This window comes from Pecten maximus, chromosome 11, assembly GCF_902652985.1.
Source record: "Pecten maximus chromosome 11, xPecMax1.1, whole genome shotgun sequence".
Classification (NCBI taxonomy): Eukaryota; Metazoa; Mollusca; class Bivalvia; order Pectinida; family Pectinidae; genus Pecten; species Pecten maximus.
The window spans coordinates 35,813,264-35,934,537 of record NC_047025.1 but is presented as its reverse complement, the minus strand read 5'-3'; the positions used below and the strand labels follow the sequence as shown (position 1 = coordinate 35,934,537).

The window sequence follows — 121,274 nt, the reverse complement described above, 5'->3', positions numbered from 1 at the left end:
TTGAATCTGGTATGTTTGAAGATTTACTTTTTGGTTTCAACTCCTCGAACACATCGCCACAACTGCAAAAACCTGGAAGGACAGTATGTTGAATTATCAAAACGGTCCACCATTCTAATAATATTATACAAGCAGTATTAGACGACAGGGAAAATGTTTACTGGTAGCTGAGCGTTCGCCCCTGTGAGGAAGGTAATGGGTTCTGTCCCCTGACCTGTAGCTGGGCGTTCGCCCCTGTGAGGAAGGTTATGGGTTCGCCCCTGTGAGGAAGGTAATGGGTTCTGTTCACAGACTTGTAGTTGAGCGTTTACCCCTGTGAGGAAGGTTGATTATGGGTTCTGTCCCCTGACCGGTAATTGAGCGTTCGCCCCTGTGAGGAAGGTTATGGTTTCTGTCCCCTGTATAGACAGAGTCTATATAATGGTACTTTCCATTCTCTGCTTAACATAAGATTTGAACATTGTCATTAAAATGTGACGGAGTGGGGCATTTCGTTATCGTTTGGGTGCGACATTTCAGTACGTTGCCACTATAAAACGTCCATCTGTAACCCATCATTCTCAGACACTGTCCTTAAATGACACTGGTTTCATCTACATTCTTTATGTTTAGAAATTCCTTAACTTCAATTTTTCTGTACGAATATATTATTGGATTTAAGGAACTTCACTTATATGCTGTAATGTTTTTTAAATGGAAATTTAAAGTTAAGGAATTTCCTGGAGTTAAAGAAACAAATGAAACGGGAGCCACCATAACTTGGTATTGTGTAAAACCAAACAAAACCACAAAGGTAAATCCTTTGAATGACAAATGATAATACATGTATATCAATTGGATATACCTTTATTGTATAAAATAACAATACTTGAAAGGAATACATAATTATATACCCGTTACTTGTCATTGGCATTAAAACATCGCAGGTTCACATAAACAAAGTACATGTATATGGTAATCACACACAATTAGCAAAAACAAGCATCAAAATCACAATTTTCACAGCACAATCTATTCGTTGCTCTATTTTGGGCTACATTCGAAAATCACATTTTTACAATAATGCCACATGAAATCTTCTCCTAATTCAAACAAATAATATACAGAAACCCCCAACTCATAACTGTAAACAGAATGAAGGATATGATAGCTCAGCAGTACTTATGGGGGGGGGGGGGGGGGGGGGGGGGGGGGGGTATTCTAATCGGTGACATTTCAGATACTTCAAAACATAAACTTCTTCAAAAGAGTCTTCAAAAACGTTTTCACACTTTATTTTTGATAAATCATTATGTCTGACATAATTTTGTTTCCTAAATATAGTAATTATTCTTTCTACAAACAGATTATTATACATATATACTAAATAATGCACATAGCCTCTAATTAAGTTTCATTTTCAAAGTTTGTCTAGGCTAAGTACAGTCTACTTAACAAGAGATCCCAGAGGGATCTTGGCACCCACCAATGAATGAGCTTTATAGGTTCCATGTCAGATTGATCTTCTTTCTATTTTTCCCTTCCTCTTACTAATCTGTGTAAATGGAGAAACATCCCTCTAGTACTTTTCAAACAAGGGTAACCTATATATGAAATTGGAGATTAAGCGATAATGGCTGTCTGTCGGCCATGTTGTTTTCAGATTGGTTCCAAAATGCATTATGCATAACTAGGGACAAAGGGGAACCTACATATTAAATTTCAGGAAGATCCCTTCAGTATTTTCTGAGAAATAGCGATAACAATCTTCAATGGTCAAAATCCAAGATGGCTGCCTATCGGCCATGTTGTTTTCTGCTCAATCTGAAAATGCAATATGCACAACTTGGGATCAATGGGAACCTACATATGAAATTTGTGAAAGATCCCTTCAGTACTTTCTGAGAAATAGCGATAACAAACTTCAATTGTCAAAATCCAAGATGGCTGCCTGTCGGCCATGTTGTTTTTCGACTGGCCCCAAAATGAAATATGCGTAACTAGGGACAAAAGGGAACCTACATATGAAATTTGAGAAAGATCCCGTCAGTACTTTCTGAGAAATAGCGATAACAAACTTCAATGGTCAAAATCCAAGATGGCTGCCTGTCGGCCATGTTGTTTTCTGCTCAATCTCAAAATGTAATATGCACAACTTGGGATCAAGGGGAACCTACATATGAAATTTGAGAAAGATCCCTTCAGTACTTTCTGAGAAATTGTAATAACAAGAATTGTTTACGGACGGACCAAGAACGCAGGGCGATTTGAATAGTCCATCATCTGATGATGGTGGGCTAAAAAGCAAAATAAGGAATCACTTCAACATTTCATCATATTCAGGAATGTAATTATTAAAGAATTTATTCAGTGCTTGGCTACCAGATCAATTAATCAAGGGCTACAATTCATCATTCTGCAACATATAGGGTTACAATTCATCATTCTGCAACATATAGGGTAACAATTCATCATCATTGGATTACATATAGGGATACAATTCATCACTGTGCTACATATAGGGATACAGTTCATCATTGGACTACATCTAGGGATACAGTTCATCACTGTGCTACATCTAGGGATACAGTTCATCACTACGTTACATATAGGGGTACAGTTCATCACTACGTTACATATAGGGATACAGTTCATCACTGCTACATCTAGGGATACAGTTCATCACTACGTTACATATAGGGGTACAGTTCATCACTACGTTACATATAGGGATACAGTTCATCACTATGCTACATATAGGGGTACAGTTCATCACTACGTTACATATAGGGATACAGTTCATCTTGTGCTACATATAGGGATATAATTCATCACTGTGCTACATATAGGGATACAATTCATCACTACCTTACATATAGGGACACAATTCATCACTGTGCTACATCTAGGGATACAGTTCATCATTGGACTACATCTAGGGATACAGTTCATCATTGGACTACATATAGGGATACAGTTCATCACTACGTTACATATAGGGATACAGTTCATCATTGGACTACATCTAGGGATACAGTTCATCACTACGTTACATATAGGGATACAGTTCATCACTGTGCTACATCTAGGGATACAGTTCATCATTGGACTACATCTAGGGATACAGTTCATCATTGGACTACATCTAGGGATACAGTTCATCATTGGACTACATCTAGGGATACAATTCATCATTTGGCTATACATTTATCATTATATAAAAATCAATATGTAACTTATATAGTTAACATGGCAATGAGTAGCTTAAGAACATGTACGAACATTGTATAATTCAATTTAATATATGTATCATTATTGAAATTTATAGATGAAAACAGGCTGACATTGTTTTAATTGGTAACACAATATAAACAGATATATCAATAGTAACATTTTATCTGTAAATAGAGAGCAGCTTAGCCTTTCAATTTGGGTTATGTATCTGTTATGTTATCAATGTATTTCATATAAGTATAGAAATACAAAAATGGTATTGCATTGCTTACTTACATCTAAAAGTTAAACAAACACAAAAATATATACATACAAATAATGTTTACTATGAGAAGTACATAAAGCACTAAATAAAGAGAGTTCCAAATGTCTATAATGAAAAGGAATGCATGAGAAGATCTACTGCATTTATATTACTTGTCCTAGTTCATGATATTCAGAACCAAGAAATAGCCTTTCTGACAAACCATTCTAGGAACAGTTGATATGGATTCAAGCTCTAGTCTTTTCATGGTATTAAGAACACTGTAATAGTTGTTTTAATGGTATTCAGAACCCTAGAAAAGATTTTATAGAAAGAGCCAACTGTCTTTGAAATGGTATTCAGAATGCAAGATCTACCACTTTGGTAGTACATTTTGTACTTAGAAAAAGGAAAACCTCATTGATGGTTTTCTGAATGAAGTATAGTCTTTAGTTTTGACGTCAAATAAAACTAGGAATAGTCTTTTAATGGTATCAATGTCGGGAGATTCTGATGATATGTGAAATCTATTAATACTGATAGTATGGTATTCATAACCTAGAATTAGCATTTTTGATATTCAAAACCTTGGAATAGTCTTTTTAATTGTATTCAGGATCAAGTAATAGCCCTGCTAATGGTATACAGATCCTTGAAATAGCTTTTTAATGATATCATTCATAACCCAGGAGTTTGTGTTAGTGTTTAAGCCTTGGAAATCTGTTAAATGGTATCCTGAACTTAGGAACAATACCTGACAAATATTTGATACATAGATATGAAGACTTGTTCAATGCCATTTAAGTCTGCAAGGACAAGTGGTCTTGAGAATTTGTATGGTTTTCTACAAATAAACACCTGATAATGGTGGGCTTAAAAACTATAACAAAATATCTTCAAACACTTGACTAGTACTGTGTATTCCTATTGTTAACTCTGACACAATATGTAGTACTGTGTATTGCTATTGTAAACTCTGACACAATATGTAGTACTGTGTATTGCTATTGTTAACTATGACACAATATGTAGTACCGTGTATTGCTATAGTTAACTCTGACACAATATGTAGTACTGTGTATTGCTATTGTTAACTCTGACACAATATGTAGTACTGTGTATTGCTATTGTTAATTCTGACACAATATGTAGTACTGTGTATTGCTATTGTTAACTACAACACAATATGTAGTACTGTGTATTGCTATTGTTTACTCTGACACAATATGTAGTACTGTGTATTGTTATTGTAAACTCTGACACAATATGTAGTACTGTGTATTGCTATTTTTAACTCTGACACAATATGTAGTACTGTGTATTGCTATTGTTAACTACAACACAATATGTAGTACTGTGTATTGCTATTGTTAACTCTGACACAATATGTAGTACTGTGTATTGCTATTGTTAAGTCCGACACAATATGTAGTACTGTGTATTGCTATTGTTAACTACAACACAATATGTAGTACTGTGTATTCCTATTGTTAACTCCGACACAATATGTAGTACTGTGTATTGCTATTGTAAACTCCAACACAATATGTAGTACTGTGTATTCCTATTTTTAACCCCGACACAATATGTAGTACTGTGTATTGCTATTTTTAACTCTGACACAATATGTAGTACTGTGTATTGCTATTGTTTACTCTGACACAATATGTAGTACTGTGTATTGCTATTTTTAACTCTGACACAATATGTAGTACTGTGTATTGCTATTGTTTACTCTGACACAATATGTAATACTGTGTATTGCTATTTTTAACTCTGACACAATATGTAGTACCGTGTATTGCTATTGTTAACTCTGACACAATATGTAGTACCGTGTATTGCTATTGTTTACTCTGACACAATATGTAGTACTGTGTATTGCTATTGTTAACTCTGACACAATATGTAGTACTGTGTATTGCTATTGTTAACTCTGACACAATATGTAGTACTGTGTATTGCTATTGTAAATTCTGACACAATATGTAGTACTGTGTATTCCTATTTTTAACCCCCACACAATATGTAGTACCGTGTATTGCTATAGTTAACTCTGACACAATATGTAGTACCGTGTATTGCTATAGTTAACTCTGACACAATATGTAATACTGTGTATTGCTATTGTTTACTCTGACACAATATGTAGTACTGTGTATTGCTATTGTTAACTCTGACACAATATGTAGTACCGTGTATTGCTATTTTTAACTCTGACACAATATGTAATACTGTGTATTGCTATTGTTTACTCTGACACAATATTTAGTACCGTGTATTGCTATAGTTAACTCTGACACAATATGTAATACTGTGTATTGCTATTGTTTACTCTGACACAATATTTAGTACCGTGTATTGCTATAGTTAACTCTGACACAATATGGATAAAACAGGGGCTCCAGTTACTTAAAATAACACCCTAGGGTTAATGAAGTTATTGAACTGGTGACATTTCTATGACCATTAATTTCTGAGTGATGCAATTTTAAATTAATAACTCACTTGACTTAAGGTTAACATGACTTTGATTGGACAATTCAATCTGACAGAGTACAATGAACACTGGAGTGTGGTAATGTCTTAATATAAGTAGTACAATGTACAATATCAACGAATGAACATAACAGTTAATTACCAAGTTCATACTATATCAACTACATGTATATAGAAAATGTACTTTATTTGGCATACTCCAATTTAAGTGGATTTTTGAATTTTAACAGATTAGCACATTGATAAAGTGATGCACTAAAATTGTTCTTATAGAAAAAGGTACAGTAAAACACATTTAGTACAAACACGCTTATAGTGATTTTATGGATATTGCGAACTCATTCTGATTCCCCAGCTATTCTCCCTCTTACTTCTATGTAATTCTGTAATTATATTGCGAATTTCACATAGCGAAATATTGTCTATAACGAACCAATTTAGCGGTCCCGTCGGCTGAAATTCCATGTTATTTTAACACTATAGTGAGAGAGGCATCCGAGGGCACGTTTCAGGGTATGTATTTGTACGGCTATTGAATCGGTGAGTTATGTTTTCGATGACCTCTGAATAACGTGAGTTGTTTTGTCGATGTTATGTTAAGTTGTTAATCCATTCTTAGATGTCTTAGTGTGTACACCGTACATGTGTGTTTCGCAATGGCTTTATCATCAAGCGACTTAGAGCTAATGAAAACTAGGCTTCCGGGGTAGAGGTCACCGCAACGGAAAGGACTGATGCAGATGAGACGTTTCGGACAGTGAAGACGAGAAAATAGAGTCAGAGGAGGAACATTCCGTAATCAGTGGTGCTACGGCGAGTGATTATTTACACGAGACAGGCCATTTTCTGGAGTCCCAAAATGATACGTCAGATGCTTTTAGTACTTTGTACACACTTGCCTCACACAAAAAGTTTCTGCAGAAAGTTATAACTGACTTAAAATAATTGAATCGCTTTTAATTTGTATTTACTTGTAATTCTATTTTAATATTTTCATACAGCGACGTTTTTAGGAAAAAACAATAAAATTCGTAATACACGTAATACAAACTATCGATATAGCGAACTGATTCAGTTGGTCCGCTGGGATTCGTTATAACCGTGTTTTACTGTATATAGAAAGGACAATTGGCACAATCATAATTTAATTAGTATAATGCTTCTAGCGGGAAAACCACTAAAACAAGAGTACCGCAACAGTATGTATGTTACAGCTTATTAACTATATACTATATCAACTATTAAGTAATATGACATGGACAGAGTTGGAAATAGAAGATAACTGCTGCAGACAACACAGAAAAGTAAAATGGCTATTGGAAAATACAGAGAAAAAATTAACAGAGCAAATTGAACATTAACAGAAAATATGTAAAATAGCTACCAGGTTAATAGCACAAGGAAAATTGTAAAAAGATATGCAAAGAAATAGAAAATTTGAGAACAATGAAATTACGTTGTACTACTTAAAATGTAAGGGAATAAGAATTGTAATAAATATGAAACATTTAAACTACCAACTGAGACAGCTGGAAAAAGAAGAAATTAAAACAAGAAATGTTGCACTTGCCTACCAGATATAAAATAAAATCTTAAAAGACAAAAGTTGAATTGTGCAGGTATATAAGTTGTACATTAAAACAGGTAGAAATCACCGGGAAAGTCCTGAAGTAGTGGAATATGTAAAGTAGTGGAATATGTAAAGTAGTGGAATATGTATTGTGTATTTTTTGAGGAAGCAACATAAAACAATGCTGTGTATTACATCAGTGCATAACAAATTAATGGCTGGACAGGTACCAAACAAGTCACACATGACAGGTAAACTGGTCACACATGACAGGTAAACTGGTCACACACAACAGGTAAACTGGTCACATACGACAGGTAAACTGGTCACACAGGACAGGTAAACTGGTCACACAGGACAGGTAAACTGGTCACACACAACAGGTAAACTGGTCACACATGACAGGTAAACTGGTCACACATGACAGGTAAACTGGTTACACACGACAGGTAAACTGGTCACACATGACAGGTAAACTGGTTACACATGAAAGGTAAACTGGTTACACATGACAGGTAAACTGGTCACACATGACAGGTAAACTTGTCACACATGACAGGTTACAATACTGATCACAGGTTAAAAGGTCTAAAAATTAAACACGATGATATGCATTTATAGGTAAAATATCTAACATGGAATGTCCTTGTGTATTGGTGCCTAAATTGAACAGTTATACATATTTCAAACTTAACAACACATGGCAGATGGTTATTTCAGGATATTCCAACAAAAAGATGATGATTGATATTTTAAAACTTAACAAGAACTGAATGCTGGATTATATCAAATCTGAGCCTGACTGAGACCTGAGGAACTGGTATAATGGTTAGAATATCATTATTAGTACAGGAATAAACAAACCTAGCATCACTCCATTTCACAGGCGAATCTTTACAAATCTAGCATCATTCCATTTCACGGGCAAATCTTTACAAATCTAGCCTCATTCCATTTCACAGGCGAATCTTTACAAATCTAGCCTCATTCCATTTCACAGGCGAATCTTTACAAATCTAGCCTCATTCCATTTCACAGGCGAATCTTTACAAATCTAGCATCATTCCATTTCACGGGCGAATCTTTACAAATCTAGCCTCATTCTATTTCAGGGGCGAATCTTTACAAATCTAGCCTCATTCCATTTCAGGGGCGAATCTTTTAATACTTTATTGTAAATGTTTCTTTTACAGCAGTATTAGTCCCGCAGTAAAGATTGATCCTGTCATACAAACAGACCTGATTCAATTCTGGATACTTTAACCTGTTCAGGAGATATTTATCCCAACTTCGTTAGAGGTAGCATAACAAAAGATTTTTCAACATGTGAAAAAAGTAGATAACAAAATGCATTATTAACTGAATGATATGTACTGGCAGTTAACTACTAATTAATTAAGTATAAATTATACTGATTATCACAGCACCTGAAATGGGCATGCAGGCAATTATCATTTATAACATTACAATTCTTCTGTTGAAGCATGTGTCCTTGGAGCGGGGAGAGAATATGATAAGGCCAACATTTAAAAATACTTGTACATGTAGTACAGTTATCTAGATTCTTGTAAAGTCAAAACATAAATAAGTGGTTAGTTCTATATTTCTTCTGACATCATCTTTTTCAGAATTCTTTTACTTTACCCAGGTATTTTGTCAATACACATATTAATAAATCTTCAACAGTCATGCTTTTGATGCATTAGGATTTTTTTTCTATTTTGCATATTGGGCTTATTGATAGAAATTTAACTCCTTTAGGCATACATATTCTGAAACAACATTATCATCAGAAACAAAGGTCAAGTTAAATTCAGCATCCTTAATCATATATCTTTAACTTCAATTGGACTGACTTCATTTTGTGAATTTTTAAATATTTTTCCAATCAAATCATTTCACAGCCAATATACGCTAGATGGCCAGGAATTTTCAGATAACCACTACATTATTTGTTAATGGTATATCATCCAGGCCTATTTTGTCTAGGTCTCTCCAATCCACATTTTAGAAGAAGTCAGAATCCAACTCCTCCAGGTCAGTACTGGGTGTTGTTTCTAGAGATGACTCTCGTATACAGGAATCTCTTAAACTGTGGTTAGATTCCAACTTAGAAGCCAACAAGATTTGCTTTGTCTGAAAAAACAAATTTAGACAACAAATGATATGGTTATATGCATACACAAATAATATTACAAAACTTCCCGCTACATGTTAATCAACTGATTCTAATGTCCTCTGAGTTTATTTTAATTTAAAACAGCATCTCTTATCTTATTTTATCTCACACTTGTTATTCCTATGACAGAAACATAGATTTGGTTCTCTTTACGTCCAGTCAAACCTTGTCGATTTCCTGGTATAAACAATATAAAATTTTTAAAAAATAAAAAGATCCGTAAGCGAGAGCATGATACGCCCGTTACTGGAAAAGCTACCACAGGAAACTGTAGAGTTGTTGATGGGCATAACCCCTAATATATGTTGAACATAATTACTTCTTGTTGTAGTGAACAAAATCTTAGAGGAAATGAATAAGAAACAGAAAACTTCTTGCATTTTCTACACAATGCCCATATTTGGCAATAGAAGGGGCATAACTCTGGTGAAAATAATCACAAAATTCCGCAACACACACTTATTCAAACTATTGTGGTATAGAATATTTGTAGCAAGTTTCATATAAATCTGTTCATAAATAAAGGTAAGAGAGCAGTACTAACAAAGAATTGTTAATGAATTAACTTTGCCTGAGCAAATATACAATGTCGTCATGCCAGTAGGTGAAACATGAGCCAAAAGCCTGCAATATATGTTAAAGATAATTGCTTCTAGTTGTATTGTGCAAAATCTTAGAGAAATTGAACGGAAAAATAGAAAACTTTTGCATTTTATACACATTGCCTATATTTGGAAATAACAGGGGCTAACTCTGCTAAATAAAAGGGGCATCACTCTGCTAAAAGATAACCACGATATTTCATAACTAAAACTTGCTTGAGCTATTGTGCCATAGAATGTTTGTAGCAAGTTTCATAAAAATCTGTTTGATAAATAAAGGCTAGAGAGTGCTAACAGGGAAAAGTTAATGGACGGACGTACAGACACTGCAGGCTATACCATAATACAACCTGTCGTTGATGCGCGTATAAAATACTAATTCTACCAAAAATATTTCAGGGTTAAACTTCCATGCATTCAAGAATCACCAAAAATTGTGTACAGTTGTTGTATGGACTAGTACTGGGTACCAAAGTCTAAATTTTTATTTATTCATTCCTTTCAGCAATGATTTTCAAAGAATAAATAAATAAAAAATTTCTCCAGCAATTGTGTTATAGCCATAATATTTGCTAAGTCACCTCATCATCGTAAGTGAAGATGCGTCTCTCGACCCTTGGAGCCAGAAGACACTGCTCCGTCTCGATCTCGTGGACGCTAACCTGACGTACCAGGCGGCTAGACAAGTTTACACACTCCATTGACTGACTCTTCTGATGGACCAAACTTTTCTTCCTGTAGCATCAAAACAAAAGTCTTACTTCTATCATCACAAAAACATCTCTCAGCCTCTTGTAGCCGGCCTAACTTGTATCTGGGACATACTTGATAACATAGACTCAGACCCTGTACTGGACTTGTAACTTCCAAGGCAGGTTGGACTTACCTAACAAGGCTGACAAGACTTTGTCTATGTCCCAAGTTACGAGTTTGATGTCCCAGTTTGATGAGGATAGACTTACCTAACAAGGCTGACAAGACTTTGTCTATGTCCCAAGTTACAAGTTTGATGTCCCAGTTTGATGAGGATAGACTTATCTAACAAGGCTGACAAGACTTTGTCTATGTTCCAAGTTACAAGTTTGATGTCCCAGTTTGATGAGGATAGACTTACATAAGATGGCTGACAAGACTTTGTCTATGTCCCAAGTTACAAGTTTGATGTCCCAGTTTGATGAGGATAGACTTACCTAACAAGGCTGACAAGACTTTGTCTATGTCCCGAGTTACAAGTTTGATGTCCCAGTTTGATGAGGATAGACTTACCTAACAAGGCTGCCAAGACTTTGTCTATGTCCCGAGTTACAAGTTTGATGTCCCAGTTTGATGAGGATAGACTTACCTAACAAGGCTGACAAGACTTTGTCTATGTCCCGAGTTACAAGTTTGATGTCCCAGTTTGATGAGAATAGACTTACCTAACAAGGCTGACAAGACTTTGTCTATGTCCCGAGTTACAAGTTTTGCGTTCCTGTTTGATGAGGATGGACTTACCTAACAAGGCTGACAAGACTTTGTCTATGTCCCAAGTTACAAGTTTTGCGTTCCTGTTTGATGAGGACAGACTTACCTAACAAGGCTGACAAGACTTTGTCTATGTCCTGATTTACAAGTTTTGCGTCCCTGTTTGATGAGGATGGACTCGAAGTGATTTCGTACAGCAGTACTCAATGTGCAGCACTGCTCTGATGTTACCTGGTATGCATAGAAAAATAATGCTGTTATCAGGAAGTTGTATGCAACATTATTTTGTTCACATCAAAATTCTGATGAAAACTTTATTGAGAAACTTTTTTACTCTGGATTTAAACACTATCTTCCCCTCCCCTCTATTTTACCATTATATCTTTTTAATGTTTTTTTACTATTTGATCAGTAAATAAATATCACAAATAGACCAATCCATATGTTTAAAAATATTAATTGCATGTAACCAAACCACCACAAGATAATAGTGATACATCTATGGATTAACATCATATTCCTAGTCACATTGGATTTTTGTTTTGCTATCTTTATTTTTTATTTTTTTTTTTTTTTGTAATCTTTATGTTTTATTTATTTAAGTAATTTATTTCCCCAGTATGTGTTATATTTTATTTATCAGAAAATTTGTTGAAAGGTACATATATTCTAGAAAACTTCATAAATAATATCAAGTATCGGCTTAGCCTTTCCAGCTTATCCTGGTATGAATTAATGACATTTTGACATAGATAATGTTTATGTATTACAAATCATAGAAACAATTTCCGTAAACTTACAAGGATGTCACAATTCTTGAAAACTTCATATCCATCTTTACCCATAGCGATATATTCTTTGGTACACAAACTGTAAACCTAAAAGACAGAAGTGGATGTGTCACCCACACAGCCAACTTATAAAGAGACAGATACAGCATTCAGTATAGGTGTTCTTGATTTAAAATGGCCTTTTACAGAAATAAAATATGATCAACTTTCATATCTGACTTAAAATCAAATCAAGCAGGTAATTGATACAATCACTATTTGTAGACAGTTTCATGAAATATGATGTATTCTATAATCATGATGAAGTACCATAATATAAATTTTAACAGGTGCCCACATAATTTATAAAATACATGTAGTACGTAACTTGTACAAATTTGATAATGAAAAAACATTATTGCAGCTACTGATATCATTAGATTTCCAAATGTCTGAACATTACATTACCTTATCCAGGACTAGATAATCCTCCTGTACTTTGACCAGGGCTGGGTCCACCCTGCTACCACTAGGCTTACTGGGGTCAAATCCATATGACATACCAGACACCTGGGGAAACCTCCCTTCCAGCTTTGGATACTGAGAAACACCATTCTCTAAAGCTTGCAGTATCTGCTTTCCTAAAAGGAATTTATAGTTCCTTACAACAAAATAATCTCAAAGGCATACACTCACCTGATTTTTATTTTCAAATATCAATTACATGTACAAAAGGTACTAAGTATAAAGAACAGCAAATGATTCAGTAATGCAAATGTACTCATTTTATGTATAAAATATATATATCTTGCATATGAAGTTACCACATATAAATAGCAAAATTTTATTAACAGTGATTACCTGTGACTTTTAACACAATCAAAGGATCTACTAGTGGAAGAATTGTAAGCAGGTCTCTCAATTTGAATTCACCCTTATCATGAATTCTGTCTGAACGGAAAGTTCCTGAGTTCAACAATGCCACGTCTGCTTTTGATATCTCTAGCATGACATCAGTCACCAGATTACCTAGAAAGAAGAACGTAATGATATCTATATATGCTAATGTGAGTATTCATCATAACAAACTGAAATATAGAACCTGAGATCAAGGAAGAGTGCATGCTGAAATCAGGTCAGAGAAATATGGATACTGACCCTGAAAGCAGGTCAGAGAAACATGGATATACATGTATACCCTAAAAGCAGGTCAGAGAAATATGGATACTGACCCTGAAAGCAGGTCAGAGAAATATGGATATACATGTATACCCTAAAAGCAGGTCAGAGAAATATGGATATTGACCCTGAAAGCAGGTCAGAGAAATATGGATATACATGTATACCCTAAAAGCAGGTCAGAGAAATATGGATATTGACCCTGAAAGCAGGTCAGAGAAACATGGATATACATGTATACCCTAAAAGCAGGTCAGAGAAATATGGATACTGACCCTGAAAGCAGGTCAGAGAAAAATGGATATACATGTATACCCTAAAAGCAGGTCAGAGAAATATGGATATTGACCCTGAAAGCAGGTCAGAGAAATATGGATATTGACCCTGAAAGCAGGTCAGAGAAATATGAAAATTGACCCTGAAAGCAGGTCAGAGAAATATGGATATTGACCCTGAAAGCAGGTCAGAGAAATATGGATATACATGTATACCCTAAAAGCAGGTCAGAGAAATATGGATACTGACCCTGAAAGCAGGTCAGAGAAACATGGATATACATGTATACCCTAAAAGCAGGTCAGAGAAATATGGATACTGACCCTGAAAGCAGGTCAGAGAAATATGGATATACATGTATACCCTAAAAGCAGGTCAGAGAAATATGGATATTGACCCTGAAAGCAGGTCAGAGAAATATGGATATACATGTATACCCTAAAAGCAGGTCAGAGAAATATGGATATTGACCCTGAAAGCAGGTCAGAGAAACATGGATATACATGTATACCCTAAAAGCAGGTCAGAGAAATATGGATACTGACCCTGAAAGCAGGTCAGAGAAAAATGGATATACATGTATACCCTAAAAGCAGGTCAGAGAAATATGGATACTGACTCTGAAAGCAGGTCAGAGAAATATGGATATTGACCCTGAAAGCAGGTCAGAGAAATATGAAAATTGACCCTGAAAGCAGGTCAGAGAAATATGGATATTGACCCTGAAAGCAGGTAAGAGAAATATGGATATACATGTATACCCTAAAAGCAGGTCAGAGAAATATGGATACTGACCCTGAAAGCAGGTCAGAGAAACATGGATATACATGTATACCCTAAAAGCAGGTCAGAGAAATATGGATACTGACCCTGAAAGCAGGTCAGAGAAATATGGATATACATGTATACCCTAAAAGCAGGTCAGAGAAATATGGATATTGACCCTGAAAGCAGGTCAGAGAAATATGGATATACATGTATACCCTAAAAGCAGGTCAGAGAAATATGGATATTGACCCTGAAAGCAGGTCAGAGAAACATGGATATACATGTATACCCTAAAAGCAGGTCAGAGAAATATGGATACTGACCCTGAAAGCAGGTCAGAGAAAAATGGATATACATGTATACCCTAAAAGCAGGTCAGAGAAATATGGATACTGACTCTGAAAGCAGGTCAGAGAAATATGGATATTGACCCTGAAAGCAGGTCAGAGAAATATGAAAATTGACCCTGAAAGCAGGTCAGAGAAATATGGATATTGACCCTGAAAGCAGGTAAGAGAAATATGGATATTGTGACAGACAACAATATTATAAGTGATAACAGTGACGTCCCCAGCCTCATGACAGACAACCATATTATAAGTGATAACAGTGATGTTCCCAGCCTCGTGACAGACAACCATATTATAAGTGATAACAGTGACGTCCCCAGCCTCGTGACAGACAACCATATTATAAGTGATAACAGTGACGTCCCCAGCCTCGTGACAGACAACCATATTATAAGTGATAACAGTGATGTTCCCAGCCTCGTGACAGACAACCATATTATAAGTGATAACAGTGACGTCCCCAGCCTCCTGACAGACAACCATATTATAAGTGATAACAGTGACGTCCCCAGCCTCGTGACAGACAACAATATTATAAGTGATAACAGTGACGTCCCCAGCCTCGTGACAGACAACCATATTATAAGTGATAACAGTGACGTCCCAGCCTCGTGACAGACAACCATATTATAAGTGATAACAGTGACGTCCCCAGCCTCATGACAGACAACCATATTATAAGTGATAACAGTGACGTCACCAGCCTCGTGACAGACAACCATATTATAAGTGATAACAGTGATCCCAGCCTCCTGACAGACAACCATATTATAAGTGATAACAGTGACGTCCCCAGCCTCGTGACAGACAACCATATTATAAGTGATAACAGTGACGTCCCCAGCCTCGTGACAGACAACCATATTATAAGTGATAACAGTGACGTCCCCAGCCTCGTGACAGACAACAATATTATAAGTGATAACAGTGACGTCCCCAGCCTCGTGACAGACAACCATATTATAAGTGATAACAGTGATGTCCCCAGCCTCGTGACAGACAACCATATTATAAGTGATAACAGTGACGTCCCCAGCCTCGTGACAGACAACCATATTATAAGTGATAACAGTGACGTCCCCAGCCTCGTGACAGACAACCATATTATAAGTGATAACAGTGACGTCCCCAGCCTCGTGACAGACAACCATATTATAAGTGATAACAGTGACGTCCCCAGCCTCGTGACAGACAACCATATTATAAGTGATAACAGTGACGTCCCCAGCCTCGTGACAGACAACCATATTATAAGTGATAACAGTGACGTCCCCAGCCTCGTGACAGACAACCATATTATAAGTGATAACAGTGACGTCCCCAGCCTCATGACAGACAACCATATTATAAGTGATAACAGTGACGTCCCCAGCCTCGTGACAGACAACCATATTATAAGTGATAACAGTGACGTCCCCAGCCTCGTGACAGACAACCATATTATAAGTGATAACAGTGACGTCCCCAGCCTCGTGACAGACAACCATATTATAAGTGATAACAGTGACGTCCCCAGCCTCGTGACAGACAACCATATTATAAGTGATAACAGTGACGTCCCCAGCCTCGTGACAGACAACCATATTATAAGTGATAACAGTGACGTCCCCAGCCTCGTGACAGACAACAATATTATAAGTGATAACAGTGACGTCCCCAGCCTCGTGACAGACAACCATATTATTAGTGATAACAGTGACGTCCCCAGCCTCCTGACAGACAACCATATTATAAGTGATAACAGTGACGTCCCCAGCCTCGTGACAGACAACCATATTATAAGTGATAACAGTGACGTCCCCAGCCTCGTGACAGACAACCATATTATAAGTGATAACAGTGATCCCAGCCTCCTGACAGACAACCATATTATAAGTGATAACAGTGACGTCCCCAGCCTCGTGACAGACAACCATATTATAAGTGATAACAGTGACGTCCCCAGCCTCGTGACAGACAACAATATTATAAGTGATAACAGTGACGTCCCCAGCCTCGTGACAGACAACCATATTATTAGTGATAACAGTGACGTCCCCAGCCTCCTGACAGACAACCATATTATAAGTGATAACAGTGACGTCCCCAGCCTCGTGACAGACAACCATATTATAAGTGATAACAGTGACGTCCCCAGCCTCGTGACAGACAACCATATTATAAGTGATAACAGTGATCCCAGCCTCCTGACAGACAACCATATTATAAGTGATAACAGTGACGTCCCCAGCCTCGTGACAGACAACCATATTAAAAGTGATAACAGTGACGTCCCCAGCCTGGTGACAGACAACCATATTATAAGCGATAACAGTGACGTCCCCAGCCTCGTGACAGACAACCATATTATAAGTGATAACAGTGATGTCCCCAGCCTCGTGACAGACAACCATATTATAAGTGATAACAGTGACGTCCCCAGCCTCGTGACAGACAACCATATTATAAGTGATAACAGTGACGTCCCCAGCCTCCTGACAGACAACAATATTATAAGTGATAACAGTGACGTCCCCAGCCTCGTGACAGACAACCATATTATAAGTGATAACAGTGACGTCCCCAGCCTCCTGACAGACAACCATATTATAAGTGATAACAGTGACGTCCCCAGCCTCGTGACAGACAACCATATTATAAGTGATAACAGTGACGTCCCCAGCCTCGTGACAGACAACCATATTATAAGTGATAACAGTGATCCCAGCCTCCTGACAGACAACCATATTATAAGTGATAACAGTGACGTCCCCAGCCTCGTGACAGACAACCATATTATAAGTGATAACAGTGACGTCCCCAGCCTCGTGACAGACAACAATATTATAAGTGATAACAGTGACGTCCCCAGCCTCGTGACAGACAACCATATTATTAGTGATAACAGTGACGTCCCCAGCCTCCTGACAGACAACCATATTATAAGTGATAACAGTGACGTCCCCAGCCTCATGACAGACAACCATATTATAAGTGATAACAGTGACGTCCCCAGCCTCGTGACAGACAACCATATTATAAGTGATAACAGTGACGTCCCCAGCCTCGTGACAGACAACCATATTATAAGTGATAACAGTGATCCCAGCCTCCTGACAGACAACCATATTATAAGTGATAACAGTGACGTCCCCAGCCTCGTGACAGACAACCATATTATAAGTGATAACAGTGACGTCCCCAGCCTCATGACAGACAACCATATTATAAGTGATAACAGTGACGTCCCCAACATCATGACAGACAACCATATTATAAGTGATAACAGTGATGTCCCCAGCCTCATGACAGACAACCATATTATAAGTGATAACAGTGACGTCCCAGCCTGGTGACAGACAACCATATTATAAGTGATAACAGTGACATCCCCAGCCTCGTGACAGACAACCATATTATAAGTGATAACAGTGATATCCCCAGCCTGGTGACAGACAACCATATTATAAGTGATAACATTGAGGTCCCCAGCATCATTACAGACAACCATATTATAAGTGATAACAGTGACGTCCCCAGCCTCGTGACAGACAACCATATTATAAGTGATAACAGTGACGTCCCCAGCCTCATGACAGACAACCATATTATAAGTGATAACATTGAGGTCCCCAGCATCATGACCTCAGCCTCATGTCACAGTGGATTAACAATTCCTGTCTGAGATACAATTAAAAGATATTTTATATTTTGATATTTTATAAATTTTACCTAAGTTTGTTTCACTGCTTCGTATAGAGGAAAATCTGCCATCCATTTCAACTGCCATTTCCCCTAAATGTTCATCCATTTTGCTCTCAACTTGTCCTGAAACATAAGAAAGATTTCTTTATCCTTTATTTTACCCTATGATAAACCCAAAGATTTAATCTACAGAATGCTGGTAAATATAAGCAATGGGCTAATATCTGATACTGACCCTGTCTGGTTCTTATTATCAGGTAGGAGCCACATCTACAGTTCCATAAGCATAGACCCATCACATAATCTAATTACTAGTAGAAATTCAAAAGATAAAGAGAATAAAGATTGGAATACAATCAGATGTTATTACTGAAGTAAAATTTTGTTCTACTACCTTCACTTCAAGTTAAACAGGACAGAACACTGCAGCAGATCAATTACAGTGACATTTACACACAGATTACAGATTTCAAACACACTGCTGGATTGTTAGGGGCTGGTTACAGATCTCAAACACACTGGTGGATTGTTAGGGGCTGGTTACATATCTCCAACACACTGGTGGATTGTTAGGGGCTGGTTACAGATCTCAAACACACTGATGGATTGTTAGGGGCTGGTTACAGATTTCAAACACACTGCTGGATTGTTAGTGGCTGGTTACAGATCTCAAACACACTGGTGGATTGTTAGGGGCTGGTTACATATCTCCAACACACTGGTGGATTGTTAGGGGCTGGTTACAGATCTCCAACACACTGGTGGATTGTTAGGGGCTGGTTACAGATCTCAAACACACTGGTGGATTGTTAGGGGCTGGTTACAGATCTCAAACACACTGGTGGATTGTTAGGGGCTGGTTACAGATCTCAAACACACTGGTGTATTGTTAGGGGCCGGTTACAGATCTCAAACACACTGATGGATTGTTAGGGGCTGGTTACAGATCTCCAACACACTGGTGGATTGTTAGGGGCTGGTTACAGATTTCAAACACACTGCTGGATTGTTAGGGGCTGGTTACAGATCTCCAACACACTGATGGATTGTTAGGGGCTGGTTACATATCTCCAACACACTGGTGGATTGTTAAGGGCTGGTTACAGATCTCCAACACACTGATGGATTGTTAGGGGCTGGTTACAGATCTCAAACACACTGGTGGATTGTTAGTGGCTGGTTACAGATCTCAAACACACTGGTGGATTGTTGGGGGCTGGTTACAGATCTCAAACACACTGGTGGATTGTTAGGGGCTGGTTACAGATCTCCAACACACTGATGGATTGTTAGGGGCTAGTTACAGATCTCAAACACACTGGTGGATTGTTGGGGGCTGGTTACAGATCTCAAACACACTGATGGATTGTTAGGGGCTGGTTACAGATCTCAAACACACTGGTGGATTGTTAGGGGCTGGTTACAGATCTCAAACACACTGGGGGATTGTTAGGGGCTGGTTACAGATTTCCAACACACTGGTGGATTGTTAGGGACTGGTTACAGATCTCAAACACACTGGGGGATTGTTAGGGGCTGGTTACAGATCTCAAACACACTGGTGGATTGTTAGGGGCTGGTTACAGATCTCAAACACTGGTGGATTGTTAGGGGCTGGTTACAGATCTCAAATACACTGGTGGATTGTTAGGGGCTGGTTACAGATCTCCAACACACTGATGGATTGTTAGGGGCTGGTTACATATCTCCAACACACTGGTGGATTGTTAGGGGCTGGTTACAGATCTCAAACACACTGGTGGATTGTTAGGGGCTGGTTACAGATCTCAAACACACTGTTGGATTGTTAGGGGCTGGTTACAGATCTCCAACACACTGGTGGAGTTGAGGGGATGCCGGAGTGTTGGGGGCTGGTTACAGATCTCAAACACACTGGGGATTGTTAGGGGCTGGTTACAGATCTCCAACACATTGGTAGAGTTGAGGGGATGCCGGAGTGTTGGGGGCTGGTTACAGATCTCAAACACATTGGTAGAGTTGAGGGGATGCCAGAGTGTTGGGGGCTGGTTACAGATCTCAAACACATTGGTAGAGTTGAGGGGATGCCGGAGTGTTGGGGGCTGGTTACAGATCCAAAACACAGTGACAGATTTGAGGAGAAGCCAGATTGTTGGGAGTTGCAGACAAATTACATATTCGTTTATTGATGTGCATGTGAGAAAAATAATCAAACATGGGGTTGTTTCGTGGACACGGATGTCTCAATCCTTGTAAGAGTTTGCCTGGCCAGCGCGCCCGAAAATTTTGATCTAAACAGCCGAACTCTTACATATGACATGTAATGCTATTAATTCATACCTAACAGCTTCCCAACAATGTCCTTGACCTCTTGGTTCTCTTCCCAACTAGAGTCAAGGTCAACCCTTTTGATATCCAGGTTAAGGCCAGATTCGTCCTTTCCTATCGTAATCTTACTCAGGTTCCTAAAGTCTGTTCCACTTTTCACTACATACTTTCCATTAACCTGAAATAAAAAATGCTTCTAAGTATAGCAATTCATTAATCAAAATACCATATATCATGATAACACTAATTATAACACCATATATCATGATAACACTAATTATAACACCATGTATCATGATAACACTAATTATAACACCATATATCATGATAACACTAATTATAACATCATATATCATGATAACACTAACTATAACACCATTTATCATGATAACACTCATTATAACACCATATATCATGATAACACTAATTATAACACCATATATCATGATAACACTAATTATAACACCATATATCATAATACTAATTATAACACCATATATCATGATAACACTAAGCACAGCACCATATATCATGATAACACTAAGCACAGCACCATATATCATGATAACACTAATTATAACACCATATATCATGATAACACTAATTATAACACCATATATCAGGATAACACTAATTATAACACCATATATCATGATAACACTAATCATAACACCATATATCATGATAACACTAATTATAACACCATTTATCATGATAACATTAATTATAACACCATATATCATGATAACACTAAGCACAGCACCATATATCATGATAACACTAAGTACAGCACCATATATCATGATAACACTACGGACAGCACCATATATCATGATAACACTAATTATAACACCATATATCATGATAACACTAATTATAACACCATATATCATGATAACACTAATTATAACACCATATCACGATAACACTAATTATAACACCATATATCAGGATAACACTAATTATAACACCATATATCATGATAACACTAATTATAACACCATATATCATGATAACACTAATTATAACACCATATATCATGATAACACTAATTATAACACCATATATCATGATAACACTAATTATAACACCATATATCATGATAACACTAATTATAACACCATATATCATGATAACACTAATTATAACACCATATATCATGATAACACTAATTATAACACCATATATCATGATAACACTAATTATAACACCATCTATCATGATAACACTAAGTACTACACCATATATCATGATAACACTAATTATAACAACATATATCATGATAACACTAATTATAACACCATGGATCATGATAACACTAATTATAACACCATTTATCATGATAACACTAATTATAACACCATATATCATGATAACACTAAGCACAGCACCATATATCATGATAACACTAAGTACAGCACCATATATCATGATAACACTAATTATAACACCATATATCATGATAACACTACGCACAGCACCATATATCATGATAAACCTAATTATAACACCATATATCATGATAACACTAATTATAACACCATATATCATGATAACACTAATTATAACACCATATCACGATAACACTAATTATAACACCATATATCATGATAACACTAATTATAACACCATCTATCATGATAACACTAATTATAACACCATGTATTATGATAACACTAATTATAACACCATATATCATAACACTAATTATAACACCATATATCATGATAACACTAATTATAACACCATATATCATGATAACACTAAGTACAACATCATATATCATAACACTAATTATAACACCATTTATCATGATAACACTAATTATAACACCATATATCATGATAACACTAATTATAACACCATATATCATGATAACACTAATTATAACACCATATATCATGATAACACTAATTAAAATACCATATATCCTGATAACACTAATTAAAATACCATATATCCTGATAACACTAATTATAATACTATATATCACGATAACACTAAATATAACACCATCTATCATGATAACACTAAGCACAACACCAAGTATCGTGATAACACATCACAACATCTTGAAATCCTGGAAAGACTTGATCAATGTTTCATCTTTTTCATCCTTATGAAAAATAGTTAACTGAGATTGATTTTAGATTGATAAATTGATGCTGAAAAAAGACAGGACAAGATGTTTCAACAACTTGAAAAAGAAACAGTAATGAATCGATATAATTTTCTCAATTTATATTTCTTTAGTATAAAACTTTAGAAAAGATCAATAAACACCAGGTATAAAGTACTGTAATTCTAGACTGATGGGTTAAGCAAGAGAGCTAACAGCCATATTTACATTAAAAAAAATTGGCATTGGAAACATATTTTCAGAACTGTAGTTGCTAGGAGAGGTCTGGCTCTCTTAAAGTGACTAATCAAGGAAAATATGTCATAATTTTGATGGCAAAAAATGGCAAATTAACAAAGAAAACACTTCCTTGAAAGATCTCGATTGAAATTTTGGCAATATTTAACCCCTAGAATTAAAAAATAATATTTTCTAGGGAATCCTCTCAGTGTCGTTAGACGATGCAACATGCAAATTCATGCAAATATGGAAACAGCCTATAGGTAGAAATCCTACACATGCATTATATATGACATGTTAATAAGTATTTAAGTACCATGTTACTGCTTTGACCGTTTGAAGAATCCGACATGACTGAAAACCTGTGTGTTTCTGTTGGTGTTTTTCACTGCCTAGTTTTTGAACCACCACGTGAGTTACAAAAATAGATATGTGCTATATAAAGGCAGGGATTTTCCCAAATTAAAGTGGTAAAAACTGGACAATATAAGCAAAACTTAACCATATCACACTGCTGCGATATAACTTTTGGAAGACCAGATAATGCATCTAGACTAAGTTTATTTCCCAGAATAGTCACTTTAACATGAACAACAATTATTTGCTTAATGTAGCAAAGTCTAGAAGACAGGAAAACTATTCTTTAGAAAGAAATTATCGAGGAGATTACAATGGGGGATTACCATGATAACAACAAGGAGAGGGAAAAATGAAGAAGTGCAACTCATAAGGGTAATGAAATGTTAGTTTTCAGATAAAAAAAACTCAACATATTTACCATTTCTACATTATAGTCATGATCATGGCCTCCAAGGATCAAATCTATCACATCACATTCTTCTGCCAGTCGACGATCATTTGGCCATCTCATGTGTGTCATAGCTATGACAATGTCTGCGCCCTAAACAAACCAGTGACCATTGCACTATATAAACATACTGTAAAACATGAAATTTTATATACACATTCATTGTTTGGTTGATAAGGATCAAAGGAAATATATACAACAGATGAAGCTGGAATTCTCAACTACTATTGGTTAATATGATGCCATATCAATGAAAATTTGTACCGCAAAACAAATCTAGCAAAGAAAAAAAAAACAAGAGGCCCAAGGGCCTTAACGGTCACCTGAGTTTTGAAGTATTAAAGCTGATTTAATTGACCTGTGGGGGTCAGTCAGGGCAAACATGTGCATACCATCAAACTGTCATCCCATGCTAATAATGTTAAACAAGTTAGAATGAATTCCAATAGAAATCCAACAAATCAGAGTCAAAATTGTGATTTCTCTATATTTACTATAGTAAAGTTTACCCCCTTTTTGGTAAAGCACCTAGCTAAGACCCTTCCATCTATGAAGATTGTTTGACTCCACCATATCTGAGAGTAAAAAAGATTTTTGAAGTTTTAGTCAATTTACCCTTTTTGGCCCTACCCCTCAGACCCCTTGATGGTGGGGACCATATAATTCACAATTTTATTTGACCGTTAGCCATGGAAGCTTCCTGCCAAATTGATTGAACTTTTGGAGAAGAAGTCGAAAATGTAAATTGTTTACGACGGACGCCTGACCCATGACATCGGAGGAAAGGCCATTGCTAAAGGTCAATCGAGACCTTGTCTCAGGTGACCTAAAAAAACAGAAATTCTGTCAAGTTGTACAGTAATATCACAGTCAATATTTTTTAGTTCTTGAAATCACTCTCTCTCTCTAATCACCGTTTCAGAAATGTCCTGACAAAGATATTTATTGTGATAGTGACCTTGTCATGGTGTATTTGACGATCCATGTAAAACACTCATACTTGAACTTGTCTGTTCAAGACAAGCATTTAATGATACCTATTAATAGTCATGAACCTGAACCACTAGAATGATGGCAGAGTGTACTGACAGAGGCATTGTGTTATTTGTAACAGCAATTTTATCTTGAAATCGGAAAATGCAGTCAATATAGTGCCGACAAGGAGTGGCAGTTCAGTTATATTTTAAGTAAGTATGACATTGATTTCAGAATGGTCAATATTGATACTTCTATTTTCAATAGTAAATCTACCTATGAAATTTCGTTAAAACTTGTCAGAATAAACAGCAGCTGATAAAGGATTCTCAAAGTGAAATTTACAATAAGAGTACACATTGACATCTGACCTATCATTCTGATCTTGGAACTTGTCTAAGTCGTGTTAAAGGCAAACATGCAGGTGAAGTTTCGTCAGAAAAGGTCATTCCTGTGATCCAAAATTTTGTTGGCATAAAAACAACGGCAGAGAACCTTATATTAAACATCAAATCTTACAGAATAATCTACATCTAACCTGCTCTTTTAGCTGATTCCCTAACTCCTTTCCTCTCGTGACAAAATCTGCGAAGGTAACATCTTCAGGATCCAGTGTGGCCAGTGTGTCGATCCATTCCTCCTCCACCAGACCTATAAACCCTAACTAGAACAAATTACCATGAGTGGCCGGTGTACCAGACTAAAATCTTTCTCTACACAACATTAGTTTTGCATGCAATAATAGAAAAGTGTTATTAGTAGAGACTTGCATGTTATACATACATGTACATGTATATATCAAAACAACGTTTATATCAATCAAATCTCAAGCATAAGTTTCGTCACGGGGGAAAGAATCAGGATAGGTGGATCTGGATGAAAGCTGATTTCTCCTTTTGGGAAAAATCAGTTAGTAGTTTTCTTTGTCGAGTGAGGTGAATATTATTCAGGTTAGTAAGTTTTGTGATTTGGGTTGATTCCAAGTCTGGAATATCCATAATAATAGTGAAGACAGTATACTATACAGTATAGTAGGGAACATTAGCCTTGCAGTACCTTAAAGCCATTCCACTCCATCATGTGAGTAACCTTCCCTTCAGCCAGTGACTCTTTTGTGAGGTTATCCGTAACATTGCTTATAAGCCATGGAAAGTTAGTCTGCCTTCTAAAATTTTCTAAATGGTCAACTCCAAAATCTTAAAGAAAATGCAACATTTAAACATCACTTAGTGTGAGGCTGTATGTCATGCTGAGTCTGGTATCAATCCAGGCAAAATGTGACAGGAACATAAAAAAAATATGGAGATCTTAGGATTTTTCTTTTACATGATCTGATTAAACTCTATTGGTTTGTCCTAGAGTTTTGTAAAACAACTGGAATGTAGATAAAAACAAGAGGCCCATGGGGCCTGTATCACTCACCTTGTTGGATTTGACCAAATGTCAAAATAATGTTCATGTTCAATTTGTTCATACACATACTCTCTAAGGGACTGAAAGACCCTATGGATTATTTTTACAACCTAATTGTGAAGAAACTAAGTCCCTTAGGGTGGGGAAAGACCCTTGGGCCTCTTAGACTCCGCCCCTCAGGCCCCTGGGTGTTCAGAGTAAAATTTATACAAACTCTAGATCTGTTCCCCTCCCCCCAAGGATGTTCCTGACCAAATATGGTTCTAATTCATTCATAACTTTATGACTTGTAGCGATTTAAAGACTTTATCTCTATTTCCCCTATTTGGCCCCGCCCCTCAGGCCCCTTGGGGTTCAGAGTAAAAATTTATACAAACTTGTTCCTGACCAAATTTGGTTAAAATTCATCCATAACTTTATGACTAGTAGCGATTTAAATGATTAACCCTATTTCCTCTATTTGGCCCCGCCCCTCAGGCCCCTGGGGGTTCAGAGTAAAAATTTATACAAACTCTGTTCCCCTTCTCCCGAGGATGTTCCTGACCAAATTTGGTTCTAATTCATTCATAACTTTATGACTAGTAGCGATTTAAAGGATTAACCCTATTTCCCCTATTGGGCCCCACACTTAAGGCCCCTTGGGGCCAGACCAACCGTTTATACAAAATTGGTTTCCCTTCACCCAAGGATGTTTCAGACCAAATATGGATCAAATCCCTTTATTCCTGCAGAAGAAGGATTTTAAAGAATATGCTATATTCCCCTATTGGGCCCCACCCCCCAGGCCCCTGGGGGGCCAGATCCACCGTTTATACAAAATTGGTTCCCCTTCACCCAAGGATGTTTCAGACCAAATAAGGATCAAATCCCTTTATTCCTACAGAAGAAGAAGGATTTCAAAGAATTTGCTATATTTCCCCTATTGGGCCCCGCCCCTCAGGCCCCTGGGAGGCTAGACCCACCGTTTATACAAAATTGGTTCCCCTTCACCCAAGGATGCTTCAGACCAAACATGGATCATATCCCTTTATTCCTGCAGAAGAAGAAGGATTTTAAAGAATATGCTATATTCCCCTATTGGGCCCCACCCCCAAGCCCCTGGGGGGCCAGACCCACCTTTTATACAAAATTGGTTCCCCTTCACCCAAGGATGCTTCAGACCAAATATGAATCAAATCCCTTCATTTCTACAGAAGAAGAAGGATTTTAAAGAATTTGCTATATTTCCCCTATTGGGCCCCGCCCCTAAGGCCCCTGGGGGGCCAGACCCACCGTTTATACAAAATTGGTTCCCCTTCACCCAAGGATGCTTCAGATCAAATATGAATCAAATCCCTTCATTTCTACAGAAGAAGAAAGATTTTAAAGAATTTGCTATATTTCCCCTATTGGGCCCCGCCCCTCAGGCCCCTGGGAGGCCAGACCCACCGTTTATACAAAATTGGTTCCCCTTCACCCAAGGATGCTTCAGACCAAACATGGATCAAATCCCTTTATTCCTGCAGAAGAAGAAGGATTTTAAAGAATATGCTATATTCCCCTATTGGGCCCCACCCCCAAGCCCCTGGGGGGCCAGACCCACCGTTTATACAAAATTGGTTCCCCTTCACCCAAGGATGCTTCAAACCAAATATGAATAAAATCCCTTCATTTCTACAGAGGAAGAAGGATTTTAAAGAATTTGCTATATTTCCCCTATCGGGCCCCGCCCCTAAGGCCCCTGGGGGACCAGACCCACTGTTTATACAAAATTGGTTCCCCTTCACCCAAGGATGCTTCAGACCAAATATGAATCAAATCCCTTCATTTCTACAGAAGAAGAAGGATTTTAAAGAATTTGCTATATTTCCCCTATTGGGCCCCGCCCCTAAGGCCCCTGGGGGGCCAGACCCACCGTTTATACAAAATTGGTTCCCCTTCACCCATGGATGTTTCAGACCAAATATGAATCAAATCCCTTCATTTCTACAAAAGAAGAAGGATTTTAAAAAATTTGCTATATTTCCCCTATTGGGCCCCGCCCCTAAGGCCCCTGGGGGGCCAGACCCACCGTTTATACAAAATTGGTTCCCCTTCACCCAAGGATGCTTCAGACCAAATTTGGTCAAAATCCACTGAGTAGTTTAGGACTAGTAGCGATTTAAAGGAAAAGTTGACGGACGGACGACGGACGACGGACGCTGCGCCATGCCATAAGCTCACTGGCCCTTCGGGCCAGGTGAGCTAAAAAGCAAATGTTTTTTTCAGTATTAAATTTCATGTTTAATTTCTTGTAACATACATATTTTACCAGTAAAATAATTCAAAGGTACAAATGAATATTTAAAAAGTAATGTTCTAACCAGACAGTTTTTACAGATGATTCTTACAGATATAATCACTGACATCTCCATCAATTCAAAAGATGTACTTTGAAAATCAAGCAATATTAATACCAAACATTGCAAAACATTCCTTATGTAAATTTGAATGAATGTTATTTGATGCACTTTCACAATAATATGCTGTTATTCAAGTTGTAAGTGGTTCATAAACAAATACAAACTTCAAATGTTCAAATCTTAACTACTAGTCTTCAAAATAAAGCTTATGTACTGTATATAATATTTGTGCAGTATATCTTTATTAAAAGTCCTTCCAGGTGAAGAACAACTTAAAAATGGAAATAAGGTCTGGATTTGCATTGGATATTTTATAAGTGAGGTCATTTTCAAATTAATTTGGCCCTTAGTTTAAGCACAATTCCAGAAAAAAACTGGTGTTCTTTTCAATTTCTATGCTTCAAATGACTATAGGGGTAGCTTAAGCACAAACTCTTGAGTTGCTCATACATTGTACATTAGATTTTATTACCAATCCAAAAGCAACAATTTGAAGACACCCCCAAACATCGGACTGGTGGACAGGTAAAAGTCATACACATCAATGATCAATACCAGTACAAAATTTCTCAAAATATCACTGATTAGTTATGATAACCAATGCAGTGAACACCAACTCCACAAAATAATTAAATGCTAATTACTAGTGACAACAAATACTTTCTATTTCTGAGCAGTGTAAACAATCCTGTAATAAATCCTGGCACCAATACATGGACTTTTCAGAGGTGATGTTCATGCTTATTTGAAGGACAATTACTAGCTTGTTGACATTTCAAATGAACTGTAATTGACGCAAGTGGATTTAACGGTCACCTGAGTTTTTATATTTTTTAGCATATTTGGCCCCTGTGACCTTGAATGAAGGTCAAGGTCATCCATTCAAACAAACTTTGTAGCCCTTCATCCCAGCATGCTACAGACCTAATATTGGGTCTATGGGCCTTTTGGTTATCAAGAAGATGTCCTTTAAAGATTTTAGCATATTTGACCCCTGTGACCTTGAATGAAGGTCAAGGTCAAACATTAGAACAAACTTGGAAGCCCGTCATCCAAGCATAATACAGACCTAATATTGGATCTCTGGGCCTTTAAGTTATTAAGAAGTTGTTAAATTTTTTTTAGCATATGTGACCTCTGTGATCTTGAATGCAGGTTAAGGTCATCCATTTGAACAAACTTTATAGCCCTTCATCCCAGCATGCTACAGGCTCAATATCAGGTCTCTGGGACTGTTGGTAATTGAGAAGAATTTGAAAATGTAAATTGTTTACGACGGACGCTGGACGACACCGGACAAAAGTCGATCGCAATAGGTCACCTGAGACTGAAGCTTTAATAAAAGTAATGAATTCTTTTAATTTCTTTGTAATATATAAAATTATACATGTATATAGTCAATATAAAGACACGCTCTTACTGAATTAAAATAGATCCTAATCATGGGCAGTTATGCAAACAAACTTATTAATACAGTGTATAAAGAAAATATTTCATAGCAAAGCTCTTACCAAAGTCGTGATTGCCATATACGGCACAGTGAACTCCTATGGCATTAAGAACAGGAATCATTTGTTCTCCCTTCATAAATATGCTTACTGCAATCAAAAATAATTAATCACTTGAAGTAAAATATCAACCCAATTTGATCAGTTCAGAGTTTAAGTATTGTAGCCAGTTTGAGCTAATATACTAGTACCATGAATATATTCATCTTTCTATGTGTATAGGTTATGTAGGTTATTTTAAGGTGAGGCCTCCAACTGTTTTCATGATATAACTCGTGAACAGTAGGAAACACAGTAATTCTAAGAGACAGCTGGATCTGATATCCAGCCATTATTACAGCCCATAGCTTGATATCTAATTTCCTGATAGTTATAACCTCCCTGCTTCCCTAACATTCACAAATGTCAGCTGATTTCACTGAGAATGACACTGATAACAAAAAAAACATTTGTTTTGGGTAAAGAGTTGAAGTGATCATGATATCATACAGTTGAAAGTATATTTCATGAATTCCTTGTGCAATATGTTTGATGTGTATGATACTCATTGATATGCATGGTAGTGTTGTTCTCATGTATTCCTCTTGTTGTTGTTTTTCCATATAATACAACATATGTACAGTACCCTAGCTATAGAAGGAATTTGAACCAAAACATTCATTTTACTTACATAGTGACGGGTTCAAAACATCTCCGCTAAATATGACAAGGGGATTCAGATGTTGTGCCTCACACTTGCGTACATAAGCTGCCAGCCTTGCTGCCCCTCCCTGGGGTTCATCCTTTTGGGGTTCAATGTTATATACATCGTTGAAATGTATAATTGTTATCTCGTTGTTGTTCATATTAAAGTCGTCGTATTGTTGCTATCTTCACTTCATAATCAGAGAATTTCTGTCAAAAACAAATATTCTTTTTTTTTGTACATTAGGTTCAGCTAAATAAAAGGCTATGTTCACATCACTTACTAACTTTGGTTTATACTTTTATATAAGCACACAGCATAAATATATATACCTGCCTCTTATATATATATAATACAGTTTGTACAGTACTGAGATACATCACAGCTGCTTTATGTATGATGCAGTTTAATCCTATATTTATTTTACAGTTCATTACATCTGATCATCTGTGTATAACTTCTCTTCAAACTGCTTATTCAGACAGGTACAGTTCTTACCATGTGTTTCACTTCAAAGTGAAATGAATTTCCATTCAGTGGTGTATATAATTATACAATTTTCAAAATGTACAATATAATATAAATAAGAGACCCTCATATAACTTGAATATTATAGGTGCTGTGGATTTATCATTTAAATATTTAGGGCCTTAACTTCACAAACTTTATCTGAGTAAACTCGGGTATTAATAAACCATTTATTCAAATTTCATACCTAAAGCACAAAGTTGCCAAAGAATCTTACCTAGGTATGTCATATCTTTTACAAAATGGAGAGTGCTCTATATATTGGTTTGGGTTATTTTTGTTTAACGTCCTATTAACAGCCAGTGTCATTTAAGGACCTACGGTCTGTACCAGGCAACTGCCCCTAGTGGGTTTCGAACCCGCAACCCAGAGGTGGAGGGCTAGTGATAAAGTGTTGGGACACCTCAACCACTCGACCACCGCAGCCGGCCCCACATGTGAGGAACTATATGTCATATGAGTACCTTAAGCTAAAGTCTATAATTACTGGTTGATTCTTGAAATGTAATTTTCTTCTGTATTTACAAATTAAATGACCTCCGTTATGTTGAGTTCGAAGATGCTTAGTGAGAATCTGAAGTGTTTATAGAGAGCGCAGCTCGAACGGGCAAAGCCCGTTCGTGTAGCGAACTTAATGGTAGAGATGTCTCGGACCCCCCCCCCCCCCCTTTCCCCCAATATACTTAGAGTTCAAAAACTTTCTCAGTAACCGGAAACAGGAAGTCACGACAAGATCCAGTGTTGCGCAAGACTGTATTCAAAGTCACATTCTCGGGAGATTGCAAAATATCAAGATTTTAAAAATATGCAAATGTTTGACTTCACACTAGTTAGAATTTGTTAATAAAATTTATCACGAACAAGTTCTTAATTTTTTATATTCAAAACGTAACGGTATAATTTTCAACGAAAATATTTCCGGTGTTTTACGAGTGCAGCTCCGGTCCGTTCGAGTTGCATACAAGTTTACCAAATATAGCACATAAAGTAAAGAGGACTTCCGAATTTTTTTGTTGTCGTCTGCTGCTCATCTGCGAGATCTGCTGTCCCGTCACCTTGTCATCGCTTAATCAGTCTATTTTAAGACTTATTCTACGATTAGTTTTTGTAGTAAGTTATCTAAATCATAATTCTTGTTGATATATACTTTATTACAAACCAGTGTATAGATCTGTTGGCAATATATTCATTTTGTAACGTGGGATTTACTATTCTAGTACACTAGATTATGTGTGCTTGTTTCTCTAATTCCATGGGCACCGGGATTGCTGCGCTCTCACAATTAGGCCATGCCTAAAATTATATTATAACAAAGGAAGGACATAACATTTTTTGAGTAAATGAAGACTAAATGACATTAAGAGATTCAGAACATACAAGGTGTGGTAATACACGTATATATAGTTTATTCCATTCTGGTATGCTGGTATGGTTCTAAGGAAGAAGAAAATTTGCGACAGACTGTATAACATCATCTGCTGATAGAAGACACTTTGAAGTATTTGATAGTCCTCCACAAATAAACAACCGAAACTACACTTGCAGTAGCAAGAAATGGTACTTGCCACTACTTGGTGCATGAGAACAGGAAATGGTATAAAGCTGTGGTGGACTGGTGATCAAGAAATATCAAATCAATAATAGTATATTAGTAACTAATATAGTATGTACAGTACATGCAAAATATATATTTCATTATATAAATACATATCACAAAATAAGCACACGTGGAACATACATTTACATATATTTCTATATTATACAGCTGATATACAGTACAGTACTTACATTACTTTAGAAGTTTACACACTACTAAATCAGAAGAGATGAGGCACAAACAGGATACACGCTGTTTGTCACTTCCTTTCGGTACTTTGTACAAGGACGAAATTGTGATGTGTATGAGTTTGTAGTTTCAACTGATTTATTGCAGCTGACATGTTTTGAGAAGGAGTAAAGGTAGATCATAAACAGCACTTGTGTACACACATAACATGGCGCCGTGTAAGCTATTTGCCTACACGTTATGGTTACATGTACGATGAAAAAAAGTAATATATACAGGTCAAATAATATGCAAAACAGGAAAGTTCCGTTGTCACAGCAGTACCAATCATCAAAGGAGGCATAAAACATAAAATGCTAGAACCTACCAAAATTAAAATAACACCATGTTTTCCGCAGTCCCCTGTGGCCTGTGTTGCAGGCGCTTCACACTTTAGCAGACGACGCAAGTGTGTAAAAAGACGAAATGCAGGTAAACGCAAACATCTTGCGAGCAAATACATGCTTGTTAAATAAAAAGACCTATGATGCACAAACGAATTTCCTGAACTAATAACAAAGTGCGAAGAAAATTAAGCAAAAGTCATACCTCTTTAAAACTCACCTGGCGATAATAACATTGACTGCAGGCGCTTGTGCAGTGTTGACTTCCGTTGGAACTCTTTTGTACTTCCTTTTCAATATCGGCCATTCTGTGACGGTATGTTGAAACTGAACGACTGAAATAAATCCCTCTGTATACGACCAATCTTTGACACTTTGTGATATTTAAAGATAGAATTATAATGTAAGATGTTCCATTCGCATTTATTGGTTGATATTTTTCTATACAAGAAGGCAGATGGTATAGTTTATCGACTGTGTATTCGGTAAAGTTACCGTGTTGCTCACGCCAGAAATTGTAAATAAAGTGTACAAGACTGATTTATGCCGTTTAAACGAAATGATATGAAGTTATTTGAATCCAGAGCGTTTTAAAAAATCTCATATATATTGAAACATGTCTTTACTGTCGTGTAATCAACTGAAACGAAAGAACTAAAGTTTTCAAGTGTGTGGTCACTTTCTGTCACAATTTTAAGATTAAGACTGCATGTCCTTTGAAAACAAATGGACTGATAGCGCTAATGACATTTTGACGATTTTTAAAATAAGTTTAAAGCTCAATTATTTCTTTCGAATCAAATTACAAGAATAAAAGATTGGTGCTCTATCCTGAGATTCCCCTGAAAACGTTCGTGCCGCAAAGATCATGGTATATTTATTTTGTCTGCGCTTTTGGCTTTTCATCAACCTCAAATAACTTGGTTATGGATAAACGTCTATTAAAAGGTGTCGTCGTCATTCGGCCCCATATCAATCATATACAATGTTCTTTACAATCCGTATAGAACCTCAACAAAAACAAATGTCTCTTTTTAATGATCAGATGTAAGATAGGTTGTACCATTATTAAAAATTAAGTGACTTTATTTCATTCGTGTGATAATAATTGAAAAAATGTTTTGTTTTAGCCATGGCCCCAAAGAGAGCAAATGTTGTGCCCAATGGGCACTTTCATAAGGATTGGCAGCGTATGGTGAAGACATGGTTCAACCAGCCAATGAGAAAGAAGAGAAGGCACGAGACGCGTGTCAAGAAAGCTCACAGAATTGCTCCTCGCCCAGTCGCAGGATGTCTTCGGCCCATTGTTCGGTGCCCAACATTTAAGTACAACACAAAACTACGAGTTGGAAAAGGGTTTACTCTTGATGAACTAAAGGTAAATAATAAGAAGACTGAGAATGGTAGCAATGAGAATGGTAGCAAATTACTGAGCAGAAATATTAGGTAAACACTGCAAAAGGACACAACCAGAATTTTCTTTGGAATTCTGCGCTCAAAACTTAAAAAATATTGCTCACATTCCATGTAATTAAGTCAATGATATGTATAGAAGGAAACTCTTCAAATTGATACATACCTTTCAATCATAATTTGGGAGCAATAATCCATACCTCTGAGAGATCTCCCTCATTGCACATCCAAAATGAAGGAGAAAGTGTGTAAAGAGCGACTGTACAAAACCTCATACTGACGATTACGGTTAAGATAGTCATTATTGGCTTTCATTTGAGTAAAACTTGTTCACAGATATGACCAGTGTTTGTTCTTGAAGTGATTTATCCCAGTTGTAATCACAAAACTAACTGACTGTGTCAAATGAAGCCACCTACACCTAAAGGCGGTTGTATTAATGTAATTTCCAGGGGCCTTCCAGCGTAATCCAGGATAGTTGCTATGATAATCTAGTTTTAAAAAGTTTTGTCAATCTCGATATGGTAGATAATATAAACTAATGTCAGAGTTTCATTTTCAAGAAGTCTTCCATACTTTCAGTTTTGCACCTCTTGGTTGGTAATGTTTGAAAAGGCCAACCATGTGTTGAGAGTTTTACAAGTGTCTTTCCTATTTAGACCTAGGGGTGAAACAGTACACTTTCAGCACGGTTTGATACGTATTGCGGTATAGAGTTGATTGCTCGGTTTTTTCGGTTCAGTTTATTTTAAGATATATAAATCAAAATACAAATAGATGAATAGCTAACGTTGAATATCTGTAAAACAAATTCTGCAAGTAGCTGCCATTGCATCCTTAATCAGAAACCAAAATGTTCCTATACAGAAGATCGATAGGAAGCCGTGGAATCTTTTCAGCACTAACGTCATTTTCCCATCAAAATATTGCTTTAATGCCTCTTCCGATTTGGGCTCATCAGATTTGTTTGACCAATCAGAAACCAGCTTTTGTATTATATTGTTGTGTCTACCTTCTGCCGGCACATAGTGAAATAGACACCCATATGAAAAATTACTGCTCACGGTACATGTACCGTAAATTGCCTTTGCTATACCATGTACCGAACCGAAAGAAAAGTATTGCGGTTCAGTTACACCGCTGTTAACAGTTTCACCCCCCTTTTTAGGCCTACAGCTATCATCTTCGTGATGGAAACAGATTAGTAATATCTTGTGCCAAATAAGATTGTCAAAAGCAAAATATATGGCAATTTTTGTTGTTGAATTGGAATAGAAAGAATCTACCAATGATATAGTGAATCTAACAGCAATCTATTCCGAAATTGTTTAGTGCAAATATCAGTTTAGATCTGTCCGGATTCGAGGATAACAACTCAAATTGTTGAGTAATGCCAAGTTAGTAGTTGCAACCCTTTTATTCACCCCAGAGAAATATTTTCTGTATTTGTTGAATAAGTTGCATTTTAATTAACCAGGAGACCGGTACATAGATAGAAACAACACATTTATTTCATAATTGGTCTTTATAAAATTGAATTCTTCATTAAACCAAAAAAAAAATGGAAAATTTAAAGGCAACTTGTCTTTAATAGAGCTGTCTCTTCTTGAAGTAGTTATTAGCTCATATGGCATAAAGTGACAGTGAGGTTATGTTATGGTGCATGAGTGGGGACCATACTCCATCCATACTTCTAGAAAACTATTGAGCAAATGAGAACATGCTTCATATCACGCATCATATTGCTACATGTAAAAGGTTTCATATTGGTTATGCTTCATATCATGCATCATATTGCTACATGTAAACGGTTTCACATTGGTTATTTCTAATTTAACAAAACATTCAAGATGATTTTTGGTATTTCAATACCACAAGTTTGCTTGGACAATACACCTATGCATAATCCTACATCATGATTCACCAATTTATTAGAGAATCATATCGCCTCTCTATCACTATTTCCTAAAACATCACAAACAGACTATGGTCAACATGAGTTTTAGAAATAGTAATTTTGCAACAATTTCTAATTCAAGTAATTGTCCTTGTGAGTGATTCAGGTCCTCTGGGTCTCTCGTATTGATTATTTGTTTGCAAGTTAAAATTTACTGATGTGCTATTACTATGAGTCGTGACACTAGTTATTGTGCTATGTAGGCAATTCAGACATTCATTTTCTGCATTGTGTCGGAGCACTACTGTCTTTGCATTGATGCCTGGATTACATGAGTATGAACAATGTTGAGTTGCAGTGTCAAAAAAAGGCACTGCTCAAAGAAAAACTGGTTGTGTCCCTTTATGCGTTTACCTCTTTTTTTTAAGGTTGGTAATTCACTACCTTTCACTATGATCGGGAAAACCTTTGGAAAATTGAAATATTGCAAATTGGCAAGATGTCCGTGTGTTTTATAACTGTCAGTTTTGATTTTGTACTTTTTATGTCTTTTCATCTTCGCTAGCCAAGGCTTCTGATTACGTTACACTCAACGAACCCTTGGCGGATATAGTCGTGTTCAAACCGTCGCGCCCTGGAATCCCAGGGCACCCAATCAAATCGCGTTTTACATTCTGGCTTGGTTTCGCAGTAAACAAAAATTGCGGCACCCAGTACAGAGCTACATTGCCGACTATGTCATGGCATTTTACCTAAATACAAAAATCACAATCTTTGGGGGAACATTCGCAGTTCATATAAGTCATTGATCACATATCTCATCGAAATGACACCAAACCTCGATGTGTGTTTGTAAACATCACCGATGAAGTAAATCGGTAACGCTTGTTTTGATTGGTCGAAAATTTCATGCGTGAAGGGTGGTAATTTCGAATCACCGCTAGAGGGCCAGAACTGACGCCTATATCTGCCAAGGGTTCGTGGAGTGTAACGTAATCAGAAGCCTTGGCTAGCGAAGATGATGTCTTTTGTACCAGTTTGATTTTGATTTTTTGGCAATTTTTCACTCTTTCAAATTAAGATTTTTTGGATGTTCAGAAATTAAAGAACTATGCCAAATACTGAAAGCTTTTTGAATAAAATCTGTTATAACCAGGATTAGTGGTTAAAAAAAAAAACCATCAACATATTCCGAAACTGTTGTGCTTTTTTTGACGTCAGACAACCTCAGTTGTAAAATACAATGTCCCTTCAAATCTGCACCTGACTTAATAAGGGAGTTAGAAGTACAACCACAACCAATTCGGGGGGGGGGGGGGGGGGGGGGGGGGAATCATTGAAATATTTCTGATCATTTGATGTTTTGAATCCACTTCAATACACTCTTCAAGATTTAGAGAAAATTGGTTTGAGATGCCTGTATATTTTTATGAAAAATTCCCAAATAAAAAAAAAATGAAAAATATCAGTGATGAGTCCTAATGACTGATACTTGATCTTGCAGCAAGCTGGAATCAACAAGAGACAGGCACTGACTATTGGTATTGCAGTAGACTACAGGAGGAGGAACAAATCTGTCGAGTCACTCCAACAGAATGTCCAGAGGCTGAAGGAATACAGGAGTAAACTCATCCTGTTCCCAAAGAAGCAGAGCAAACCCAGGAAGGGTGATGCTACAGTGAGTTTTTTATCATATGTTCAAGGAAGATTTATAATGTTGCATATATAGATAGTGTATTTCAATTGCAATACATGATATGGGACCTTATACCTGTTATTTCAACCAATGATCAAACTGTCAAAAGCGAAATATCTGTGTCGAGCTTTCTTTAGGGGTTTGTGTTGTTGTGGAGAGATGGTTTGATTAGTTAATTGGTAAAAAGATACTAGAATTGTTATAGTTAAAAATTTCCATTCCATTTGTATTTAATTTGTGTAAACTTGGATGTATTTTAAGAATCCCAATTCCTGGAAACAGCTGTTTTTGTAATTGAAGAAAATTACAAATTTCTTTTTGGGTGTTGTGTGATTATGACAGAACTCCAAACAAACTGAAACTAACCAGACACTCCATCTTTTAAAAATAAATTGCTGTCCAAAATACTTAAATATTGAAATTGACATCAAGTTATCACTCATAGCAAGTTTTCATTCGATGGCTACTTTTTCCTTTAAAATGTGTTTTTATAACATTGATAAAAACAATGTTGGAAAAATATAAGTGTTAATGCAAAGTTGGTCAAGACTTTAAAACAATATATCCCATACGAAACTTAAATTTAAAAATATGTTATTTGAGTCTTTTTAGCTCACCTGGACCGAAGGTCCGGTGAGCTTATGCCATGGTGCAGCGTCCGGCGTCCGTCCGTCAACATTTGCTTCAAATCGCTACTAGTCATAAAGTTCTTATTGGATTTTGACCAAATTTGGTCAGAAACATCCTTGGCAGAAGGGGATCAGATTTTGCATAAATGGTGACTCTTCTGACCCCCAAGGGGCCTGAGGGGCGGGGCCCAATAGGGGAAATTGAGGCAATTCCTTTAAATCGCTACTAGTCATAAAGTTATGAATGGATTTGAACCCAATTTAGTTAGAAACATCCTTTGGGGAAGGGGAACAGATTTTGCATAAATGGTGACTCTGACCCCCAAGGGGCCAAAGGGGCGGGGCCTAATGGGGAAATAGAGGTAATTCCTTCAAATCGCTACTTGTCATAAAGTTATGAATGGATTTGAACCCAATTTGGTCAGAAACATCCTTCGGGGAAGGGGATCAGATTTTGCATAAATGGTGACTCTGACCCCAAAGGGGCCTGAGGGGCAGGGCCCAATAGGGGAAATTAAGGCAATTCCTTTAAATTGCTACTAGTCATAAAGTTATGAATGGATTTGAACCCAATTTGGTCAGAAACATCCTTTGGGGAAGGGGAACAGATTTTGCATAAATGGTGACTCTGACCCCCAAGGGGCCAAAGGGGCGGGGCCTAATGGGGAAATAGAGGTAATTCCTTCAAATCGCTACTAGTCATTAAGTTATGAATGGATTTGAACCCAATTTGGTCAGAAACATCCTTTGGGGAAGGGGAACAGATTTTGCATAAATGGTTACTCTGACCCCAAGGGGCCAAAGGGGCGGGGCCTAATGGGGAAATAGAGGTAATTCCTTCAAATCGCTACTAGTCATAAAGTTATGAATGGATTTGAACCCAATTTGGTCAGAAACATCCTTTGGGGAAGGGGAACAGATTTTGCATAAATGGTGACTCTGACCCCCAAGGGGCCAAAGGGGCAGGGCCTAATGGGGAAATAGAGGTAATTCCTTCAAATCGCTACTAGTCATAAAGTTATGAATGGATTTGAACCCAATTTGGTCAGAAACATCCTTAGGGGGAAGGGGAACAGATTTTGCATAAATGGTGACTCTGACCCCCAAGTGGCCTGAGGGGCGGGGCCCAATAGAGGAAATTGAGGCAATTCCTTTAAATCGCTACTAGTCATACAGTTATGAATGGATTTGAGCCCAATTTGGTCAGAAACATCCTTTGGGGATGGGGAATAGATTTTGCATAAATGGTGACTCTGACCCCCCAGGGGCCAAAGGGACGGGGCCTAATGGGGAAATAGAGGTAATTCCTTCAAATCGCTACTTGTCATTAAGTTATGAATGGATTTGAACCCAATTTAGTCAGAAGCATTCTTGGGGGAAGGGGAACAGATTTTGCATAATGGTGACTTTGACCCCCAAGGGGCCAAAGGGGCGGGGCCCCATATGGGAAATAGAGGTAATTCCTTTAAATCACTACTAGTCATAAAGTTATAAATGCATGTTGTAAACTCAGAGAGTCTGGACTTCATTATTTCTTTAAAGCAGTTGGGATCCCCACGCTATAACCATAAATAGCATTGTTTGAGGTTAACAAACAAAAGGAATTGAACATGAACATTATTTTGACATTTGGTCAAATCCAACCAGGTGAGCGATACAGGCCCCATGGGCCTCTTGTTTTGTAGTATTAACTCAAATTAATAATCATTATTCTGAAAATTTCAGGCTGAAGAAATCAAGATGGCCAAACAATTGTCAAGCCCTGTTATTATGCCAGTGAGACAGGTCGCCAAGACTGAGAAGGCCAGGGCCATCACGCCCGAGGAGAAGAAGTACAGTGCTTTTACTGCCCTTCGACAAGCTCGTGCTAACAAGAAGCTGAAGGGCTTCAGAGAAAAGAAGGCCAGACAAAAGGCAGAGGAGGAGGCCAATAAGCCTAAGAAATAGACTAAATTATTGGTTTACGGAGCGTCCATTAAAAGCCTGTACAAGAAATTCAGTTTTTCTGGTTTTGATGTAATGGAATTTTAGAAGATCCAAAAAGTAATATTTTCCAGTTTCCATATTGAGTCTCTGTTCATATCTTGGTTACAGAAATAGCATTTTCAAAGTAGGGCTAAAATATGAAAAGAATGTATTGGTTTTGACAAGTATAACAAAAAATATAGATCTTTCTTTGATGATTACAACTAGCATCAGGATTCTGAGGGTTCAAAACAGTTGTGCTACATGCACATAAAACAGAACTACAATCCAGAGGATTAACATTTAAGGATTGTATGTTGCTTTGGTCAACTTCATATGGTGATGAATTGAGTTGCTCTTGAGAAAAATTAAACACGAACTGTGAAACATTCAATCCTTATATTTCGGTTAGCATGTAAGTCTTCAGTTAATAGATCTTCTGCAAGTCTAATGGTTTGTGTCAAAAAAGGTCCTCCATTAGAGGATGATGAAACTATTTAATTAAGACAAAAATATGATTTTGCAATGATGAAACTATTTAATTAAGACAAAAATATGATTTTGCAACACATTTTGCTCCCTAGTGGCTTCGTGGTAAAGGGTTGGTGTATATAGTAGTATACACTAGTAGTATTCCGATCGTTTCCAGTTTGAAGTGGGATTGAAAGTTGAAATGGAGTGCTACTGGGCAGTCTCTGTGTTGTGCGATTGGCATGGATGTTCAAAGAAATGAAATCTTAATTCAAATAAGTTAACAAATCACTCTTCTGTTTCACTACAACTCTGTCTCGGACACAATGCTCTTATGTCATTTTCGCATATACCGATCACCATTCCAGGAAGTCGCGGCATTATCTCGAGGGAACTGATTATTACATCAATATAACGTCATCAAACATCGTCTCACTGGAGACGAGATATACATTGACTATACAAGTTTATCTCACTGGAGACGAGATATACATATGTACATTGACTATACAAGTTTATCTCACTGGAGACGAGATATACATATATACATTGACTATACAACTTTATCTCACTGGAGACGAGATATACATTGACTATACAAGTTTATCTCACTGGAGACGAGATATACATTGACTATACAACTTGAGCTCTATAGTCACCCAGATAAACTGCAACATGCATGCTGACTGGTAAATGGAACATTCAGCACATGCAACAATTGTCACATCCAATTATGGAACCTACAGAGACACGCGTTTACCGATGTATGGAACCATGCCAACTTTTATCTTATAATTAGTCATTTCATCTCCCAGTAACATGAACCATTCTCTTTTTTCAAAACAACACATAAACTTTAAACTCTCATTTTTCTTGAAGGTCTATCCACTCTCAGTGTAGTCGTTTAATAACAATACAACCTAGAGCAACATTATGCCTCCTTCCATCTGCCACACTCTGCAACTCAAAGGGCTGCAAAGTCCGCTCATCTTACTTCTGATGAGTTACAGCTTTGTAACAAAACCAGTCCAAGTATTACACTAAGTGGACTACATGGTTCCCTTTACAATACAGTGTGTCAGCGTCTTTTTTCCCAGTCAGTTTGTATTTCTTTTCACGAACTTTAGTAGCACTCCACACAAATCTGTTGGCTATATGTCTTGTGTTTTTATACGGGCCGAGTATACTTATCACAAAGATTTTTAGCTTACCTGGTCCGATTCGTCGTCCATCTGTCAACTTTTCCTTCAAATCACTAATAATTGTAAAGGACTGAATGGATTTTGACAAATTGGGTATAAAAATCTGTTGGGGAAGGGAAACAAATTTTGTATAAATATTTGTAATATTATGAATGATCCTTTATCTATAAATAGAGCAGGTCCGTTGGGCCTCTTGTTGAACTCCATACAAGGAAACTTGAAGCTTCTACCAATTGTCATTACCAACGTTAGTACTCTTTATGACCACATTTACAGAAAATGGTTGAGTGATTGTTATCCTATATGTTTTGTATTAAAGGAAACAAATTTGGTATCAAGTTTTCACTATCTTGCATCAATTTCAAAAGGTCACAGTATAGGGTCAGTCAGTTACAATCATACATTAACTAGAACTGTCGCCAGGATGGCTGACTAATACCCCCGCAATCTGCACGAGTCAATGGTGAATTGGAACTGTTAATTAGATGCTAACTAAGATAACCCAGTAATATAGTGACCAGTTGCCATAGCAACCATAATTTTTGAGAAAAAGAAAGTGGCATGCACATCTACACATGGTCCTCTATATTTGTGTGAAGTTTCATTGAAATCGGCCCTTCGGTTTAGAAGGAGTTGTCCGGACAAACTTAAAGTTATGGTTCTTATCGGAAAACCTTTTTATAGTGACCAGTTGCCATAGCAACCATAATATTGAGAAAAAGAAAGTGAGATGCACATCTACACATGGTCCTCTATATTTGTGTCACTCTGAAGTTTCATTGAAATCGGCCCTTCGGTTTAGAAGGAGTTGTCTGGACAAACTTAAAGTTATGGTTCTTATCGGAAAACCTGTTTATAGTGACCAGTTGCCATAGCAACCATAATTTGGAGAAAAAGAAAGTGGCATGCACATCTACACATGATCATTAATATGTGTGTGAAGTTTCATTGGAATCGGCCCATCGGTTTATATTTAGGAGGAGTTGTCCGGACAAAATGTGTCTACAGACAGAAGGACGGACGGACAGACAACCTGATTCCAGTATACCCCCCTAACTTCGTTGCGGGGGTATACAAAAGTCCTAAGGCTGGTGTTGTGAAAATAAAATTCTAAATAAAAATAAGATCTAGGCTCAGAGGGCCAGTATCGCTCATCTGGATATTTCAGTGATGGTAAAACACTTCCCATTGGACCCAAATGACCTCGACCTTTTAACCATTGAATTTATTCTTTGGTCAGTTGACTCCATGTTAAATTCCGACCAACAAATTATTTATCAGTGAAAAGATACAGTATTTTACCCTAATCTTTGTGAATTGAACATCTTGACCAAAGTTAATGTAAATCGGTCAATAAACAGTTGGGAACTAAATTCATGGATAGACAAACTGATTGCTTAAAGGCATCCACATCTCTGATATAGGGACCTTTATTATTAAATTAAGACAAAATACTGTCATTTCTACAAAAAAAAAAGATTTTAAAGATTTGGCTTAATTCCCCTAGGGATATTCCAGTAAAATTTGAATGACATCTGGTGCATACTTCTAGAGAAGAAGTTGTTTAGAGCAACATAGCCAAATTGTCCCTTTTGGCTCAGCCCCTTGGGGATCAGTCCAACCATTTGTACAATTTTGGGGATGCTTCCAGTCAAATTAAAATAAATTACAATCGCTACTTATGAAGAAGCTGTTAAATCTTTTTGACATTGACAAGGAATAATGCCATCATGGTATGGCATAAGCTTCCCTGGTCTTTTGAATCGGGTGAGCTAATAAAATGAAATATACCTTGGGTAAGGTGAATACCATAAAACTAAATTGATGACAGGTAAACATCAGGAGGCAACATCTTAAAAACTTTGTGTTAAAATTGGTAACAGTTTATAATTATCTTTGTCAGATCACAAGTGTATCTATTGTCTCAAAAGTAAACCATGGGTATTTCACACTCGTACGTTATTTTTAAAAGTTACAAAAGACAATATTTCAAGAAAATGTTAATAAATCACTCTCGGGCGAGCAAAATGCCATTTTTGTATTCCCCAGTGTTATCTTTGTCAGATCACAAGTGTATCTATTGTCTCAAAAGTAAACCATGGGTATTTCACACTCGTACATTATTTTTTTAAAAGTTACAAAAGACACAAGCTTTAGCAAATGTCTTTTGTAACTTTTAAAAAATAACATACTCGTTTGAAATAAATTCCATATCCAAAAATCATGAGTCTTATGAAAGGGAAACATGGCCAAGTCTTATTTTGTGTATGCAAAAAAATAAAAAAAGGTGTACAGATGACAGCCGGACAGACCCAGTGATACAACTCATTTGATTATTGATGACATCAATAACAATTGCAGCTTGTGTCAAAGTTTGAATTCTTGGCCAATTAAAAGACCGTAGTGGAATATAATATACATATTTATTGCATTTTTGCCAGTGAAATATTGAAATTTATCAAACTAATAAAACTTATATTTTCACTGCAGCGATGAGCAGTGAAATTATAAGATTTTGCAGTGAAAATATAAGTTTTCCGTTTTTGACCAATGAGATCGCACCTTTGTATTCACCTCGTTGAAACTTGCTGATTTTTTCAGTCAAGGCGGAGATAGATAAATTGGTTATTTTGCTGTATTTCTGAAATTTTCAGACTAGTTTTTGACAAAATACTCACTTGACGTTAGCTATTCATGCACATATTCTCCTATAACAGCAGAAAACGCTTAAATCGCGTTGATCAGTCCTTTCAAAATGGCGCTGTCAAGTTGATGTGGAGTAACGTCACAAAGAGATGTCATTCCTGATTCCCGCACTTTTTGACACTATTAATTTTTCGATGTTTTTAATTTTGTTTTTAAGTTTATGAAATGCAATAAAAAGACAATTGAATAGTTTCCCATTAAATATAACATATATTTCACCGTATGACAGAATATTTCGATATTTTTCACTTGTGCTTCGCACTCGTATAAATATCGATATTCTGTCATACTCGTGAAATATATGTTATATTAAACGGGAAACCATTCAATATCCTCTATATCCTACAGTTGGCACATTATTACACAACGAGTGGTTGTTAGATATGGAATTCATTTCACTTGAGCAAGCTATTTTTTTAAGTAACAAAAGACCAGAGCTAATTTAGCAAACATCTTTTGTAACATTTAAAAAATAACTGAGTGTGAAAAGAATTCCATATCCAAAAAATCACGAGTTGTGTGACCTGTTTCTACCACAATAATATCGGCTTGAAGCTCACATATGCAAATAAGGTGTACAGGTGATGGCCGGTGATGACATCAACAGACCTGCCAACTACTACTATTTTATAGTAATCTTTACTATTTTGTGGTGGTCGTTACTCTTTTTTTCTCTCGAAATAGTAGCAAATTACTCTTTTTGATGCAATAGATTTGGCAAGAATTGTTAAGAATTACTCTTTTTTGCTCAAAAATGGGCCAAATTACTATTTTTGAATTTGAAAGGTTGGCAGGTCTGCATCAATAACAATTGCAGCTAGCTAGAGTCAAAGTTCAAAGTCTTGACCAATAAAAAGACCGGAAGGTTATATTGGATATAACAAATATATATCCAACAGTCAGCACATTTATACAATGGCTTGAGAATGGAATAGCACAGTGTATTGTGGTAAAATGACTATACACCGCTATCAACACATAATATACTAAATTTCTTTGCACTTTATGACTGGTGAACTAATAGACATGGACAGAAGTCTTGGCCACAGAAGACAATATCAGCTGAAGCATATAAAAATTACATTAAATCAATAAAGACATAAAAAACACACAATACAATTTATTAATATGGTATTAAAAATAGATTTATTATGAATGTATGGAGCCATGTAAATGTCTATCAAAACATTTTTTGTGATTCATGGCACCCACATTTTTCATATATTCAGCAAGGATATTTAAATCAGCCAATGTAACCATTCAATTCATTATGAAAGTGTGGAGATACAAAAGAACTTTCAATTACCACACAACCCTTGTTTTTGATGTAAGTATTCCCAAGCAACATGCTGCGCATTAATCCATGAGGTTTCGGTAGTTCCTTATATTCCAGTAAACTGAAGGGTAGCTGCTTAGTAGAAATTATCCTGTCTGGCAAGATAGCAACGTACTCTGAATTAAGACCACGGCTACTCCGTAGTTTGTATATACGATATGGACTTCTACGAATTGTTGTAAAACACCCCAACACAAAAGATATAAACACTACTCCACCAAACACGCTTTGATACTTTAAAGGTAATTCCATTGGTTTGCGAAAGTCCACATCCTTCCTCTCAGTGTCTGTATAAAAACTGTAGCACAATCCAGGTATTAACATTAATGAAACCAACAGCAACAAATCTCCAGCCCGTTTATACACCAAGTAAGAATCATTCAAATAAATTAGTTCATATTTGCTCTTCGATAAACCATCTTTTTCAGGGTTTGATTTAAGAAAAGGCCTTTGCTCTGGTTCATACTTTAGAAAGTTTCTTGCTGGCACTTTGAGAATCCTCCAAGTGTGATTTTGCAATAATTTGGTCCTGTTTGCAATACCTCTGGACTCCATATTGCCTTGAGAAGGTGACTGTAAACAAGCAAGAATGAATGATGATGAATATCTATAGAATACTGTGATTTTATATTTGGAATATGTCATTGGACAAACTGTAAAATGAGGGCAGACAAAACAACTACCTGAACTTGGGGATCCCTCATACCCTAAGAGGCCAAGAAGAGATGATGTGCTGGAGGTGTTTGAAATATCTATGGTAGCGTCATTTATTCCAAATATGGTACAGAATTTAGGACCAGTTGATCAGTACACAAGATTGACGACAGGCTGCCAATTTGAATTATTCGATAATAGTAAAGTTTGTTATCGCTATTTCTTAGAAAGGTTCTCATATTTCATAATTAGGTTCCCCTTGATCCCTAGTTGTACATTTCCGTTTTTAAGACAGGCAACCATTTTGTGCTTCGACAGCTGAAGTTTGTTATCGCTCTTGGAGTCTTTCTTGAGTTCCTGTGAGTTCTTGATGAATATATTTCTCAGATTTCAGGCGTTTATTACCCTTGTTTTCAAAACATTAAGAAAAAGAAGAGAAAAGATATCTTGTTTTATGCTGGCAATAGATTAAAAGTAATTAGAAAGAGTTCTTAAAAGGTACCGTACTGTCGGACTACTGAACAGACAGGATTTTCCCAACTTGTGATCAACTCGGGCTAAGGAAATATTAAGGGTCATCTATATAGCAGAATTATGTTGAATTTCAAACACGAATAATTATCTGAAGATTTGCACAAAAATAGTCATGTTATATACCAAAATATTTGTTTGGACATGCAGCTTCTTACAATCACGAATAATTTGCTGTAGATGCTATCAGTTTCTTCCATATAGTAACTTTGTGGTAAGATGTAGCATGGAATAATTCTAAGTCTCGAAAATGACCAAACCTCCTATTTTGTGCTTTAGACACTTGTGAGCAAAACGACATGGCAAGTTTGTGTAATATATGGGATACAAATGAGTTAATTATGTCCCCCTGAAACATGCATTTTCTTACGTTTTGTTGAAATTTACAAACAGCTTAACAAATTACATGTCAACAGCAAGTCCGACGGTTTGTCATGGTACATTCTAAAAGTTCATCATGTTACTTCGGTGAAATTGCACCATAGTAGGAATTTATAGGCCTGTAAAATATCAATGTTTTGACTGGATTTGCTGTTTAGATGCCCCTTAAGCCTAGCAGCCGATTTGCCGGACTTTGGTTATAAGTTATTACCTTCCGACAATTTAGTGAAATGTCTTGGAACCGATAGGATATCGCCCTTCCGAACTGAAGAAATGCATGCTTCTTACGAAACAAGCACGATGTGTTGTTTGTCAGCACGGACAACATGTCTCACGGTGACTGAGCCTCACTGCCTGGTTCAGAACACTTCCGGTCATACCGAAAGGTCCCCGTGATTTTGTGTACGCCGCACCCGGTCCCGGGCCCAATCCCGTACCAGGAATATACATATTAATTTTTTTCTCAACAACGGCTCAATGAATAAATCTCATTTTTTTCTAATAAATTCATATTGTTATTTTAAAAATCTGACATTTTAAATGGAATTGAAGTAATACCTACAACTTTAGTAATCGTCGATTTACATTTTTCAGAGTGTGATTTTGTGTACGCCGCACTCAACCGTGAAAAGTTATGGTTTTTGGCTCTTTATTCGTAAATAAAGGTTTACTTTTACGATATTTTCGATTCCATGCATCAAGTAAACCTAGTTTTTGATACAAATAAAAAATTTAATTACAAAAACTACTTATTTCATTTCAAATCTTATATTTGTATCAACAACTAGGTTTACTTCCATTTTATTTTAAATGTCAGATTTTTCATGAGATTTATTCATTAAGTCGTTGCTGAGAAAAAAAATAATATCAATATTCCTGGCACGGGGATCGGGTCCGGGACCGGTTGCGGCGTACACGAAATCATGGGGACCATACCGAAACGAACGCACCTCACGTCGCCGATGCCTTGCACGGGCGCCTGACATCGTAAAACAATGCATAAGACCCCATCGTCGGACTATACCACGATTGATTGAACTATGCTACGTAATGAAATCAATCCGTGAGTATCCGATGACGATAAGGCCCATAGACCAGTAACTAGAAGCGGTCTTAGGCAGGCAGAAAACAGATCAAGGTAGCGATAATCAAGCAATTCCTCAAGGTAGCCTAGATTTATTTTAGAACGAATATGCATACCCTGCCTACACTGCTCTCCGACGACGACCATCTGTCAGAAATTGTCCGTCCGTCGTCCAGAGCTACGTTATCGCAGCTAGATTTATTAAGCTAGGTGCCTATAGCGCGGGAAGGGTGCCATAATTAAATATTTTATTTCAAAACTATTTCTGCCTAGGATTTTGCCTAGGCAAATGTAAAATATTGCCTACAGTAGGCTGAAATATTATTGCCTAAGCAATATTCGATTTTTGCCTAGACGAGGAAACTCGGACTAGAAAGTAATATGTAGATCTAATATGGATACGAATTACTTGAAATGTTAATATTTAAGAAGTAATTCTAACAGTGTGGCCATGAACAATGTCAAATTTTAAGAGGCAATCCGCCCCTTTATCAAGACACATAATGTATAAACAGTAGATCTAGTAGAAAATACAATAAGATACAGTAACACTAGCATTTTTGGTAATAGTTGAAATAACAACTATGAACCCTTTGGCTGGTGTGGGCCGAAGGCGGTGGCTACCGTGACATGTACAAAGTCATGTTCTATGATGGAACTCTATGTGACCAGAGACGTATATATCATCCGATATATAGACAAGTCTCTGATGTGACCAACGGCCAAGACATTTGAAAATATCCCGCGCGTGCAAATGCCGAAGTGTTAATGGACGTTTCGTCCCAAAATGATTTTATATGGATACAGTAAAGCAACAGGTGGACGATAATGCATGAATACTTGATGCATTATCGTCCATGAAATGATGATGGATATAATAAATATAGAAGTCTAATGTGTATAAAATCTGAAGAACTCTCAAAATATCCTGTAAAGAGTCAAATTGGCTAACGTCCCTGACAGCAGAGACTTGTAGGCCTATATCAGATATATACAAGTCTCTAATGACAGCAAAGTTAGGTGGGAAAAAAATTCAGGACTACAAACAAAAAAATTACGAGTGCCGATATGTCATTATGGGGTACTGTACACTACAGACTGTTGGGGGTTGTCGACGACGGGAGGCGGCCAAATCGAGTATCGATATATATATTACATATCATTTTCCTGTCTTATGCGTCAGGAACCTATGATTCAAGGAATTTCAAAGCTAACCATGAGTGACCAAGCCAATAAAAAGAATTAAGCCTACCGTCTGTCTGTTTATCTGGATATATTATTGTATTTATTTATGAAAGTCAGCTTCCAAGACACATTGGATGGACCGACAATGTAAAAACATTCAATATTGTAAATAACATGTTGCTTGACCAGGTACAGAGAGTCGACTAAAATGGGAATTCAGACCATACAACTACGTGTGTTAACCAAAATCAAATAAAGGCTTAGTTTTGTTGAGAGTAATTAATAAGTACTTAACTTCCCACAAATGCTAAAGTAGAATATTGCAATGCCCTGTGTATTTCCTCGCTTATTCAACAGTTTGGAGATGATATGCATGCTCTAGCTGTGTGGCCACACCACCAAGATTGATTGTTCCCTATGACACTTCACCAGTGGATGTTTCTTCCTCTTTAAACTGGTTGTCATTACATGTTTTTATCAATTTAGGAAAAGTACAATGGTGTAGAAACATTTAGGCAATGTTTTCGACTTACAGTCTGCACTTAATTTTACAGATCCCCAAGCACCGTACCAAATGTTTAGAAATAATTTAGCAGTTTCAGGATGCCAGACTTGGAACAAGTTACCACATGGAATTAGAACATCTATAATAAGCATTGCTTCTTATAAAACTTCCCTCTTAAGGAACGCAAGTGATTGTCTTCACGTGATTTTTCGCTTAGACAACATCTTATGTTTCTAAATCAAACTTACTTACTCTTACTCTATTTTAACATAGTTACAATATTCTAATCAAGAATGATTTATGAACAAACGATTTCGTAACACATGGCTTTACATCTATGTATGTATTAATGACGAAACTGAAGTTGCTATATTAGCATATAACTGTCATTTTAATTATTTGTTATAGGCATAGTATATAGGTCTCTGTTATAGGTAAAGCATGTATACGTGTATATCAGGCACACGTCATTTGTAAGAATCATCTTATTTCTCCCACCTACGAGGTTTCCGTCATGTTTATCGAAAATCGTATAAGTGTTTATGTGTAACATGAATGAGTAATAAAAATGAGTATGATCGGTGGTGACAGTTTATCTATTTATCTATTTTTCATTTTTCAATCGGTCATCTGACCGGTCAGCCGGACCTAGGATACTTTTATATAGCACTATCACCGAGCAGATTCATTCAAGCAACCCTCGATTGGTAATTAAGCAAAGGAGAAACGGAGGATGTACATGTAGTTCCCCTGGGGTCAGAGAGGCGGACCCATTAGGGAAAATATAGGTAAATTGCTAAAACTGCTACTAATCCTGAACAACTGAATGAATTTTTATGAAACAGGGGCATATTGGACAATGGCGATCCAATGGTGTATGAAAGGAGGATACATCTATTGCGCGGCTTCCCTGATGGGCCGGGGCAGAGGGTCCCAATATGGGAATTATATGTAAATCATATACCATGTAAAAAAATATATTGCTACTGAATTACTTTTTTATCAGGAACATTACTGGGATCGAATGCGCGGCTTCCCTGATGGGCCGGGACAGAGGGTCCCAATATGGGAATTATATGTAAATCATATACCATGTAAAAAAATATATTGCTACTGAATTACTTTTTTTATCAGGAACATTACTGGGATCGAATGTTGTAGAGACGGTGGCAGGGTCAAATAGGGGACATAGAGTTAAAGTCTTTTATTCCCTATACTAGTCCTGAGCGACGGAATGGATGGCCCTTAATTACTCAAATTGTCGATGGGCCGTTTAACAATACAACACAATACAACATTTGGTTTGAAGCAATATTGGGCAAAGTAGATCTAACCTTGAGGGACTGGATGTTGATGTACTGTGCACATCAACAGGGGTACTGTCCACATCAACAGGGGTACTGTCCACATCAACAGGGGTACTGTCTACATCAACAGGGATACTGTCCACATCAACAGGGGTACTGTCCACATCAACAGGGATACTGTCCACATCAACAGGGTTACTGTCCACATCAACAGGGATACTGTCCACATCAACAGGGTTACTGTCCACATCAACAGGGGTACTGTCCACATCAACAGGGATACTGTCCACATCAACAGGGTTACTGTCCACATCAACAGGGGTACTGTCCACATCAACAGGGATACTCTGTCCACATCAACAGGGTTACTGTCTACATCAACAGGGATACTGTCCACATCAACAGGGTTACTGTCCACATCAACAGGGTTACTCTGTCCACATCAACAGGGGTACTGTCCACATCAACAGGGATACTCTGTCCACATCAACAGGGATACTCTGTCCACATCAACAGGGGTACTGTCCACATCAACAGCCGTACTGTCCACATCAACAGGGGTACTCTGTCCACATCAACAGGGATACTCTGTCCACATCAACAGGGATACTGTCCACATCAACAGGGGTACTGTCTACATCAACAGGGATACTCTGTCCACATCAACAGGGATACTGTCCACATCAACAGGGATACTCTGTCCACATCAACAGGGGTACTGTCCACATCAACAGGGTTACTCTGTCCACATCAACAGGGGTACTGTCCACATCAACAGGGATACTCTGTCCACATCAACAGGGTTACTGTCCACATCAACAGGGATACTGTCCACATCAACAGGGGTACTGTCCACATCAACAGGGGTACTGTCCACATCAACAGGGTACTGTCCACATCAACAGCGGTACTGTCCACATCAACAGGGGTATACGTACTGTCCACATCAACAGGGGTACTGTCTACATCAACAGGGATACTGTCCACATCAACAGGGTTACTGTCCACATCAACAGGGTTACTCTGTCCACATCAACAGGGATACTCTGTCCACATCAACAGGGATACTCTGTCCACATCAACAGCGGTACTGTCCACATCAACAGGGATACTCTGTCCACCAATAAACTTTGGATGAACAGAGGAAGGGGGACAGACACCAACTTTTATAGCTGTCTTGTAAACCATAAATTATGTAGTGTACCGGTAGAAATAACAATTAAGACTAGGTTTCAGAAATGTCTGAAATTTTATTGAAATTTTCACGATTTTATGTGATTATAATTTTGTGAAATCAAATATAAATTTCCCTTAATTAACAACTGATTTACAGTAAAACATGGTTCTAGCTTTCACTTTCAAAATGCAACATACAGATAAGTTGGTGATACAGGTATTATATTGTTCTATTACATCCATTCCTTGGCAAACATCTAAGTTAAGCAGTATTTATTTCTCAGCTTGTCCTGTGTGGTACAGACACGGGCTAGACACATGTTCCTATGACCAAGAATGAGATATTTAGTTAGAGGTCAGATCCTGGGGTATTGTATTGTTTTTACAGTCTATTGACACTTTGAGTCATTTAGGGTCAAAGATCCTGGAATTAAATGTTTCATTCAGGGTAGATATATGTCTAGTCCTTATGGGAACAGCATCATGGTGATGAAATATGGTACACAATAATGATATGTCAAAATGAATTTCAGCATATCGACAAATAAAATAGCATACTCAAATACTTTAACTGACGACTGATAATGAAGAGTTTTAATCAAGAATACGATATTGCATTTCCAGTCAAATATCAAACAAAAATATTTAGCCAAAAATGATGCAGGAGAAACAAATCAAACATTTCGGCCATTAACTGGGGCAGGATGGGACCTCAGGGACTTGATCTGAATACCATTACCAGGTAATACCCTGTAAGATATCTACAGACCCTTCAACTGTAGGATTATAAAATAAAATTTTGGTCCCATCTCAAGGTGCCCTAGGTGATAGAGGTTCCCATTTTAACAAGATGAAATCACCTCCCTTTCAGGATTAATCTAAGTTTTGTCCAAATCGATTCAGTGCATATGTAGTACTACATGGTAAGAAGCTAAAGATGTGGCCATTTTGAAGCACATTAGCAGGTATAGATTAATGAGTTATAATGGATATAAATTATCCCGAATGGTCGGGTTAAATCAAGTAGTGAACTATTATGTGATTCCATTGTTTTACAATTCCTCTATGTAGTCAAGAGGTCACAATACCACACAAAATCACACTTGTATCTCTATATATTTGCGTCAGCCACAAAAACGACTACCTTTTCATTTACACTGAAAATAATCCTGTAATCTTTCAGATTTTCTGATGAGAATACTAGTATGACTGGAGTACAACTTGGCCTGCAAGTGTAGATTTACTTACTTATAATAGTATACAGAAAAAGATTTATAACTTCTAATCCTTTAAAATGGGTTTGCTAACAAAAATAATGAAATAACCTAGTCATGTGAAATCCCATCATTTTTACCAAAGAAGACATCCGTTACTGGATGTACATACCTGGACTACTGGTTTAACATAAAATGCCTGATTACAGGAATTTTAGTTATCCTGTGATTTTTTAATGTACAAACATATTTCCAAAGAAGCCATAATTCTCAAAGTTTCAAATTTATAACTGAATGCATCTAGAGGTGATTCCAGTTTAAAGACAGATCCATTCTACATTCTTATTCCAGTCCACAGACAGAAAAATACCATGATTCACAGAGAGACCGGAAGACAAACACCATGATTCACAGAGAGACCGGAAGACAAACACCATGATTCACAGAGAGACCGGAAGACAAACACCATGATTCCAGTTGACAGACAGCTACCCTGAGTAGGCCCCCTAACATCATGGCAGGGTGTGATAAAGCCACGGAGAAGTGAAAATGCTGGCAGTGCAGTAGATGAACCAAGACAACATTCTCTTTACTACTTAGAGATATCTTCACAAAACACTACTGAATTACAATATACATAAACATATTTCACTAAGTGTCCTTTTCCATGTTTTGGAGGACATTCAAGTTAGCTACAATGTGCTCCTTCTTGGCAACAAGCTATATGTACAGAAATACCGTAAAACAGTTAATCTGTCAATACAGGCCACTCTAGGTGGCAAGGAAAAGCGGTCCTTATAGACAGGTAGCCTAAATCTTATTGTTGAACTATACAAGTGGCCTTTACAGACGTCTTTGTGACCTAAAGGTGACATTTACAGACATGTCTTTGTTATATAGAGGTGACCTTTACATAATGTCTTTGTTATATAGAGGTGACCTTTACATAATGTCTTTGTTATATAGAGGTGACCTTTACATAATGTCTTTGTTATATAGAGGTGACCTTTACATACATGTCTTTGTTATATAGAGGTGACCTTTACAGACGTCTTTGTTATATAGAGGTGACCTTTACATACATGTCTTTGTTATATAGAGGTGACCTTTACAGACGTCTTTGTTATATAGAGGTGACCTTTACATAATGTCTTTGTTATATAGAGGTGACCTTTAAACACACGTCTTTGTTATATACAGGTGACCTTTACATACATGTCTTTGTTATATAGTGGTGACCTTTACACACATGTCTTTGTTATATAGAGGTGACCTTTACAGACATATCTTTGTTATATAGAGGTGACCTTTACAGACATATCTTTGTTATACAGTAGTGACCTTTACATACATATCTTTGTTATATAGAGGTGACCTTGACATAATGTCTTTGTTATATAGAGGTGACCTTTACATAATGTCTTTGTTATATAGAGGTGACCTTTACATACATGTCTTTGTTATATAGAGGTGACCTTTACATACATGTCTTTGTTATATAGAGGTGACCTTTACATAATGTCTTTGTTATATAGAGGTGACCTTTACAGACATATCTTTGTTATATAGAGGTGACCTTTACAGACATATCTTTGTTATATAGAGGTGACCTTTACAGACATGTCTTTGTTATATAGAGGTAACCTTAACAGACATATCTTTTTTTATATAGAGGTGACCTTAACAGACATCTTTGTTATATAGAGGTGACCTTTACAGACATATCTTTGTTATATAGAGGTGACCTTTACAGACATGTCTTTGTTATATAGTGGTGACCTTTACATACATGTCTTTGTTATAAAGAGGTGACTTTTACATACATGTCTTTGTTATATAGAGGTGACTTTTACATACATATCTTTGTTATATAGAGGTGACCTTTACATAATGTCTTTGTTATATAGAGGTGACCTTTACATAATGTCTTTGTTATATAGAGGTGACCTTTACATAATGTCTTTGTTATATAGAGGTGACCTTTACATACATGTCTTTGTTATATAGAGGTGACCTTTACAGACATGTCTTTGTTATATAGTGGTGACCTTTACATACATGTCTTTGTTATAAAGAGGTGACCTTTACATACATGTCTTTGTTATATAGAGGTGACCTTTACATACATATCTTTGTTATATAGAGGTGACCTTTACAGACATGTCTTTGTTATATAGAGGTGACCTTTACAGACATATCTTTGTTATATAGAGGTGACCTTTACATACATGTCTTTGTTATATAGAGGTGACCTTTACAGACGTCTTTGTTATATAGAGGTGACCTTTACAGACATATCTTTGTTATATAGAGGTGACCTTTACATACATATCTTTGTTATATAGAGGTGACCTTTACAGACATGTCTTTGTTATATAGAGGTGACCTTTACATAATGTCTTTGTTATATAGAGGTGACTTTTACAGACATATCTTTGTTATATAGAGGTGACCTTTACAGACATGTCTTTGTTATATAGAGGTGACCTTTACAGACATGTCTTTGTTATATAGAAGTGACCTTTACAGACATGTCTTTGTTATATAGAGGTGACCTTTACAGACATGTCTTTGTTATATAGAGGTGACCTTTACAGACATGTCTTTGTCAGGCTTGATAAATGTTTAAACTGAGGTTGATATTTCAGTATGTGTTCATTTTCATATTAGCTTTTGACTCCTTCTATAGAGTTACAAATCTCAAAACACTTAATCAAAGGTAAGAACAGATTAGGTTTTAGCAGTTGCAAATGTTGTTCTTGATTAATGATAATTATAAAATTTGTAACAGAAAATTGATTTTTTGATTAACAAACATTTTTTTTTAATCCTAAAGTAGAAACAGACATTTAGCAATGCTATTTTTCTGATTGCTGTTATCTGAAGTTTTATCCATTTGAACATACATGTACATGTATCAGTATTTTTTCATCTCAAAATAAACTAATATCAAACAAATCCAGCATTAAATTTCAGTAAATACAAAATAGTTAACATCATAATTAGAAACTAAATGTGACATGCATTTCTCTCATAATTCACAAATTTGTTTTCCAGGATGTGATTTCTCTGTCGCCTTCTAGGTTGTGATATCTCTGTCACCTCAAGGTTGTGATATCTCTGTCACCCCTAGGTTGCGATATATCTTTCACCCTCTAGGATGCAATATTTCTGTCATCATTTAGGGTGTGATATCTCTGTCACCCTCTTGGTTGTGATATCTCTGTCACCCCTAGGGTGTGATTTCTCTGTCACCCCTAAGGTGTGATATCTCTGTCACCCTCTAGGTTGTGATTTCTCTGTCACCCCTAGGGTGCGATATCTCTGTCACCCCTAGGGTGTGATATCTCTGTCACCCTCTAGGTTGTGATTTCTCTGTCACCCCTAGGGTTGTGATTTCTCTGTCACCCCTAGGGTGCGATATCTCTGTCACCCCTAGGGTGTGATATCTCTGTCACCCTCTAGGTTGTGATTTCTCTGTCACCCCTAGGGTGTGATATCTCTGTCACCCCTAGGGTGTGATATCTCTGTCACCCTCTAGGTTGTGATTTCTCTGTCACCCCTAGGGTGCGATATCTCTGTCACCCCTAGAGTGTGATATCTCTGTCAACCCTAGGGTGTGATATCTCTGTCACTTTCTAGGGTGCGATATCTCTGTCACCCTCTAGGGTGCGATATCTCTGTCACCCTCTAGGGTGCGATATCGCTGTCAACACTAAGGTATGACAGGTTGCAATACAATGATGTCACAGTGACAATACAATGATGTCACAGTGACAATACAATGGCGTCACAATGACAATACAATGACGTCACAGTGACAAAATGATGTCGGTGACTACAATGACGTCACAGTGACAATGCAATGACGTCACAGTGACAATGCAATGACGTCACAGTGACAATGTAATGACGTCACAGTGACAATGCAATGACGTCACAGTGACAATGCAATGACGTCAAAGTGACAATGCAATGACGTCACAGTGACAATTCAATGACGTCACAGTGACAATACAATGACGTCACAGTGACAATGCAATGACGTCAGTGACAATGCAATGACGTCACAGTGATAATACAATGACGTCAGTGACAATGCAATGACGTCACAGTGACAATGCAATGACATCACAGTGACAATTCAATGACGTCACAGTGACTACAATGACGTCACAGTGACAATTCAATGACGTCATAGTGACTACAATGACGTCATAGTGACAATACAATGACGTCATAGTGACAATACAATGACGTCACAGTGACAATATAATGACGTCACAGTGACAATACAATGACGTCACAGTGACAATGCAATGACGTCACAGTCACAATGCAATGACATCACAATGACAATTCAATGACGTCACAGTGACAATTCAATGACGTCACAGTGACAATTCAATGACGTTACAGTGACTACAATGACGTCACAGTGACAATACAATGACGTCACAGTGACAATACAATGACGTCACAGTGACAATACAATGACGTCACAGTGACAATACAATGACGTCACAGTGACAATACAATGATGTCACAGTGACAATACAATGATGTCACCTCAACAATTCAATTACATCACATCAACAATGTGTTGCAAGGCAATTTTTGTTTCCAATATTGGAACAACTGGATCCTGCTTAAATAAAATAGTCTGATGGGAGAAAAATAATCATACCCTACCTTGAGGATGTGATAGAGAAATCTCCATCCCTCGGGATGATATTCTTGATTGTATAATCCTCAGATTAATTAGACAACCTATATAATATCACCCCTTGGGTTAGAGATAACAGTTTAAGTGACTGTTTAATGTCATATCAAACCAATCTACCTAAAAAATATACTGGATAACAAGTATAAAGAGATCTAACAACCAATAAAACAGCATGTATACAGTACATGTATATATATATATATATATAGATATGTATAAAGTCAAAACAAATTCAGATCACAAACCATCACATTGTCACATATTCAACACATTTATAACACACTAAGAAAACTGACGCTGTTACTGTAATCTGTCACAAAAGTCACTGTAGTCTGTCACAAAAGTCACTGTAGTCTGTCAGTATAGTCACTGTAGTCAGTCACTATAGTTACTGTAGTCTGTCACTATAGTCACTGTAGTCTGTCACTATAGTCACTGTAGTCTGTCAGTATAGTCACTGTAGTCTGTCAGTATAGTCACTGTAGTCAGTCACTATAGTTACTGTAGTCTGTCACTATAGTCACTGTAGTCTGTCACTATAGTCACTGTAGTCTTTCACTATAGTAACTGTAGTATGTCACTATAGTAACTGTTGTTTGTCACTATAGTCACTCTAGTCTTTCACTATAGTCACTGTAGTCTGTCACTATAGTCACTGTAGTCTGTCACAAAAGTCACTAGTCTGTCACTATAGTCATTGTAGTATGTCACTATAGTAACTGTTGTTTGTCACTATAGTTACTGTAGTCTGTCACTATAGTTACTGTAGTCTGTCATTATAGTTACTGTAGTTTGTCACAATAGTTACTGTAGTTTGTCACTATAGTAACTGTTGTTTGTCACTATATTTACGTAGTCTGTCACTATAGTCACTGTAGTCTGTCACAATAGTTACTGTAGTCTGTCACTATATTACTGTAGTCTGTCACTATAGTTACTGTAGTCTGTCACAATAGTTACTGTAGTCTGTCACAATAGTTACTGTAGTCTGTCACTATATTACTGTAGTCTGTCACTATAGTCACTGTTGTCTGTCACTATATTACTGTAGTCTGTCACTATATTACTGTAGTCTGTCGCTATAGTCATTGTAGTCTGTCACTGTAGTCTGTCACTATAGTTACTGTAGTCTGTCACAATATTACTGTTGTCTGTCACTGTAGTCATTGTAGTCTGTCACTTTAGTCACTGTAGTCTGTCACTATAGTTACTGTAGTCTGTCACTATATTTACGTAGTCTGTCACTATAGTAACTGTTGTTTGTCACAATAGTTACTGTAGTTTGTCACTATAGTAACTGTTGTTTGTCACAATAGTTACTGTAGTTTGTCACTATAGTAACTGTAGTATGTCACTATAGTTACTGTAGTCTGTCACTATAGTAACTGTAGTCTGTCACTATAGTCAATGTAGCATGTCACTATAGTCACTGTAGTTTGTCACTATAGTCACTGTAGTCTGTCACTATAGTCACTGTAGTCTGTCACTTTAGTCACTGTAGTATGTCACTATAGTAACTGTAGTATGTCACTATAGTAACTGTTGTTTGTCACTATAGTCACTGTAGTCTGTCACTATAGTCACTGTAGTCTCACTATAGTTACTGTAGTTTGTCACTATAGTCAATGTAGCATGTCACTATAGTCAATGTAGCATGTCACTATAGTCAATGTAGCATGTCACTATAGTCAATGTAGCATGTCACTATAGTCAATGTAGCATGTCACTATATTCACTGGGGAGAGTCAGATCACTTTAACAGTAGTTTTCTGTTAGTAATATCTTTTAACAACAACGAAAGGGAGAGAAATCTTTTAGAACAGAAATCCAGAAAGGTAAAGAAAGTGTTGTGGTTTATCTTCTAGGTGAGAACTTCTGTTCAATAATTAACTGTTATCTTTCTTTACTTAAACAATAAGTTTTTGTTGTGAAGGTACGGTATTCTACATTAATTACAAAATTTATAAATAAAGCATTACATGTTGTATATTTACTTTAACAAAGTACATGAAACCAGGTACTTCAATCTAATAAACCTACAGTGTACTTACAAAATCACATCAGTGGTACACTTAATAATCATTTTCATATGTATACATAGAAAATCATGATAGAAAAAAAGAATTCGATACAGAATGTCTATATGACATCTTTTCAAAAGAGATATCAGGCTGTATTCACACTAGTGAAGTAAGCAACCTTCTATAGAGTTTGATTAAGTATTCTCTCTAGAACAAAGGTGAGATATACCTATACATACAGGGGCACTTATTAGGCCAAATGTAGTAACATCATACATTAGAAAGCCACAACAACATACACATATGAACTGTAGCTATAAATATATACAATTTTATAAAATGATAGAAAAATGGTTTTATTTTTGAGTGTAGAATTAATATCATGAAAGGATATTAGATAGATCTATAATGAATGGAGTTGAAATTTCATCACTTGTGAGCACAGCTCAGTGATAAACAAAACCCTCAGATATAAAATAAAACAAAACTACATCCATTCTATGTAAAGTGGGAGCATGTAGATAATCTATAACAATTACTAACTAGGATATTTCACCTTAGACCTGTTTGTTTATAACAACTTACTAACTAGGATATTTCATCTTAGACCTGTTTGTTTATAACAATTACTAACTAGGCTATTTCATCTTAGACCTGTTTGTTTATAACAATTACTAACTAGGATATTTCATCTTAGACCTGTTTGTTTATAACAATTACTAACTAGGCTATTTCACCTTAAAACAGTTTGTTTCAAACGTTGTGAGATCCTTGTCAGTTGTGAAATTTACATTTTAGGCTAGTCGTTATATCTTATTATTGAAATATCGTCTTTACGTGCATATCCATACAGACCCGTATGAAACATATCCGAGCCTTCGGGGAGAGAGAGACAGTAACAATAGAGGGAGTTGTTACGTATAAGTATAACAAGGTGAAATTTTTATACAAAGATGTAAAACAACACATTTAACAGGAAGAGTGGATGATCTCTTTTGTTCCATAGAAATAAATATCAAAATGACAGTTTCTCCACCACTAATACAATAATGAAGTTCTAGCTCGCCCAGGCTGCGAGTTAATAACGAAGATCTAGCTCGCCCAGGCTGCGAGTTAATAACGAAGTTCTAGCTCGCCCAGGCTGCGAGTTAATAACGAAGTTCTAGCTCGCCCAGGCTGCAAGTTAATAACGAAGTTCTAGCTCGCCCAGGCTACGAGTTAATAACGAAGTTCTAGCTCGCCCAGGCTGCGAGTTAATAACGAAGTTCTAGCTCGCCCAGGCTGCGAGTTAATAACAAAGTTCTAGCTCGCCCAGGCTGCGAGTTAATAACGAAGTTCTAGCTCGCCCAGGCTGCGAGTTCCTTCATGTCATCATCATCCTCAGGCTGGGCAGTTTTCTCTGCAATACAAACACATTAGACATCACGGTCAATTCTACTTTCACATACGTACAATTATTACAGTACACGAGTAGTGGTTTATATAGTAATTATACAATGCTCACTCAGACAATCTAATTAGTCTTATGATTACTGCTCCTCAGATATCCAACATTCTCATTACAAACATCTACCACCTGGAGCCTTAACCAATATCACAACACCAAAACTGGTACATTTTACATATTGTAAAATTCCACTGTTAAGGTACAATGTATTATGTGCTATTTTTAGCCATTTTTGAACATAGAAGAAATTTGTGAAAATTAAATACATGACTGAAAATAAAATTCACAGAAAATTACAGCTTGTTTTGTAATTTCAGTGAAAAATTCATGCTTTCTGCTTTAAACTTAAAACTGATGATCAAACTAAACATAAGGACCATCAAACTGAGAATATAGTATATGTGGTGATAAGACTGGTAACTGAGAATATAGTATATGTGGTGATAAGACTGGTAACAAATGTATATATATCTTACTTTTGTGTTTTGGTTCCTGGGTAGGTACAGAAGGTAGATCATCCATTATTGGTCCAACATTAAGTAACTGTTCATCTAGATCCTCCTGTTCCAGCTCTTCTAACTCGGCCAATAGGTCATCCTGTGGTCAAATATTATACTGGTCAGTATATGGTGTCAAACATCAGGACATCCTTCAATCATATCCATTCTACATATTTCATTTCTAAGGTTTAAACTTTTTACAATCATTTTACTGATTTAATTTCATCATACCTAGGGAATTGGTTTGGTCTCTTTGGAGTCTACATGTCACAACACACTCTAAACATGTACCGTAAATAACTAATCCACATCCTCTCCACAACTTACAGGATAAGACACACTCTAAACATGTACCGTAAATAACTAATCCACATCCTCTCTGAAGCCTACAGGACAAGACACACTCTAAACATGTACCGTAAATAACTAATCCACATCCTCTCCACAACTTACAGGACAAGACACACTCTAAACATGTACCGTAAATAACTAATCCACATCCTCTCTCCACAACTTACAGGATAAGACACACTCTAAACATGTACCGTAAATAACTAATCCACATCCTCTCCACAACTTACAGGATAAGACACACTCTAAACATGTACCGTAAATAACTAATCCACATCCTCTCCACAACTTACAGGACAAGACACACTCTAAACATGAACCGTAAATAACTAATCCACATCCTCTCTCCACAACTTACAGGACAAGACACACTCTAAACATGTACCGTAAATAACTAATCCACATCCTCTCTCCACAACTTACAGGATAAGACACACTCTAAACATATACCGTAAATAACTAATCCACATCCTCTCTGAAGCCTAAAGGACAAGACACACTCTAAACATGTACCGTAAATAACTAATCCACATCCTCTCCACAACTTACAGGATAAGACACACTCTAAACATGTACCGTAAATAACTAATCCACATCCTCTCTCCACAACTTACAGGATAAGGCACACTCTAAACATGTACCGTAAATAACTAATCCACATCCTCTCCGAAGTCTACAGGACAAGACACACTCTAAACATGTACCGTAAATAACTAATCCACATCCTCTCCACAGCTTACAGGATAAGACACACTCTAAACATGTACCGTAAATAACTAATCCACATCCTCTCTCCACAACTTACAGGATAAGACACACTCTAAACATGTACCGTAAATAACTAATCCACATCCTCTCCACAACTTACAGGACAAGACACACTCTAAACATGTACCGTAAATAACTAATCCACATCCTCTCCACAACTTACAGGACAAGACACACTCTAAACATGTACCGTAAATAACTAATCCACATCCTCTCTCCACAACTTACAGGACAAGACACACTCTAAATATGTACCGTAAATAACTAATCCACATCCTCTCCACAACTTACAGGATAAGACACACTCTAAACATGTACCGTATATAACTAATCCACATCCTCTCCACAACTTACAGGACAAGACACACTCTAAACATGTACCGTAAATAACTAATCCACATCCTCTCTCCACAACTTACAGGACAAGACACACTCTAAACATGTACCGTAAATAACTAATCCACATCCTCTCCACAACTTACAGGATAAGACACACTCTAAACATATACCGTAAATAACTAATCCACATCCTCTCTGAAGCCTAAAGGACAAGACACACTCTAAACATGTACCGTAAATAACTAATCCACATCCTCTCCACAACTTACAGGATAAGACACACTCTAAACATGTACCGTAAATAACTAATCCACATCCTCTCTCCACAACTTACAGGACAAGACACACCCTAGACATGTACCGTAAATAACAAATCCATATCCTCTCGCCCCAACTTACAGGACAAGACACACTCTAAACATGTACCGTAAATAACTAATCCACATCCTCTCTCCACCACTTACAGGACAAGACACACCCTAGACATGTACCGTAAATAACTAATCCACATCCTCTCTCCACAACTTACAGGACAAGACACACTCTAAACATGTACCGTAAATAACTAATCCACATCCTCTCTCCACAACTTACAGGACAAGACACACCCTAGACATGTACCGTAAATAACAAATCCATATCCTCTCGCCCCAACTTACAGGACAAGACACACTCTAAACATGTACCGTAAATAACTAATCCACATCCTCTCTCCACCACTTACAGGACAAGACACACCCTAGACATGTACCGTAAATAACTAATCCACATCCTCTCTCCACAACTTACAGGACAAGACACACTCTAAACATGTACCGTAAATAACTAATCCACATCCTCTCCACAACTTACAGGATAAGACACACTCCAAACATGTACCGTAAATAACTAATCCACATCCTCTCTCCACAACTTACAGGATAAGACACACTCTAAACATGTACCGTAAATAACTAATCCACATCCTCTCTCCACAACTTACAGGACAAGACACACCCTAGACATGTACCGTAAATAACTAATCCACATCCTCTCTCCACAACTTACAGGACAAGACACACTCTAAACATGTACCGTAAATAACTAATCCACATCCTCTCCACAACTTACAGGATAAGACACACTCCAAACATGTACCGTAAATAACTAATCCACATCCTCTCTCCACAACTTACAGGATAAGACACACTCTAAACATGTACTTACCTCATCCACATCCTCTCCAGTCTACAGGAAAAGATACCTCCAGACATGTACTTACCTCATCCACATCCTCTCCAGTCTACAGAACAAGACACCTCCAGACATGTACTTACCTCATCCACATCCTCCCCAGTCTACAGGACAAAACACCTCCAGACAAGTACTTACCTCATCCACATCCACCCCAGTCTACAGGACAAGATACCTCCAGACATGTACTTACCTCATCCACATCCTCCCCAGTCTACAGGACAAAACACCTCCAGACAAGTACTTACCTCATCCACATCCTCCCCAGTCTACAGGACAAGACATCAGGACAAGACACCTCCAGACATGTACTTACCTCATCCACATCCTCCCCAGTCTACAGGACAAGATACCTCCAGACATGTACTTACCTCATCCACATCCTCCCCAGTCTACAGGACAAGATACCTCCAGACATGTACTTACCTCATCCACATCCTCCCCAGTCTACAGGACAAGATACTTCCAGACATGTACTTACCTCATCCACATCCTCTCCGAAGCCTACAGGCCAAGATACCTCCAGACATGTACATACCTCATCCACATCCTCCCCAGTCTAAAGGACAAGACACCTCCAAACATGTACTTACCTCATCCACATCCTCCCCAGTCTACAGGACAAGATACTTCCAGACATGTACTAACCTCACCCACATCCTACCCAGTCTACAGGACAAGATACCTCCAGACATGTACATACCTCATCCACATCCTCCCCAGTCTACAGGACAAGACACCTCCAAACATGTACTTACCTCATCCACATCCTCCCCAGTCAACAGGACAAGACACCTACAAACATGTACTTACCTCATCCACATCCTCCCCAGTCTACAGGACAAGATACTTCCAGACATGTACTTACCTCATCCACATCCTCCCCAGTCTACAGGACAAGATACTTCCAGACATGTACTTACCTCATCCACATCCTCCCCAGTCTACAGGACAAGATACTTCCAGACATGTACTTACCTCATCCACATCCTCCCCAGTCTACAGGACAAGACACCTCCAGACATGTACTTACCTCATCCACATCCTCCCCAGTCTACAGGACAAGATACCTCCAGACATGTACTTACCTCATCCACATCCTCCCCAGTCTACAGGACAAGATACCTCCAGACATGTACTTACCTCATCCACATCCTCTCCGAAGCCTACAGGACAAGATACCTCCAGACATGTACTTACCTCATCCACATCCTCCCCAGTCTACAGGACAAGACACCTCCAAACATGTACTTACCTCATCCACATCCTTCCCAGTCTACAGGACAAGATACTTCCAGACATGTACTTACCTCATCCACATCCTCCCCAGTCTACAGGACAAGATACCTCCAGACATGTACTTACCTCATCCACATCCTCCCCAGTCTACAGGATAAAACAGCTCCAGACATGTACTTACCTCATCCACATCCACCCCAGTCTACAGGACAAGATACTTCCAGACATGTACTTACCTCATCCACATCCTTCCCAGTCTACAGGACAAAACACCTCCAGACAAGTACTTACCTCATCCACATCCTCCCCAGTCTACAGGACAAAACACCTCCAGACAAGTACTTACCTCATCCACATCATCTCCAGTCTACAGGACAAGATACCTCCAGACATATACTTACCTCATCCACATCCTCTCCAGTCTACAGGACAAGACACCTCCAGACATGTACTTACCTCATCCACATCCTCCCCAGTCTACAGGACAAGATACTTCCAGACATGTACTTACCTCATCCACATCCTCTCCGAAGCCTACAGGCCAAGATACCTCCAGACATGTACATACCTCATCCACATCCTCCCCAGTCTACAGGACAAGACACCTCCAAACATGTACTTACCTCATCCACATCCTCCCCAGTCTACAGGACAAGATACTTCCAGACATGTACTTACCTCATCCACATCCTCCCCAGTCTACAGGACAAGATACCTCCAGACATGTACTTACCTCATCCACATCCTCCCCAGTCTACAGGACAAGACACCTCCAGACATGTACTTACTTCATCCACATTCTCTCCGAAGCCTACAGGACAAGATACCTCCAGACATGTACTTACCTCATCCACATCCTCCCCAGTCTACAGGACAAGACACCTCCAGACATGTACTTACCTCATCTACATCCTCCCCAGTCTACAGGACAAGACACCTCCAGACATGTACTTACCTCATCCACATCCTCCCCAGTCTACAGGACAAGATACCTCCAGACAAGTACTTACCTCAACCACATCCTCCCCAGTCTACAGGATAAAACACCTCCAGACATGTACTTACCTCATCCACATCCTCCCCAGTCTACAGGACAAGATACCTCCAGACATGTACTTACCTCATCCACATCCTCCCCAGTCTACAGGACAAGACACCTCCAGACATGTACTTACCTCATCCACATCCTCCCCAGTCTACAGGACAAGACACCTCCAGACATGTACTTACCTCATCCACATCCTCTCCAGTCTACAGGACAAAACACCTCCAGACATGTACTTACCTCATCCACATCCTCTCCGAAGCCTACAGGATTGGAGATAGCCTCTGATATCTCATTGGCCACCTCCTGCTGATCAGCTACCTCATCCATCATGTTGTGAACTTGATCCACATCTCTATAAACAGCCATATAGAGAGTTTAGTTGATATGTGTACTGTGTATAGGTTGGAGATTCAAAAGTAAGATATTAGATGTAATTGTTGTTTCTATACATTATAAGTACATGTGATATTAATAAACTGGATCAGACCCATAGTTTGTGATAATTCTTGTAATATACTGTATAGTCAGTAATATTTACTTGGGATTATAATTCCTGTAATATACTGTATAGTCAGTAATATTTACTTGGGATTATAATTCCTGTAACATACTGTATAGTCAGTAATATTTACTTGGGATTATAATTCCTGTAACATACTGTATAGTCAGTAATATTTACTTGGGATTATAATTCCTGTAAGATAGTTTAGTCAGTAATATTTACTTGGGATTATAATTCCTGTAATATACTGTATAGTCAGTAATATTTACTTGGGATTATAATTCCTGTAAGATAGTTTAGTCAGTAATATTTACTTGGGATTATAATTTCTGTAACATACTGTATAGTCAGTAATATTTACTTGGGATTATAATTCCTGTAACATACTGTATAGTCAGTAATATTTACTTGGGATTATAATTCCTGTAAGATAGTTTAGTCAGTAATATTTACTTGGGATTATAATTCCTGTAATATACTGTATAGTCAGTAATATTTACTTGGGATTATAATTCCTGTAAGATAGTTTAGTCAGTGATATTTACTTGGGATTATAATTCCTGTAATATAGTTTAGTCAGTAATATTTACTTGGGATTATTATTCCTTTAATATAGTGTAATTGCAAGTGTTATAATCAGGATTTTATGTGACACTGAAGTCAACTCAAGAAGAAGGATGAAAGATAACTTACTTATATATTTTTTTTTTTAATTTTTTTTTTTATAATTTTCCAAAATAAATCACTTTTCCAATCAAAATGAAAGTCAATCAGTTCTTATTAACTAACACTTTCATTTTAACTATTTTCTTTAGTTTTTCTTACAAGAAAAAACTCAAGAACATGCAGACTGCATTTGACAAATAAACCTTTCAAATCATTTCTGATGAGGAAAAGTTCAGAAACTGATTGACCAGTTAAACATATGAAATGTAATTGTGTTTCAGTGCCGAATGCAGGAAATCAGATCAGTTGAGTGACGTACAGGTTTTTGTGGGCTCCCTTCATCGCCTTGGCAGCGACCCCCATGACCTTTAGGACCTCTGTGTTGGTGCTGGCATTCTCTAGAGCCTCTCTCTGGAACTCTATCGTTGACAAGGTGCCATCAATATTCGTTAGCTGCTTCTCATATCGCTTCTTCCTCTTTAGGGCTTGAATGGCAACTGAAATAGGAATGACATATTTATATATCTGTAAGTTACTGAATCATCATATTAATGCTGATAAATATTCAGAATTGTTTATATTGTAAGTGACTCCAATTTTGAGAGGATTCATGTTCAGCTTTAAATAAACAAAAGGTCGATAGGGCCTGTATCACTCACCTGGTTGGATTTGACCAAAAGTCTAAATATGTGCATGTTCAATTTGTTAATAAAGCTAAATATGGTTATTGGGAACAGTTCCTAACAGCTTCAAAGATTAAAAACCCAGAAACCAATCCTGACTCCACTGAAACATAATGTCATACACTGCTTAGTTCCAGAGAAGTCATTTATATCTGTATTGCCAAACGGACTTCTATTGGCTCCGCCCCTCAGGCCCCTGAGGGGGTCAGCCCCATCATTTGTACAATTTAAATCTCTATCCCAAAGAAATTCTACAAGTTAAATATGAGTGATATTTTAACGACATTCTAATTATGGTCATCTATAAAATTTTGGCAGGTTTTAGTCATAGGTACAATAACAATGGCCTACCAGCACTAGAGGTAGCTTCACATAAATCATTGGCCATGTGACAGCCTGGAAACAAACTGTTTCTAGTCAGATGTTACTGGTTGGATCCTGATGGAAACAATCTTTTCTTGTAAAAGAAACAATATGTGCATGGTCTTTATTTTACGTAAGCTGCCTAGCATCTACACATCAATGCAGCAGCATGTTGGGAATGTTCAGGATAACTTTCAAGTTATGAAGAAGAGTATCACAGGGCAGAGCAATATATCTCAACCCCTTGCCTGTTCACCACAGCTATGGAGTTTTGAAGAACAAGATTACCACAGGGCAGAGCAATATACCTCCATCCCATTCCTGTTCACCACAGCTATGGAGTTTTGAAGAACAAGATTACCACAGGGCAGAGCAATATACCTCCATCCCATTCCTGTTGATTGTAACTAGATTTTTGAAAAACAAATGCAGCAGAGGGCAGAGCAATCTACCTCAACCCCTTGCCTGTTCACCACAGCTATGGAGTTTTGAAGAACTAGATTACCACAGGGCAGAGCAATATACCTCCATCCCATTCCTGTTCACCACAGCTATGGAGTTTTGAAGAACAAGATTACCACAGGGCAGAGCAATATACCTCCATCCCATTCCTGTTCACTCTAACTAAAGAGTTTTGAAGAACAAGATTACCACAGGGCAGAGCCCCACTCGATTTGCACTCTTCTAAGAAGAGAAGCCTTCTACGAAGATCGTATTCCGTTATATGTAAATCGAGTAAACCTGGAGAATATAACCCAAAATAAACAAGTTTTTAAGTTTTTCAAACACTATGACACAAATATGTGCATGTATGTGTCATATATCCTTCTCTAGTGAAACTCATCACTCGCACACTTAAAACATGGTCGCCGCCATCTTGGAAGATAAATCTTCCAGCTTCGAGACAGAAGAGGTAGAAGATCTTCCAGAAGCAGAAGAGCTACAAATCGAGTGACCGGAAGATATATTCTAGAAGGAGAAGAGTGCAAATCGAGTGGGGCTCAGAGCAATATACCTCCATCCCATTCCTGTTCACTCTAACTAAAGAGTTTTGAAGAACAAGATTACCACAGGGCAGAGTAATATACCTCCATCCCATGCCTAAATGACACATGTACATTCTTCCTTCAAAATGCATGAAAATATGGAAATGTGCTATATTCTGAAGTTTATGAAAATACAACTATTCCTATAGAAACAAATCCTAGCGAGATCAACAAATTAAGAATATCCAATTGGTTGGGATTCTCTCTTTCTTTGAGGCTTTGTATAAAATATTACTCTGTAACCATCTCATATATAAATTCCGCATGAACTGTTGTTACCTTGCAGCATGACATTTCTGGTGCAGTGTTACCAGGTATATAATTTATTAAAGTGATATCAAAATATTATTAGATGAGACAAAATTCATGAGCCATGATTGAGGAACCCATCATCTCTATATGAAAGGGATATCACCGGGAGGGTTTGGATTAATTAAGTCGGACACTCCTCTGTCACCTTCAGAATTGTTTCCCTCAAGTCGAGATCCCAGTCTCAACTGGGTCAAAAGATTGACTTAATCTCCTTTCCCTATCGTTTGTGATGGAAACACCTACCCTGGGAAATAAGCTATCTCTATTGTTTGTGATGGAAACACCTACCCTGGGAAATAAGATATCTCTATCGTTTGTGATGGAAACACCTATCCTGGGAAATAAGCTATCCCAATCGTTTGTGATGGAAACACCTACCCTGGGAAATAAGGTATCTCTATTGTTTGTGATGGAAACACCTACCCTGGGAAATAAGCTATCTCTAGCGTTTGTGATGGAAACACCTACCCTGGGAAATAAGCTATTTCTATTGTTTGTGATGGAAACACCTATCCTGGGAAATAAGTTGAATTAATCTCCTTTCCCTATCGTTGGTGATGGAAACACCTATCCTGGGAAATAAGCTTTTCCATCTATCCTGGGAAATAAGCTATCCCTATTGTTTGTGATGGAAACACCTATCCTGGGAAATAAGCTATCTCTATTGTTTGTGATGGAAACACCTATACTGGGAAATAAGCTATCCCTATCGTTTGTGATGGAAACACCTACCCTGGGAAATAAGCTATCTCTATTGTTTGTGATGGAAACACCTATCCTGGGAAGAGGTCTTCCCCGAACACCAACTCTGGTTAGGGTGGGGTGTTTACATAGGGGTTAAGGTGTGTTGATATGGAGTTATAGTCTGTTACAGAAATATCATAAATGTAAGAACACAGGTAAATCAACTCACCTGTTAGGTGTTCAGAAAATCATCAGCTGTTAATGATTGCCAAACTGTTTAAGAGGTAGTGTATAATACCAAGATTCAAGATTTTTTATTTCACTCTGACACACTTAAGTGTGTAACAAGAGATCAAACAAAACATATCAATTGTATAACATGGCAACGAGAGTAGATGGACAAATTGAAAGATCCAACAGGCTGTAATGAAATAATGACATTTTCATATACACAATATTTTTTTAACTTTATTGTTTTTTAGAATTGTTTGTAATTTTGCAAGAAATATGCTTATCAATTTTATTAATCGTACATTACCCATTGCAAACATTGCTTTCATATATACCAGAGACGTAAATATCACGTCACGGGAACATAGAATTTGTCTGCAATGTTTTACTGGAGTTGGATTCGAGTATCATTATTTATTTTTATGCCCAGATATATATGTAATTAGTTATTATACATGTAGCCCATCTATTCATAAAATGAAAGGATTATTATCATTATGCAGTATTAGAGTATTATCAAATCTATCAATGTTCATCCAATTACTAGAAAGACATTTGAAAAATAATATGTGAATTTCAAACATCAATTTGTAAAATATGTATATTGTAAAAATATGGAAAAGATATGTTCTTAAGCTTACATGTTATCATAAGTACTACATTATAGTTATTGTATTGAATGAACTTTTATGCAGTGTATACTACAAACTTTGTCTAAATGTATGAGAAATGTTACAGTGAAAACTATACCTGATTCATATACCTGAGTTGACCCTATTTTTTACCTGTGTTGGTATTCTGTATTGAAACAGACTATAACTCAACTTCAAAGAACTTCCTACATAAACACCTTCCTTTGTCTTTACCAGAGTTGGTGTTCGGGGAATGAGCCCCTGGGAAATAAGCTATCTCTATTGTTTGTGATGGAAACACCTATCCTGGGAAATAAGCTATCTCTATTGTTTGTGATGGAAACACCTATCCTGGGAAATAAGCTATCTCTATTGTTTGTGATGGAAACACCTATCCTGGGAAATAAGCTATCTCTATTGTTTGTGATGGAAACACCTACCCTGGGAAATAAGCTATCTCTATTGTTTGTGATGGAAACACCTACCCTGGGAAATAAGATATCTCCTAGCTATAGGGATACTAGCTCTGAGGAGGAACCATGGCCCAACCAATATCTGTCTGTAAAATGTTGTAATAAAAGACAGAAACAAAATAGTGATAATTAAAAACTGTTTTACTATCAACATATCATTTTAATATAGTTTAACAATACATACCAGTAAATGGTACAATTTCAGGTGAATTCTACTCTTTTTTTTAGACAATTGCATGTTTAATGCTTTCAGGAAGTCTAACTGAAAAGCCATTGTATCCTGATCAAGACTTTGTGTTCTTCACAAACACTATGGACATTTGCTGTGCTATTATTTCCTAGACAAGACTAAGGATTATCTCTGTGCTCCACCATTAACTGTATATTTCGGTACGAGGACTCCACCATTAACTGTATATTTCGGTACGAGGACTCCGCCATTAACTGTATATTTCGGTACGAGGACTCCACCATTAACTGTATATTTCGGTACGAGGACTCCACCATTAACTGTATATTTCAGTACGAGGACTCTGCCATTAACTGTACATTGATTGGAGGTTGTCATACATTATCAGGACATATATTTCTGTTCCCCAACCGTTCCTCTGTAGGAAGCCAAAATTAACTTGTGTACCCAGGTATCTGGTCATTTGGACCGAGTCAATTCACTACCAACAAAGGGACCCATCTACTTACCAAAGGAACGCACATAATACATTTAATTATTTGCCAATATTTATCGGATGATTTATTCAGAGCATTTTCACTCGTACAGGCTGGAATCCTTAATATGGAGCCAAACTATAGCAAACTATAGCAAAATACACTTATAAAATAATATAAAGTGCACACAATGAAGGACATAAATAGAATGTGATTTTTTTTTTCAAAAATCTATTAAAGTATTTACATTAAATAACAAACTCAAATGAAAATCACTTTGACAAAACTGTGTGAAAAGACCGGCTTTGGAGAATCCATAGATGTTTTATAATTAAGTAAATCTCAGAAAACAAACATTCATAAATTGAAAGAAGTTTTACATTCCTTTGTTAGAAAGAGAACTCCCTCAGCCCTGGGACTTTGCACCAATTGCCAAGCTACAGTCCACATAGGTATTATGTGTATCAAATTATCCTACACAACATAATATGTGGACAGTGGGTTGAGAATTAGTATTATGTCCGTGTGTTTCTCAGCGTGTTTCCATGGTTACAGCAGTTAAATGTTTAAAGCCTAGAAGAATACATTTGCATTCATTACAAATGAATACCTTTGTGTAGGATTTTAATTTTCAGCTATGTTGAAATTTTCATTTCACCTGTACATTGTTTAAACAGTAAAATTTTCATTTCACCTGTACATTGTTTAAACATTCATTACAAATGAATACCTTTGTGTAGGATTTTAATTTTCAGCTATGTTGAAATTTTCATTTCACCTGTACATTGTTTAAACAGTAAAATTTTCATTTCACCTGTACATTGTTTAAACAGTAAAATTTTCATTTCACCTGTACATTGTTTAAACAGTAAAACAAGGATATATCAAGCAGCAACAGACAGTTAATGCCAATGGATACAGAATAGGGATATCATGGACGTGACCTTCAAACACCATTTAGTGACCTTCAAACACCATTTAATGTAACATTCGAGGTGAGAAGTCATCTAAACTTCACGAGGGAAGTTTTCACGTGACAAACATGACTTAGAACCGTTAAATGAATTATAAAAACTGATAATTACAGTTACATGTGTATTTATATCACAACATTCTACAGCAAGATTGACCCGTAAAATATAGTTATAGTACTTAGTATACATGTACACACATGCTTTTAGATCAAAATATTCCTCTTTTTTTTTTGTCTGCCAAAAATAAACATATACTGTAACTGTCTATGTCGCATAATGTTGTTACCAAGCCATTAAAAATAATCACCAGAAGATGTCTGCTAGGCCTGAAAATGTTAGTAAAATGAAACTACTGTATTTATTTTATCTTTCTATCAAAATATACATAAGAGAGCAGGTTTTGGTAAAGTTTTCTCCAAGGCTTTCATGACATAAATCATTTTTCAGAAGAGCACTACCATAGCTAAATTAATCTTCTTTCAAAAGTGCAGTAAATGTTGCTTTTTAAATAAAATGTTCCTAAGAATTTCAAATTCTCACCACAAACTCTGAACTCTATACAAGCATATCATTTCACTTCACATTGCCATTTTCTATTTGCTGGCTTTATTATCAGTACATGTTTTAAATTAATCGTAGAAATTCCCAACAGAAAATGTAATCCAAAGAAAATTGAAAATGTTCATTAAAAATTAACAGAAAAAGATCAGTCTACAAAAGTAGTGCACAAAGATACCTTCAGTAAGACTTGTTAAAATCAAGGAATCCACAAAATAGCCACATATTGCGTAAAGATCTATTATACCACATATTCAAAGGTACTCAATTTCCAAAAGTCATGTGTAGATGTAGGTTTTATCGACAGTAATATACTTTCATAAAATACAACAGCACAGTCTCACAATACAAAATATGTTCATTTCAAATTTTATTTTCTCATTTAAAACAGAATATCTACACAACTGGAGCTAAAAATGAATAAATTAAAACAAAAAAAGTATCATAATATTTCCAATGCCAATTCAAAGGATCAAATTTTAGTGATATTTCTTTAAGGAATATCCAATTCAAATGAGCTGTAAATAATTATTCACAGAAATTGTATTATGACTATGGTTAATAATCACAACATCTCCACATTCACCTACATTCCAAATTCACTTACATACATATATATATATTCAAATTGATTAGTTAAACATGAAAGGATAGTCTAAGAAGTATGCACATGTTATACAAAATACAAAATATGTTTATAATATATGTTATAGCAGAAAAAGTAATGAAAATACAGTGAAATAATCTATGGAAGTTAAATACAGTTCTCAAAACAAACACATCCAGGGCCAGACATTCTCTATTCAGTTACATGCTTTTGTGAGCAGTCTTAAAACTCAAAGATAGCTCTAAACATCTTAATAATGTTCTGCTTTGTTTAAATTGCAAGTACACATACATCAAAAATATTGATTGACTGATCAAGAGACCGATGAATGTTAATCAAGGTACCAGGAATAAAGATATTAGATTCAAAAATCTTAAGAAACTTTGTACGATTTAGGATCAACTACACTTGTATCTACACTCTACCAAACAAAAAAGCAACTTGTAGTTTTTTTCTTATCTAAGATTCAATCTTACTTTCATCTTCGATTATATACTCTTGATTTAACAAAAACAAGCAAAATTACTGAACAAGGGAGTGGGCTTAATTCCAAGCACAGCTTTTTCACCGGTCAAATGAAGCAATATACACTTTAGTCGTGACTAAACCACAGAGACTTTGTGTGAGACTGGACATGTTCAAGGTGAAATATTAGCAACAGGACATATTAAAATTTCATACACCTATGACAAGAAGGTCAACTGACTGTAGCTATCTCAAGATATGTTTGCAACAGAGTAAAGGTAACCCTAGAATTGTAGCTATCACACTCTCTTTAAATCCTCCGTATTAACACTCAACAAGGCTGTAGTTTCCCTGTCCTGCCTAAAAAGTTCTGCCCACAATCAAAAGTTCAACATAAGGCAAATGTCTTAGTGTGTATCAGCACATTTTTGGTGTCTCTAACTCGCCCAGGCAGCAAGTTCCTTCATATCATCATCATCATCTGCTACGGCAACTTTTTCTGCAACACAACAAAAGTGATAGATAATGTTCTGTTTCACATTTAACTACCAGTTCAAGGTCCAGTATCATAATAAATTTGAAGTGAATGAATGTTGTTTATTTTCTTTCTTTTTTTTACCTTTCTTTCATTTTTTTTATTTTATTTTATTTTCTTGTTACAATAAAGTGACTTTACAGAGAAGCTCTTTTGTAATTATTTGAACGAAAGTCATTTTATTATTCTTCATCCTAAAATCTTCTGACATATATGTGAATACCCTGGAAACCATGGCCTTGTACTACTGTAGCTCTCTGTATAAGGACTGGGTTTGTACTTACTGTTGGCCTTAGGTTCTGCAGTGGGAACAGATGGTAAGTCGTCCAGCCCTTCACTGATGGGACCAATATTTATAAGCTGTTCGTCTAACTCTTCCTGTTCTAGGTCTTCCAGTTCAGCCAAAAGGTCATCCTGTGGGTACAGAATAATCAAACTAGACTTAAAAACAGGGACAGACAAATCATCATAATTTTACTCCAAAACAGATATCTACCCTGATTTTTATGATAAAGATAGCATTTGACTTCTACAAAATGTAAAACCAAGGCACTAATTATCTAGTAAATCCTCTCAACAGCCAATGAAAACATTATGCCTGGCAATTTTCCGACCAAAGCTTTTCATAATTAAGGGAGAATAGAAACAGAATGGGTCTGTTCTGTGGACAGGGATCTTAACCCAAGTGTAAGAATTGTCCTCTGAACTGACCCATGTTTGACTCTTTTCTCACATACTAACAAATAAATAAATTTTCAGTCAGAATAAACAATCATCCACCAAAACCCCAAAACTCCATCGTTGAGAAAGTGGGATTTGCCATTCACAACAACTGGCATCACAAAACAATTGATACAATGACATCACATCAACAGTTCATTATGATGGCATCATAGCGTGTGTCTGCTGTCTTTTCCTACGTCATATGAAATTGAGTTATCTCTTTCCTGGCAACAAAAGGATCTACTTGCCTCATCCACATCCTCCCCAAAGCCAACAGGGTTTGATATAGCCTCGGATATCTCATTGGCCACCTCCTGTTGATCCGCGATTTCATCCATGACATCATGAACCTTCTCCACATCCCTGAAATGAACACATAGCCGGAATTAAAAAGTATGTCAAAAAAGGTATCTGAATTGGTTATTTTACCTTCATAGTTCATCACTTAGATAAGATATCCAGCTGGTTATGATTAAGGATAATACAACTCATTTTACTATTTCATGTCTGACAACTCATTTGATATTCAGTTGTTTGACCGTATTGTGAACTTTCATGGAAACTATCAACACCCTATTACTATCTGTGTGAATGACAATTTCTGCAAAACTATCAAAGTCCTCTCTAACAGTGGAGGACTAATACTGATACATACATGTCCTTATGTGCTGCTTTCATCGCCTTGGCAGCGACCCCCATGACCTTTAGGACCTCTGTGTTGGTACTGGCATTCTCTAGAGCCTCTCTCTGGAACTCTATCGTTGACAAGGTGCCATCAATATTCGTTAGCTGCTTCTCATATCGCTTCTTCCTCTTCAACGCTTGAAGTGCAACTGAAAAATAAAACAGTCATGAACATATCTATAACAATCATGAACATACCGGTATCTATTTCAATTTGAAACATCATTACTTCAAAAATCTATTAAACAGTGATTGAAGTTTACTCCTCTCTGTCTAACATATATATTAAAAATAAAACAATGTTACATTGCCTCTTCATTAATTTAGACAGTATATATTTCATATCAATAAATATATACATTTTTATCTGAGATTTTGCAACAAAATCTTCAGTTTCATATAGATTTTTGATACTGAATACTGATCATTTACTAAAGATTAGAGAGGTATCATTGTGCAATGTAAAATATTTGCATATGTGACTGATTAATTATTAATGAATCAAGATTTCATGGTACTACATGAACAGAAGTGACAAATTATACAATCTGGTTATGATAATATACAGAGATGATCCCTATAATGAAGGTTGTGTATGGTCTTTATAATGAGGGTTGTACATGTGTATGGTCTCTATAATGTGTGTTGTGTATGGTCTCTCTAATGTGTGTTGTGTATGGTAACTATAATGTGGGTTGTGTATGGTAACTATAATGTGGGTTGTGTATGGTCTCTATAATGTGGGTTGTACATGTGTATGATCTCTATAATGTGGGTTGTGTATGGTCTCTATAATGTGGGTTGTACATGTGTATGATCTCTATAATGTGGGTTGTGTATGGTCTCTATAATGTGGGTTGTGTATGCTAACTATAATGTGGGTTGTGTATGGTCTCTATAATGTGGGTTGTGTATGGTCTCTATAATGTGGGTTGTGTATGGTCTCTATAATGTGGGTTGTGTATGGTCTCTATAATGTGGGTTGTGTATGGTCTCTCTAATGTGTGTTGTGTATGATCTCTATAATGTGGGTTGTGTATGGTAACTATAATGTGGGTTGTGTATGGTCTCTATAATGTGGGTTGTGTATGGTCTCTATAATGTGTGTTGTGTATGGTCTCTATAATGTGAGTTGTGTATGGTAACTATAATGTGGGTTGTGTATGGTCTCTATAATGTGTGTTGTGTATAGTCTCTATAATGTGTGTTGTGTATGGTCTCTATAATGTGTGTTGTGTATGGTCTCTATAATGTGGGTTGTGTATGATCTCTATAATGTGGGTTGTGTATGGTCTCTATAATGTGTGTTGTGTATGATCTCTATAATGTGGGTTGTGTATGGTCTCCATAATGTGGGTTGTGTATGATCTCTATAATGTGGGTTGTGTATGGTCTCTATAATGTGGGTTGTGTATGGTCTCTATAATGTGGGTTGTGTATGGTCTCTATAATGTGGGTTGTGTATGATCTCTATAATGTGTGTTGTGTATGGTCTCTACAAGTGTGTTTGTGTGTATGATATAGTTGGGTGTGTATGGTCTCTATAATGTGGGTTGTTATGGTTCTCTAATGTGGGTGTACTGATCTTATATGTGGAGTTGTGTATGGTTCTCTAATGTGTGTATGTTATAGTCTTAGTTAGGTTGTTTGGTTGGTCATCTATATGTGTTGTGTATGGTCTCTATATCATGTGGTTGTGTATGATCTCTTAACTGCTTGTGTAGGTCTCAATAATGTGTGTTGGTATGAGTTATATGGGTTTTATGGTCCCACTATGTGGTGTTGATGTTATCCTCTATGGGTTTGATGGTCTCTATAATGTTGGTTGTGTATGGTCTCTATAATGAGGGTTGTGTATGATCTCTATAATGTGGGTTGTGTATGGTCTCTATAATGTGGGTTGTGTATGGTCTCTATAATGTGGGTTGTGTATGGTCTCTATAATGTGGGTTGTGTATGATCTCTATAATGTGGGTTGTCTATATGATCTTGATAACCTTCATGAGTTCACCTATCTATACCTGTAGTTAGTTACTGGTTTACCTCCTACATGAGTTCACCTATCTATATCTGTAGTTAGTTACTGGTTTACCTCCTACATAAGTCCACCTATCTATACCTGTAGTTAGTTACTGGTTTACCTCCTACATGAGTTCACCTATCTATATCTGTAGTTAGGTATAGTTACTGGTTTACCTCCTTCGTGAGTCCACCTATCTATATCTGTAGTTAGGTATAGTTACTGGTTTACCTCCTTCGTGAGTCCACCTATCTATACCTGTAGTTAGTTACTGGTTTACCTCCTTCGTGAGTCCACCTATCTATACCTGTAGTTAGTTACTGGTTTACCTCCTACATGAGTTCACCTATCTATATCTGTAGTTAGGTATAGTTACTGGTTTACCTCCTTCGTGAGTCCACCTATCTATATCTGTAGTTAGGTATAGTTACTGGTTTACCTCCTTCGTGAGTCCACCTATCTATACCTGTAGTTAGTTACTGGTTTACCTCCTTCGTGAGTCCACCTATCTATATCTGTAGTTAGGTAGTTACTGGTTTACCTCCTACATGAGTCCACCTATCTATATCTGTAGTTAGTTACTGGTTTACCTCCTACATGAGTCCACCTATCTATATCTGTAGTTAGTTACTGGTTTACCTCCTACACAAGTCCACCTATCTATACCTGTAGTTAGTTACTGGTTTACCTCCTACACAAGTCCACCTATCTATATCTGTAGTTAGTTACTGGTTTACCTCCTACATGAGTCCACCTATCTATACCTGTAGTTAGTTACTGGTTTACCTCCTACATGAGTCCACCTATCTATACCTGTAGTTAGTTACTGGTTTACCTCCTACATAAGTCCACCTATCTATACCTGTAGTTAGGTATAGTTACTGGTTTACCTCCTTCGTGAGTCCACCTATCTATACCTGTAGTTAGTTACTGGTTTACCTCCTACATGAGTTCACCTATCTATATCTGTAGTTAGTTACTGGTTTACCTCCTACACAAGACCACCTATCTATATCTGTAGTTAGTTACTGGTTTACCTCCTACACAAGTCCACCTATCTATACCTGTAGATAGTTACTGGTTTACCTCCTACATGAGTTCACCTATCTATATCTGTAGTTAGTTACTGGTTTACCTCCTACACAAGACCACCTATCTATATTTGTAGTTAGGTATAGTTACTGGTTTACCTCCTACATGAGTCCACCTATCTATATCTGTAGTTAGGTAGTTACTGGTTTACATCCTACACAAGTCCACCTATCTATACCTGTAGTTAGGTAGTTACTGGTTTACCTCCTACACGAGTCCACCTATCTATATCTGTAGTTAGGTATAGTTACTGGTTTACCTCCTACATGAGTCCACCTATCTATATCTGTAGTTAGATGTTACTGGTTTACCTCCTACATGAGTCCACCCTATCTATATCTGTAGTTAGTACTGGTTTACCTCCTACACAGTCCACCTATCTATACCTGTAGTTAGTTACTGGTTTACCTCCTACATGAGTCCACCTATCTATATCTGTAGTTAGTTACTGGTTTACCTCCTACATAAGTCCACCTATCTATATCTGTAGTTAGTTACTGGTTTACCTCCTACATAAGTCCACCTATCTATATCTGTAGTTAGTTACTGGTTTACCTCCTACATAAGTCCACCTATCTATATCTGTAGTTAGGTAGTTACTGGTTTACCTCCTACACGAGTCCACCTATCTATATCTGTAGGTAGTTACTGGTTTACCTCCTACATGAGTCCACCTATCTATATCTGTAGTTAGTTAGTTACTGGTTTACCTCCTACATGAGTCCACCTATCTATACCTGTAGTTAGTTACTGGTTTACCTCCTACACAAGTCCACCTATCTATACCTGTAGTTAGATAGTTACTGGTTTACCTCCTACACAAGACCACCTATCTATATCTGTAGTTAGGTATAGTTACTGGTTTACCTCCTACATGAGTCCACCTATCTATATCTGTAGTTAGGTAGTTACTGGTTTACCTCCTACACAAGTCCACCTATCTATACCTGTAGTTAGATAGTTACTGGTTTACCTCCTACATGAGTCCACCTATCTATACCTGTAGTTAGTTACTGGTTTACCTCCTTCGTGAGTCCACCTATCTATACCTGTAGTTAGTTACTGGTTTACCTCCTTCGTGAGTCCACCTATCTATACCTGTAGTTAGGTAGGTACTGGTTTACCTCCTACACAAGTCCACCTATCTATATCTGTAGTTAGTTACTGGTTTACCTCCTACATGAGTCCACCTATCTATATCTGTAGTTAGTTACTGGTTTACCTCCTACATGAGTCCACCTATCTATACCTGTAGTTAGTTACTGGTTTACCTCCTACATGAGTCCACCTATCTATATCTGTAGTTAGTTACTGGTTTACCTCCTACACAAGTCCACCTATCTATATCTGTAGTTAGATAGTTACTGGTTTACCTCCTACACAAGTCCACCTATCTATATCTGTAGTTAGGTAGTTACTGGTTTACCTCCTACACGAGTCCACCTATCTATATCTGTAGTTAGGTAGTTACTGGTTTACCTCCTACACGAGTCCACCTATCTATACCTGTAGTTAGTTACTGGTTTACCTCCTACATAAGTCCACCTATCTATACCTGTAGTTAGTTACTGGTTTACCTCCTACATAAGTCCACCTATCTATACCTGTAGTTAGTTACTGGTTTACCTCCTACATAAGTCCACCTATCTATACCTGTAGTTAGTTACTGGTTTACCTCCTACATGAGTCCACCTATCTATACCTGTAGTTAGGTAGTTACTGGTTTACCTCCTACATAAGTCCACCTATCTATATCTGTAGTTAGTTACTGGTTTACCTCCTACACAAGTCCACCTATCTATATCTGTAGTTAGGTAGTTACTGGTTTACCTCCTACACAAGTCCACCTATCTATACCTGTAGTTAGTTACTGGTTTACCTCCTACATAAGTCCACCTATCTATACCTGTAGTTAGGTAGTTACTGGTTTACCTCCTACATAAGTCCACCTATCTAGCTACTGGTTTACCTCCTACATAAGTCTACCTACTTCAATCTATAACTAATACTGTTTATATGGTGTGTGGTGATGATGCTTTTATCTGTGTTTGAACTTTGAAGCTATGCGATAACATCAATACCAAGCATGCACCTTTTCTATATATACATCAACATACCATTATATTATGATATAGTGTAAGCCATGCTCTATACACTGTCTACATACACCTGTGATAGTACTGTTAACATTGTGTCACAGCCACAAATAGCATTATGTACAAAGTTGTGATGATGAATAACTTATCAAGTGAAACCTGAAATATGTATGAGAACTTCTTATCATTAATTAAATCAAATAGGTATAAAAAATGAGTGAAGAGTTTGCAAAGATCTACTTGGCTTATAAAGCTAATTAAATCTAATTGTCAAAATAAAAGAATCTGAAATGTCAGCATGCACAAACATAAAATCCAGTACCAGCAGCACATATACTCACACACACTGATAAACAAAACACAATAGTTTACGTTCAGAGACACTGTGTTAGTACTGATAGAGTATATACAACATACTATATAAGCAGCCCAGATGGCCTGCATCGCTCACCTTTCAGTGATAATGGCAAAACACTCCCCATTAAGTTATTTTACAAATACTATATACTGTATATCTTTCCCTCTTTGGGAACTGCCATCCAGTACCAAGCATTAGTTAAAACACTTTCCTTTACCCAAAGATGTTTCAGGTCAAATATTGACCAATTTGCTATACATGATGATGTGTTTCCCCTATTGGGCCCCCACCCCTTGGGACCCAGGGGTCAGCCCCACCATTTACACAATTTTTAATCCCCATGACCAAGATAGGCTTCCAGTCATATATGATTGATATCAAGGGCACATGTTTAGAAAAGAAGTTGTAGCAATATAGCAAAATTGTCCCTTTCTGGCCCTACCCTTCAGCCCCACAATTTGTACAAGTTTGAATCCAAATGGCCTAGGGATGCTCCAGTCAAATACAAATGTATGAGTGATATATCCAGAGTGAGAACCCTCAGATTGGTAGGGAATTTCATGTTTAACAATATATATATTATAAGCCCTTGGGTGGGTATGCAGGTTTTACCATATTTTGTTAACACAGTACCGGTGGGTATGAAGGCGAGTCTCACGTTTTACCATATTTTGTGAACACTTTTTAGGGGTAAAAAGGTGAACCTTGGAGATTTTACTGTATTTTGTAAACCCTCAAAGGAGTATGAAAGGGATCGAGTCTGAGTTTTATCATATTTTGTGAGCCCCCGGAGGGGTATGAAGGTGAGTGTCATAGTATCCCTTAATGATATGTCAGCTACTATCAACAAAACATACTCTATACTGAATGCACACAGGGCAATTTTCCTATAAAATTTACAACTTTAAGATCGCCTACATTCCCTGAAATATTCCACATTATACTGGATATCCTTCTCCAATTGTACTCATCAGGTTGACAAATTGACATGCAAATAAATAATGCAGAACAAAAAGTGTGTTCCAATGAAAAACAAGTAAGAATGAATTCCAATCGAAATCAAACGAATTAGAGTCAAAAATGTGATTTCCCTATATAAACTATAGTAAAGTTTACCCCCTCCCCAGGGGCAAACGCGAGACCCTTGGGTCATGAAATTCACAATTTTGGTAAAGCACCTAAGACCCTTCCATTTATGAAGAGTGCTTGATTCCACCATATCTGAGAGTAGAGAAGAAGATTTTTAGTCAATTTAACCCATTTTAGCCCCGCCCCTCAGGCCCCTGGGGGGTGGGGACCATATAATTCACAATTTTGGTTGACCTTTAGCCATGAAAGCTTCTAACCAAATTTCATTGAATTTGGTTTAGAGGTTTTGGAGAAGAAGTCGAAAATGTAAATTGTTTACGGACGCACGACGCTGGACAAAAGGGGATTAGAATAGGTCACTTGAGACTTTGTCTCAGGTGACCTAAAAATGTTAATGAGAAAACAATATATTCCGCCATTAAAAAGAGGAAACAGTTATGTAATATATAGACAATAAGAGTTCAATTGTTGGAATGACATCAATGAAGATAAACTTTGATTATGCCTACATCGTACTTTATACATTTTTCCACACTACACTTGATGTCACGTACTATGAATACATTATCACTGTCCCAAATTAAGTTTGAAGACCCACTAATATAGGCAAGTTTATGGCCAAGCTGGACACTAGACCGTCCAATAAAGTCTGTGAAAATAGGAATGGACATCTGGAGGCAGAACCTACTTACAGTATATATGTATTAAATCTGATAATTTATTATCTTTAATTATGTGGGTGGTGACTACCTCTAATAACCAACCACATTGGAGTTCAATCTAAAGTTTCCCCATGATAAGGAAATATCTAATGAGTAATGATACATCATTACATTCATTACTAATATAAGGAGATGTACTTAAATTAACTCTTCTTACTTTCCATTGGATAGACATCCATTAAGTTATGAAATGGCCGATGTGGCTGCCATGTTCTAGTTTGAATGAGTCTGGAAAATAGCAACACTTTGTTGGCTTCCTTTCCTGAACATCCCACACAATTTTCAGCTAAATGGTAACTATCGAAGAGGTTCAAAATGTATTTTTCAAGGTGTTGGCCACATGTACAGCAGCCATCTTAAATTTCAGATGAATCCAAAAATAATAAAACTTAATCAGAACAATTTGAGGATGGTTTGAGTTGAATCTCACCGTGTAACGTGAGAAGAAGTTTGAAATGTTGAATGTTTACACACAGAGGATGACGGTGGACGAAGCACAATGATACAAGGTCATCCTGTTGACCCTTCAGGTCAGATGACCTAAAAAGTAGAAAAAATACAACTTGGTGCAAACCATGCAATATTGATTGTAACATATGCAGTCTTTATACTGAACTGATCATTAAATGAATAAAACAAAAAACAATTGTCTGATATGTATCAAGCATTGCCACCTAACTATAGCCATCTGAATACAATATTAAGTCACAGAATACAATCACCACCAACTAAAGCAATCAACTAAGCATGTTCACAAGATAATTCAATGTAAAGTTTGCAATAATCAATTTGTAACAATTAGCTATTACATGTATGATCACACTGGCTAGCATATATAGTTGCCTGCAGGTGTATAGGAGGTAAATAATCAATGCAACACTTGGATTTTAAGGTGAGCATTGAGCAGCTTTGAATTGTATGTCAGGTTCACGTTTTTTTGATAGAATTTAGTGAATATGTAGCTTCATGTCAGTGAAATGAAACCGGATAAATACACATGTATCTAGATTTTTGAACACTAAGATTTTTGTGGGTTTTTTCTATATCATGATCCCTAAAATCCTTTTGAAGATAGCACAAAATTTGATGCAATCACAAGAAGTGTCTTCAGATATGATTACCATATATGGTGAAGCAGTGTTTTGTACTGAGATGAGATTATTAAGTGATGATAAAAGTAATGGAATTTACATACAGGTACATGGTTTAAGTATCAAGATTGAGATAGTCTACTGCTCTTTAGCTCTCTCCAGTGAGCTTATGAAGGACCATTTATATACAAGGACAAACTTAATATACTACAACAGTCAATCGTGACTGAACTATATATGTCCAAACCAGGTAAATGGTGTTTTCATTATATTTAGGAAAAGAGGATCTTAGTACTCTTAATGACATTTTTTTTTACATGACATAATTTGAAAGAGTAAGACTAGTTGGTTTATATATATATTAGTGGACAAATGTATTTAACTTCTTCCGATATTTCTTTAAGTGTCTTCCATTGAATCTTATCTACATTGTGCTATCCACTTTTATAATTAACATATACATGTATCTGTGAAACTTAAGATAGTTGTCATTCTGAGATTTGTTTTTAAAGGATACAAGGCAAAATCTTCCATTTAAGAAAAGATTAGTAAAGTAGACTAAATGTCAGAAGAGAATTTCTGAGTAATATCAATATAAGTCTACAGACACTATAAACTATAGTTCTTGTTTTTCTTGGGTATATCATATACAGAAAAATAACTTAATAATTCCAATACTAACGAAAGAGGAAATTACAGAATAAAAGATGAACAGAAAGCTCTTTGACAGAAAGGAAAATACACACTCCTACTGTTACACACCATTGACTATGGTTGTCATCGATCTTCCACAAGGAAAGGAGTCCCTCCAACACACCAAGGTCAAGGTCACCTAAACTTCTAGGTCATCATAAAACTCTTGGAGCTTGAATCCTTTCTTCTTACATACTAGGTACCGACTTGTGCAACATTCAGAAAACACCGAGTTTTTTTCTAGTTCTTTATCAATTTGATTCACTAACTCAAGGTCATGGCTTTTGTGGACGTCCACATTAATGCCACTTAGGAGAACTGAATCAATATATACGGAAAGAAAACAAATGGTACTACACATATATAACTACTTGTAAGTATTTTGAGGATTTGAACACGATAATCTAATTGGGTTTCTCAAATGATGTTTATCCTGAAAGGGAAGTTGCTTAGACTCAAGCTTAAAGAAACATCAGGGTAAAACTTTTGCTTGTACATACTGTTGTTGTTTTATTATTATTATTATTGCATCAAGTATATCACCTTATGGACAATGATAATTGGATTTTGCTGAAGTAAGTTCAGAAAGATGTAATTTAATAATCACAAAAGGAAATCTCTCTCTGTTGATCAGCAGTCTTGGTATATGTAAATTTTGTGCGACAAATATGGTAATGGATGTGCACAGCCATGACCACACGTACACCTGTAAACAAAAATGACTTCTCATATGTGAAAATCCTGTGGTTGAAAAGGGTTACAGGGTCAGTCACAAAGCAAAAGATGGCAAAATAAAACCCTAGAATTTTACTGTGGAACAACATGTAAAGCAGATGACCTTAACTGTTGATAGGATGCATAAACAATACTAACAAAACCTGGGGAAGCAAGCCGCAGCAATCAGGATGATCTACATATTCTGCTGCACTACCAAGAAGTGTGTATTGACGACGGGCAAACGTATACATATATGTATATGGTTAGAACTGGCTGTTGTTTACAAATGTAATTTGGTAAAATGCTGGGAATAAATGACACTTTCTCATAATTCTGAGTGATCAAATTACTATCATTACTATAACCAAATCCAATGATGAAAAACAGGTATTTACATACTCTTAAGTATGTGTACATGTACCTATATCAAGTGATTGACTGCCTTTTTTTTTTAAACAGCCAGTGAGTGATGTTATCAGAGCTAAATTTGAGAGAAGTTTCCGTACTAAACTGACTCAAGTGCTCAAGCTGGACATTGGAAAATGTTATGAATATAATGTTTTTACTGTGATGTCCCTTTAATGCAATGTTGAACTCCTGTTTTGTGTATTCAATGAATACTGAATGATTCACTAATCAGAAATGCTTTTCCCATGGCTATTTCTCTACTGTCTAGTGTCATGTACACATAATTAGGGAATGGTCTTTTCCATCACCAGATAACCACAGAAGATAAGTAGTGCACTTAAAGCTACAAAATCACTTATTTATCAGAACAATGAGACCAGTACAAAGTCAAATTCAGAAATAGTTAAAATTAATAATTTACAACATTTATCGAAAGCTGTTTATTTCAAATAAACAACTGTAAATCCTTCACAAAGTTGGGGAAACTATAAAACTTGGCATTGAGGTGTGATTCGTCGTGAGTTTTTGCTCGAAAATAATGATCAAAACACCCAATGTTTATCTAAGACTCCTGATGACGTATACGTACTCTTTTAAGCATTATGATTACACCAATAAAAAAAGCCTTCTATTTTGTTTACAACAACAACAACAAAGAAAAACAATTTTGTTTATTTTACAGATAAATATTGGTCTCCAAAACTTTATGGCAAGTTTAATCGTCACCTGAATTCTGAAATATTTCAGTTAAATTACCCTTTTTGGCCTCGCCCGTCAGCCCCTGCCATCCCATATTGATAATTCTAACCAAGTTTTTATTATTTCCAATGGCAATTAATCAAAACAAATCATGCTCAAAAATGTAATTTTCCTATATAAAATAGGTGACACCCCAGAATGATGTAATTCACAATTTTGGCAAAGCAACTTAAGAAAGAACCTTTCATCTATTAAGATCCTGTCATATTAAAATTGAGAAGATTTTTGAAATTTCAGTTGATTTGATCCCCTTTTTGCCTCTGTCCTTCAGTTCCCTGGGAGCTGGAGACTTATACAATTGACAATTTTAGTGGACTTTTGGTCATGGAAGGTTTAATTTCTGCAAAACTTCATCGAAATTGTTTTAGGGGTTTTGAGAGGATGTTGAAAATGTAAATTGTTAAATGGAAGCATGACAACGAACAAAAGGACTTTGGTGATTAGACTTTGTCTCAGGTGACCAAAAATGTTACAGATATGGTTAAAAAAAAAGATGCATTTTGGAAATGACAAAATGTCATAAATTAAACTGTATCTTTAATATATGTGCGATTGTATTGTACAAGCGAATGTAACTGAACTGATATAATTTGATATTTTGTCATTTCTAAATTTCCACTAAATTCTGAACAAAGGAGGAATTTCCATTGTAGCCATTATTTGGGACCAATCCAAAACCGAAATCAATTTTCAACCACTGAAAATTTGCAAGATAGGAACAGCAGACCTAAGTGAAAATTATTTTAAAAGGAAGCGAAAATTCAATATTTCAAAAAGCTTTGCACTAGCACCATTAACAGTAAAAACAAATCAAATTTCTAGAAATACTTAGTCACAAGAAGTTTACTCTTTTCAATTCCATCTATATTCTATGTTTTGTTTATAGAGTACACTGTTTTCTACATCCTAAGACACATTTGCATTAATATAATTGATTGCATCAAAAGTTGTCACAGTTAAACCACAATCATTACTATTGGACTAAGATTTGTAAGCCTTCAAAGACTATGTAAGCTATAAATTTGGTAAGTGGTCAGACATACATTATAGTAAGCTTGTTCAAATTTTTCAACCATACTGCTCATTGCCAAACCGCTCAAAGATGAATGACCTAGGCCTATACTGCATCATCTGTTAGTTTGACTGCTTTTGGTGATATTTTCTCATCTTAGTCATTGTCACATGACATGAGGATAACATGCCTTGACATATAAGGATTCTAAACAAGGTATATGTTACCTGACCATCAGGCATTGGTTGAATTTGATTGTATGGACAATCCCCCGAAATGTGGGTCATATTGTGTATAATTAGGAATTTTACGGTTGGTATGTAATGCACATGCATGGTCTGCATAGACATGCGGTAAGTTTGGGTCTCAATATAATCTATCTCCACAATAGGCAATTCAAATCTTTGAGGCAAACATTGAAGAGAAATTACTCGCCATTTCCATAAACCTTTGATGTATGAGTACTTAAGAGCAGTTTCTATTGATGTGACAATACACATGCCTATTGTTTATCCTGACAGGTTTGTGGGATGTGGGATATATTCTACCTCGTTGTTTATACAATACTACAAGTAACTGGTGATGAAGACCAGTATATAATGGTAAAATAAGTTTTGAGTAAACCGAACAGTCTCCAATGTAATTTTTACTATAGAGTGAACTAAACCCGGAAAAGCGGGTATCGGACGAAAATGGTCAATGACTACGGTTACGTATCTAACTGTGCAATATACGACAATGTTAAGGAAAAAAAATTCTTTCTTAATATCTGATACCTCTTTTGTTCTTCGTTCCGTTCTTTTTAGCTGTAGCCAACTCTCCGTCAATTTTCTTTTCCAGGAATGCTGACTTTTTCATCAACATTTCCTGCACTTCACTTAATTTCTGAATAGCATCTTGTGGTGTGATCGTCTCTTTATTCTTCCCTCCGAAAAGAGACTTGAATATCGACATCTTGACTGAAATATACTCGTGACAATATACAACGGGATGACAAAACGACGCTTATATTATGAAATATATTCAACAGAGACTGACATTGAGTCACAAACCTATTTCTAGTCCAGTTTCACAGTAAAGTAATATTGCCATTTGATTGGTCGAATCTGTATTGTAAATACAAGGGAGCTAACTTGTAAATCCGATCCTTTTAGTTGAAGGACAAACACCATAATTAATTTTAGTTTTGATCAGGCAATTCGCTCTAAAACATGCCAAGCATGCTTTTTTCTATTTTCGCGCAGTGTAATATACTGTATTGTATTTCATTCTGTAATTGATTTGAGTTCATCTAATAATAATGGATTAGAGAAACGTAGTATAACCGTACTGGAACAATGCTAGATAATGTAAACCACATATCCGTCTGTGTTTATTGATAATTTATATACACCACGGGCTTATATATAGATATCCAATTGAAAAATACTAAGAATGAATAACAAAACGAATTCTGAACTCCGTTAGAGATTGTATTTGCCATTTACTATAACATGATACGGACGCTTCAGTGGCGTAGGAAGTCGTCAAAAAGTGGGGGGGCAAAATTTTTTTTAACCTTAAATTTTACGCACTAAACAAATCGTATGCCATCTCCGCAAAATTAGCCAATAATTATCATTTCAACATCCCATGATAATTTTGATAATTTATGTAGTACAAAATAAGTGATTGACGCAAATCAGGATATATTATTTATGGCAAAACATGAATCACTAGGCCCTGAATATAGCACATTTCCAATAATTCGGGATCAGGCGCGGATCCAGGAGTTTTCGGAAGGGGGGTCCAGTAATTAAGTGATCATGCTAGCGCCGTAGGCGCGAGCCGATTTTTTCCCCTTTTTGCGAGAGGTCTGGGGGCCGCCCAGCGGGTCTCAGGGTGGCGAAGCCCCCCTGTGGATCTGCAATCGAAAGGGGGGGCAGTAATTTAGTGATACAGCGAGCGCGGTAGGCGCGAGGCGAATTTTTTTGGTATTTCCTCGTACCTGTCGGTAATTAGTATCACTCTATTCACATTAAAACCGCGCATTCTTATTCATGTTGTGTTTCTGTCTTGTTCTCATTATGAACTCAATTAAGTTCACAAATTATCATCAACTTATTGAATCTATGTGATGAGGTTAAGCAAAATTTCGTATTAAGATATAAATATTGACTTACCAGGCTCTATTGCAGACAACCGACACACAGGTCTGAGGATTGATATACTAGTATAAAAGTCGGAATGTTCCGGATGTACAAGATAAAGTTTTTATCGTTGCCTTCAAGAAAACATTATCGGTTCGAAAATATACAGATATTTATCGAAATGAATATATAAATTCGTGTTTTTTCCCCTTTTTTAGATTTTGGATGTCAAAAAGTGGGGGGGCAAAAAGATATGTTTGCCCCCCCACTGTAAAAAGTGGGGGGGCAATTGCCCCCCCTGCCCCCCCGCTTCCTACGCCACTGCGCTTAATTAACAAGACAATAATAAACTTATTAGAACTCTTGGTCCGATTATTACAAAAAAAATATATATCTTGTCAATAAAACTCAATTAAACAATTGTAACCCAAGCCATTTCCCATTTGACTATAGTTATGTCCGTCTGACCGCTATATTGTCCATTGTCAAGACTCTGTCTTCTACGCAACATTTAATTGTCAATCTGACCTAATTCTGACCTTTATTAGACCTACATTTGTACTTTAAACAAGAGGCCCATGGGTCTTGACCGTCACATATGAGCTTCGAAATACTTCAGTTAATTTAATTGACATTTTTTTGGCCCCACCCATCAGTCAAAGTAGTCAGTCAGGGCCAACATGTGCATACCATTAAGCTGTCATCCCATCCTGATGATGTTAACCAAGTTAGAATGAATTCCAATAGGAACCAAACAAATGATAGTCAAAAATGTGATTTCCTTATATAAACTATAATAAAGATTACTTCCTCCACAGGGGCAAACGTGAGACCCCAGGATAATGAAAGTCGTAATTTTGGTAAAGCACCTTAATTAACACCCTTCCGTTTATGAAGAGTATTCGATTCTACCTTATTTGGGTCTTGAGAAGAAGATTTTTGAAATTTCAGTCAATTTGATCCTTAATTTTAGCCCCGCCCATCAGCCCCTGTGGGTCAGTCAGGGCTAACATGTGCATAAAATCAAACTGTCATTCCATTGCTGATAATGTTAATCAAGGTAGAATGAATTCCAATAGAAATCCAGCAAATAATAGTCAAACATGTTATTTCACTATATAAACTATAGTAAAGTTTACCCCCTCCCAAGGGGCAAATGTGAGACCCCAGGGTCATCAAATTCACAATTTTGGTAAAGCACACCTTAAGACCCTTCCATCTATGAAAAGTGTCTGATTTCACCATATCTGAGAGTAAAAAAATAAGATTTTCGAAGTTTTAGTCAATTTGACCCTTTTTGTTCCCGACCCTCAGGCCCCTGGGGAGCTCTCATTCACAATTTTAGTTGACCTTTAGCGATAGAAGCTTCCTGCCAAATTTCATTGAATTTGGTTCAGTGGTTTTGGAGAAGAAGTTGAAAATATGAATTGCTTGCGGACGGACGACGACGGACGACGACAGACAAAAGGCGATTAGAATAGGTCACTTGAGACTTCGTATCAGGTCACCTGATAAAAAGTTTGTCCGGACTATTTCTACTTCACTACTTGTCAAAGGAACTTCATACTTGGTCCACCTTATTTATTACAAATCCATCATCATTCTTTGCATTCTTGACATTTTGTATTACATTACACTTGAAGTGTTTTAACCCTCCTATTATATGTTATATGCAGGTTTATTTATATGCCGCCGCATTGAGGCACAGTTTAGTAGAGTACTTTAGATTACGTGCTGTTTTATATGCAGTTTATATATGCATGGTATGAAAGCCCCTTACCATGGAAAATGAAATTTGAGAAAGATCCATTCAGTACTTTCTCAGAAATAGCGATAACAAACTTCAATTGTCAAAATCCAAGATGGCTGCCTGTCGGCCATGTTGTTATCCGATTGGTCTCAAAACGCAATATGCATAACTAGGCACCAAGGGGAACCTTCATATGAAATTTAAGAAAGATCCCTTCAGTACTTTCTCAGAAATAGCGATAACAAACTTCAATTGTCAAAATCCAAGATGGCTGCCTGTCGGCCATTTTGTTTTCAGATTGGTCTCAAAACGCAATATGCATAACTAGGCACCAAGGGAAACCTACATATGAAATTTCAGAAAGATCCCTGCAGTACTTTCTCAGAAATAGCGATAACAAACTTCAATTGTCAAAATCCAAGATGGCTGCCTGTCGGCCATGTTGTTTTCCGATTGGTCTCAAAACGCAATATGCATAACTAGGCACCAAGGGGAACCTACATATGAAATTTGAGAAAGATCCCTTCAGTACTTTCTGAGAAATAGCGATAACAAAAATTGTTTACGGACGGAGGGACGGACGGACGGACGGAGGGACGGACGGACGGACGGACGACGGACCACGGACGCAGGGCGATTTGAACAGCCCACCATCTGATGATGGTGGGCTAAAAAGATGCATTTTGGAAATGACAAAATGTCATAAATTAAACTGTATCTTTAATATATGTGCGATTGTATTGTACAAGCGAATGTAACTGAACTGATATAATTTGATATTTTGTCATTTCTAAATTTCCACTAAATTCTGAACAAAGGAGGAATTTCCATTGTAGCCATTATTTGGGACCAATCCAAAACCGAAATCAATTTTCAACCACTGAAAATTTGCAAGATAGGAACAGCAGACCTAAGTGAAAATTATTTTAAAAGGAAGCGAAAATTCAATATTTCAAAAAGCTTTGCACTAGCACCATTAACAGTAAAAACAAATCAAATTTCTAGAAATACTTAGTCACAAGAAGTTTACTCTTTTCAATTCCATCTATATTCTATGTTTTGTTTATAGAGTACACTGTTTTCTACATCCTAAGACACATTTGCATTAATATAATTGATTGCATCAAAAGTTGTCACAGTTAAACCACAATCATTACTATTGGACTAAGATTTGTAAGCCTTCAAAGACTATGTAAGCTATAAATTTGGTAAGTGGTCAGACATACATTATAGTAAGCTTGTTCAAATTTTTCAACCATACTGCCCATTGCCAAACCGCTCAAAGATGAATGACCTAGGCCTATACTGCATCATCTGTTAGTTTGACTGCTTTTGGTGATATTTTCTCATCTTAGTCATTGTCACATGACATGAGGATAACATGCCTTGACATATAAGGATTCTAAACAAGGTATATGTTACCTGACCATCAGGCATTGGTTGAATTTGATTGTATGGACAATCCCCCGAAATGTGGGTCATATTGTGTATAATTAGGAATTTTACGGTTGGTATGTAATGCACATGCATGGTCTGCATAGACATGCGGTAAGTTTGGGTCTCAATATAATCTATCTCCACAATAGGCAATTCAAATCTTTGAGGCAAACATTGAAGAGAAATTACTCGTCATTTCCATAAACCTTTGATGTATGAGTACTTAAGAGCAGTTTCTATTGATGTGACAATACACATGCCTATTGTTTATCCTGACAGGTTTGTGGGATGTGGGATATATTCTACCTCGTTGTTGATACAATACTACAAGTAACTGGTGATGAAGACCAGTATATAATGGTAAAATAAGTTTTGAGTAAACCGAACAGTCTCCAATGTAATTTTTACTATAGAGTGAACTAAACCCGGAAAAGCGGGTATCGGACGAAAATGGTCAATGACTACGGTTACGTATCTAACTGTGCAATATACGACAATGTTAAGGAAAAAAAATTCTTTCTTAATATCTGATACCTCTTTTGTTCTTCGTTCCGTTCTTTTTAGCTGTAGCCAACTCTCCGTCAATTTTCTTTTCCAGGAATGCTGACTTTTTCATCAACATTTCCTGCACTTCACTTAATTTCTGAATAGCATCTTGTGGTGTGATCGTCTCTTTATTCTTCCCTCCGAAAAGAGACTTGAATATCGACATCTTGACTGAAATATACTCGTGACAATATACAACGGGATGACAAAACGACGCTTATATTATGAAATATATTCAACAGAGACTGACATTGAGTCACAAACCTATTTCTAGTCCAGTTTCACAGTAAAGTAATATTGCCATTTGATTGGTCGAATCTGTATTGTAAATACAAGGGAGCTAACTTGTAAATCCGATCCTTTTAGTTGAAGGACAAACACCATAATTAATTTTAGTTTTGATCAGGCAATTCGCCCTAAAACATGCCAAGCATGCTTTTTTCTATTTTCGCGCAGTGTAATATACTGTATTGTATTTCATTCTGTAATTGATTTGAGTTCATCTAATAATAATGGATTAGAGAAACGTAGTATAACCGTACTGGAACAATGCTAGATAATGTAAACCACATATCCGTCTGTGTTTATTGATAATTTATATACACCACGGGCTTATATATAGATATCCAATTGAAAAATACTAAGAATGAATAACAAAACGAATTCTGAACTCCGTTAGAGATTGTAATTGCCATTTACTATAACATGATACGGACGCTTAATTAACAAGACAATAATAAACTTATTAGAACTCTTGGTCCGATTATTATAAAAAAAAAATATATCTTGTCAATAAAACTCAATTAAACAATTGTAACCCAAGCCATTTCCCATTTGACTATAGTTATGTCCGTCTGACCGCTATATTGTCCATTGTCAAGACTCTGTCTTCTACGCAACATTTAATTGTCAATCTGACCTAATTCTGACCTTTATTAGACCTACATTTGTACTTTAAACAAGAGGCCCATGGGTCTTGACCGTCACATATGAGCTTCGAAATACTTCAGTTAATTTAATTGACATTTTTTTGGCCCCACCCATCAGTCAAAGTAGTCAGTCAGGGCCAACATGTGCATACCATTAAGCTGTCATCCCATCCTGATGATGTTAACCAAGTTAGAATGAATTCCAATAGGAACCAAACAAATGATAGTCAAAAATGTGATTTCCTTATATAAACTATAATAAAGATTACTTCCTCCACAGGGGCAAACGTGAGACCCCAGGATAATGAAAGTCGTAATTTTGGTAAAGCACCTTAATTAACACCCTTCCGTTTATGAAGAGTATTCGATTCTACCTTATTTGGGTCTTGAGAAGAAGATTTTTGAAATTTCAGTCAATTTGATCCTTAATTTTAGCCCCGCCCATCAGCCCCTGTGGGTCAGTCAGGGCTAACATGTGCATAAAATCAAACTGTCATTCCATTGCTGATAATGTTAATCAAGGTAGAATGAATTCCAATAGAAATCCAGCAAATAATAGTCAAAAATGTTATTTCACTATATAAACTATAGTAAAGTTTACCCCCTCCCAAGGGGCAAATGTGAGACCCCAGGGTCATCAAATTCACAATTTTGGTAAAGCACACCTTAAGACCCTTCCATCTATGAAAAGTGTCTGATTTCACCATATCTGAGAGTAAAAAAATAAGATTTTCGAAGTTTTAGTCAATTTGACCCTTTTTGTTCCCGACCCTCAGGCCCCTGGGGAGCTCTCATTCACAATTTTAGTTGACCTTTAGCGATAGAAGCTTCCTGCCAAATTTCATTGAATTTGGTTCAGTGGTTTTGGAGAAGAAGTTGAAAATATGAATTGCTTGCGGACGGACGACGACGGACGACGACAGACAAAAGGCGATTAGAATAGGTCACTTGAGACTTCGTATCAGGTCACCTGATAAAAAGTTTGTCCGGACTATTTCTACTTCACTACTTGTCAAAGGAACTTCATACTTGGTCCACCTTATTTATTACAAATCCATCATCATTCTTTGCATTCTTGACATTTTGTATTACATTACACTTGAAGTGTTTTAACCCTCCTATTATATGTTATATGCAGGTTTATTTATATGCCGCCGCATTGAGGCACAGTTTAGTAGAGTACTTTAGATTACGTGCCTGTAATATCTAATTATACACTGCTATATGTTATTGTAGGTTTTACTCGCTGTATATATATGCATGGTTATGTGTTTAACTTTCTGTTATGCATGGTAATGAGTGACAAATATTTTTGTCACAAAAAAAATTAAAAATTAAAAAAAAAAAAAAAAATAGCACTACAACGTCTACTATCTTTTTAGATATGTTGGACATATGTGATGTAAAAAGTTTCTTAAATCTTGTAAAAGGACAAAAGACCACCAGACGAAATAAATTCCAATTCCAAAAAAAAGAAAAGAGTAATAAAATAATAAAAGACTTGGACACGGGCGCGCATCTATACCTCTTTAGTTTCTTTTAGACATTATGCAACATATGTCATCAGCCATCACACAATTAAAGTTTGCAGAGGAAAAGTTTTTGAAATGCTAGTTTTTTTTTATCCGGATAAGAACCGACTCAAATATTAGGTTGAGATCCATTTATCTACTTCCGGGTTAGGGTGACGTGACGTCAACAAACTTGACATCATCAACCAAGAATCAACTCTGCTTCGTGGATAAAGATGTCATACGCATATTTATTCAAGTACATTATCATTGGAGATACAGGTAAATATGTATTCTATAAATGCATGCTTGTAATACTACGGTAAGATATAGGATTATTTATCGTCTAAAAGGTAAAGGCTGTTAGCCGTGTGTCGCATTATTCTGCAAACGACGAATAATCACAAAATGGCTGCCCAAACACGAAGCACCACCTATGCGTACTGTAAAAACTATCCTATCATCTCCTTTTGTGGAAAAAAGGGGTATTGTCATCAATATTTAACACTTTCAAATGGTTCATATAGAATTATGTGTGATCATACGTCATATAGCAATTGTACCATTTGTATAACTCTTATTCAGTCGGGCAGAGGAAAAAATCGATATCACTTCATCTGAATATTTTTCGCGATTTGTTTTTATTTTGTCAGAGAATAGCCTGTTTGATTTTTCAAACAATACCATATGAGTTATTGCCAGTATTTGCATTGCTAATGTTTCTTTGAATCATTTGTTTGACGTAAAGGTGACTCTGGAATAATTGTATAGATCTAGTATGTTATATATATCTTTGTGTGATGATGATGCATTGACATCTGTCGATTATGTAATAGAGTGTAGGACAATAAGTCGACCAGCAATGGACGCTCACAAAGGAGCTTATTGACTGAGTGTGGAGTTACAGTTTTTGAAGAACTTACATTTGACAAACATCGGTGAAAATCCATATGCATTCAAACATCTCTATAAATGTCTAGACACTGCTACAAAATACTCCTTCTAACCCACAACTATAACCCAACAGAATCTTCTCCCCCAGTCTTTAGTTACTGCCGACACTTTTGATGTCTTCAAATTAAATCTGCCATCACATTGTCCTTTCTTGCTTAAAACTAAGTCACTTCATAACATTTATCAAATATATACCCCCCCAAAAAGTTGTACTTTTAACCAAGTGCAATGCGTAGTGATAAATCATCAGCATTGATGACCTAAATAGTTGTTTTGAGGTAACAAAAAAAATATCTCATTTATTCATATATATATAAGGCAGGTGTTATGCCATGCCTGATTTTATTACGTTCACACTAAAATCTTAGCGACACCAAAAGGTGTCAGAGGATTCCATGTTTTCATATAGTGATGTGCTCTGGCCCTACATCAGACATGGTGTCAGGACCAGAGAAAGCTCAGGCTAGGGTATGGGTTAATGTTGATAACTTTCGGTAAACCTTCGGTTAGTAATTAATTGATTTGTGTTGTTTATGGCTAGTTAAACAAAATGTAAACAAATGAAAAGATGGTTATTTCATTCTTTATTTTTGAAGGTGGTTCATTAACCGGTGAAAATGAGCTAAGAATAGGACAATTAATAACAGGTTCTGCTTCAAATATTTTAAATTTGGAGATTAGAGCCTGGTTCCTGTTCATGACTTAACAATTCCAAGTTTCAAGATCGCTGTAGTAAATTTGGAAGGGAGCTAGCTAGGTAGATCTGTTTAAACTGGTCATATTTAGAAGTGTTACCATTAAGGACATTCACTTGGACACACATTGGTATGTGTGCATCATCAGTGAGCTAAGACAATCTGAACTCTTTAATTAATTTGAGAGGAAAACCAGAACAGGCCTCGAATTTAATGCTTGATTACTTGCTATTTGCGAGCTGAATTCCGAGATTAGCGAGAGAAATATTATGCACTTGCTTTTTTCAGCGAGTTGATTCGTCAAATGCAAAATGTAACTATCATAACAAAATAATAAATAAGCGCTGTTTGTGAAAAAATGCAGTTGTTTATATTTACACATCAAGGTTTTGGCCATCGCAACATCGTAACTTGTCAAATCTGAAAAAAAGGTCTGTCGGGCTTGTCCTCCTGTATACATTCACGTAGACGTTTGAAACTTGCTGGAAGCCCTAATGTTACAAGCGTCTGTCAGAGACTGGTCTAGTCATGGTAGAAAATACGTCTGCTAGAAAAATTACGTCTTTTTTAAAAGGCAAACTAGTGGCACAAGCGATAGTGATGAAGTGACACCTGGCAAAAAAGTCAAGAATAATGATTCAATCTCAAAATTAATTTCAATGAAGAAATGAAAAACACGATTTATTTGTTTGTGAGGTAAACACGAAGGATTTACGCTGTACGTTCGGTAGCATATGATTGCGCCTATAATTGAGATCACTACACATTATTCAGGTTAGGAAACAACATAGATCGGAGGTCGTCATCTGCAGCCAATCTGATCGGCTTGTTTTAATTATCGGAAAGAGATTTCTTCAGGAATTCTATGATTTTTTTTTTATTTATTTACAATTCAAATGTTCACTATTTGATGTACGCGAATACCAGACATTTTGTAACGGAACGACGAGTTACCGAACGGACAGCAACCAGACTTTGTTCAACAGATCGGCATGATTTACATGGTACGACAGATGTTCATGAAAATCGAACATAAATCAAATAAATAAATAATTACTACCACTTATTAAAGAATTTGCTCACACTAAGTGATAACTTCTTTTTCATTTTAATTCTTCAGGATAAGTTCTTCAAAGTTAAAAAGTGCATACAATGCAAATAAAACAATAGGATAATGCATATGGATCGATGTCAGAAACACATTTACGTGTATTGGGCTTTTCATAATACAGTCGAATCTGTCCAAACGACCATCTCTATTTAGTGACCCTCTGTTCTAAGCGACCATTTCAATTCCTCCCGAGCGTTTTCGCTATATATTTTAACTCAATTAAGCGACCCTCTTTTTACGCGACCAGCGACCACAATTTTTCATTCCCGTGATGAAAATAACTCTCCAATAAGCGACCAGAAGTCTCCAAAATGCCTTACATAACCATTTTCGCCTTAATAACACCGAAGTATTTTTACTTTTCGTGCAAAAGGACGGGAGATGAGGCGAAGTGACTGTCTGGAATTCTGACGATTTTCAGACGTTTTATATACGATATATCAATTTGCATGCGAAATATAACAATGAAGGAATGCATAAACACTTAACTTACTGTTAAATCGTGATTTGTTATCTTTTTTGAGACATTAAAACAGATATTTGCCAGTGAAAAAGTCGCCGTTTTTAAAGTAGGAAATGCAGGAACGTAAATAATAATCGGAGCGGAAATCTGGACCAAGAGTTCAGGAATTAAAAATATATATATATATAAATAATTTGAAAGTATTCTAATTAACCAATGAAATATATTTCTCATGTTAAATCGATGTATTTTGCTATGCTGAAAGAATTTCAAAAAATACATATAGTGATGAAAAATTAGCACAGTAATAATTATTAAAAAAAAAAAAAAAAAAATGTTTTGTTTTATTCAAAGTGGTGGTTCATTTTTCATATATTTGTGGTCGCTTAATACAGATTCGACTGTATATACTATAAATTCATTAAAAATTTTCAATACTTTTACATTGTAGTTTAATTTTCAATGTTTAAACTAATATATATTATATATTCTCTTCTTAATCATCAACTTTATCATAGAAGTTTCTTTACACTTCAATTTACAAACTGATTGTATGTGAGACTGTATTACAATGCATGCTACTGTCAGCGACCTATATACTATTAATATAGGTCTCTGCTACTGTTAATAAATTGATTTCAAACGAAAATATGAGGTTAGATATTACTATAATGTTTATACTACAGTAACATGTACATGTATATTAATATACATCCTTAAATACAAACGAAAGCAAGTAAAAATGTATTTTAGCAAGTAGAAATTTTGGGCACTTGCTGTTTTTAGCAAGTGACAAAAAATGTGAAATTCAAGAATCCAAGTTTCTGCATAACATGGCTTAATAGAATTGACTGTTTTGTCTAGTAGTTTGTAGCTAAAAGAAGGTCATTATTATATAATTACAAAATTTGACACAACATAATTTTTTTAAACATTTGAATGTGTGACCCAGTTTTAGCAGTTTACATCAATAGCTTGGAGCTGTACAGTATATAACAGGCCTGTGAACTTCTACGGATTGTTCGTAATTGCTACAGAATTTACTTTAAATAAGGATTACAAATTGACAATGAGATGCTACAGAAATAAAAAAAAATTGTAATTTTTCTTGTTCTTATATTTAAATTTAGTTTGTTTATAGATTGATATTAATGAAAAGAATGCATTTGTTAGGTATATTTCATGTTCACTTTCTTAATTAAATTTCTGCATACATTTCGTGATTCGTTGTCAATCTGTTTTCCAAATCTACAAGCATTCCACTAATCAAACTCAAATAAATGCTTAAATAGACACAGTAGGAAACAAGCATTTTAAAAAATTTGCATACGCTTAGACGTGTTGAAAATGGGCCGTTGATTCATGAAAATGTGGGAACACATTGATAAAGTAACAGGATCTCTGTGTGAAGTGTGAGGTCACCATACAAACAGAACAAAGCCGAACAGCATTTCAAAGACCGTTACCAAACGGAATGGTCGTGTCTGGGGAGCTGATATCAGGAAGTTACGATTGTACACTGTTTGGTGTGTAGACTTTTCCTGTGCTCATGCAGATCAAAATAATTATCTACAGCAAGTTAACTTTAAACAATACAGTAAATATGTGTCACTTAATTTGTTGTTATTAGTACCAATGATTTTCCCTCACACAATTGCTTGAAATTCATCTCTAGATAACTACAAATTCAAAATTTTGAGCTTTCACCTGACTTATCAGGCATATGTGATCCCGCTTTTGCTACTGACAGCCAGCTTGGAAACTACTGACAGGCACTGGAAATGGTTCCCAGGTCTGTAATTGGATTGGAAAATTGTGTTAAGCAAGTTTCACTTGAGCTCCCACCAACAAAAAATATAAATCACAGTAATATAATGTCCTCAATTTGAAAGGAAAAGACTTGTACATCAATTTCATTGGATCATTCTGATCTTAGAAGCTCTGTATGCATCAATGGAATCACAAACCATAATAAAATCACAAACTATACATAATTGTTTTATTTGATTCATAGATGATGAGTACCGGTATACAATTTTATATATAGTATACCTATAAAAGTTATTTAATAGCCTGATGCCCTTTGAATTGGGTGTAAGGATACCCAGATATAAAGTAGTACATGTACACACATTTTTTTTAAAGCCTGATGCCCATATGATATGGTTGTATAAGGATATCAAGATATAAAGTAGTACACAAGTTATTTTAAAGCCTGATGCCCCTATGCGTTGGTTGCTAGGATACCCAGATATAAAGTAATACACAGTTATTTTAAAGCCTGATGCCCCTATGCGTTGGTTGCTAGGATACCCAGATATAAAGTAAAACACAGTTATTTTAAAGCCTGATGCCCCTATGCGTTGGTTGCTAGGATACCCAGATATAAAGTAATACACAGTTATTTTAAAGCCTGATGCCCCTATGCGTTGGTTGCGAGGATACCCAGATATAAAGTAGTACACCAGTTGTTTTAAAGCCTGATGCCTATATGATATGGGTGTTAAGGACACCCAGATATAAAGTAGTACACAAGTTATTTTAAAAGGAAGAGAAAAAATCTGAATGTCTTACAAATAAGCAAGACAACCTAATTTGTTTTGCAGGGGTTGGAAAATCCTGTCTACTCCTTCAGTTCACAGACAAGAGATTCCAGCCTGTCCATGATCTGACAATAGGTAAGTTTTATTTTGTTCGTAGAGTTTTTGAATGACTTTCTTTTTTTTCTTTTCACTGGTACCAGTGTATATTAGTTGCAGGTAAAAAGACACACAGACAGAGAATATCATTTGGCACATATGTATTTTGATTGGTAAATATAATGTGCAAACAAAATTGCTATTAACTAAACAAAAACGTATTTGTTTTGAAAAATGATTGAAAGAATTTTAGCTTTTAAAAAAACCTTATGAATGACTAATAGAATTTCATACTTGATGCGATGAGTCTGAATATGAATATTATCAAATTGAAATATTGATGTCACAGCGAGTGATTGGAGAGACCTGAATCATGCTTCTATTAACATCACAGGCAAATGCCACTTGTTAATCATGAACAGCGTACATTTAAATGATGAACGGTGTACATGTACTATAAAAGGATTATTTATTAGTGTGTAATTGAACTGTTCAGTGAAGTCTAGTAACTAAATAAAGTGCGGCCTGTCACATTTAGATTATATCTTGAAAGTTAAACTTTATGTTACAACATATATTAATACTAATTGTTATGTTTCTATCAATAGGTGTGGAATTTGGAGCTCGTATGATCACAATCGATGGAAAACAAATCAAACTGCAGATTTGGGATACGGTATGTATTTGAATTCATAGTTATTTTAAAAATGAAACAAAACTCACATTCTCATTTTTAGCTCACCTGGTCCGAAGGACCAAGGTTTGCTTATGCCATACCGTTGCGTCCGTCGTCCGTCCGTCAACAATTGACTTCTTCTTCATAACCACACATCAGAATTTGACCAAATTTGGTCAGAAGCATCCCTATGGGTAGGGGACTCAAAATTGTACAAATGATGGGGCTGACCCCCTGGGGGCCTCTGGGGCGGGGCCAAAAGGGGTCATTTTTGCGCTATTGATATAAACGACTTCTTCTCTGAAACCAAGCAATGGCTATCACTCATATTTGCCTGGTAGCATCACTATGAGGTGGGGATTCAAAATTGTACAAATGATGGGGCTGACCCCCCAGGGACCTGAGGGGCGGGGCCGAATGTGATCAATCTGGCTATATTCAGATAAACGACTTCTTCTCTGAAACCGAACAAATGCTGTCGCTCATATTTGCCTGGTAGCATCATTATGGGGTGGGGATTCAAAATTGTACAAATGATGGGGCTGACCCCCCCCATGCCAGGGGCCTGAGGGATGGGGCCGAATGTGGTCAATTTGGCTATATTGATATAAACAACTTCTTCTCTGAAACCGAGCAATGCCTGTCAGTCATATTTGCCTTGTAGCATCAATATGGGGTTGGGATTCAAAATTGTACAAATGATGGGACTGACCCCCTGGGGGCCTCTGGGGCGGGGCCAAAAGGGGTCATCTTTGCGCTATTGATATAATCGACTTCTTCTCTGAAACCTAGCAATAGCTATCACTCATATTTGCCTGGTGGCATCACTATTGGGTTGGGATTCAAAATTGTACAAATGATGGGACTGACCCCCCCAGGGGCCTGAGGGGCGGGGCCAAATGTGGTCAATCGGACTATATTCATATAATTGACTTCTTCTCTGGAACCGAACAATGGATATCTCTCATATTTTACTGGTTGCATTACCTTGGGGTAGGAATTTGAAATTGTACAAATGATGGGGCTGAACCTCCTGAGGTCTGAGGGGTGGGGCCAAAAAGGGTCAATTTTACAGAATTGATATAAACAACTTCTGCTCTGAAACTAAGCAATGGATATCACTCATATTGGCCTGGTAGCATCCCTATGGGGTGGGGATTCAAAATTGTACAAAAGATGGGGCTGACCCCCAAGGGGTCTGAGGGGCGGGGCCAATTTGGCTCTCTTAATATAAACGACCTTCTTCTCAGAAACCAAGCGATGGATATCGCTCATATTTGCCTGGTAGCATCACTATGGGGTGGGGATTAAAAATTGTACAAATGATGGAGCTGACACCTTAGGGGTCTGAGGGGCGGGGCCAAAGGGTTCAATTTGGCTCTCTTAATATAAACGACTTCTTCTCTGAAACCAAGCGATGGATATTGCTCATATTTGTCTGGTAGCATCACTATGGGGTGGGGATTAAAAATTGTACAATTGATGGAGCTGACCCCCCAGGGGCCCGAGGGGCGGGGCCAAATGTGGTCAATTGGGCTATATTGATATTAGCGAGTGCTTCTCTGAAACCAAGCAATGGATATTGCTCATATTTGCCTGGTAGCATCACTATTGGGTGGGCATTCAAAATTGTGCAAATGGTGAGGCTGACCCCCCAGGGGCCTGAGGGGCGGGGGCCAAGAGGGGTCAGTTTGGCTGAATTGATATGAACAACTTCTTGTCTGAAACTAAGCAATGGATATCACTCACATTTGTGTGGTAGTATCCCTATGGGGTTTTGCCAAAAGTTAATTAATGCATTTTTTGACATAAAATCCTCACGTACCCATATAAAATGCCTATGATATATTGACATAGCAATACCAGTGACATATATACTTAATCATCATTCTTGTTTCATATCTCATGAAATCCAGGTGAGCGATACAGGCCCTGGGCCTCTTGTTACAAAGTAAATTTCCGTACACTTATCTGATGTAAAAAATTAGCAATGTTACCAGACACTTGTCAGATAAAAATTATAAAAGTAGTTTGACATTGAACATATGATATATATCTTATTCTGTATTCGATGCACCTGATTAACTCTCCTAAATGACATATGTTTTAGGCTGGACAGGAGTCATTCCGGTCTATTACCAGGTCCTACTACAGAGGAGCCGCTGGAGCACTGTTAGTGTATGACATTACCAGGTAACAAATCACACAAGTAACACACCTGTCCTTATCCTTTGTAATGACATTACCAGGTAACATATCACACAAGTAACACACCTGTCCTTATCCTTTGTAAATGTGTAACAGCTAAGACAAGATTGAAAGCCAAACATTGTGGAATGAATTTTTATTCTGAAAATTGCAGGTTACTTATTTCTTGATTGATACTTATACATAAATGTATTAGCTTTTATAAGGTGTTAGGTTATAATGTTTGCTAATTTTTTTCAGGAGGGACACATTTAATCATTTAACAACATGGTTGGAAGATGCAAGACAGCATTCAAACTCTAACATGGTCATCATGTTGATAGGAAACAAAAGGTAACTTATGAACAAAAGACTCCAACACAGACTGAAGTTATACGACTATTTATAATACTAATATATTGGGCTAAGGGGCTATAACAGCTGTGGTGCTTAACTCTCTCTAGTAGATGACCTGGCTAATATAATTTATAAGAAATACACTAAAACCAAAATTAAGCTAGCGTGACTGTTATGGTAGCTAAGTGAAAGCTGTTCCTGTTGGCCAGGCCATGTAACTGAATCAAGTCAACTTATTAGTAGAGATAAACACATTCTTGGGAAACTTACAAATTGCAAATGATGTAAAATGCCCTATTTGAAGATGTACCACAGCTGAAATACCCCCCCAACAGCAGTAACCAAAACTCTTCTCATGTCGTCCCACGTTCATGGTATGGTGCTTTTATGTCTTGGAGAAAACACTTAAATATAGTTCAAGGTGATTTATATCAAGACTTTTACGACACAAATATTTGAGTCCTAGACTTTTGATATTAGACTCCCACATGTCGAGAGAACCCACTTTATATTGTTTGATAATTTCAGGACCGACCAAAAAACTGAATGGTAATTTTGCCTCTGTTTTTAATGTTCTGTTTATTTTGAAACATTTTGTGTAATTTAAACCAAACTATCTAATTTACTCTATGCAGTGATTTAGAAGCAAGACGAGATGTTAAAAAGGAGGAAGGTGAAGCATTTGCCCGGGAGCATGGACTCATCTTTATGGAAACCTCTGCCAAAACAGCTGCTAATGTAGAGGAGGTTTGTATGGCATAATTATAGCTGATATGAAAGTTATTTCATTTATTTTTAAGAATTCATTCATCCCAAATGAATAGTCCCCACTAGGAACTGGGACTATAGTTTGCTTTGTCTACACTACTTGTCACTGGAATTCATACTTCGGTTATTGGTTCACTTGGGTAAGGCAGTGTGTCATGTATCAAAATTAGGTCACTCTGACCTACATTTTGACCTTTGACTTGCATCAAAGAAAATGTTTGTGCAGGCTACCATTGCTTGTGAAAGCCAAATCTGCTGAAGGGAAAAATGGTTATCACCTCAAAATAAAAACAACTTAATGTAACGTTTTCATTGGTCGTTTACATGTAACAGGCATTAGGGAACAATGGTCATCACATCAAAATAAATACCAGTTGATATGTCACATTCTCATTGGGGGGAACAATGGTTATCACATCTAAATAAATACCAGTTAATATGTCACATTCTCATTGGTCGATTACATGTTACAGGCATTAGAGGACAATGGTTATCACATCTAAATAAATACCAGTTAATATGTCACATTCTCATTGGTCGATTACATGTTACAGGCATTAGAGAACAATGGTTATCACCTCTAAATAAATACCAGTTAATATGTCACATTCTCATTGGTCGATTACATGTTACAGGCATTCATCAACACTGCAAAAGAAATCTACCAGAAGATACAGGATGGTGTGTTTGATATAAACAATGAGGTGAGTTTGTCACACTTGAAATTCATCTGTGTGTCTGTACAAAAATCTATTTTCTTTCATCAATACAGACATTTTAAACAGCAAGACATGGTTCCTGTGTGTTGATAATATCTGACGATAATAGACAAAGTCAGGTCCATATTTATGATATGTATTGTACCAGTGTGTAGTTGAGAAGATGAATTAATGTACATTGATCTCTGTCTCATTGAGTTGCCATAACTACTTTTATACCTAGTATATATTTTCACGTTTTTTTCTCACTCAGGCAAATGGTATTAAGATTGGACCTCAACACTCTCCTAGCAATCCCAGCATGCCCTCTTCAGGCGGTGGTGGCAGTCAGGGAGGCGGATGTTGTTAACTTCAATGCGCCACTGGGATACTTCAAATCCATCAATGTTGTGATGGGAACATCTGCTACAGACAGCGACCACATCCACTTAAGGATACACTTCTACCATAAAACCTTGTTAACTCTTTCAGCAGTGCTGACACATCATGGCATCAACACAAATAACTGTCTGGTTCCTAGAATGCTGTATGGAGTCAGTGATACATTGTATTACATCAAAACGATCATCAGGCGTAGAAAGAGTTAATCTGGACTACTGAAGTTTTAGAGAAAAAGATTATGAATTTTTGTCACAATCTATTAGATAGTATTTGTCTCTTTTTCAGAAATTTATTTCTTATTTGACATTGTGTAACTATGAGGATGTAAACTAGTGAGATTATAGTGGAAATTTGAGGCCATGTGTTATAGTAAACACGGCTGGCTCATTTCTTTACTGATGATGTCTCATGATCATTTTCATTTTGTACATAATTTGTAAATCTAGAGCAATTTTAAAAGAATGATTCTGGGGTTTGTCAAGTCTTATGTGCAATAATTGATAAGCTAAGGTGATGAATTGTGAAACATGTATTATCGGTACTGTGACGTTACCAGACATTCCAAAGATAACAAAATCTGGAGGGAAAGTTACATAAGATATTGGATGTGTAAGGTTGCTTGTTTATATCGGGATGTTCCCAGTAATTTAGTTAGTTAGGAACGTTTCAGATTTTTTTTTTCTAAAAAGTAATTTTAAAGTTAAAGCTGGATGAACACGACAGATATATCCATTAATTTCAATTCTTCTGATCTTCAAAGTTAAAAGTATTTATTCATTTATACATTTTGTTATCAGATTGTGTATTTTATTACATCTCATTATTTTCCATTTCCATCTTTTGAGTCTAAGAAATGTTTTGTTTCATAACATTTATATTAGCAATTATGGGGAGACAACTCAATTCTTTAACATCACACAAATGTTATGTTTCACTTTAGAATGTTCTAGAACGTTATTTTAGAGACTATTTATGTTTTGACATATTAAGTGGCTAGTTTTGTTTACTCTTTACCTATATATTTGTTTTGTATTGTTGTGTGATGTATAATGTATGTAGTATGGAATTTGTTTAAATGCATTTATGTATGAATTTAGTGACATCATCCTGTATGTGTGATCAGAGGTGCGAAACATAATTTCTGTTTCAAGTTATGATGAAGGTTATAACTTATTTCACAAGAAACATTTCAGAAATTCAATATATGCATTATAATATATACATATATAGATATATATATAGAATATACTCTTCCTGACTAAAGTCAGATTTTGCTTGCAGAGTCGGATCAAAATAAGCCTTTTGAGAAAAACGATTATGTTCTGATGTATGTAGAAGCTTTGAAAATATTGAAACCGAGATATGTTTTAATTGACCTCTGAATTTACCAAAGTGATCATTGATATTGTACACATACTAAAAGGAATGCATTGTTTTATAATTGACATTCTCAGTCATTAACCTACAAAGTTGTGAAAATACATAATTCTAGGGATGAAATGGAGTTTTAAATAGAAAATGTGATAGTGGTTGTCTTCATTACATATATATACATTCCATACATGAAAATATCACTAGTCTGATAATCTTTTAAAATGACATTCAGCTTAATATTAGACTTGAGACTAAATTGATGTGTCAGTAATATTGTTGCTTGAAACCATGAAACCTTGTTGGAATAGTCTCATCTCTGTAGGATCCAATATTGAGAAACAGAATGGTACCAAGTAGAAAAAAGTTAGTTTTTATTGATAAAATAGCTCTAATATAACATACATCACCTCTACTAACAGATGGTTAACTTTAACTAAAGTTGTAATTTTTTAGAGTTTCCTGTTTGACATGTTAATTGAAATTGACTCCATAGTCTGATTTGCCTGTATGAATATGTAGACTATTAAAGAAACAGACTTCACTACATGACACAACATTATTTCCCCTCTGATACTGAGATAGCCTGGATTTGTGTTTTCACAGCATGGTATATCGACAATATCTCATTTGACATCTAAGTAATCAAGCCATTATATAGATAATGGAGGTCCCACACCCCTAACTTACTGTTTGTTAATCCAAACTTGGTAACATTAAGGATTCGTAAATGAATACAAAAAGAAAAACTCGATGTAGTAAATCATCGTCCAGTTTATCTTACCAGTTGATCAGAAAAAAAATCATTTTCAAATTTATGTGTCTCTATTAAGTGTTAATGAAAGTGCTTCAAATATCATACTAAGATCTGTGTATTGAATTTTCTTTGTACTCTATTGGAATAAGCAAGAGAAAAAAGGTGTATAAAAAGTTCAATGAAAAGAATTAAAACAAGAGCATTTTAATTGTATTTCAGCTGTCCCACTTCGGTTGTTTTGACATAAATAATTGATACATAGAGTTTAATTAGCTGAACAATGTACATGTGTGACGGTATGATGAAACTTGATTCGACTGTGACTAAAGTACTGTGTTATTTTTTACTTGTAAGATTGGAAATTTTTATAAATTTAAGCTAGTTTCTATGGACAGTTAGAACTCAGATCTACAAGTTTCGAAATTCTGATGCTGATGTTTCGTTATCCTCTTCATGATTGTTATTATAATGACGCGCTGACTGTCAGGATCATTGTGAGCCTTTATGTTCCGTTATTACAGATGTATGTAAGCTGGTTTGGTTAAATAAATGTTGGTCATCTCCATGTTGCTGTTATCAATAGTAGATGTAGTATAGTAGATCCTCACTTACTCTAACGAGGATTTTGTGGAATAATTGTGAAATAATACAAACTTACATCAGTTGTGAATCTCCTTATTGCAATCATGATTATCTTTAAAAAAGTTGAGTTCTAGCTGCTGTATTTGATGAATGATCCCTGACAAAAGAAAGAAGCATAATATGATTATATGCTAATTTTATGCAAATAGTTAATTTTATGGAAGATTTTGATTAAGTTTATAATTCAAAACCAGCATTCTCATTCTGGACATCCACCACCTCTCTTCAGTTTTGTGAAAATTACGGACTAAACGTTAAAGAACACTTAGGGTATCTTCTATAAGTAGGTGATCACAATCAAAATACAGCGTAAAACTATCTTCACAGAATAGACTACTTCACATGATTTAAATCTTTTGACTTCGATTGCTTCTGATTTTGTCCTGATCACTTAGCATTTATAGCAATGTCGTGATGTTTTCATATAAATACTTTGAAAATAAAGGAGAAAAGTGAAATTTGGAATGCAATATGCTACAAAGATACCTCGAAAACAAAGTATTACAAAAAAAAAAAAAAGGAAGCTGAAGCTCCAGATATTTTCTATATCAATTAATGAATTCGTTTTATTTTTGTGGGAGAAAGCAACTTTTATGTGCAATCAACTCTACATAGTGTTGAATCTATATGAAGTATTGAATCTTGGTTCCACTTTGAAAAATAATAATGCTGAAAACTCACTTAGATGTATGAAGTGAACCTATCAAAACCTTCATCGTTGGCTGATTTCCTGTTTACCAGATACTGCTGTTGATACTTCCAACGTAAACAAACTGATATAAACATCTGTACATCCCTTGTGATAACGTGAATTCAGTTATAAATATACACTGTATATAAAATCTTTGCCCCAAAATAAACCATCATCCGTAGTGTAATCTTTGCTGTTTTGACTTTTGGTTAGTGAGGATACCATAGATTGGTATTCTTGGATATACACAATATCGTTAATATGTTAATCTGAAATCATCTATATAATATCATGTTAGCTTTAAGTATATATTCCTTAGTAAAAATAATAGGGTTCTTCAATTTTAATGCTAGTACCAGTATTTGCAGTAAACTCGTCATTGTTATAGGAAGTGAATTTGAACATAAACATGCTGCCCCAGCTGTGATGAAAAGTTATTCAGAATATATGTACGATATATGTACAAGCTTGTTTCATTGATCACTTATAAATGAGTTTTACAAATTTTCACTGGGAAAAATAATTGATCAATTTCAATTTCAGTGGAAGGTTCCACAGGTTTTGGCCTTATATTTAAGTAAGATTGTACAAACATGTTGTAAATATTTTTGGTTGTGACCATTGTTTGAATCATTTTTGTTTAAAAGGACAGAATAGCTTGGTAAGATGAAGAAATAAGGATGAGTTTGGTGTTGAGATCTAGAGAGGGGTGATGGCTGAATATAGAAGCTAAAGGTCCTGGAAGGTTGGAATATAAAAGAGTGTGATGGATACATTATCATAGTTATACTTTGGATAGATCCCTCTAATAGTTTACGCTGTGGTTTAGTCATCAATCCATTTAAACAATATTGGCAATGATTATAGTTCATATAGTGTACTACTCATAACATCACTCATGTTGACTTTGTCCATACCCCAAACCAACATTGTCAGTAACCCCCATTAAATAGAAGTAAATGAAGGAATAGTAATAGGCAATGTCAAACCAACATTGTTAGTAACCCACATTTGTTAGTGAAGGAATGGGTTACAGGCGATGTCAAACCAACACTGTCGGTAACCCACATTTGTTAGTGAAGGAATGGGTTACAGGCGATGTCAAACCAACATTGTCGGTAACCCACATTTGTTAGTGAAGGAATGGGTTACATGGATGTCAAACCAACAATGTTAGTAACCCACATTTGTTAGTGAAGGAATGGGTTACATGGATGTCAAACCAACACTGTCGGTAACCCACATTTGTAAGTGAAGGAATGGGTTACAGGCGATGTCAAACCAACATTGTCGGTAACCCACATTTGTTAGTGAAGGAATGGGTTACATGGATGTCAAACCAACATTGTCGGTAACCCACATTTGTTAGTGAAGGAATGGGTTACATGGATGTCAAACCAACACTGTCGGTAACCCATATTTGTTAGTGAAGGAATGGGTTACATGGATGTCAAACCAACACTGTCGGTAACCCACATTTGTTAGTGAAGGAATGGGTTACATGGATGTCAAACCACACTGTCGGTAACCCACATTTGTTAGTAAAGGAATGGGTTACATGGATGTCAAACCAACACTGTCGGTAACCCACATTTGTTAGTGAAGGAATGGGTTACAGGCGATGTCAAACCAACATTGTTAGTAACCCACATTTGTTAGTGAAGGAATGGGTTACATGGATGTCAAACCAACACTTTCGGTAACCCACAATTGATAGTAAAGGAATGGGTTACAGGCGATGTCAAATCAACATTGTTAGTAACCCACATTTGTTAGTGAAGAAATGGGTTAGAGGCGATGTCAAATCAACATTGTTAGTAACCCACATTTGTTAGTGAAGAAATGGGTTACAGGCGATGTCAAACCAACATTGTTAGTAACCCACATTTGTTAGTGAAGAAATGGGTTACAGGCGATGTCAAATCAACATTGTTAGTAACCCACATTTGTTAGTGAAGAAAAGGGTTACAGGCGATGTCAAACCAACATTGTCGGTAACCTACAATTGATAGTAGTTGGTGAAGGAATGGGTTACAGGCGATATAAAAAACTATCGGTATATCCTGTAAATTTTGTGTAGTATTCTGTAATCGCTGACCGTTGAGGTGAAGTATTATGCATGCTCAGTGTCGATGGATATATTATTCATTAGTTCAAATCTTGTTGTTAACATGCACTATTTGACATCTTGTGACTCGGCTGACAATGAATGTAACATTGAACAACGTAATCATCTCTAATATAATATGTATAAAGTTTATTGTCTCTCCATGCTCATTGTACCCTCATCTGTTATAGAAATAAAGGGTTGAAATATTCGGCTTCATCAAAGTCAAGTTTATGTAGGTAATCTGATATGTATGACTGAAGATGTCTGATCACAGATTAAGAAAGATTGGTTCCTAGTATAAAATACAACTTGTATTTTAAAGGGAGACAACTAATATAAGTTCAATCCAAAATGAAACATTGATTAAGCAATCAGCATAGGAAAAGCTCTAGCCCTGTTTAAACAAATCAGAACTGTTTGACTTCGGTCATTGAGGTATACAGGATTGGCAAAGATGGGTAAAAAAAACAGTGACAACTAAAAAGCACTATTCAAAAATGAGAATAGAAAAGTATTCACTGTCACTAAACAAATCACAACTACCAGTATTTAGTTTTGAATTTTCAAAGGGTGTATATATAGAGGATGTATATGTACAGCTTTGCAAAGATAGGTAATACTGATTTCAGTATACAATAGTACAAAGCCATCTACATTATGATGACTTTTAAAACGTATGTTTTACCTGACATCAGTGAAGCCTGTACATCATCAATCATGATCAATAACAATACAAAAATAACAGAAACTTCTGGTTCTGCTGAATGCATCGTACAACATGTTGACATGTAAGAAGTCTAAAACTATCATTCCGGGTCTTACATTTCAAATTGTTTTCATGATGTTATTTAAAGAACATTTAGAGACATTTTTGATATGAGAGAAATAGCCGTAATAATTGAGATTTTTTCAGTTAAAATGTATTGAAAATCATCAAAAACCAATCCATTACATGCTAAAGTATTCAAAAGACGAAAACCACCTACATTTTTCAGTGTGAATATTTTGTTATGAGAGAAACAAGGCTCGAGGTGATACCTGTAGGTTAATAAATAAAACAAAGGTTACTGGCTAAGTACCCGATACAAAAAATGCTTTCCCAGATACCGACAGTTAACAAGGATTCCCTGCTTGCTACTGGTAAACAATTGACAGAGGATTGTCTCCCCTTACACTGATGAGGATAGGATTTATCCTCTATTTGTGGATGACAAAATAAATATAGAGGATTTGTCTGTTATAATGTCATGTGATACATTACGTTGTAAAGCTGTCATTTGATGTACATCGTATTTAAAGGGAAAAATAAATTAAAATAAATTTCAGTTCTTTAACTACTTTGTTTTATATTTTCTATAGCTTATGTTTTATATTTTCTATAGCTTATGTCAGTAACAAGTGTCTGATGACCTCGATAACTATAATGATTTGTATCACGACTGCTAAGTATTAGGTGCCTGAGGGTCGCTTCAACTGTAATGACTTCAATCAGCCAGATACCATCTTATAGTGTATCATAATAGGAAGTGTCTGGTTCAGTCAACCAGATACCATCTTATAGTGTATCATAATAGGAAGTGTCTAGTTCAGTCAACTAGATACCATCTTATAGTGTATCATAATAGGAAGTGTCTGGTTCAGTCAACCAGATACCATCTTATAGTGTATCATAATAGGAAGTGTCTGGTTCAGTCAACCAGATACCATCTTATAGTGTATCATAATAGGAAGTGTCTAGTTCAGTCAACCAGATACCATCTTATAGTGTATCATAATAGGAAGTGTCTAGTTCAGTCAGCCAGATACCATCTTATAGTGTATCATAATAGGAAGTGTCTGGTTCAGTCAACCAGATACCATCTTATAGTGTATCATAATAGGAAGTGTCTAGTTCAGTCAACCAGATACCATCTTATAGTGTATCATAATAGGAAGTGTCTGGTTCAGTCAACCAGATACCATCTTATAGTGTATCATAATAGGAAGTGTCTAGTTCAGTCAACCAGATACCATCTTATAGTGTATCATAATAGGAAGTGTCTAGTTCAGTCAACCAGATACCATCTTATAGTGTATCATAATAGGAAGTGTCTAGTTCAGTCAACCAGATACCATCTTATAGTGTATCATAATAGGAAGTGTCTAGTTCAGTCAACCAGATACCATCTTATAGTGTATCATAATAGGAAGTGTCTAGTTCAGTCAACTAGATACCATCTTATAGTGTATCATAATAGGAAGTGTCTGGTTCAGTCAACTAGATACCATCTTATAGTGTATCATAATAGGAAGTGTCTAGTTCAGTCAACTAGATACCATCTTATAGTGTATCATAATAGGAAGTGTCTAGTTCAGTCAACTAGATACCATCTTATAGTGTATCATAATAGGAAGTGTCTGGTTCAGTCAACCAGATACCATCTTATAGTGTATCATAATAGGAAGTGTCTAGTTCAGTCAACCAGATACCATCTTATAGTGTATCATAATAGGAAGTGTCTAGTTCAGTCAACTAGATACCATCTTATAGTGTATCATAATAGGAAGTGTCTAGGTTCAGTCAACCAGATACCATCTTATAGTGTATCATAATAGGAAGTGTCTAGTTCAGTCAGCCAGATACCATCTTATAGTGTATCATAATAGGAAGTGTCTAGTTCAGTCAACTAGATACCATCTTATAGTGTATCATAATAGGAAGTGTCTAGTTCAGTCAACCAGATACCATCTTATAGTGTATCATAATAGGAAGTGTCTAGTTCAGTCAGCCAGATACCATCTTATAGTGAGTGTATCATAATAGGAAGTGTCTAGTTCAGTCAACCAGATACCATCTTATAGTGTATCATAATAGGAAGTGTCTAGTTCAGTCAGCCAGATACCATCTTATAGTGTATCATAATAGGAAGTGTCTAGTTCAGTCAACCAGATACCATCTTATAGTGTATCATAATAGGAAGTGTCTAGTTCAGTCAACCAGATACCATCTTATAGTGTATCATAATAGGAAGTGTCTGGTTCAGTCAACCAGATACCATCTTATAGTGTATCATAATAGGAAGTGTCTAGTTCAGTCAACCAGATACCATCTTATAGTGTATCATAATAGGAAGTGTCTAGTTCAGTCAACCAGATACCATCTTATAGTGTATCATAATAGGAAGTGTCTAGTTCAGTCAACCAGATACCATCTTATAGTGTATCATAATAGGAAGTGTCTAGTTCAGTCAACCAGATACCATCTTATAGTGTATCATAATAGGAAGTGTCTAGTTCAGTCAACCAGATACCATCTTATAGTGTATCATAATAGGAAGTGTCTGGTTCAGTCAACCAGATACCATCTTATAGTGTATCATAATAGGAAGTGTCTAGGTTCAGTCAACCAGATACCATCTTATAGTGTATCATAATAGGAAGTGTCTAGTTCAGTCAACCAGATACCATCTTATAGTGTATCATAATAGGAAGTGTCTAGTTCAGTCAACCAGATACCATCTTATAGTGTATCATAATAGGAAGTGTCTAGTTCAGTCAACCAGATACCATCTTATAGTGTATCATAATAGGAAGTGTCTAGTTTACCATCTTATAGTGTATCATAATAGGAAGTGTCTAGTTCAGTCAACCAGATACCATCTTATAGTGTATCATAATAGGAAGTGTCTAGTTCAGTCAACCAGATACCATCTTATAGTGTATCATAATAGGAAGTGTCTAGTTCAGTCAACCAGATACCATCTTATAGTGTATCATAATAGGAAGTGTCTAGTTCAGTCAACCAGATACCATCTTATAGTGTATCATAATAGGAAGTGTCTAGTTCAGTCAGCCAGATACCATCTTATAGTGTATCATAATAGGAAGTGTCTAGTTCAGTCAACCAGATACCATCTTATAGTGTATCATAATAGGAAGTGTCTAGTTCAGTCAACCAGATACCATCTTATAGTGTATCATAATAGGAAGTGTCTAGTTCAGTCAACCAGATACCATCTTATAGTGTATCATAATAGGAAGTGTCTAGTTCAGTCAACCAGATACCATCTTATAGTGTATCATAATAGGAAGTGTCTAGTTCAGTCAACCAGATACCATCTTATAGTGTATCATAATAGGAAGTGTCTGGTTCAGTCAACCAGATACCATCTTATAGTGTATCATAATAGGAAGTGTCTAGTTCAGTCAACCAGATACCATCTTATAGTGTATCATAATAGGAAGTGTCTAGTTCAGTCAACCAGATACCATCTTATAGTGTATCATAATAGGAAGTGTCTAGTTCAGTCAACCAGATACCATCTTATAGTGTATCATAATAGGAAGTGTCTGGTTCAGTCAACCAGATACCATCTTATAGTGTATCATAATAGGAAGTGTCTAGTTCAGTCAACCAGATACCATCTTATAGTGTATCATAATAGGAAGTGTCTGGTTCAGTCAACCTAGATACCATCTTATAGTGTATCATAATAGGAAGTGTCTAGTTCAGTCAACCAGATACCATCTTATAGTGTATCATAATAGGAAGTGTCTGGTTCAGTCAACCTAGATACCATCTTATAGTGTATCATAATAGGAAGTGTCTAGTTCAGTCAACCAGATACCATCTTATAGTGTATCATAATAGGAAGT

At 36.4% G+C, this 121,274-nt stretch overlaps 7 protein-coding genes across 12 annotated transcripts; 2 read left to right on the top strand and 5 right to left on the bottom strand.

Annotated features, from left to right (window-relative positions):
• Positions 1 to 2,317: 2,317 nt before the first annotated feature.
• LOC117337034 (snake venom 5'-nucleotidase-like) lies at positions 2,318 to 31,440 on the bottom strand. Its single transcript, XM_033897785.1, has 13 exons — positions 31,220 to 31,440; positions 30,553 to 30,639; positions 26,304 to 26,443; positions 25,786 to 25,911; positions 24,243 to 24,365; positions 21,118 to 21,283; positions 18,826 to 18,921; positions 13,403 to 13,570; positions 13,010 to 13,182; positions 12,572 to 12,649; positions 11,878 to 12,002; positions 10,889 to 11,042; positions 2,318 to 9,662 (listed from the first exon to the last, which is right to left on the bottom strand). The coding sequence occupies exons 1-13, from the start codon at positions 31,392 to 31,394 to the stop codon at positions 9,534 to 9,536; spliced, it is 1,740 nt and encodes a 579-aa protein (XP_033753676.1). The 5' UTR covers positions 31,395 to 31,440; the 3' UTR covers positions 2,318 to 9,533.
• A 2,697-nt stretch (positions 31,441 to 34,137) lies between these two features.
• On the top strand, positions 34,138 to 41,561 carry LOC117337033 (60S ribosomal protein L13-like). 2 transcript variants are annotated; one of them, XM_033897783.1, is made up of 4 exons: positions 34,138 to 34,247; positions 35,062 to 35,309; positions 38,746 to 38,919; positions 41,292 to 41,561. In XM_033897783.1, the coding sequence occupies exons 2-4, from the start codon at positions 35,064 to 35,066 to the stop codon at positions 41,511 to 41,513; spliced, it is 642 nt and encodes a 213-aa protein (XP_033753674.1). In that variant the 5' UTR covers positions 34,138 to 34,247; positions 35,062 to 35,063; the 3' UTR covers positions 41,514 to 41,561. The 2 variants fall into 2 exon arrangements, with proteins under 2 accessions (XP_033753674.1, XP_033753675.1); XM_033897784.1 differs by having other exon boundaries at positions 34,221 to 34,334.
• A 5,454-nt stretch (positions 41,562 to 47,015) lies between these two features.
• LOC117338077 lies at positions 47,016 to 49,199 on the bottom strand. Its single transcript, XM_033899268.1, has 2 exons — positions 49,024 to 49,199; positions 47,016 to 47,819 (listed from the first exon to the last, which is right to left on the bottom strand). The coding sequence occupies exons 1-2, from the start codon at positions 49,138 to 49,140 to the stop codon at positions 47,154 to 47,156; spliced, it is 783 nt and encodes a 260-aa protein (XP_033755159.1). The 5' UTR covers positions 49,141 to 49,199; the 3' UTR covers positions 47,016 to 47,153.
• A 1,047-nt stretch (positions 49,200 to 50,246) lies between these two features.
• LOC117338577 (mucin-17-like) lies at positions 50,247 to 54,081 on the bottom strand. Its single transcript, XM_033899935.1, has 5 exons — positions 53,962 to 54,081; positions 53,678 to 53,782; positions 53,393 to 53,458; positions 52,921 to 53,240; positions 50,247 to 50,265 (listed from the first exon to the last, which is right to left on the bottom strand). The coding sequence occupies exons 1-5, from the start codon at positions 54,079 to 54,081 to the stop codon at positions 50,247 to 50,249; spliced, it is 630 nt and encodes a 209-aa protein (XP_033755826.1).
• An 8,476-nt stretch (positions 54,082 to 62,557) lies between these two features.
• LOC117337387 (charged multivesicular body protein 4b-like) lies at positions 62,558 to 92,913 on the bottom strand. 5 transcript variants are annotated; one of them, XR_004534804.1, is made up of 6 exons: positions 92,593 to 92,898; positions 79,731 to 79,908; positions 79,324 to 79,438; positions 78,637 to 78,766; positions 75,944 to 78,316; positions 74,671 to 75,823 (listed from the first exon to the last, which is right to left on the bottom strand). XR_004534804.1 is itself a non-coding variant. In XM_033898359.1 (5 exons), exons 1-5 carry the CDS (start codon positions 92,768 to 92,770, stop codon positions 63,368 to 63,370), a joined length of 654 nt encoding a protein of 217 aa, XP_033754250.1. In that variant the 5' UTR covers positions 92,771 to 92,913; the 3' UTR covers positions 62,558 to 63,367. The 5 variants fall into 5 exon arrangements, 3 of the variants coding, with proteins under 3 accessions (XP_033754250.1, XP_033754251.1, XP_033754249.1); XR_004534803.1 differs by having other exon boundaries at positions 74,671 to 75,907; positions 76,028 to 78,316; XM_033898359.1 differs by lacking the exons at positions 74,671 to 75,823; positions 75,944 to 78,316; positions 78,637 to 78,766; positions 79,324 to 79,438; positions 79,731 to 79,908 and adding exons at positions 62,558 to 63,429; positions 63,954 to 64,074; positions 69,193 to 69,307; positions 70,443 to 70,620 and having other exon boundaries at positions 92,593 to 92,913.
• Positions 92,914 to 97,124: 4,211 nt separating this feature from the next.
• On the bottom strand, positions 97,125 to 97,844 carry LOC117338576 (charged multivesicular body protein 4c-like). The gene is made up of 2 exons (XM_033899934.1): positions 97,667 to 97,844; positions 97,125 to 97,228 (listed from the first exon to the last, which is right to left on the bottom strand). Exons 1-2 carry the CDS (start codon positions 97,842 to 97,844, stop codon positions 97,125 to 97,127), a joined length of 282 nt encoding a protein of 93 aa, XP_033755825.1.
• A 2,424-nt stretch (positions 97,845 to 100,268) lies between these two features.
• LOC117337386 (ras-related protein Rab-2) lies at positions 100,269 to 117,973 on the top strand. Its single transcript, XM_033898357.1, has 8 exons — positions 100,269 to 100,400; positions 105,948 to 106,019; positions 106,589 to 106,656; positions 108,767 to 108,849; positions 109,105 to 109,197; positions 109,836 to 109,947; positions 110,604 to 110,672; positions 110,941 to 117,973. Exons 1-8 carry the CDS (start codon positions 100,355 to 100,357, stop codon positions 111,034 to 111,036), a joined length of 639 nt encoding a protein of 212 aa, XP_033754248.1. The 5' UTR covers positions 100,269 to 100,354; the 3' UTR covers positions 111,037 to 117,973.
• Positions 117,974 to 121,274: the final 3,301 nt, after the last annotated feature.

Coding starts and splice junctions, on each gene's coding strand:
- LOC117337034 (XM_033897785.1), bottom strand. CDS start 31,394: ATGAACAACAACGAGATAACAATTATACATTTCAACGATGTATATAAC. Junction 24,366..25,785: donor GGAATCAGCTAAAAGAGCAG/GTTAGATGTAGA, acceptor TGGTTTGTTTAG/GGCGCAGACATTGTCATAGC. Junction 13,571..18,825: donor AAGCAGTGAAACAAACTTAG/GTAAAATTTATA, acceptor TCTTCTTTCTAG/GTAATCTGGTGACTGATGTC.
- LOC117337033 (XM_033897783.1), top strand. CDS start 35,064: ATGGCCCCAAAGAGAGCAAATGTTGTGCCCAATGGGCACTTTCATAAG. Junction 35,310..38,745: donor TTACTCTTGATGAACTAAAG/GTAAATAATAAG, acceptor TTGATCTTGCAG/CAAGCTGGAATCAACAAGAG. Junction 38,920..41,291: donor CCAGGAAGGGTGATGCTACA/GTGAGTTTTTTA, acceptor TGAAAATTTCAG/GCTGAAGAAATCAAGATGGC.
- LOC117338077 (XM_033899268.1), bottom strand. CDS start 49,140: ATGTTGTCCGTGCTGACAAACAACACATCGTGCTTGTTTCGTAAGAAG. Junction 47,820..49,023: donor TTTCACTAAATTGTCGGAAG/GTAATAACTTAT, acceptor GCTTGTTTACAG/TCACCTTCTCAAGGCAATAT.
- LOC117338577 (XM_033899935.1), bottom strand. CDS start 54,081: ATGGTTTACAAGACAGCTATAAAAGTTGGTGTCTGTCCCCCTTCCTCT. Junction 53,783..53,961: donor CCGCTGTTGATGTGGACAGA/GTATCCCTGTTG, acceptor TGATGTGGACAG/TACCCTGTTGATGTGGACAG. Junction 53,459..53,677: donor ACCCTGTTGATGTGGACAGA/GTATCCCTGTTG, acceptor TGATGTGGACAG/AGTACCCCTGTTGATGTGGA.
- LOC117337387 (XM_033898358.1), bottom strand. CDS start 92,770: ATGTCGATATTCAAGTCTCTTTTCGGAGGGAAGAATAAAGAGACGATC. Junction 78,767..79,323: donor TTGGGGAGGATGTGGATGAG/GCAAGTAGATCC, acceptor CTGTACCCACAG/GATGACCTTTTGGCTGAACT. Junction 78,317..78,636: donor TGCAGAACCTAAGGCCAACA/GTAAGTACAAAC, acceptor GTTGTGTTGCAG/AAAAAGTTGCCGTAGCAGAT.
- LOC117338576 (XM_033899934.1), bottom strand. CDS start 97,844: ATGTCGATATTCAAGTCTCTTTTCGGAGGGAAGAATAAAGAGACGATC. Junction 97,229..97,666: donor CGGAACGAAGAACAAAAGAG/GTATCAGATATT, acceptor ATGTCTATGCAG/ACCATGCATGTGCATTACAT.
- LOC117337386 (XM_033898357.1), top strand. CDS start 100,355: ATGTCATACGCATATTTATTCAAGTACATTATCATTGGAGATACAG. Junction 100,401..105,947: donor CATTATCATTGGAGATACAG/GTAAATATGTAT, acceptor TTTGTTTTGCAG/GGGTTGGAAAATCCTGTCTA. Junction 109,948..110,603: donor CAGCTGCTAATGTAGAGGAG/GTTTGTATGGCA, acceptor TACATGTTACAG/GCATTCATCAACACTGCAAA.